The sequence below is a fragment of the Urocitellus parryii genome, chromosome 7 (genome assembly GCF_045843805.1).
Source record: "Urocitellus parryii isolate mUroPar1 chromosome 7, mUroPar1.hap1, whole genome shotgun sequence".
NCBI lineage: Eukaryota > Metazoa > Chordata > Mammalia > Rodentia > Sciuridae > Urocitellus > Urocitellus parryii.
In genome coordinates this window covers 128,486,256-128,613,705 of record NC_135537.1, presented here as the reverse complement: position 1 = coordinate 128,613,705, position 127,450 = coordinate 128,486,256, and the positions used below count along the sequence as shown (strand labels likewise).

The following is a 127,450-nucleotide window of genomic DNA, read 5'->3' as shown; positions in this document are numbered from 1 at the left end:
CTTACATTAGTAACCAGTAAGAACTAGCTCTAAAAAAGGGGTACTGACCTAGATGTTTCCTCTGAGAAGTTCTTTCAAACCTACAGAAAAAGAGAAAATTTCTGTTATTTAAACTGCTTGAAAACATAAAGAAGGAAAGATTCTTTGTTGATTGGAAAAATCCAGCTTTACTTTGATTCCAATAGAATAAAGTTCATTTTAAAAAATCGATCAAACTCTTCACACACATTGAGGTGGCTATTATAAAAAAAATCCAAAAATCAAACAATAAACTACAAAATTGTTTATAATGGAGACAACCCCAGAAGAAATATAAAAGCCCACTTATAGGATATCAATTAAATAAATTAATCTGTGCCATGGAACACTATGCAGTCATAAAATTGTGATGTATATTGATATTTACTGCATTAAAAAGACCTTCAAAAATATTCATTTTTAAACAGCAGATAACAAAACAGTTAACACATTTCTAACATTAATTTTTAAATTTTTGGTCCTGGGGATTGAATCCAGGGGTGATAAACCACAGAGCCATATCCCCAGCCCTTTCTAATTTTTTTTTTTTTTTTTAATTTTGAGATAGGTCTCGCTAAGTTGCTTAAGACCTTACTAAGTTGCCAAGGCTGGCTTTGAACTCATGATCCTCCTGCCTCAGCCTCCCAAGCCCCTGAAATTACTGGTGTGCAACACCATGCCTGGCCTCTATCATTAATTTTTAAAAGTATCTTAAGTTTGCGTACATGCATAGAAAAAAAATCAAGAAAACATCAAAACATGACATTTAAGTTTCTGGTTCCAGTAAAGACAGAATAAGTACATTTCACCGTAACTCCCCACTAGACACTACTAAAAAATCCAGATGTTATACATGCAGCATCTGGATAAGGATTCTGAGAAGTAATTGGTAGCAGACAGAAGGTGGAAAGAAACCAGAACTTGAAGTAAGAACAATCGGGCAATGTGTTTTCCATTCTTCACTCTCTGTTCTACACTGGCTTGGACACAAATCCAGACCAGAACCTAGAAGTACATACTGAGGATAGAAAAAAGTCAATGGAAAAGCCCTCTCTTGGCCTGGGGTATAGTTCAGCATCAGCATGTGTAAGGCCCCGTTTTTAATCCCCAGCACTGTTTAAAAACAAACAAAAAATGCCATGTTTTTCATATCTCAGGAGCAGAAAGGGGCTCTGAAGACTAGAGGGATGGAATAATCTCTTCCTTTTGGTTTTTCTCCTGCTACTGTGATAGTAGTAATAGCAATAGTGAGAGGCCAGGGCCCTGCAGGTGACCAAAGTTCTGAAAAAGTGAAATTCTCTTAACTAGAGAAACTATAGTCCCAAAGACATGGAAAGACTCCTTGATGTTCTTTCCCCTCTATCAGGGGAACAAAAACAAGAGCAAACGAGATGGATAAGAACAGAATGGTCAACTTCCGAAGTCACAATTACACTAAGTGTAAATGAGTTAAACACACCAAGTAGAGATGGTTGGAATCAATATGAACAGAAAAAGAACTAACTATATGCCTCCATAGGCTCACTCCAAATATAATGAAATGGATAAATTGGAGGCAAAGGGAGAGGGAAAGATCTATCATGCAAGCACTGAACAAATGCAGATTTCAGAGAAAGGAAAATTTCTAGGAACAAAGTTGGCATTACATGAAGCACCTAACAACTGGACTTCCAAATCCATGAAATAAAAATCAATAGAACTAAAGAATGAGTGGAAAACTTCACAAATATAGTTGGAGATTTTAACAGACCTCTGGTAAAATGGAAAATTCACTGAATTGGCTTTTAGAGAATACTATACACAATAACAGCAGCATGTAAATTCTTTTCAATTGAACATGGAATGTTCACCATGATAGACCATAACCTGGATTATAAAACAAACTTTAACATATTTAAAATAATTAAAATCCTACTAGGCAGGTTTGCTGACCATAATGAAATGAAAAATTGAAACCAATAACATAAAGCTATCTAGAAAATCTGCAAATGCTTGGAAATTAAACATCACATACCTAAATAACATTAGGGCCCAAAAAATATATGAAGAGGGAACATTATACCAAAACCAAACAAAGAAGAAAAGAAAACAGGCCAATATCTTTTATAAACACATATGAAAAAATATTCAACAAGATATTAACAACAAATCAAGTCCAGCAATATATAGAAAGAATAAAATGTACAATGACTTGATGGGTTTATCCCAGGATATAATACTGGTCTAATATTTGAAAGTCAATAAACATAATCTACATTAAAGACTAAAAAAGAAAAAAAGCATATGATCATGTCAATTGATGCACTAAAAGTATTTGATAATTTTAATACTCATTAATGATAAAAATTTTTAGGCCAAGTGCAATAGCACAAGCCTGTAATCCCAGCAACTCCAGAGGCTGAGGCAGGAGAATCCCAACTTTGAGGTCAGCCTTAATAACTTAATGACATCTTATCTCAAAATAAAAAGATAAAAGGGGCTAGGAATGTAGCTCAGCTGTAGAGCACCCCAGGTTAAATCCCCAGTAGTGAAACAGAAAGAAAAAAATTCCAAAAAATTAGGAACATGAGGGAACTTTACTAATCTGATAATGGGCATCTACCAAAAGCAAACAAAAAATAAATCTGCTAATATATTTAATGGTAGGTAAAAGAATGAGTGTTTTCCTCAAAAAAACCTACACATATTGGAAAGGAAGAAATAAACCTATTTGCAGTTAAAAGGTCTACACAGAAATCCTAAAACAAGCATAATGAATAATAAATGCAAACAAATTAAATCTACAAAGTACATCTCCTAGAACTAGTGAGTGACTTTAGCAGGGTCGCAAGAAATAAGAACATACAAAACACCTGTCATATTTCTACATACTAACAATGGACACTTGGAAACCAAAATTTAAAACCCAATACCATTTACAACATCTCTAAAAGGATAAAAAAGAGACACTAAGGTATCTAACAAAATGTGTGGGATCTGTATAATGAAAATTATAAAATGCTGCTGAAATAAGTCAATGATCTACCTAAATGGAGAGACATACCATGTTTATGGTTTGGAAAACCTAAAATAGTTAAGAGTTCCTTTCAAAATGTTTTATAGATCAACGTGACTCCAATATTAGCAGGATATTTTTATAGCTACTTATAAGTAGATTCTCAAATTTATAGGGAAAGGCAAAGAAACTGGAGTAACCAAAGGATTTTGAAAAAAGAATAATATTAGAGGAAGTACATTCTTTATTTTAAGAATTATTATAAAGTTATGAGTGGAAAGCTAAACATGTAGATCATATTAGATCAGATTTCTCCAGTTGTGCTTATATCTGTGTGTTTGTGTTACCTTTTAATAATATGCACAAAAGTACAAAAAAGTGATATTTACTCATAAGCCAGATAATTTTAAGGGAAGGAGCAGAATCTAAGGGAAGGAGCAGAAGATGGCCACAGAATATTAGCCACTGCATGCTATGGACAGGCAGCTGGGCACAAGGTAGATTCAGGTCCTAATCCCAAATCCAGAGGTGGGCAGGAGGCCAAGAGAGATTTTCCAACTGGGACCCAGGAATCTGGATTTCCCAGGTCTCCTAATTTCCTGTGTAGATGAAGGGAATGAACATGACCTTATACCAACCCACTGCCCCTAGTAGGTCCACGCCACCATCATCTCTGGCTTGGATTTGTGGTAGTGCCCCCAATGCTCCCAGCCTCCATTCTTCCCCCTGCAACCTATTCTCTGCTTAAAGTACCCCCATGGCTTCCCTTCTTCAAGTAAACTCCACCCCCACCCCTCTTCTTACCTGCAAGCTGGCCTAATATGGCCCCAGGGCACCTCTCCAGCCTGGCCTCATTCTGCTCTCACTCCTTGGGTTGCACCAGTTTGCCAAGCTCAGTCCTACCTTAGGACTTTTGCATGCCTTTGCCTGGCCCTACCCCCCAGCTCTTCCCACCCCCCAGCTGGCTTTTTATGAAAGTTCAGGTTTCAATTTAAATGTCACCTCCTCTGAGAGATCTTTCCTGACCACCCCAGTCATGTTCTTGTAAATGCTTTAATTTTATTCACAGAATTTGTCAGTATTGGTAATTTCCCTGTGTCCTGATTAGTTTTATTAGCAACCGATTAGAATTTGAGCCCAAGCAACACTGGGTCCTGGTATATATCTTCCTTGCTGGAGCATGTCTGGTACCAAGATGCCACTGGCACCTATTAGACAATGAACACATATTTTAGACGTTTGATGAATGAATGAAGGTGAAGAAGAATTTGGCCAAAAGTCACATGGCCAATGAATGACGGAACCAGTGCTAGAACTCAGATCTCAACCTGAGGTCATGGTCATCGCCTCTGCCTTCTGTATTCCTTCCTCTCTCCCCACCAAATCTCCAAGAGCCTCCTTGGCCCTAGTAAAATAAAATGAGCATGCGGACCAACTCCTGCCCAGGTGGGATCAACTAATAATGATCATGGAGTAGCTTTGAAGGAAAAGAAATCACACAAACAGACTAAAAGAGAAGTGTAAATCCAAGAAGCTTCTGTGGAAAGGTGTAGATGTACCTGGGGGTGATTTTCAACTGAAGATAAAATTCTAAGACTCTTTAACAATCACTGTCCGAAAGATTCCTTATTGTTCATTCATTCACTCCATTCCTCATCCAGCGTTTGTTCATTCAGCATTTAAGGTATATTTGTGCAGGTGCTGGGAATGCTTTTGCTCTGCCCTCTGGCTCCTCCCACAGTGGACCTCTGCAATCTACTTCCTCTCCTTTGGGGTTGCTGACCACACCATTGTGGGGGACAGCCCTCAGGGGACCAATTTCCTGCACTAAGGCAGGAAATGGAAACAAACAGAACCACACTCATTCTCAAAATGCATCAACATCTCATTTGTTTTTAATGGCAGGAATGAGAGAAATTGCTTAGGAAAGAAGTTTGCCCTCTCAAACCCCAAAGCATGTCTTCAAACGTTTTCTCAAAGCATCTTGATGGAGCCGAATTGACACTGCACGCTATCGAATGGTGAAGACTGCAAAGAACTGTTAAGAGGTGAGGGCAGCCTCCACCCTCCACACAATGACTCCGGCTTTTTTGACTTCCCCAGAGTGCATACTCCGTTCAACCCTGCTGACCCTGCCTTGAATGTATGCGTGCCTGAATATATGGCTTTGGTCCAGTCCAATGAATACTCCACTGGCTTTTTTGTGCATTTCTCATCAAGAAAAGGTGAGGTTTTGTAATTCATCCATCCAAGAAGCACTTACTATAATTTGCATGCTCGGAGGGGTGCCTCCTTATTTGAACAAAGTGCCATCTGTAGTAGCTACAACCCTGATCAGCCATCTCTGCCCTTCCACTCAACTGTCAATTTGCCAGAGGAACCCAGGTGATCATGGTGAATGTAAAAAACAGAAACAAAGCCTGAACATAAAACTCCCATCCTTGGGCTTTGGTATATCTCTTCAGGTGGTTTAGAGGCCCCTCTGGCTCTTTCCTATTCCTGGTAATATTACTGGTGACTGAGGTTTTGGAATGAATCAAAAGGCATCCATGGAAAGTGATTCATGTGGCAGACATTATACCAGACCTGAGAGTTTAGAAATTAATGAATGAGACACAGTCTTTGCCCAGAGGGGCTTCTGGTCATACCATAACTTCTTCATGACCACAGTGTGATTCGACTTGCCCAATAATCTTTTTTTAGGGGTTGGGGGGAGTTCCCGGGGATGGAGCTCAGAGGCACTCAACCATTGAGCCACATCCCCAGCCCAATTTTGTATTTTATTAGAGACAGGGTCTCCCAGAGTTTCTGAGTGCCTCGATAAATTGCTGAGGCTGGCTTTGAACTGGCGATCCTCCTGCCTCTGCCTCCCAAGCCGCTAGAATTACAGGCATGTGCCATTTGCCCAATAGTCTTGAATATTAATTAATATTAATTTAATTAAGGCAAGGAAAATATCTCCGAGGTCTAACATACACAACATACTCGTGATGGTTAATTTTATGTGTCGAGTTTGATTTATAAAACATCATTTCTGCTTATGTATCTGAGGTTGTGGGTTAGTCAGCTTTCCATTACTATAATGAAAAACGTGAGATAATTAACTTAGAAAAGGTTTATTGTATCTCCCAGTTTGGGGAGATTTCAGGTCATGGTGAATTGACCCTATTGCTTTGGGCCTGTGGTAAGTCAGCACATCATGGTAGGAACACATGGTAGCGCAAACTCAATGACTTCACAATCCAGGAAGCCAAAGAGAAAGGTGATGGACCTGGGTTTCCATAATCCCCTTCATGAGCACACCCCCCAATGACCTAAAGACCTCCCTCTAGGCCCCACCTCTGAGAGGTTCCACCACCTCCCCATAGCACTAGTCTGGGAACCAAGTCTTTTCTACATGGGCCTTTGGGAGATACTCAAGGTCCAAACTACAGCAGAGTGTTTCTGAAAGAGATTAGCTTTTGAATCGTAGACTGAGTAAAGAAGATGCGCCCTCACTGAGTGGGTGGGCATTACCCAATTCTTTGAGAGCCCAATTAAAACAAAAAAGTAAAGTAAATTTGCTCTGTCTGCTTGAGCTGGAAATCCATCTTCACCTGCCCCTTGGATATCCGTGATCCTGCATCCCGAGCTTTCAGACTTCATTGGAAACCATCACCATTGGCTTCCCTGATTTTCAGGCCTTTGGATTTAGGTTAGAATGATACCATGAGATTTTCCTGGGCCTTCTGCTTGCTGATGGCAGACTATGGGAGTCTCAGCCTCATTAACCACATGGGTCAGTTCCTCATAATACATTCTCTGAAACATATAAACAGGTAACACTGGGCCCACGTTTCTTTATGGCAACCATCTGCTGGCACTGAAGTACGGTTGCCCCCATTGAAGGGCCATGTGCTTCCCAGGACCTCAGTCCCCTCCCCCCACCCACTGCATCCACAATACAGAGGCCTTGGGCAGTGGTAGTGCCAACCACACCAGCACTACCAGCTTGGCTGTGGCATCACTTATGCCAGCTGCTGCCTTCTCAAAAGCAGACACTTTAGCAATCCACAGGTTATGTTGTGGTTCAAGTTCGAGTTCTCAAAGCAAAGAGTTAATTACAGGACATTCCGTGTGAACTGGGCATGGAGGTGAGCCACGGTGCCCATGTGAGTCATTCAGCAAACATTTCTGGTGCATCTTGCACTTCTCCAGGGCACCTGGCTCTTTATATTGTGTTAACTGTCTGGTTGCCTGTACCTGTATATAACTTCACGAGGGCAGGAATGTTGTTTTGTGTCCCTTTTACCTGATACTGTTTGTGTCACACAGAAGGCCCTCTCAAGCCCCATCTTGGACCACTCAGGGTGCAACTCAGTCTGTCTGCTGCTTTTGTGCCACAAAAAGACGTGCAAGGTGCTGAACGATCCACAGCGTGCCAGGCCTCATCTCACACTCCCCAGCCCTCTCCCAGTTTGCCCAGTGAGCGTAAGAATGCACATCACAGGAAACCAAGACACCGGCCTCTGACAACATCCTGGAAGGTCCCCAGCGGCTGGCATGGGATGGACCCCGACCACCTGGGTCTGTGGCACTCGTAGGTGTGCAGGGTGGGAAGAGGGACAGGAAATCAATTAAGTAATTAAATTGGATATGAGATGATGTTAAGTGCTAGAAAAATAGTTGGGAGGGGGAATGAGAGGTTTCTGAGTTGGGGAGAGATTTTGAGGGTTTATTTTATATTTAAAAAATTTTTTAGAATTGTATTGTAAGCCAGGTGTGGAGGTGCATTCCTGTAATCCCAGTGGCTAGGAGGCTGAGGCAGGAGGATTGAGGGTTCAAAGTCAGCCTCAGCTACTTAGTGAGGCCCTAGGCAGCTCAGCGAGACCCTGTCTCTAAATAAAATATAAAAAGGAGCTGGGATAATGAACACGACTGAAATACCAGAAGATAATTAGAAACTAATTTGAAAATTTATATTTCAATAAAAGAAAATTTTGAAGACATCGACAAATTTCTGAAGACATATGATCTACCCAAACCGAATCAGGGATACATACACAATTTAAACAAATCAATTTCAAGCAATGGAATAGAAGACACCATCAAATGCCTACCATAACCAAGAAAAGCCCAGGACCAGATGGATTCTCAGCTGAGTTCTAAAAGACCTTCAAAGAAGAATTAACACCAACACTCCTCAAGTTATTCCATGAAATAGAAAACAAAGGAATCCTCCCAAATCCATTCTATGAGGCTAATATCTCCCTGATAATAAAACCAGATAAAGACACATCAAGGAAAGAAAACTTCAGACCATATCTCTGATGAGCATAGACGCAAACATTCTCAATAAAATTCTGGCAAATTGCATACAAAAACTTATTAAAAAGATAGAGCAGCATAATCAAGTGGGATTCATCCCAGGGATGCAGGGTTGGTTTAACATACGGAAATCAATAAACGTAATACATCACATCGATAGACTTAATAAGAATCATATGATTATATCAATAGATGCAGAAAAAAGCATTTGACAAAATATAGCACCTCTTCACGTTCAAAACACTAGAAAAATTAGGGATAGTAGGAACATACTTCAACATTGTAAAAGCTATCTCTGCTTAGCCCAAAGCCAACATCATTCTAAATGGAGAAAAATTGGAAGCATTCCCTCTAAAAACTGAAACAAGACAGGGATACCCCCATTCCCCACTTCTATTCAATATAGTCCTTGAAACTCTAGCCAGAGCAATCAGACAGACAAAAGAAAGTAAAGGAACACAAATAGGAAAAGAACTCAAACTATCACTATTTGCTGATACATGATTCTATATTTAGAGGATCCAAAAAATTCCACCAGAAAACTTCTAGAACTAATATATGAATTCAGCAAAGTAGCAGGATATAAAACCAATACCCATCAATCAAATGCATTTCTATACATCAGTGATAAGTCTGCAAGAGAAATTAAGAAAACTACCCCATTCACAATAGTTGCAAGAATAAAATAAAATACTTGGGAATCAATCTAACAAAAAAGGTGAAAGACCTCTATCATGAAAACTACAGAACACTAAAGAAATTGAAGAAGACCTTAGAAGATGGAAAGATCTCTCATGCTCTTGGATAGGCAGACTTAATATTGTCAAAATGGCCATACTACCAAAAGTGTTACACTGATTTAAAGCAATTCCTATTAAAATCCCAATGACATTCTTCATAGAACTAGAAAAAGCAATCATGAAATTTATTTGAAAAAGTAAGAGACCCAGAATAGCCAAAGCAATCCTTAGCAAGAAAAGGAAAGCAGGAGGCATCACAATACCAGACCTTAAACTGTACTACAGAGCTACAGTAATAAAACAGAATGGTATTGGCACCAAAATAGACATGTAGACAAATGGTACAAAATAGAAGACACAGAGACAAACTCACATAAATACAGTTATCTCATACTAGACAAAGGCACCAAAAACATACCTTGGATGAAAGATAGCCTATTCAAAACATGTGCTAGGAAAACTGGAAGTCCATATATAACAAAATGAAATTAAACCTCTATCTCTTACCTTGCACAAAAATCAACACAAAGTGGATCAAAGACTTAGGCACTAGAACAGAGACCCTGTGTCTAATAGAAGAAAAAGTAGGCCTAAATCTTCATTATGTTGGCTTAGGACCTGACTTCTTTAACAAGACTCCTAAAGCATAAGAAGTTAAATTAAGAATCAATAAATGGTGGGCTGGAGGTATAGCTCAGTTGGTAGAATGCTTGCTCACATGCACAAGGCCCTGGGTTCAATCCCCAGCACCCCACAAAAAAAGAATCAATAAATGGGATAGATTCAAACTAAAAAGCTTTTTTCTCACAAAGGAAACAGTCAATAATATGAAGAGAGAGCCTGCAGAATGTGAGAAAATCTTTACCACATGCACCTCAGATAGAGCACTCATATCCAGGATATATAAAGAACTAAAAAAAAAAAAACTTAATACCAAAAATAAATAAATAACCCAATCAATTAATTGGCTAAGGAACGGACAGACACTTCACAGAAGAAGAAATACAGTCAACAAATACATGAAAAACTGTTCATCAATTCTAGCAATTAGAGAAATGCAAATCAAACTACTTTAAGATTTCATCTCATTCCAGTCAGAATGGCAATTATCAAGAATACATGCAGGGCTGGGATTGTGGCTCAGCAGTAGAGCTCTCACCTAGCATGGGTGGGACTCAGGTTCGATTCTCAGCACCACATAAAAAAAAAATAAAGGCATTGTGTTGTGTCCATCTACAAAAAAGATTCATTCTCTCTCTCTCTTCTCTCTCTCTCTCTCTCTCTCTCTCTCTCTCTCTCTCTCTCTCCTTTAAAAAAAAAGAATATATGCAATAGTAAGTGTTGGTGAGGATGTGGAAAAAGAGATTCACTCACACATTTCTGGTGGGATTGCAAATTGGTGTAACCACTATGGAAAGCAGTATGGATATTTCTCAGAAAACTTGGAATGGAACTACCATTTAACCCAGCTATCCCATTCCTCAGTTTATACTCAAAGGACTTAAAATCAGCATACTACAGTGATGCAGCCACATCAATGTTAATAGCAGCTCAATTCATGCTAGCTAAACTATGGAACCAACTTAGAGGTCCTGCAACAGTTTGAATGGATAAAGAAAATGTAGTATATGCACACAATGGAATATCACTCAGCCTTAAAGAAGAATGGAATTTGCAGGTAAATGGATGGAACTAGAGAATATCATGCTAAGTGAAATAAGCCAATCCCCCCAAAACAAAGGTCAAATGTTTTCTCTGATAAGCAGATGGTGATCTATAGTGTGTGTGTGTGGGGGGAATGGTAGGGATTGTGAGAGGAGAGTGAAGGGAGGGGTGGGGCGGTGGGGATGGGACAGACATTGTTACACTATATACAGATATGATTACACAACCAGTGTGACTCAGCACCGTGTACAACCAGAGGAATGAGAAGTTATGCTCCATTTGTGTACCATGTGTCAAAATGCATTCTACTGACATGTATTAGAACAAATTCTTAAAAATTAAAAAAAAAGGCTGAGTGTGTAGTGAAGCCCCTGGGTTCAATCATTAGTACCAGAAAAAGAATTGTATTGTAAGTTGACAGTTTGTAATTGTACGTATTAAAGAGATACATAGTGCTGGGCCGGGTGGCCCATGCCTGTAATCCCAGCAGCTTCGGAGTCTGAGACAGGAGAATCGCAAGTTCAAAGCCAGCCTCAGCAACAGCAAGGCACCGAGCAACTCAGTGAGACCCTATCTCTAAATAAAATGCAAAATAGGGCTGGGGATGTGGCTCAGTGATCGAGTGCCCCTGAGTTCAATGCCCTGTACCAAAAAAAAAAAAAAAAAAATCAGCAGGGTACAGTGGCGCACTCCTATAATCCCAGCAACTCAGGAGACTGAAACAGGAGGATCAGGAACTTAGTGGGGCACTAAGTAACTCAGTGAGACCCTGTCTCTAAATAAAATATAAAAAAGGGCTGGGGACGTGGCTCAGTAGTTAAGTGTTCCTGAGTCCCTGAGACCCGTCCCCCAAAAAAGAATGGTTGTAATGGCTATGCTTCAGCACCATCGTAAAGTTGAAAAATCATAATCGTAAGTCAAAGATCACCACATCCAACACATTATTATTATTATTATTATTATTATTATTATTATTACTATTACTATTATTATTTGTGGTGCTAGGTCCCAGGGCACCCTACCACTGAACTACGTCCCCAACCCTTTTTATTTTGAGACAGGATCTTACTAAGTTTTCCAAGTTGAATTCAGATTTGCAATCCTCCTGCTTCAGCCTCCCAAGTTGCTGGGACTTCAGGTGTGTGTCACCACACGCAGGCGCAATCATTAACTACACTGTTATGACTACAGTCACCGTGCTATGCAAGACATCTCAACTCATTCCTTATTCTAACTGAAAATTTTTACCCTTTGACCAACATCCCTTCATTTTTCCTGCCCCTCAAGTGTGTGTGCCGTTTTTAAAAGGGTGATTAGATATGTCTCCCAAGGGGATGACATTTGAACAAAATCCTGAAGGAGACAAGAGCGAGCCCTGCCAGATCTGCAGAGAAATGTTCCCGTCAAAGGGAACAACAGAAGTAGAGTCCTGGGGTGGGAAGATTCTTGGTGTCTCCAAAGGATGGTGTGGCCGGGGTGCAAAAAGTAAAGGGACAATAGGTTTGTGTTTGTGCACACCCTGTGAACTTTTTAAAGACCATCTTTTCAGGAATATTTGTATAGCAAACAGCCTTGGAAGAGAGAGTACCTCTCTCCTGGCACAGGGCAGATTTACTTGCTGTCCAGAGATAATGTCTCCATTCAGGGCAAAGGTTGGGCAGATTTGCCTGCAGCCCTCTGGGGGAGCCCCAGCTTTCCTGAATTCAGGTTTCCTTGGCTACAATACACAACATCCCTGGGGATTGGCCTCCACATGCCCCCAGGGGACCTTCGCCACAACAGACACCCATGGACATAACACTCGGCTTGCTTATTGTGCTGCGATGAAGTCCTTTGTCTCTGACCCTAGAATTTCATGTCTTCCATGAGCATCCTTGAACTGTGGCCGGCTAACCTGCTCATCATACGTAAGGCCACAGAGATCCTTCACAGTTCTTGATAGAGAGACGAGATCATTGACAAGGACCGAATGAACAATGGAACAAATGAATTGGGATTCAGAGAGCATTCTTCCTCAAGTGCAGAAGATGAGCAATGACATTGCATACAGAATCGGTCACTACCATGGAGGTCCAATGGGCCCAAGGATGACCACAGAAGGGATAGAAGGAAGCAAGTAGAGCCTGCTCACACTGTAGTTAGTGTGTGAAAATATGGGGATCACACACTTCCTGGCTGAAGAACTAAAGAGAGACGATTTGGAGGAGGAGGATGGTGCAGAAGCCAGCATCCCAATCCTGGCTCCCAGAGCCCGCAGCAGACTGCTCAGACAGAAGAACTTACCACCCGGGCCAGGCCTTCAGGACCAAAAGAGAGAAAGAAAGACAGGGGGCATCCCGCCATCACCCTCTGACTCCACAGGTCCTGTGTCACCTGCTTCTCTCACCTCCCCAGTGGGGGCTCGCCTCCCGCTGGGCTGCCTCACACTCCCCATCATCAGACTTGACAGACAACAGAGCCCAGGTGTGGGTTTAGAGGTGTGATCAGTGGATTCCTTGTGAGGGGAGGAGAGTGAGCCCCAGGGGACCAGGAGGCCAAGGCCCAGTTTCCTTGGCTGTCCCCTGTGGAGGGCGGCAGTCCTGTTTCCTCAAATGCGTCTGTCCCTGGCTGGGAAGGAAACACCTGGGTGTGGAAGAGCCCCTTGGGGATGAGAAGCATTGTTCCCAGGGGCCAGGGGCCTTTTGTGGAACCTGAGGGGCCTGGATACTGAGGCACCAGATGGTGGGCACAGGAGCTGGGCATTCACCTCCTGCCACTCAGCCGAGGAGGTCTCTTGGAGACAGCGTGGGGACAGGCCACCGGCCTTAGCGGTGTGGCTTAACATCCCACACCAGAATGCCTGGGTTCCAATCTGCTCTGTCACTAGGGCCACCCTTGAAGCTGGTTGCTTCAAGCCTCCGTGTCCTCGTTTCCCTATGGGTAAAGGAGAGAGAGCAGCACCTCCCTCACAGGATTGTCATGGGGACTCACCAAGGGGATGTTTGCAAACCACTTAGCGCTAAATAAACGAACACAACAGGCCCACACCTGGGAGTCCTCCGCCTGCTCTACTCCACTGGAGCCAAATGGGGTGGCCGTTCTCTGATCCAACCTCTGCGCCCACTTTCCTGCCTCTGTGGGTTTGTGCACTCTGTCCCCCTCATCTGGAAAGTCTCTTGCCCCATTTCTACACCCCAGGCCTTTCCTCTCCCTGAAGGCTCAGCTCAGGTGTCCCAGAGCCCTCCTTGGTCCCACACCCGGGGGGCTCTCTCTCCCCCACTCCTACACACCAGGGACCCTCATGGCCGTGTCTCAACTCCCAGGCCAGGTGGCCATCTCCTCCAGGACAGAGACCAGGCCTCGGTCAGGCTCTGGCACCAGCTGCACAGAGAAAGATGCTTGCTCCACGTGTACAGAGAAATCAAGCCAGATCAGCCAGACTGCCACTGAATTCCCCTGGAGAGGGACGCACAGGTGATGTCCCAGAAGGGACACAAACAGGGACCGGGATGACTGACTTGGAGTCCTCACTCATTCTGCAATCTTTAGCAAGTCACCTCTCTCAGCCTCCGTCTCCTGATCCAGGACCTGGGTGTTAAAACACGTATCCATCTGACCTCCAACTGCTGCTGAGAATCAAATGGGCCGAGGGGACCCCACAGCACGGGGCATGTAGAATGAGCCCTGTCATCCCTGGCATATACAAAAGTCAAGGTCAAGGGAGCAGAGCTGCCCTTACAGGGTCCTGTGTGTTTCTTCATTGGAAAATCAGAACCAGGCAGAGGGGTCCTAAGGACCATCTTAGCTGGGTAACTCTTTTCAGAAAGGTTGGCCTCAGCAGCCCAAGAGTTGGGCTACTAAGACCCGGGGACTCTCAGCCCCTCTGCGTCCCTCTTTCCCAACCCTTCCACCAGCTCTGCCCCATTGAGTCTCTCCATACTCCCTCCCTGGAGACCTCTCCCTCCCTGGAGACCCCTCCCTCCCCAGCCAGCACCTACCTTGGCTTGGCCACAGCTGCTCCACTCCCCCAACCCTCCAGCTGGTTAGCTCCCCGCCTCGCACCCAGCGACACTAACCACCCCAGGGACCAGGACGTCTCGGAGGATCCTCTATCTGACTTTAGTCCTGACTGCTGCCTACAGATCTGCAGAGAACAGCGGCCACAGGCCTGCCCTGTCCCTCCTCTTCCTTCCCCTTCCCCAAAGCCTTCGAAGCTCCTCCCAGGCACATCCTGCTAGAGGCTGTTTTCTGAAGCTGCGTCTGTGGTCACCCCCCCCCCCGCCCCCCACACTGGAGCTTCTTTATTGTGATCTGGTGCAAGGGGGCAGGACAGGGCACCTCCACAGGGATCCACTCCTCGGGTGCTGATGGGGTGGGGATGCAGGAGCCCTGACCTCTCTTCTGAGCTCCAGACTTGCTTTCTCCTCCCGGGTCATCACCGGCCACGTGTCCACCTCTGACTCGACAGATATAAACCAACTCATCATTTTCCCTCTAAAGCTGCTTTTTGGTTTCTTCCTTCGGAACCCCAAACCTGGGGGTCATCCTAGCACCTTCCCCCCTTATCTGTTGCATCTAAGCTGCATCAAGTCCTGTCCATATCTCATGAATCCTCCACTGAGTCCCATCCCCATGGTTGTCACTGCCTCATCAGGCCACCATGTCCTTCTGACACACTGCAACAGCCGGAGGTCTCCTTTTAACCCTGCCCCCATACCACAACCAAGGGCCTTTTTCACATAGTAAAATGCAAATCTGATCAGGTTGCACCCCTGCTACAACCTTCAATGGCTCCCTATTACTTTCATGATTATGGCCAAACTCTCCTTAGTGTGACTTTCAAGACTCTTCTTGATGTAGTTTCTCCTTAATCTCCAATCTTGTGTTTTAGCCCCTCGATTCAGCCCTTCCTAGAAGTACTGTAGTTTTCGACAATCCAGGCTCTGGGATTTTCTTCCCAACCCGACTCTTCTCCTGGCTCACCCTTGCCATCCTTCCCCATAGGGGAAGAGGAAAAAGAAGTCAAAGGAGAAAATGTTCAAAGGAGAGAATGGATCAAAGATGAGTGCTAGGCAAGGACAGTTGTGGGTAGCAGATCAACTCTAAGATGACATGTGAGTTTATCACATCGTTTCTCTGTTTTCTTTTTGTCATATTTTGAATTCAAGCATTATTTGGGGGGGAGTCTCCAACACATTTATAGAACTTTGAAAAAGCCACAAACTCTATGTCCTCATCCTATTTGGCCTAATGGCTCTGGAGAGAGACAGATTGCTGGAAGCAAGATTTGAGTGCCTGGATTCAGCTATACCTGAAACCCTGACACCTTATCTATCCTTGAACTGTTCAACTATGGACCCAATAAATTCATATATATTTTTTTAATTTTGGGAGGATAACTGTAAATTGAACTGTAAATTAAGCCCAGGGGTACTTAACCACTGAGTCACATTCCCAGCCCTTTTTATTTTAAAACAGGTTCTCACTAAGTTGCTTAGGGCCCCATTCAGTTGCTGAGACTGGCCTCTAACTCATCCTCCTGCCTCAGTCTCCCAAGCCACTGGGATTATAGGCATGTGCCACCACATCCAGCATTTTTTATTTTTCTTTTTATTGTTCCTGATCTTTTTTTTTTTTTTTTTGGATTAGGCCTCTTTGAGTGGCGTTTGTCTCTTGTAATCAAAGGTGCTCTGGGGCTATGAAATCCCTGATTTTTTTTTTTTTTCCTGCAAGGTCCTTACTAGGTTCTGTTGTGACCTCTCATTTTGCAGAGGAAATGATTTGAAAAATCATTTACTCATGGCTCTGCCTCCCGCTGACAACACTGTCTTTTCTGTTCATGTGGCTGGAATCACATTCCACCTGGCATCTCTGTATTAGAGTTCTTGGGTCACATGCCTGCCTGTCCCTTGTCCCTCCCCATCCTGTCCCCTCCCCACATTAACTGTTTGGGAGAGCCGTGACCAGGTCGTACTCATCATTCTGTCCATCACAGGAGAAGAGAAAGAGAATGCATGGCTCATTAAATAAAGCAAACAGATGAATGAATGAATGAATGAATGAGTGTGGGAACGAACCAACCCAGGACGTGATCGAGGATCAAGAACTCAGTCCCCCGCAGGCTGGAGACTTGGCAGCAGCCAGGAGGTGTGGCCTGCCACGGGCAGTCCCCTGCGCTTATCAGCTTTGGCCTAACTGAATCGGAAATCACACGCCGAGGCTGGCTTCTTGTGGCTGCGCTGCGCTTCTTATCAAACGGTGGCTGACTCTGCAACTGCTTTGGGTGTGGCCACCATGGGGGTGACAGCCGGTGACTGTAGACAGTCCCAGAGTTGTCCTTTGCAAAGAGGATCTGAGGCACCTTCATGGCTGAGGTCACACACTCGTGGTGGCCGGCCAGGAACAAGAGTCAGAGCGACATGCCCACTCTTAACCAACCCCGTGACTTTCCTTCTCTCCACTCACTGTCCTTAGAGTTGGTTTAGCTGGGTTTTCCAGTCTGTGCTGTTACCAGGTTCCCTGTGTTTGTGCCTGTCTCCCGACAACCTCACCCCCAGGCCGACAAGGCCAAGAGCAGGACTCAGCCATGACGGTGACAATGAAGCCTCCCTGCGTTTATTGCTCTAGATCCCAGATTACCTGGTCCATTCATGGAAACGAAGCCATCCTGGGTTGATCCATGCCCAAGATATGGAAGCAGGTGGGCTCATCATTATCACCACGCCTCTGCCCCCATCTGCACCCTCCTCACCAGCTAAGGGTCTCCCCCTCCCAATGGCCCCACTGCACACAGCTGCTACACTTCTCAGGGTCCCCTGTCCTATGAGAAGCAAATACTTCTGTTCCGTCCTTATTCCTCTTTCCAGGAGAACTGTTCTTTCTAGGCGAAAACCAACAACGAAACACCCTCTAAGCCCTTTTCCTATCCGTTTCAAAGCAGTCAGGAGCTTTAAACAAAAATGAAGTCCTCTTGCAATTGTGAGCAACGTCCCCGTGAAGAACAGATACTGGCACCTGGCATTGGTGATCAGGGTGGAGTCTGGTGAGAATTATTTGCTTTGGACCAGGGAAACCCAGGATCACTGTACCCTTGCTTTCAGCTCTGCCTCCTGTGGGATGTGTCTCTGGGACCATTTAGCCTCTCACACCTGATTCTTCATCTCAGTTTTCAAAGAAATGAACTTACACGAAACACTAAGAAGCAATGTAAAATTCCCTGAGGGTTGCATCTGGAGATGCAGGGAGAGTATATTGCATAACCATCCACTCACTAGTTCCTGGTTTTTCTCTCCTAGATCCGCCTCCCCAGACATATCCAGGTCCTCTTTGAAATATACTTAGGGGCTGGGGTTGTGGCTCAGTGGTAGAGTACTTGCCTAGCATGTGTGAAGCACCAAGTTCGGTCCTCAGCCCCGTATACAAAAATAAATAAATGAAATAAAGTTCTTGTGTCCATCTACAACTAATTTTTTTTAAAGGCATTCAGAGCACTCCCGTTCCATTCTGTTCTCACCTTTTAGTTTTGCTACCCCAAACTCATGAACCACCATTCAAAGCCCAGATGGCTCTCTGGTTGGTAGGACCCATTCTTAGAAAATGGTGAGAAGTCAATGAACCCGAAAACCATTCTAGAAACACATTTTACTTCTGTTAAACAATAGGTACAGTTATGGAGGTGGAGAAACTAGAGTTGAAAGACTCACATCCCTGGTGGAGGTGGGATTAGAACCCGGCACCATCCAGGCCACCTGCCCCCCAGCAGGCTGAGCCAGTCAGCATTCCAAATCTTTCCACCTCACTCCAGGAAGCCAAGGCAGTGGCACAGCGCAGACCCACCTGCTTCTCAGGCAATCCCCTCCAGTCCTCACACCCACCCCCCGAGGAAGCAGGTGGAGACAGTGTCCTAATTTAAACCAGTGGTTTCCAAAGTGAGGTCCCTGGAGCCACAGCATCAGCGTCACCTGGGAATCTGTTAGTGACTAGTACTGTCTGCTGGGGCCATGGAAACGGAGAAACAGGACAGTTTGGGAATTTTCTATCCTTTACTTCTGGTAGTATAATTCTGCAGGAGGTGTGTGTGTGTGCAGAATTGGGACAAATTAAGGTCATAAGTTTATAGGAAGTAGGTTTATGCTTCATATCCAGCCACTCAGCTTTTCCATCATTTTTTTTTTTTTGAGGGAGGTTTGGTGGGGGGAAGCTGAGAGGAGAGGCAATTTGATTTTAAGCACCATTAATGTTTTTTTTTTAAGTTTTGATATCTAAAACAATTACTTAAGTAATTCATAAAAAATACTCAAACATTATAGGAGTATTCAGAGTGGAAAGAGAAATCCCTTTCACACACACACACACACACACACACACACAGACATACACACACACACACACACACACACAGACACACACTTCTGACTAACAAATCTTAAAGGAGACGAAGGGGACCTATGTGAATGACAAGTTTGCCTTCTTTGTGCTTAGAAAGAAGGGACCGGGACAGCTGGAGACACACTTTCTCACTGACTTGGGTATTCTCTGTGCCTCAGTTTCTCCATCATGTACACACGCATATGCCGTACCCAAAGATGGTGGTGGCACCCTCCCATTGCCCTTACTGGCTGAAGAGCAGGGGGGTCCTGTGAAATTTATTCTGGTCTCTAGGATGTGTCTACAAGAATTCCAAGCCAGGTGAAAATCACCCTGCTTTCTACTATTCCTGTCTACTCACATTAGGGAAATCAATAGGTTCTAGAAATTAAACATGTCCCTTTGTAATCTAGAGCACGTTACATTTTTGGAAACTATATTTGGGTGCTTTCCCTAGTGCCTGTCCTAGGTAGGACTTCTTCCCGCAAATCTCACAGTCTCTTTCAGTAAAGAGAGGAGGAGGACACAGTGGACCCTATTCTGTCCCTGTGATCTGTCCCTGGGATATCTTCACTTCTCCACCATACAGGGGGTTCCAGGGCGCATATTTTTTACATGGAGCAACAGAAGTATAAAACTCTTTTATGAATTACATAAAAATATTATAAAAAATAGAAAAAAAGAGAGTCCCCCTTCCCCCCCCCCCAATTTCTTTTCTGTCCCCCTCAACACAAACGACTCTTCATAGCTCAGGGTCATTGACACCAAGAGCTTGTACCATACGGATTGTTCTCTGACTGGCTTTGTTTTTCTGGGGGATTATTTTATATCAGTACATAAGGACCAAGCACATTCTTTTATTAAATTTACATGTACATATTTTTGGGGACAAGTAAGCTATGCACGTGGTTCGGATTGACACAGAAAATCAGGCCACTCCCTCTTTGAAAGCAGCCCATCATATTGGTGAGGGAAACCTGTAACCCTCTCCCTCCCAAGATTTTAGCAGGTACAACTGTCTCCCGGCTCTTTGGCACCCTTCTTCCCTTGGGTGCAGAGAACTTGGGGTTGCTGGGAAAGGTGTCCGGTCTCCTTTTACTTCCTTGTTCTCACGACATCCTTGAGTGGGAGACCCAGTGGACCCTCCTCCCCTGCCCCTCCCCCTGACCTTCATCTTTAATTGAAGTTTCCCGCCACCTCACCCCACAGGTTTCTCTGGAGATGCTGAGCTGGGAAGCGGGCCTGAGAGCTTTCCAGGATGTGGAGGAGGTGCCGGGGCTTCTGGATGTGTATAAAGTACATTATTCCTGTTTCCTTCTGGCAAAGGGATTCATACCAGGAAGAGAGAGGGACCAAGAAAGTTGGGGCTGGCCAGTGAGAAAACTCAGAGTCTAACCTCTTTTACCTGTGCAAATGGCCTAGTCTCTGTGCATATCTATGCTGTGGTACATGCCACATGAAAACACGCACATGCACACACGCACACCCTAGAAAGACAGGTGATCTGGCTGGGCTCTCCTCCTAGCCTCTAGCTGTGTGACTCCCTGCTCCTGGATTTCAGTTTCTTCATCTGTAACCCAAGGGGTTGGAAAGCACATTTCCAAAGCTTCCAAAGCTTCTCAGTCCCCAGAGGATCCTGAGTTCTGGCTTTAGAGGCTCCAGGCTCCAGTTTTATCCGGAGAACGCCTCCCTGGTGATAAGAGGTCCCTTCCCTTGGAGGTGCCAGATGGGTTGGGGAGGGGGCTGTTCTGCTCCTGAGGTCCTGGGGGACCACATTAGATAGGCTCTCCCTCCTTGAGCTATATTCGGGCTTCCTTCAGACAGCCCAGGCTTGCCTGGATCCTGGCCAAGCCACAGCTGCCCTCTCCTCCCTCCGCCCCCACCCTGCCCACTCCTGCTGAGGAAGTGAGGAGTGTCGCTTCCTTTATGAAATGTCAAAACTCCTTCTGAGGTCCTCTATAAGGAAGCCATCCTTCTCAGACATCGTGTGAACTTGGCTTTTCTGGACCTCAGTTTACCCACCCCTCACCACTCCTGAGAGTGGTTTGTGGGGGGGCATATAGCTTAGTGGTTAAGGGCAGGCGTTCTGGAATGCACTGTGTGGGCTTGAGTTCTGTCTTCTCCTTTTTACTGTCTGTGATCTTGGGTAAGTTACTCAACTTCTTTGCTGCTCAGTTTTGTGAGAAAGAGAATGTCTGGGTGGTTCATCTTCAGAATATAGCACTCAGCCTTCATTGGATCAAATTGTAGCCATTTTACTTATTTTTTTTGGGGGGGGGATGGGGAATTGAACTCAGGGGCACTCAACCACAGAGCCACATCCCCAGCCCTATTTTGTATTTTATTTAGAGACAGGGTCTCACTGAGTTGCTTAGCGCCTCAAGTTTTCTGAAGTTGGCTTTGAACTTTCGATCCTCCTGTTTTGGCCTCCCAAACTGCTGGAATTGCAGGCATGCGCTGCCGCGCCTGGCTTTCCCGCCCTAATTTAAAAATGAGCCAATCGCAAAGATTGTACCCCTGAGTTCTCCAATCAAAGCAATGGGTAGCGCTACCTTTGGGATTAAAGCAGGTGGATTGCCGTCCCAGGCGCGCTGGCTAGGTTCCGTAGCATGCTCTTCTGGCAGAAGTGAAAGTTTGCCTTGACCACCTACTTTGGAGAACGAGTTTGATTTCTTGGCATTTTGATTTTTCTAACAGCTCCCCTATTTAATAGTGCTGATCTCTGTAGGAGGGAGTCTGGGAGGCACAAGCCCATTAACATAAGCATGGCAATAATAAGCCTGGAAAACCCTTGCTCTGGCTCTGGGTGGACATTCTCGGCAAGTCCCTGTCCAGGGTCCAGTAATGGAAAGGTTGGGACTTCCAGCTCTAAATTTCTGGAGATCCCGTAGGAGGTGCACACACATGGCGGCTCTGTCCACAGCTACTTTACACAGGACACACACTCAGAGGTGCAGAGGCTTAGAGGCGCTGATCTGAGTCAAGACGCAAGTGTACCTGTGCAGGGGACAGAGAGAAATAATGGACATTCGGGGACACAGTCAGCCACCTGCTTGCTTTCCCCCAGAATGAAGCAGAAGGCACCTTATTCCAGGGACAGCAGCAGCGTCCTTTACCCCAACCTTTCAGGTAGGATTGGGGGAAAAAAGGGATTCAGAAAGATGGGGCACCTCCCAGTGCTGGAGTGGGTGGTGACTGTGATAATAGGGGAGGGGAATCTGAAGCCCCCCTCCCCAGCTGCTCCAGGCAGGCTGGGTCCAGATGCATCTCCTGTGTGTGGCTGCAGGGACTGGAACCTTCTTTCCAGCCTGACTTTAAGCAGATGGAGGGGGCTGTCGGCTATCCTGCCCCCAGGGGCTGCGGAGGGCACTTTACCTTGGAGGCAGCAAGGACCCTAACTTGGATCTCTGGGGGAGATCTGAGGATGGTGATGGACCCCTCCCTTCAGGCCCCTGCAGGAAGCACCAAGCTGCCAGAGGACAAACAAGTGGAGGAGCCATTGTTTTTAGAGAAGCCTCCTTTTCAGGAAGGCCTCAAGGTCCCTGCTCAGCTGGCCAAGGTCCTTTGACTTTCTGCTTCCAGGGATCTCCTGGGGCCAAGCCGTTTCCTGGATAACAGTCTAGAAAGCACCATCCCCATTTACATAACTTCCTCTCCTAAAACCTACCATCCCCTAAAAATAGACACTGCATCCCCTTCGCAGGTGAGGAAATGAAGCTTGTGTGAGGTGGCCTGGGTTGCACAAAGCGATGGCAGTTTCTGCTCCTGCCAGGCCTCCCTACCATCAGAGGGCTGGTGTGAGAGAGCACCTCTACCGGCCAAGGGAGCAGAGGGAGTGGAAGGCCACAGGGATCCCTCCAGGTGCAGTAGGGAATCACAGAGGTGGAGTGGGGGAGGGGGAGGGACAACACCCCTTTGACAGCCCCCCCCCCCCCGACCCTCAGCACACAGCTGGATTTCACTCCCATCACTAAGGCCCACCCAACCTTGTAGAAAGCAGAAACCTGGCAATGGGAGACTTCTCCATGTCCCAAAGTCAGAGGGTAAATGCCCCTGCTAGGGATGGCAAGGATAGAAGGCTGTGGCCCTGGGACAGGAATAACTGCATGGAGTGGTGCAAAGTGAGAGTCTTCAAGGTCATTGTCAGTTCTCCCGGAGTCCGTGGTGAAGCAGCCATGTGGAGGAGGTCTAGCTTGGAAAACAAGGTGGGGAGGTCGGAGCACAACCCTCCTTCACCTGCCTACAGCAGGACACAACTAGGACTCTCGTCACAGACACCCAGGTCCCTGACCCTTTTCTTCAATACTCAATGACTCAGGTTGACAAGAGTCATGGACTGGATGAGACATCTGGCTCTGACTCCCTTTAATCTGTGACACTTTGGTTCATGGATTGGTCACAGATCATGGTGACTATTCAGAGTGGGCGTCAGACCTACAAGTACCCATCTACAGGATAGCCAATGATTTATGTCAAAGTCTGGCCTAAGGAATCTGTCTTCCTAGTGGGGGTGATAATAACCAAAGTTTTGCTTCTCTGCCTTCGGCATCCTTCAGAATTATCTGGGGGACTTTTAAACTATATGGGCACTCAGCCTCATATCTCAGAAATTTTGATTAATTTGGATTGGGGTGCAGACATTGGTATTTTACAAATGATTCTTTTTTTTATTGGTTGTTCAAAACATTACAAAGCTCTTGACATATCATATTTCATACATTTGATTCAAGTGGGTTATGAACTCCCATTTTTACCCCGTATACAGATTGCAGATTCACATCGGTTACACATCCACGTTTTTACATATTGCCATACTAGTGACTGTTGTATTCTGCTATCTTTCCTATCCTCTGCTATCCCCCGCTCCCCTCCCCTCCCATCTTCTATCTCTACCCCTTCTACTGTAATTCATTTCTCTTCCTTTACAAATGATTCTTAAATAATCTTAATGTGCAGGGGCTGGGGTTGTGGCTCAGCGGTAGAACACTCACCTAGCACGTGCGAGGCCCTGGGTTCGATCCTCAGGACCACATGAAAATAAATAAATAAAATAAAGATATTGTGTCCAGTTACAACTAAATAAATATTTAAAAAAATCTTAATGTGCAGTCATGTTTGGGAGCCACTAATGAAGCCAATCATTCTATTTTTTTTAACTTCATTATGTGTAACATAGCAAAGTCTTTGATAATTCCAATATCTGGATCATTCCAATATCTTGTTTTGGGCCTTATGTTGATAATCTTTTTCTTTGAAAATATGCTACATTTCATTTGCATATTGAACAATTTTGAATTGCATTCTGGATGTTATGGTTTGGATGTGAGGTGTCCTCCAGTCCTGCTTGTGTGTGAGATAATTCAAAGTTTAGAGGAGAAATAATTGGGTTATGAGAGCCTTAACCCAATCAATGAATTAATCTCCCAGATGGGATTAACTAAGTGGTAACTGAAGGCTAATAGGATGTGGCTGGAGGAGATGTGTCTTTGGGGTATATATTTTGTATCTGGGAGTGGAGTCTATCTCTGCTCTCTGATCGTCATGTGAGCTGCTTCCCTCCACCATATCCTTCTGCCATGATATTCAGCCCCATCTCAAGCTGAACTATTCTATTTGTCTCTGTCTCATACCTTTTTTGTGTGATTCTGTTCTTCTTTTACCATCTTCTTTTTGATAATAATATTTTAGCATATTACTTTATTCCTTTATTGATTTTAACTTTTCACACACAAAATTTTGTCCTGATTTTTTTTTCTGAGAGAGAGAGAGAGAGAGAGAGAGAGAGAGAGTTTTTTAATATTTATTTTTAGTTTTCAGCGGACACAACATCTTTATTTGTATGTGGTGCTGAGGATCGAACCCGGGCCGCACGCATGCCAGGCAAGCGCGTTACCGCTTGAGCCACATCCCCAGCCCCTTGTCTTGATTTTTATAAAGAGGCTTTTTCTACATCCTCACTCCATCATACTCAAAGGATAATTAATTTTGTATTCTTAAACTATCTTTATTTACCTGGGATAAATCTTATTTGGTTTTGATATATCTATCCTGTTTACATATAGTTGCTGGATATGCCAAGTTTTTTCCACATTTTTTATTGGTGTATTATAGTTGTACACAATGGTGGGATTTGTTATTACATATTCGTAACATGCACACAATATAACAATGTAATTTGGCCAATTTCACTCTCCACTGGTATGTTAAAGATGTTGTTTGTTTTGTTTGCTTTTAGTTTTTTATTTGTTTTTTTTAAGTTATTAAAGACTTTTGGATCTAAGTTTATGAGGGAACTTGATTAATAACCCAGAAACAAGCTTATTGTGTTTTAATATGAAGGTTATGTTGGACTCAAAAAGAAGCTGGAAAGTACTTCACCATTTGCTATTCTCTGAAAGATGTTATATGAGATTAGAGTCATTTTTTTTCTCTAAGTGTTTGAAAGAATTTACTGGAGAATCCACTTGGCCTGTGGTTATCTTTGTGAGTTTTTTTTTTTTAATTAATAATGGCTTGACTTTGGGTTTCCAGTCCTGCTTGTGACAGGTGAATAGTCAGCCATGAGCAGGTGTGTAGGGGAGGACAAGGAAGGGCAGTAACTTGCAGGAAGGACATCAGACATACACATCAAAGAGAGCCCATAAGTCACAGGACTGACTGGAGATGAAAAAAAAATTATCAAAGCAGATCAGCATCCAGGAAATGGGAACGGGTATGTCAGACCTCCCCCAACCATAGCTGCAACCACTTAAGGAAACTATCAGCACAAGACCATGTTGCAACCATCTCTTGTGACCAGGTCATCCCGACATCCCGACCCGCCCCCCCCATGACCAGGTCATCACTGAAACCATGTCATAGCCATCCTTTGTGACCAGGTCATCATGACCTTTGAAAAGAAAACTTGCTGAGGGCTAGCTATACCAAGGGTAATAGGCCACTTAAGCGGGTATGAGAAACCAAGGCAAGAACATAGGAACTCAAAACCAGGCTTCAAAAGGGACTTAGAAACCCAGACTCTGTAAGATTGACGCCATTCTCTCCAGAGATGGTCCACTCAGTGCCTAAGCTGTATGTCCTTGTCCTCATTATTGCTTAAAAAAAAAAAAAAACAAAACAAAACCGGCCTGCTGTCTTTGTAGATGGCTGGAAATCCTTCCTGCCAGATCTCAAGAACTGGTTGCTACAGACCCCTGGGGTCACTTCAGCTCAGTGGGAACAGCTTTATAGCCCCCGTGAGGAGCTTGGTAGCTCTCATTTTCCTATCTTAACAAAAAAGCTGATCAACTGAAAGTTGACAACTCTTCATTTTTTTAGGGCGGGGGGCAGGGTACAGGGGATTGAACTCAGGGGCACTCAACCATCGAGTCACATCCCCAGCCCTATTTTGTATTTTATTTAGAGACAGGGTCTCACTGAGTTGCTCAGCACCTCACCGTTGGCTGAGGCTGGCTTTGAACTCCTGATCCTCCTGCCTCAGCCTCCCAAACCACTGGGATTACAGGCTGTCACAGGCATGGTGACAACTCTTCTTAAATTCAACAAAAAAACTGAGGTCGCAGGACAAACCTTTGCTTCAAAAATTAGATACAAGCTGAGCGTGGTGGTGTGTTGAGGATCCCACCCATTTGTGAGTTTTACCTCTAGGGGCCCTCCCAGGTTCTTCTAGTGAAGAAAAGAAAAATTCCCTTCTGCTTCTAGCATAAGGAAGGGGAAGCAGCCATTTTGGAATATGCTGAGAGCACTCTCTACCTCTTCACAAAGCCTGTCCCTGTGAGAAACTTCTACCAGAGCTTAACTGACCTGGGGGAAGGGAAATATTCATATCCACTCCACTCTAGCCTTTTTGTAGAGCAATATCAACACTACCTTCCCTAATTGTCCTGTTTTTCCCAAGGGGACAGAAGCAGCAGAGGCATGGGCCCATCAAAGATGGAAACCTAATCCCAGGACTATGGAACACTTCATCCACACTTACCACCACATGAGTGGGGCTCTTGTACAACAGGAGCCAAAACACACAGCCTACAGAAGAAATTTTAACCCCTGACACCTATAGACACAGAAAACAGCAAACACAGCCTAACCCCTAGACAGATTGACATAAAATCTGATGCTAAAGACCCATTTCCTTTTAATCAGTACATCACGTTGGCTTTCAACAACAACAAGAAAACCCACAAGGCATACTCAAAGACAGAAAAACAAAACAAAATAAAACAAAAAAGTTTGAAGGGACAAAACCAGTATCAGAACCAGACTCAGAAATGGCAGGGTTCTTGGAATTATCTGACTGGGAACCTAAAACAATGAAATTAATTTGCGAAGGGCTTTCATGGAAAAAGCGGGCAACATGCAAAAACCATATGCAATAATATAAGCAGAGGTGGAAACTCCAAGAAAGAATCCACAGGAAATGCCAGCAATCAAAAATGGGGTAACAGGGGGCTGGGGCTGAGGCTCAGTGGTAGAGCACTTGCCTAGCACGTGTAAGGCACTGGATTCGATCCTCAGCACCACATAAAAATAAATAAATAAATAAAATAAAGATATATGTCCATCTACAACTACAAACATATGTTTTAAGAAAAAACATGGTAACAGAAATGAAGAACACCTTTGAAGGGCTAATCGGTTTGTACAACACCATGTAAAGAATCAGTGACCTTGAAGAAATGTCAATAAAAACTTTCCAAACTGAAATGCAAAAGAATGAAGCAGAATGGAGATAGTGTGCTTCCCCCCAACCCACTCCCCACCAAAAAGGGCAAATGCAATCCCCAGATCTAACTCATAGCCTGTCGGCCATTAAAATTATATTAGGAGATTTTTTTCCCCCCTATTTTACAACCCTTAACTGTTACCCATTAAAAAGTATGATATAGTTTCTTGACTGTGCCCTCACTCTCACCAACAATCATATCAACCTCAAAAACCCCAGGTGCAGCTCTAAAATCAGGATGCCTTTGCCTTCACATCACCACTGAGGATAAACTAGAAAAGGCGATGGAATTATCAGGAGATTACCACAAAAAGCTAAAGAAAAATTTCCCAAGCCCTAAACCTGATCCTCGCGTGATTTGTGTTTTCTTCTGTCTGCTCCCACTATGTGATCTTCTAGCAGCTGCAGCAATTCATCCTTATCCCAGGACAAAGATGCTTACACAGATGTGGTGTCAGCAGGAGAGATGGACCCTTTGGCTCCAGACCCACTAGATGGCCCCTCCCTTGGAGTAGAAGTGCTCACACCTCAACAAAAACCAAAAACACCTTTGAGTTGTACCTAAAGCCAGTTAAAATTCCTAAACCCCAGCCTACTCCTAAACCCTTCCACCTGAATCAAAACTAGGTCTTTTCGTTGTGCACAGAGCCAGCCTGATCTCTCTCTCTCACTGTTAACCTCTCCTTGAGGTTAACTTGCCCAATGAAAACTCTGACTGTGTGTTCTATCCCCTGACCTGGTTTTCATTCCTGTTGTCACCGAGCGGAAGTTGCCAGCTCCTGCATCAGAATGTCCAAGAAACTGTGAGATAATTACAAAAAGTATTTAAAAGAGAAGAAATATTTGAAATGATAATAACTAAGAATACCCCCCAATTATTGACAGATCCCCAAACTATTGAACCAGAAATCTTGGAGAACACCAAGTGGGATAAATGACAAAACAAAACAGAGAAACAATAACTGGGTAATAGTGCTGTTTTCCTAGAGTCCCAAGAAGGCTGAGAGGGAGGAGGAGTCCTTGAGCCCAGGAGTTCAAAGCCAGCCTGGACAACAGTGAGAAACCATCTCATGGGAGAGAAAAAAAAAAAAATTCTATGTAGGCACATATCATATTGTCACTGTAGAAAATTAAAGACAAAGAGAAAAGCCTGAAATAAAGCAAAGGGGGAAAATATCTTACTTATAGAGGAAATAGGATAAGAATTACTCAGAATTTTCACTTCTTCTGTCAGATTGGAAAATTGTATTTTGATCCCTTTCTCCATTTTATACAATCGTCTAATTTAATTGTGTAATTGTTTGTTAAATTCTCTCTCTCTCTCTCTCTCTCTCTCTCTCTCTCTCTCTCTCTCTCTCCCCCTCCCTCCCTCCCTCCCTTTTCTAGTTCTGGAGACTGAACCTAGGGCCTTGATCACGCTCAGCAAGTTTACTGAGCTATAGGACACTCTAAATCTTTTTTCTCTTTAATATCTATAAGATTTGTAGAGACGTTGTCTTTTTTATTCATTATATTGGTAATCTTTTCTCTCTCTCTCTCTCTCTCTCTCTCTCTCTCTCTCTCTCTCTCTCTCTCTCATCAGTCTCTCCGGGGTTTTATCAATTAGTATGTTAATTTCCTAATTCAATTATTTCTGCTGTTATACTTCTTTTCAGTTTCTTTAACATTGATCCACTTTTTGGGTACAGTGGTGCACATCTCTAATTCCAGTGGCTCTGGAGGCTGAGGTAGGAGGGTCCCGAGTTCAAAGCCAACCTCAGCAACATCGAGGTGCTAAGCAACTCAGTGAGACCCTGTCTTTAAAAATAAATAAATAAATAAATAAATAAATAAATAAATATATATTGATTCGCTGTTCTTTTCCTAACTTTCTGAGATGTAAATAATTGATTTGTAGCCTTTACTATTCGATAAGACATACTATTATGGCAATAAATTTCCTCTAAGCATTGCATAAGCAATTCATTAATCTCAATATCATATCTTCATTAACAACCTGTTAAAATATTTTCTAGTTTCTCTTTTTCTTGTTTGACCCATAAATTTTTTAGAAATATAGCTCTAAGGTATTTGGGATTTTTTTGTAATATTTTTAGTATTGGTGGTTTAATTTCAGTTTAGTCATAATGTAATCTCTTTGATTTTAATCATTGGAAATTTGACATTCTACTTATACTTGAAAACAATGTGTCTTCTATTGTCGGGCACAGAGTTCTATCTATTTCAATGTGGTCAGATTTGTTGTGTTGTCAGATCTTCTGTATCTCTGTTAATATTTTTGTCTATTTGTTTTATCAGCTATTAAAAAGTAGGGTAAAGTTCTTCACAATAGTTGTGAAGACTTTTAATATAGTCAATTTTTGCCTTATATAGTTTAAAGTTATGCTATTGGGTGGGTGCATACAAATTTATAATTCTGAAATCTTTTTGCTAGACTGACTTCTTGATCATTTTTCCTTTTTTTTTTTTTAGGTGGGGGGGTGTATCATGGATTGAGCCACTGAACCATATCCCCAGCCCATTTTATTCATTTTTTATTTAGAGACAAGGTCTTGCTAAGTTGTTCAGGGCTTTGCTAAGTTGCTGAGGCTGGCTTTGAACTTGTGATCCTCCTGCCCCAGACTCCTGAGCTGCTTAGATTGCAGGTGTGCACCACCACGCCCAGCTGACTTCTTGATCTTTATGCAGTGCCCCTCTTTACCTTTTTTTTTTTTTAATGCTTCTTGCCTTAGGTATTTGTATGATATTAGTGTAACAATACTAACTTTATCGGTCAGATTTTCAAGGTGTTATCCTGTCGGTTCTTTTGCTTTCAACCTTCCTGTGATTTTATATTTAAAGGCTACCTCTTGAGGGCAGTGTATAATTTAAAAAGCAACTTTAAGACACTTCTGGGTTCAGAATTCTAGGTTGTCAGTTGTTTTCAGCACTTTAGATGTTATTTCATTGTCATCTGGATTCCATTGTTTCTGTTGAGAAAGGACCCCTTAGATTAGTGGTTGATACTTTATTCCTCTCTGGAAGTTTCTAAGATTTTCTCATTATTTTTTCCTTCCCCTTAGTTCAACAATGAGGAGCTTATGTGTGTCTGTGTTTCAAAAACGGAACTGTAGACTTTCTTGGGATTTTAGGATTTTCCCATTAATATCCTTTCCGTCTCAAGATCCAATCCAGGGTTTGATACTGCATTGGTTTTAAGGTTTACATAGTTTCCTTGGATTTACGATTTTCTCAGCCTTTCTTAATTTTTCATGACACTGACAGTCTAGAAAAATAGTGGCCACATCATCCTGTTGAATATCCCACCATCAATGTTTGTCTGATGTTTTTTCTCGACTCAACTGAGATTATGTGGCTTGAAAAAAGAATATCAGAGAAGTGCCCTTCTCATGTGATTTCATTTGGTCTTGTGTGAGATTTAACGAGCTTATCAAATCTGTGGGTTGATAAGCTTCATCAACTTTGGCCTCTTAAATACTGACAAAAGCCATGCGGCCCCAGACTTTGGAGCATCACGTCTCTGCCTGCCCCTCTTGATCTAGCATGCTGATCCAAGGTGCCTGAGAGAACCAGAGAGCAGATCTGTACCCCAACTGCAGCTTGGAACCAAGTCACCCTAAACCCAATGCTCATAGTTTTAATCCACTGAATTGGAGGTGTGCTTCCTTATGGTAATAGCCAACTGATGCAGACCAGAAGCATCTCACAGATCCTTCTCTCTCCATCCCAAGTAATTGATTTGGGAATCTGGTGCTTACCTATCTTTCCCAAGTCACAGGTGTCCTCCACTATTCCAACACCTCCTCTTCTTTCCCTCCCTGTGGTCCAAGAGTAAAAGCATAGCCAGATCTGGAGGGCCACTATGAACTCTCTTGTTTCTCTCAGTAAGTTGCACGGTGGGTCCATGGTCCATCCACCAGCAAGGATCACCTTAGGCCCAGTCACTCCCTGAGGCTTGAGAGACAGGGAGCATCTGGATAGATGGGCTTATATTTCCCAAGGGAAGTGGCATAGGAAATGTTGAGCCTTTAGATATAGCAATTTTGTTTGTTTTGTGCAGGTTTTTTTTTTTGTTGTTGTTGTTGTTGTTTTGTGTGTCAAGGTGTATGATGAGGTGTAAATAGGATGGTGCCGGGCAAATTGTAACACAGATGTATTTTTTTTTTTTTACACAGTGAAAAAGTTACAAAAAGATAATCAAAGCAATTCTCCAAGAGTCTTACTTCTACGTATGAAATGATTTAGGTAGACTGTCTTAACTAGCAGTGAACTGTCATGTAGCAAAATAACAGTAGGTCGTTAAGTATGAAACAAATTGAGTTTTATTTAACAATAATATTAAACACCGTACATTAGTTCTTGACCTTGTCATTTTGCTGATTGCCTATGTATGAGTCTCAGGTCCCCCCCCCCCCAGAGTCAGGCTGTAAGCATATGATGCCAGTCTTCCATCTTCTACCCCTCTGAGATCTTGCCCACATTTCTAGTGAACTTGTGAGGATGCCCAAAATGTGTATCAGTCCATGGAGCGTGATGGAGTGGGGGGAGCACTGGGATTACCTGATAGAGAAGAGGGTGAAGGGTACAGCACCTGAGAAGCCCTCCTCGGAAGCTGACAAAGGCAATTCCTTCTTTGGAAGGTACAACAGCTCACTCCTTACTCCCTCTCTGGGGCGGTAAGGAGTTCTGCCTCATCACGAACGGGGATGGATTGAACAAGGAGCATCCCAGAGGCAGCGTGAGCATGCCAATGACCAAGGACAGGGGAATCATCATTGAGAGGGGAAGTCTCCAATCTTTGCTGAGCAACTACCACAGCGAGGCACTGGGCTAGGTGGTTTGTGGACAACTCTTCTTTTTTTTTTTCCAAACCCTTTCCAGAAGTTTAATTTCCCCTCCCATTTAGTGCTAAGGAAATGAAACTCAAAAGAAGTTATTCACTTCCTTTGGTCCTTTAGCTAGAAGGTAATTGAACCACTACTCAATTTAAGCTTGTCTTGTCTCCCCAGGATCTCACATCCAGAAAGGGGTTCAAGAGAGCATCTGTCCTAAGTCCTGGAACCAAACAGGTCAAATAGTAGTGCTGTTTTTTTCAGAGAGTCTGAGGAACTTAACTAGAGAAAGGTATGTGTGAATGTGCACACGTTTCTGGGGTGAGGGGTGAGGGGGAGACAGGACTGAAGGTCAAGTCCAGAAAAGTCTCATCTACATTTCTCCCACCTGTGCTCCAGAGTAGAGAGGATGGGACTCCAGACACAGGACTCCCCGGGTCTTTGACAAAGCAAGGGTGGGCCCAGCCAAGGGTTAGGAGAGGAGCCCTAAATAGAGGCTCCTCTGGAGTGCTAGAGAATCAGATCACCCATTGGAGGGACTCTCACCCATCCCTCTCCCTCTGCTGTGAGGAATCTGAGAGGCTAGGTGTCCGGGCTCCTTCCTGAGACCCCAGAGACCTTCTACCACCACACCTTAGGCCCACTGCAGGTCCCTGGCACAGGGCCACTCCGTTCTCTACAGGAGTAACTTCTGGGAAGAGGAGTCCATAGTGGTTGCCTCGGCTTTCTGTTCAGCCTGGTGCCGCGGTCACACTAGGGCAGAGCTCCGCTGAAAGTCATGATGGGCAGGCAGAGGAGGGAGCAGAGGTCGGGTGTGGGCTGGTCCAGCAGGTCAGGGGATTTCTGGGGTGGTAGGCCTCTCTTCTCTGGCTTGTAGCATGGTGACACCTCACACCTGGGGGGCAGGGCAGGGGTAAGTGCAGGTTGAGATCTCTCCAGGTCTTCCCAGGCCTCCTGGGTAGAAGAGAAACCAATCCCCTTTCCGGGACCCCGTTTTACTACAGCTGAGCTTCTCCACCATTTCCTACCTGACCACACTCTGCAGGATCTTTCTCTCATCCTGGTCTAGACACACGGCAAAAGGGCAGCCACTGGAGCCAATGATCTGTACCTTGTCCACTTTAATCTGTGATGTGCTAATCTGGAAGGGAAGCAAGGGTCAGACCTGGGAGCCTTAGCCACACAACCTCAGTAGTTCCTTCCCCCAGAACTGCCCATCAGGCCTGGAGGAGTAACGGACAGGAGTTTGGATGGAAGTTCTCCAGAGCCAACAGTCAGGTCAGAGGAGGGTCCTGAGGCCTCCATCAGCCCCTGCCTCCTCTCTGGCCTCTTTCCTGAGTCTGGAAGAAGTGCTCTCTGGGGAGATGGCACTGCCCTCTATACTGTGAGAGCCCTAGTGTTCCCTGAACAGGGTACACTCTGCACTGGACTCAGGGATTCCAGGACCACACAACCTTTCCACATTCACATCCTCTCGAAGGGCACCCTTCTCTCCCAGACACCCATGACACTGCATACCTCTGCATACCCCAAGCCAAAGCTCTCACTTGCCTCTCCTTTCCCATCTACAGGCCCAGCCAAAGACACTCTTTCTCTCTCTCTCTGACATACAGGTGTACATGCGTACATTCTCATACATACACACACACACACACACACACACACACACACACACACCCCAATACGCAGGAACTCGGGCACACTGGAGGGAGAAGGAAGCTCTTACCTGGTTAAAACCCTTCTTGGATTTGGGGTTCTGCCTTTTCACTACTTCTGTTAGGGTTAGCGTCAGCGCCTCCATACTGGAGTCTGAAGGTCAAGGGTGGCTCAGGTCAGGCTCAAAATCCCTCCCTGCCACGCCACTCCACCCCACCCACCGCACTCACCTAGCTCCTCCTGCTTCTGGCAGGCCTTGTTGAGGTTGACAGAGGTGCAGACCTTCTCCAGGTTGCTCCAGCGGCTTCTTCCACTGATGGCTCCCTGGAAATGCAGCACAGCCAGACCCTCTCAGCCCACAGAACCCTGTGCCTGCTGCCTTGGGAGGCTCTAGAGGCCACAGGAGAGAGCTGTCCGCTCTCTCCTCTGGACATCTTTTCTCAGCACCTAAGGGAGCTTGCTGCAGGAGTCTGAAGGTCAAGGGTGGCTCAGGTCAGGCTCAAAATCCCTCCCTGCCATGCTACCCCACCCGACCCAACAACCAATAAGTCCTGCTCTGGGACCAAGCTCTGGTGGAGGATCAGCAGCAGATCCCCGGAGGGCATCGGTCTTACCTTGCTGTAAACAATCTGTAGTGTTAGAGGGACGGCCTCCCGGTCGCCATCGATGCCCAGCCGCTTGCTGCCAGGACCTGTGCCACACACAGCCTTCACTGTCTCTTCTCCCAAGGCCCCGCCCCCACAAGGCCCCGCCTCCCAGGAGGCGGCCTCATTTTAGCCCCGCCCCCAGGCCACGCCTCCCCACCTGCCTCCCCCCTGGGCTCCTGCAGTTCACACCTGAAGCCTTGATAGCTCGTGTGGCCGCAGAGTGACCAAGCTCCAGGGAGTGGATAAAGATCTCCGTCGTCTTCTCCCCAGTGTCGAAGGTCAGCTTGGAGAGGGCAGGAGCACGGGCATTAGTGTGGACCTCTGTGCGGGGAGGTCCCACCCGACTCCTCCAGTCTAGCTGATGGCAGCAGGTGGGAGTGGGTGGGGGCCCAGCACGACATAGCCTGGGACTTGGCGATGCGGACCCTGACTGCCAGGGAGTGAGGGTAAGGAGATGGAATGGGCAGGGCAGACCTTACCTCCGTCTGATAGACCTGCAGCAGTACCGGCCGGGCAGCGAAGCGGCAGTAGTAGAGCAGCATGTCAGCCAGGATGGGCAGCTGGGCAGGGGAGCCCTCCAGGGGCCGGGACTCAGCCTTCAGGGAGTGCTGTGGCCAGGGGGGGAAGCCAAGCCAGAGGCACAAAGAGACAGAGACCCAGAGAGAGAGGTAGTGGGAGGAAGAGAGGAAAAGACACACACAGGCAGAGAGAGGAGAGATTCAGAGGCGGAGGGAACCGGGGTGGGGGGTGGGGGTGGGAGAGAGAGGGTGAGAAAGAAGCTGGAGGGGCTGGCTGGGGAGCACCATGCAGCCTCACACCCTCCTCATCTGACACATAGGCCTCCATGAGGCCCCTGACCAACCTGGACAAGCCAGGAGTTGAGGAAGGAAACTTCCTACTCTTTTTAAGTAAGCCCTGGAAGCCGAAAGCAAACCCAGAGCCTTCTAAGTGAGGCTCGGTGACAATAGCCAGTAGGTTCCCACCCCAACCCCAAGGGCCACTTACCTGGCACAGGACTTCAGGTGGCAGGTGCATGAGGCCCAGCACATTGCGCTCATACCAGGGGTCAAGCATGCCAAGGTAGTGGGAGATGTCATTTGTGCTGTCCTCCCATGGGGGTGTGCCCAGCTCCTGAGGTAAGGGACAAGAGTCATTCCCAGCTACCCAAGAGGCCTGTGTCCATCTTTGCCCTGAACCACACCTGAAGCCCCCAGCTAAGATTTTCCTTGCTCTTGGAGAAGTATGACAACTTTTGTCTTTGTCATATGGCAAAATGATGTACCCAAGTGCAGGCAGGAACCTGGGAGTGCGGGTCAGGCAGAAGGTAGTGCCCTGGACACACAACTGATGGCTTAGGCTGACTCCCAACCAGCTCCCTTTAGGTACCTAGAACCTGCTCACATCCACTTTCCCACCCTACTTGGCTGGGGACTGGGGACATACTGGTGGGTTTGGCTGCCTCGGGGAGTCTGTGGGGAGTGGAGACATCTGGCTCGGACGGGCTGGGCAGGCACCCGAGCCAGTTGCATGGCTTCGCTTCACAGGCACATAGAAGAACTGCAGCTTGAACAGCCGTGTGAGGAGCGGGCGATTGTTCTCCAGCCTCCTGGTGAAAAGAAGATGGTGAGAAGTGAGTCCTTGGTGGCTCTTGGATACTCATCTTCTGGTTTCCACTAGAAGAACACAGAGCAGAGCCATGTGCCCTGGTATGGGTCTTACCGGAGGTTACTATATGCCCTAGCCACTTTCCCTGAAACCCTGTCGGAGCCAAAGACCACAACCCGAAGTGTGGATGCCTTGGGGTCCTCATCCCCACTCAGGAAGGGGCGGCGGCGCTGGTGGCATGGGGCAGGGGCCAGGAGCCAGCTGGGCAGCTGGGTGCTGAGCTTGGGCTGGGGCAGGGATCGTGAGCGCTGTGCCCGGGAGGGGGGAAGTGTCGGGCTGTCCAGTGGGCTGCAGAGGCTCCCCGCCCTTCGCAGGGGCAGGGCTGTGTCCGAGCCACTCTCTAGGCCCCGAGAGTTCCTCCGCAGTACCAGCTGGCTGGTGCTCTTGATGATTTTATAGATTTTGTTGAACTTTTGCCCAGGCCTGCGGTGGCCCTTGCATTCCTGGCTACCAAGCCTCTTGGGCCACTCGGAGGAGCTCTCCTCACTGTCCTCCACATAGCCACTGTCCATGCCATCAGAGAGGCCTGAGACAAAGGAGGTCAGCAGATGGCGGGAGAGCTCTGGCCCTGAGGCCTGAGAGGAGGCAAGAGACAGGGTGGAGTCATGGGACACCAAAGAGTTCGTGGAGAGCAGTGAGTCCCTCTCAGCACAGTGTCCATCAGTTTCCAAGTCCTCCTCCTCCTCCTCCTCCTCTTCTTCCTCTTCTTCGTCATCCCCCAGGATCCCTGGCTGCAGCAACTCCTGTTCCTTGAGTAGGATTTCCTGTAGGATATCTACAGGGAAGAAAGGGCAGTGTCTGGGTGGGTGGCCCTAGAATCATTTCTGAGGGAAAGGCTCTGGCAGGTTTGGGGAGGAGCAGGAAGCAGGGGCTGGGCCCTGTTAGGACTCAGTGCTGCCCCCTGCTCTGCTTAGGGTCTTTGAGGGTCCATGGGGAGAGGGAGAGGGCAGCAGTACAGATGCAGGACCACAAAGAGCTCACACAGAGTGGTGGGCAGGTGCCCCAGGGTCCAGCCAGCTCCTTACCAAAGCTGTCCTGGTTCCAGCTGTAGGTATAGCACCTGGCGACAGGGATGGGGATGGTGTGGAGCTTCCCGGGTTTTGCGGTGTCTGTAAGAGGAGTGAGGGCAGGAGAAGAGGACTGAGAAGGGGTCTTGGAGAATATCCAGCCCAGACCCTTTGACTTAGAGAAAAGACCAGAGTTGGGGTCAGACTGGCACAGAGCCATACACCTGGACAGAGTGAGGCCGAGTTAGAGCCAGCATGCCTGGCTCCCAGCCAGAGGGCTCTTCTTTGAAGTACAACTGTATAAAGCCATGCACTTGATTAGCTGGGTGGATATGGCCACCTCACAGCCCCTGAGCCTCCTTTTACCATGTCCCAATGGGAAAAGAATAGAACCATCTTCAAAGGTTTGTATGAGAAATATTGTCATGGAAACTGCTAAGTGTTTCCTCAAATCTGTGCTCCCTTATTGGAAGAATTGTAGAGAGGGCATTTCCCAGGCTCCTTGGGGGCACGTGTGGCCATGTTTCACAGGTGGGTGAAGGGGTACATGTGGAAGTGATGCATGCAGCTTCTACAATACCTTTAACAAAACAACCAAGCCCCAGGACCCCAGCAGGCATGATCTTTTCTTTTTCCTACAAGATGCCAACATGATAGCAAGCCAACCCTGCACCTGCAGGCAGATCCATACCCTAAGGGATGGTGGAGCAATAAAAAGCAGAGCCATCAGCCCACTGACCTACAGCCCCTGGGAGATAGAACAGGTGATAGGGAAAGAGAACAAAGCCCCCCTGAACCCAGAACCTCACCCAAGACCTCAGAGAAACCAGCTTTCTCTCCCACCGCCTGAAGCTTCGTCCTGAGCCACTTCCGAGCCTCGGTTGCATTCCCAGCTTCAGATGCCTGCTCCTGTGCCTCAGCAACCTCTGTGAAGATGTCCTCAAGCTCTGCCAGGGTCTTGGACTGAAAAGTCCAGGAGAGATGAGGTTTGCTCCTGCCCAGTTGCCGGGATACCTGCTTTTTTTTCCCCCCCCTTCCTAGGGTCTTGACCAAGGCAGCCGCCACCAGTCTGCACTCTGGTCTGACTTCCCACCTCTACCATGGCTGGCCAGGGAGCTGGGCCTCCCCCTGCCTCCTCTCTACTCTCAGGAAATGGTCAGGAGAGAGAGAGGCCCAGAGGCAGGATACTTCAGAGCAGGAAGGACTTTAGACTGTTCACTGCACCCAGAGAAGAGAAGGGGCTGTCCAGGGTGGCACAGCTGACTGATCACAGAGCCAGAACTAAGAACCAGGTCTCAGTCAAAAGCCCATTCCCATTCCTGGTGCCTTCTTCTGAGGCACCAGGCATCAGCACCCATTCCCATTACCCAGGGTGCCACCTAACTCTGGCCAGGATCTAGTCATTGTCTTGCCATGTCACTCAGAGTAAGGGAGGCCAGGGTATACCAGAAGTCTGCAGCTGAGATGGAACAGAGAGGGAGCTGTGCCTCTCAGGGGAAGTGCCAGAAGTCACCAGAGCCCCAGGGTCCCAGGCCCATACCTGCAGCCTGCAGTGCAGGCCAGGGAGGTCACAGTGGGCACCAAAGATAGCCTGGAAGGCATGCAGGAGCAGGGTGGTGTAGGTGCTGTGGGGTGAGTGCGCGGGTGCGCTCAACTTGTCAGCCACGGCAAGGAACTCAGCCTGCACCTCCACTGGGTTCAGCAACAGCACAGTGCTGGAGACACAGAGGACCAGCTGTGAGACCTGGGGTGTGCCACAGGCCAAGGCACAGCCACACACCTTGCCCTGCAGAGCTCAGAGCTCAGCTCTGCAGAGGCCTGGGCCTCCTCACAGCCCAGAATGGCTTGAGCAAGCAATAGCAGGAGACCAGGAGAGAGTCCTGGAGGGCTCAAGGGTCCCATTGCCAAGAGGAAGGCTTGTGGTCTACTTTAGAGTATCTTTCAACTGGAGCTTTCAAAGACTTTCCAAACTGAACTTAATTTTTAAAAATGAATCTTATCTTTTTTATATAAACATTTCCCCCCATGGGACATATAGGAGGATGCACATTATTCAAAAGAGGATGGTAGTTCTGTCCAGGTGACTTGAAGCCCATTGACCATTTTGAGGGGGAGAGGGGAGCAGGGCAGCCACATGTTTTCTGGCTAAGGCAGGTAGGGCCTGAAATTCCTCATGGAGTGGGGCAGCATCTGCCCATAGGAAGGGGTGCCAGTGAGGGCTTCATCTGATTCCTTCTCTCATGGGGACATGTTTTCAAATTAGCCCAAAGCCATCATGCAGGCTCACATTGGGCTAAGGGGTGGGTATTGGCTCAGCCACCTCCACCTCTGTTCCCACTGGATATCTGGGTTTCCTCTTGGTGCTAGAGTTTAAATTTCTTTATTATGGAGACTTTTAAACATACCCAAATGTTAGGGAGACTCACAGACCATCAGATACTGATGGTCAACACGTGGCCTTCTCATTTCCCCCGTGCCAAGCCCTCCATGACTGCATGATCTTAGAGCAAATTTGAACCATGGTAATAGTCATAATATAATCATAAGTTTCTTCTTATCCTACAATTCCAAGTTATTAAAACTCAGAGCAAAGAAAAACTATGTAAGCAGGGTTCCCTGCAGGCTTTGTGGATGTCTGTCCCAGAGCTGAGTCCCAGGGTCAGTGCAGAGAGACAGAACAGAGTCTCCATCAACTAGACAGAAAGTTTTTGATTTATCCCCATTTTTTCAGGAAAAGGAGGCAGGCTCTCATAAATGGCATCTCCCTTGCTGAGTGCTTGATTTTTTCCTATGCTCCCCGAACACCACCACCACCCCGCCATGGGCATGTGCTAAGCCTCACTATTTGAAGGGCAAGACTGAGATCCTGCATGATTTCATTGTTCAAGAACTTTTTCATCATTTTCAGTTTATAATTAATGAAGTGAGACCATCTCCCAACCCTAAGCTCTTCCCACTAACCTCTCTGTTCCCTTATCTGAAAAACACCTTTCTCACAGGATTAACATGAGGATTAAATGGATTAACACATGTGAAGGTAGTTCCCAAAGCCCAGTAAGTACCTTAAAGGTATAGGAGATTATTCACCAGCCCACCAGCCTACAGCCCACCTGCCGGTAGTCCACCCCCATCCCCACCATTATCTACAGTTTTGTTTACCTATAGTCAATCATGCTCTGAAAATATCAAATGAAAAATTCCAGGAGTAAGGGATTCATAAATTTTAAATTGCATACCATTCTGAGTAACATGTTGAAATCTCGGACAGTCCAGCTGCAGCCCATCTGGGACATAAATCATTCCTTTGTCCAGCACAGTATATACTACCTGCCCATTAGTCACTCAGTCGCTGTCTCAGTGATCACTTAGATTGTCATGGTATCATGTGTTTGTGCTTAAGGAACCCTTATTTTACTTAATATTGGCCCCAAAGCACAAGATTAGTGATGCTGAAAATTCTGATATGCGAAACCCACCACAAAATGTTTCCTTTAAGTGAAAAGGTGAAAGTTCTCAGCACATATAGAGTTCAGTACTATCTGCAGTTTCAAGCATTCATTGCATGCCTTAGAATGTATCCTTTGCAGATAAGAGGGGGCTACTATATGACATTTTTATGTCCTTTCTGTCTCAACATCTACCCTAGACTTTTTTATTTGCTCGTTTTTACCCATAAGTGTTTCAACCACCTCAAGAAGTATTTGCTCAATGTGAAGTGAACCCCTAGGTTGTGGAGTGGGAGGGATGGGGCAGCTAAAATGCCTGAGTTGGTGGAGGTCAGGGTCCCTGGGTTTGCAGCATGTCAAAGTGAGATGACGATGAGACAGAACCCACATAACTTTGAGATCTCCAGAGATCCTCAGAACGGATACCTCCATTCTGATGCTTTTCAAACTGCAGGCCAGAACCCAGGAGTGGGTTAATGCAATGGGTTTGGGGAGTCACAACAGAACTTGTTATTTAAATAAAATAGTGCCAAATAGGACAGAGCTCATCCTAGATAACAGGGGTAAGTTTCAGTTCATGAAAAATGTTTCAGCTCTCTCTGTGTGCCAGACTATCATAGAAGAATGTATTTTTTAAATTGTATATCCTGGTCAAAAGAGTTTGGAAAACACTGTTTTAGTGACAGTTGAAAGACACTGTGGAAAGACCTTGGAGTAAGACTGAGGCTCAAATCCTGGCCACACACTCACTAGTTATGTGACCTTGGGGAAGCTATTTGGCTTCTCTGACTTCCAGGTTCCTCTTCTGAAAAGTAGGGATGCATGAGGTAATGTGCAGCCAATACCTGGCATGACGGATGCAGACCCCTTTCAAGAGTCTGCAAGAAGACCCTCTTCCCAGAAAAATGAAGTTATACACAAAACATCACCAGCAACTTCAGAGGGTTCTTGGTCCCCTTGAAGTCTGTTATTTGGTGACTAGGGTGGGAAAAGGTGCAATGTTGGAGAGGATGCCAGATGCCAGGGAAGAGAGGATGGTGAAAGGGTGGGAGGTCCTCTTCTGGTTTTCCCCTGCCCCAAGAAAACTCACACAGTGGAACTTCGTTGACTCCTGATGGACAGACCCTGCTCGGACCGTACCAGTCTCTGGTAGGAGATTCCTGTGGGCCAAGAACAAAGAAAAAAGAGTTCATGGCTGATCTCTTCCTTTAGCAATGATGTCCTCATGACCAGTCACTGGTCAGTCAGGTCAGAAGTTCCTGTGGATGAGGCTCAGGAGAACCCTGGGTAAGAGAGCTGCTGTTTGGACCTTCCATGTGCCTGGTGTTTACCTCTGTGTCATCCTTCACAAGTGATCACTTACCCCGCCTTTGTGACTCAGCCTCCAGCCCCCAAATCCATCCTGAGCCTCACCAATTTTGGGGGGCTTTCTACCCTGGTTGCCCCTCCATCCAAAGGGCTGCCCAGTCCCCTCTCAGCCAGTCTGCCCAGGCCCTGTCCCCAGGCAGGGGGGCAGCCTGGCAGGGAAGAAAAGGATCCAGGGCTGGAACCCTGGTCAGAAGCCTGAGTTCTATCCTGACTCTTCCACATGACGTTGGACAGGTCATTTTACCTAGGGATCTTAGTTCCTCATGTGAGGGGTAGCTTAGATGGGTGGCCTCTGAGGCCCTAAACAGTCTATGTTTCCTAAGCCCCACCTGGGATCCACCAGCCTATAACATTAGAGATCATGAGACAGAGCATCCTGGGAGGGGGAGCCTGGGCACAGAAGGCTGTGGAATCACACACTACCCAGGTGTTCCTGGGTCCCCGGCACCAACCACCACAACCCATGGTCCTGGTGGGTATGCGTCTCAGGCATCTCTCGGTCCCCCAGCTCATGTCCAACATCCACACCTCTGCCTGGCTTCCTACACCCCTTGGGCAGCTACTGCCTTGCCTAATGCTACTTTCTCTGAAGTCTGAGCCCCGCTCTCCTCCCAGCTTACATCCCCTCCTCTCCAGCCTCTTGCACCTCTCCCTCTCCTGTGACTTCAAACCCCCCTGGGAAGAAACCAACCAAACATTTTCTGGTTTTTCCTGCCACGTGACTCAGTTGGACAGTATCTCTTTATTTAGTTCTGTGTCACCCGTAATGAGCTTCAACAATCCACTCTCCCACAGACCAAGGGAAACAGAGGCCAGGCTGGGGCTGTGGGGAGCAGGCCACCCTCTTATCAGAGGTTGGAGGTGGTCACAGGGAAGTCCCTGTGGGGAGCAGGCCACCTGGGTCTGGGGTTGAACTATGAAGCCAGAGGGACATGTCCTCTGATACACAAGCCAAGATCAGGGATACAGCTATAAACATCAAGTCCATGATTTTTGTTTAGTAAATGGCAGAAAATTGCCAAATCACGTTCTTCTACCTTGGGACTGAATGGCCTTGGGTGTCAGTCATTTAGATGATGTTGAATTGACGTAACTGGCACATGAGTCCGAGTTGATGTTCTATCTGTGTGGTGCTAAGTCCCTGAGATCATACTGTCACTCTCAGGATTTGGGACACCATCTGGTGGCTGCTCACATACATTACAGGAAAAAGCTCCACTTGAACCTCCCCCACCCAGTAGAATACAGTGGAGACAAATGGATAACACCCTGCCCCAGTCTCCCTGACTGCAAAACACATGCATAAGATAAATCTCCTAACTTTATTTCTCTTTTCTTTTACCATTTATTTTCTTTTCTCTTTCTTTCTTTTCTTTCTTTCTTTTCTTTCTTTCTTTCTTTCTTTCTTTCTTTCTTTCTTTCTTTCTTTCTTTCTTTCTTTCTTTCTTTCTTTCTTTCTTTCTTTCTCTCTTTCTCTCTTTCTTTTTCAGTGCTAAGGATAGAACCCAGGGCCCAGCCCATGCTAGGTAATTTCTCTACACTGATCTCCATCCTCAGCCCTGTTTATTTATTTATTTTTAACACATAGCCCACATCCCACTGACCTCTCATCTCCACCCCCAACTCTGCCTCTGTCGACCCAGGACATACAGCTGGTCACACTCTGGGGAGGAGCAGGCTGTGAAGTCACTCTCCTCCCACATCAGGTTTCCTTCAAAATGCTTCAGACCCCACTTGCTCTCCCAGAGCTTACCGGGATTACCCCTGTCCCCCAATACAACCGCTCAGTCTTAACCATCACTCTTCCTGGGATTCTGTCTATGGAGTGTCTACGGATTCTGCTCCTCTGTAGCTCCGTCATGAGAAACGTCCTTTAATCTCTTACATCCCTATCCCCACGTATCTTGGGATATTGTCCTAGCCTTATTTTAGGATGACAGTACAGTTAGAGCTGGGGGTTGCTCCCTATTCCCTGTGTGGACTCCCCGTAACGGCGTGTGTGGGGTTTTTTTGCTTCATTCTTGGGGGGCTATGTGAAAGGGAACCTGCAGCACACCCTGACCCAGAGGAAGCCGTTTTCAGAGCTGGTTGGCCTGGCGAATACCCAAGACCTCAGCCGTTGCCAAGTGGAGCATACAAAAATCATCAGACAAAACCCCCAACCCCACCCTGACGACCCCATCAAGTCCCCTCTCTTGGTAATGGCCTCAATGCTCATCATGGGGGGTGGAGTTTGGGGGGATGACTGGAGGAGCTGGGATCAGAACAGGGAACAAATTAGAACATCCTGTAATGAGAAAGAAGGCTTTGATCCCATCGACCTTCTTTTTTTTTTTTTTTCAAACTGACTCTCTGAACTGGGTTTAGAAATTGTAATCCAACTCCCTATTTGTTGGGGTACATTGTGACATTAGAAATGTCTCCCAGCATCCTGCAAGCCAGGATTATGTTTTCCATTATGTTCCCTGGTGGCACCAGAAAGATCATCACTGCTAAGGCAGGTGGCAGTACCAGTACCAGAATCACCTTTAACCCCACACCCCATTCCCTCAACAGAGAGCCTGGGTCCATGGACGCCTGTCCCTCACCTTTGACCCCATCCCCCATTCCCTCAACAGGGAGCTTGACCCATCCCTCAGGCTATCACTTGAATCATAAGAGTCCCCCAAAGCTTGCTCCAAGGTGGTGTTATTTATTGGGAGGTGATGGAAATTTTGAGAAGTAGGGCCTAGTGCACAGTAGTCCTTAGGTCATTGAGGGTGTGCCCTCCAAGGGGATTGTGGGAACCCAGCTCCTTCCTCTTCCCATGTGTTGTCTCCCGTCAGTGAGGGGAGTGGTCCTTCTGTACCACAGGCTGCCACCATGAGGTGCCACCTCACCACATGCCCAAAGCAATGGGGGCCATTTGACCATGGGCTGGCACCTTCCAGACTGTGAACCCAGATAAACCTTTTCTCTTTATAAATTAATTATCTTGGCTACTTTGTTATAGTGATGGACATGGACGATATCTTGTTATGGTGATGGAAAACTGAAAAACACATTTGGTCTCCTTAGCAGATGGGACCAGGTTTCTGAGGTTGCTCCTTAGACCCCAACTGCAGAGGTTGAACAGCCAAAACAAAAACACGGCCTGGGTGGTGCTTAATTTCAGGTTCTTGTCAGCAGGAAGTGGAATGGAGCCAGCCCCTATGGACAGAAAATGGGTACTCACAGGGTGCCAGGCGGTCATGCAAAGTTCCACCTCCTTGCCCAGGCATTCAGGACCCTTCACAGTTGAACCACATTTGCCCACTGAGGCTTCTGCCTCTTCTTAAGGTGGCAAATAGATGGCTCTATACACATACAGCAGATTGTGAAGACCAAGGATACAGAAAAGGCACCGCTTCTGCCCTCAAGCAAATACTAGCATAAGGTCAACCACCCATCAGCGCACCTCGCCGCGGCTACCGGGAGTACCTGGCACAGGTGAGGCAGGCAGCAACCACAGTTTGACTCAAGTCTCCTCTTACTAGGTCCAAAAGCAAGATTTCACAAAATCCACACACTAATGTCAAGCAGAGCCCAGCCTAACTGTGTTGCAATCCCCAAAGACTGTGTCATTGAGTCCTCCAGTTTCTGTAATTAATGTCAGCTCATGGCTGAAGGCTGGAAAGCCTGATCTATAGCAGACCCAGGCACGACACTCCCAGTAACTAGGTTTCTCTTATGCTTTCTCCCAATGGGGGTTCCATGAGTAACACCTTCTTGCTCCCCATCTTGGGATCCTGGATTCTAGAGGGGTTAGAGAAACCTGGGACTGGTGGTCACGTAGCCTCATCAGGCACTGGGCAGGAAGGAACAGCACAGACTTCAAACAAAGCCAGGAGGAGGACATGGCCAGGAAGACCTGGGATCCCTGCCAGTTGGGAGTCTGGGAGCAGAGAAGCGGAGGATGGGAAGAGATGCGGTTAGGAAAGGCAAGAGGAAAATACTAAGGGGAAGGAAACTGGTGGGCAGATCTCCGTGCTGCCAGAGTGGGTTTCAATTCTTGGAACCAACAGGACAATGATAACAAAAGACACATGCTGGTGTGAAGCCACAGAAATGCCTGTGGGGTGAGTTCCTCCAGCTTTGCGGAGCCTCAGGCCTGGGGGTAAGTGAGGCAAGACCTGCCATGACACCCCTCTCACAGCCCTACCAAGAGTCACACCAATGGGTCCAATTTGGGTTTTCCGTACCACTTTTTTTTTCCTTTTTTTTTCTTCCCCCCCCCTTTTTTTTCCCATACCACTTTTACAAGTAAATCTTATGCACCAGAAATTTCTAATCATCTATGAAATATCCATTTTTCTTTCTCACTAATGGGACACCGGCCTACGAAGTCGCACTTCTCAATCACTCTTGCAGAAGGTGTTGGCTAGTTTCATTTTGGCAACCTGTCTCCCTTCCTCCTTTCTGTGAACTGGCATGTGGATTCGATAGCCAGAGCACCAGCAGCCATCTTATACCATGAAATGTTCTTGAGGATAATGTCTCCAACTAAGGATGGTGGAACAGAAAGGTGAGAGAAGGCCAGTCCAGGGTGTTTGTAGGGTCACTTACCAATGCTGGACTACCTTCTTCCAGATTTTTTTTTTCCTTTTGTAGGCGGGAAAAATAAATCCTTATGAATTTAAGCCACTGTTCTTTGGGGCTTTCTGTTATATGCAGCCAGCTTAGTCTTAGCTGATCACAACCTGTGGTTTCTTGGGACACCTGCCCTCTACCCTTTTCCCTAAATCTCCCCCACCCACTAGTCAATGATGTTTGACATTCATTCCTGCAAACATAGTAAACCATTTATCCCACCGTCAGAGACAAAAAGAATAAAAATCAAATGTCTCAATGAGTAATATCTTAAGAGAATCTTATTACCACGGAAGACTATCTAGAATTCACCCGCTACCATTTGTTAGGCAAAACTGAATGAGCTGAGGTTGAGGTTTCTTCTACTTTGACAGGAAGTCAAAGGGCAGGAAAACATTGGTGGTATCCAAAAGGGGAAAAAATTAAAAATAAAAGATATTCCCCAGAAAGGAAAGTTACACAAAAAGACAGCTGGAACAGCCCAAGGTCTTTGGTTCACACAGTCAGTCACCTGTTCTCTGCCTGCAGGTAGAGAGCATTATGCAAACAGGAGAATAGATTATGGTTTCTGGAACCAAAGAGTCATATAGGAGCTACATAATCGGGTACCAGTTAACGCAATGGCCCAGGCTTCTGCTTCATCATCTGAAAAATGGGTATGATAGTCACTACCCAATAGGAGTTCTTTTTTTATAACTTTATATTTACTTATTTATTTGCTTATTTATTTCTTAATGCGGTGCTGAGGATGGAACCCAGTGCCTCACACGTGCTAAGCAAGCACTCTACCACTGAGCCACCACCCTAGCCTCCAACAGGCCTTTTAAGAGTACGTGCAACGGATGGTCAGCCGTGGTTAGCACACCATTAGCACACAGTCAGTGAAACGATCTCATCTTTCACTTAGTCATCATCATCATCAACTTAAGTCTTGCTTTTTGACAGGGAAGCTCAGCAAGCCTATATAACCTGCCCAAGACCATCAACTAGTAAGTGACAAAGCCCAGGTCTCTGTCATACCGAGATCCATATTCCTTCTCTTGCCCTGGATTTTTACGTTTTGGACAAAGGGATGCTGAATCCTCTGAGTTTTCTTGTGTGTGAAATGGGATATTATGACTTTCTCTGTGTCTCTGACATTGCAGGGCTGTGGTCTGGGACAGCGTTCCTTGAGGTTTTGTGTGCTTCGAAGACTGCTGAGTGACTTGCACAGAAGATGCCCACGGGTGCCACTCAGCGTTACAGATCAATTCTTTGCAGGAGAGTCTGTGGTCTGCGCTGCCGTGTGGGTGTTGGGTAAATATTTAACAAACATGTGGGCTGAGCTCCAGAGGGCTGTGGGGTGGCAGGACCCAGTGGTGCTGACTCGAGGTTTCCTGCCACCCCCAGCAGACAGGCTGAAGGTGACCCCATTGGGGGTGGAGTCAGGAAGAAGGGGGAGGCCCCCAGCCTTGATAACCAGCCCGCTTCCTCTGCCACCCAGCCACAATCTCCATGGCAACCGGGACACTAAGGCTCCATGGCGTGGAGGGCCCAGCTCCCCAGGCCCCTTGTCACCTTCTCCCTGCCAACCTTGCCGGGACCCATCTCTTGAACTAACACCACCACCTTCTGACCACAGCCATGTGACATCAGTGTAGGCAGCATTAATCCTCACAAACGGCTCATTTGACAGATGAGGAAACTGAGGGTTATAAAAGTTAAATGTCTCTCTGAAAGCCCTACAGATAGTGAGTAGCAGACCCAGGATCTGAAACCTTGGTTGGGTACCAAGCACAGCTAACAACTAAATTATCCGGCCTTTCTCCAAAGCCTCAGGTTCCCGGGCTCCATTCTTGCCCTCTGCCAATTCCTTCTATTACCTCCCTCAGCTGGGATTGCTGGGGGAAGAGGGAGGACTGAGGCACGAGTATCACTAAAAATCATACTGAAGGTAGAGGAAGGTCATTTTATTTAACCTACTGTTTGCTATTGATTAGGGCTCACGTTCTTTAAAACTGGAGATGAACTTGTAGAAGTGAGATCAGTTGCAAGTGATTATTGTTGGGTAGAAAACAGAACCCAAGAAGTGCTGATTTTTGTTTCCCTTTACCATAGCAGCTAATTTTGCACCCAAAGCTCCAATCTTACTCTAGTTTATATGGGACACTTGAATCAGTTTTTCATATCTTTCTTTCTTAAAAAATTTTTAATATTTATTTTTTAGTTTTCAGTGGACACAACATATTTATTTTATTTGTATGTGGTGCTGAGGATCGAACCCAGTGCCCCATGCATGCCAGGCGAGCGTACTACCACTTGAGCCACATCCCTAGCCCCTCATATCTTTCTTTAAACCACCTGGTTTCCTCAGCAATGAGCTGACTTCATCTCTAACACAGGCTCATAATATATTTGTATGTAGATTTTTTTTGGCTTTAAGTATATATGTATTGTTTATGGCAATGATGAAACCTGAAATGAGGGCATTTGAGTTATGAATCTGATATTAAGTGGTGACTGCTCAGCCCTTCAATGATATTTTCTATAGTTTTTTTTGTTATCCTTGAATAATCCATAAAAAGATTACCACACTTGTGTAGGTTTGGTTCATATTTACAAAATTCTCATGAAAAAGCCTTTTATCATGCAATGTTTCTATCAGTTTCAATGTTTTGTTGATTTGTATTATCTAGTTCATTTTATCATTTAAATTTTTTAAATTTTATTTTATCGGTTCTTTTTAGTTATACATGACAGTAGAATCCATTTTGACAAAATTATACAAGCATGGGATATATCTTATTCTAATTAGGATCCCATTTTTGTGGGTGGGCACAATGGTGGGGTTTACTTAGATAATTTCATATGTGTACATAGAAACATTATGTTAGATTTTTTCTACTATCTTTCCTATTCCTATCCCCATTTCCTTTCATTCCCCTTTGTCTAATCTACTAAACTTGGCTTCTTCCGCTCTCCCACATATCAGTTTAGTTTCCATATATCAGTGAAAACATTCAACATTTGGATTTTTGGAATTGGCTCTTTCACTTAGCATGATATTCTCCAGATCCATCCATTTACTGGCAAATGTCATAAAGTTACTCTTCTTTATAGCTGAGTAATATTCCATTGTGTGTGTATACCATAATTTATTTACACATTCATCTGCTGATGGGCATCTAGGTTGCGTCCATAACTTAGCTATTGTGAACTCTGCTGCTATGAACACTGACGTGGCTAATCAGTGTAGTATGCTGATTTTAAACTTTTTGGATATATGCTGAGGAGCAGGAAAACTGGAATAACTGGGTCAAATGGTGGTTCCATTTGTATGTGTTTTGTTGCTGTTGTTTTGGTTTATTTATTTATTGGTACCAGGGATTGAACTCAGGGGCACTTGACCAGTAAGCCACATTCCCCAGCCCTCTTCTATATTTTAGAGACAGAGTCTCACTGAGTTGCTTAGTTGCTTCGCTTTTGTTGAAGCTGGTTTTGAACTCTCGATCCTCCTGCCTCAGCCTCCTAGGCTGCTAGGATTACAGGCATGTGCCACTGCACCTGGCCATTTGTATGTGCTTTTTAACTGTTTGAAAATTATTCTCTGGTATGAAGCAGAGTAAATGGTTTCCTATTTCAGTTCTGCTTTCCCTGGATGAAGAGAGATTTCTAGTATGGGCAGCTTGGCCTGAGTTTCCCTTTCTAGGCATCTGCCTTCTCCCTGGTCACCAGAATATCTGAAGCCTCATGTGGTCCCGGGGCAATGTCCCTCAGTGCCTTGAGTGATGGTTCTCAGGGTTCTCCCTGCTCCAAGGCAAAAGACCCTCCTTCTCTTTCCATATCCATCTCCAGTGTCTGCTCTGCGTGGCTTTTGTGTCTCAGGCGTAGCATCCCCCCAGCACAGGGTCTGAGCCTTACCCCACCTGCCCCTCCTCCTCACATCTGCTTGCTGGGCTGCCCAGAACAGAGCTCCAGCCCAGCTGCCCACAAAAAATACCCCAAGGCATAGCAAACACTCCACAGAGGGGAGCCAGCTGGTATGATCTGAATTGGGAAGCAGTCTCCCCACAGGTGACACCTCTCCCCCAACCCCATCATCTCCATTGCCCATTTCAAAATAAGAAAGAGTCATAGATCTTTGGTATCAATCAAAGACCCTGCCAAGGCATATACATTTTGAATTCTTTCTCTCCAAATTACAGAAGGAAAGAAACACTTGGCTTCCTGGTAAGAGAACTCTAGTCACTAGCAAGAGGCCCGAAGAGGTCCAGATCTGTTTGTTTTGAGGAGAAGTGGGAGGAGAAAATGAAAGAGAGAGACTTTAAAGTGGTTTGTTGATTTAGGGTATCTCAGAAAGTTATGTTGGAAGACTATTTATAATTTGCCTGAGTGCCTCTCCACGTCCAAGGCCTCCTTTGAGGCCTTCCTGATTTCTTATTCCATATGCAAGTATCTACAATAAAGCGAGGCCCATCTTATGGGTAGATTTTGGGGTTGGCCAACCCTAGCTGGTACCTGCTCTGCTCAATTGTGACAGTCAGCTGACTGGTTGGAGGAAGATAGACCAGTGGGGTTTGGGGGGAACAGACAGACCAGCTGATTGGTTGGGAGACAGAGATCAGCTGATTGGCTGGAAGACATATAGATCAGCTGATTGGTTGGGAGACAGACAGATTAGCTGATTGGTTGGGAGGCAGACAGATTAGCTGATTGTTTGGGAGGCAGACAGATCAGCTGATTGGTTGGGAGGCAGACAGATCAGCTGATTGGCCAGGGTAAGACAGACCAGCCAATTGGTTGGAAAAAGAAGTCATAAACCCTTCCAAAAGAATTTACAATCAAAACTTCAGTTTTGAGATTTTTAGGGTCCATGAGTTGGGGGATAAGATTTGAAACTTCAATCCTGAGTGTGTTTAATGCCAATTAAATGCTGCCAGGGTTAAATAGGACTTGGAATGTATGTACATTTTAATGGAAAAATAGAAATGGGATTACAGCATACATAGTATTGGGGGGTCTGCTTTTATTCTCAACAAGTTAGTCAACATCTTTTGACCTAAAGAACTGTTTCTACAGTATTGTTTTTAATAATTGAATAGCATTCCACTGAATGACTTTGCCACAGTATACTGAACTATGTTGGATATTTTAAATGTTCTGGCATTGGTTGAGAATTAGGAGGAAAGAACACCCTTGTAGCTGAATCTTTGCACAGCCATAGTTACTTATCAGGATCGACTTAGAGGAATGGAACTGCAGAACAAAAGGGTCTTCTGATGTTTAGCCAACTCTGCCCCAATTTTCCTCAACATCCCTGATATTTTCATTCATTCTTCTTCTTTTGTTTTTGCCAATTGGGTGGCAAAAGAAAGCATTCATTCTTTAGTTTTGCATTTGCTTTATTACTAATGAAAATGAATATTGGGGGGCATTGCTCAGTCATTCATGGTTCTTTTTGGATGTACTTGAATCATGTGCTTATTTCTATTTCCCTTGGTGTGGCTATTTTTAAATATCATGGGTTTGATGTATTCATTTTGGTCACAATTGTTTTAGCTTGTTATTTATGTTTCATTATTATAGGGGTTTTAAAGCCACATAAAGGCTTTAAATTTCATGCTTTCAAATCTTTATGATTTGAAAAATCTTTTCTTTTTTAACATTGGTGATTGATCCCAGGGCCTTATGCATGCTAGGCAAGCACCCTACCACTGAACCACACCCATAGCCCCCAAACCTTTGTAAATCTTGATCACTTTTTAGAATCATTTATTTATTTATTTATTTTTATGTGGTTCTGAGGATCGAACCCAGTGCCTCACACGTGCTAGACAAGCACTCTGCCACTAAGCCACAACCCCAGTCCTCTTTATCACTTTTGCGTTTGGGATGTGTTTGATAACTCTTCTCCAGTCCAGGGTGATGTAATTTATTTTCTTCCACTGATTTCCTGACCTTGTTTTCCACACTTGAATCTTTCATCTATCTGCAAGTTGTTTTATTTGAGATGGGACTTCATTTGGGTGTTTGGTGTGCCTTTTTTTTTTTTTTTTGAGATGAAGTTCTAACTCTTATGAACTGTCAATTATCCTGATACCACTTATTAAATGTCTGAACTCTTTCATCACTGATTGGCAGATGCTGTTTTGTCATATAATAAATTTTTAATATTCTGTTTCTAGATATTATATTTTGTTCCATTAATCTATCTATTCTTATACCAATAGGTGCTAATTTAATTACCATAGCTCTATACTACCTTCAAAGACCTAGTAAGGGAAATATCTCATTTTTTAAAATATATATTTTTTAGTTGTAGATAGATACAATACCTTTATTTTATTTGTTTATTTTATGTGCTGCTGAGGATCAAACCCAGTGCCTCATATGTACTAGGCAAGCACACTACCACTGAGCCACATTTTTATTCTTTTTTTAAAAAAATATTTATTTTTTAGTTGTAGTTGGACACAATACCCTTATTTTATTTATTTATTTTTATGTGGTGCTGAGGATCAAACCCAGGGTCTTGCACATGCTAGGCAAGTGCTCCGCCACTGAGCTACAACCCCAGCCCTCATTTTTATTCTCTTTTAAAAGAATACGTTATATATATATATATATATATCATGGTAACTGCACAAATAAATGCTATTTCTTTCAAATAGACTCAATTTGTTAAATTTTAAAAAGATCTGGTTGGTATTTTGATTAGAATTGCATTTATTTTTCTAACACTTGTTATTAAAATATTGATTCAATCCAGCAATATGTCTCTTCAATTATTTATCTTCAGTATAGTTTGTTTTCTCTATGTAGCTTACTCATATTTTTATTTTTTTCATGATTTTAATTGCTGTTATGCTTTTCTCTCTATTGCATATCCTTATCTGTTGATACCAATATATGGGAAAGCACTTAAGCTACTTGTTTTCTAGTTCTGACAATATTCATCCTGGTGATTCTCTTAGACTTCTCTTGTTTGAACTCTAAATCATTAAAATGTTATCTTCTCTTGATGAGGAAATATCTTTATTTATGTCTTTTTTGCATATGCAAAATAACTATAAGTAAAAAGAGAGGCAACTGAGTTTAAAGGAAGTGCCTCTGGTACTTAACCTTGGGCTGTTGCCATATTTAAAATACTTCCATGGAAATAGTTTCAATATATTGAGAGGTTTTGAATATCCGGACTGCATGTTGAATTCTACCAAATGTTTCAGAGACATTTATTGAGATGTTATACGACTCTGTTCCTTGGAATATCACTGTGAGGAATGATAATATAGGGCTACCATATCGTATTTGATTATGTTTTCTCTTGCTCTATCATAGTTTTCTTAGACTTCATTTGTATGTCTATAATAGTATTTTCGATTTCTGAAGAATCCATCCTTTTCAGACTCCATATGTAAAAACCTGGACAGTACCAAGTCCTCATGCACACTTGCATAGTGACCATCAGCCTGTCCTTTCCCATCACCAACCGTTCTCCCATGTTAACTGTTAACCCACATATGCCAATTTGCTCCTGGGGCAAAGAGAACAAGTCAGGATCTCTAGTCAATATTCTGGGGACTTCTCTGGTTGACCTGAGCCAACCTGGAGATCCCTTTGCTACCTGGAGCAGAGGCCCAGGTGAAGTGCTGGGGTCTTCTTGTCCTGAACACTTGCTCCAGCTTCCCCTAAAGATTTCTCCTCGGGGTTCCTTCCACACTTACTGCTTTAGCTTGTGCAGACTCAGGCACCTGATGTTGTATTTTCCATGAAGGTTTTGACCAGGGCATGGGCAGAAGTGAACTAAAGGTTAAAAGAACATTTCAGAAGAGCTAGAAGCTTCCTGACCACACAAGCCCTGCTCCTTGTGCTCAACACTCACCTGGGGCCTTGAGTTCAGCATCGATGAAGGTAAGCAGTTCCTGGTAGATGCTGCAGTAAGGAACAGGCCAGGTCAGGAATCGGTGATAGGTTCTGGCTGCCTTCAGAAGGAGATCTGAGTCTGGTGGGAAGTGTGGGGTCTAGGACAGACAAGGGGTAGCAAGAGAGATGCAGGTGAGAAAAAAAAAAAAACTCACTGATATTCCAGGACAGCTTCTTCTCCCTTTCTGGAATGTTCTACAAAGGATGATCATTTCCAGGGAGCAGTGTGTTGCAGAACAAGATTAGGAAGAATGAGAAATGAGTTACAGGGAGTGAGTCACAGATGGGCAAGATGGCACCCAGGGCCTTGTTTTGACCAGACACAGTTTACCCAAACTTGAGAGAGCCTCTCTGCAAAGTTGCCACCTGAAGGTCATTGTACCCTGTGCATGGTTGCCACTTATTTTGGAGAAGGATCTTCCATCCTGTAGTTAAACATCCTCACTACAGGCAAGTGTTTATGCTTTGGGTAGAATGAATCCATGTACACGGTTATTTTGGTCACCAGTCTGGTGAATATGAGAGATGATCACACTGGGTGAAAGTGACCACTGGGGTCAAAATTGAGGTGGACACAAAATATCTCCATGGAATCTCTCTTGTGGTTGATGAATACACTGTCACAGCAGTTCCTCTATGGAAGCCCAGAGATGCCAGGCACAAGGATAGCTACAAGGAATTACTAGAGGCCCCTCAAGATGGCAGCTCTGAAGACATCAGAAGGTCAAACTCTATCTCAAGATAAAAACCTAGAGTTTCTCTCTCTGTTGATCCTCAGAGGAGTGAGCACTGTGACCCTGACAGAAGTTGCTCATCCTTATCCTTCCTTCTCCTCTCCTCCCTCTCCTGCGTGGGCCCATGTGAACTTACACAGAGGACAGTGGAATAGAAGAGTAGAGCCAGTGGGGTGAGGAGGTCATAGGTACCCTTCTCTTGGACCTGTGGAGAGGATGGAGAGGTCAAATGCAGCATTCTCATGGCCCATTCTGGAACTCAGAGGGGTTGGAGGCACAGAAAACTCTCCCACTCTTTCTTCTGTGCTGGATGAAATTTAGACTTTTCCTTCTCTTTACTTTGGATAGATGATGCACCTGCCACAACTCCTATTCAATCCCTTCTACCAAACTCTGCCCTGTTCCTACAGGAGTGTTGGTCCTCTTTATTTGGGTTTATAAGTCCAGCACCTCAGAGGCAATTTAGTGCTTAGGCTGGCTTGCTTGGGATCACAGTATGAAAAGCACCAGGTAATGGTAATGCCAGAACGGTAACCTTAGATGTCTTGATAAATGAAGACTTTCTTTTTTATAGAGGGAGCCAACTGAAGAAAAATCACATGTTTTCCAAATTCAATCATTCACTAAAAAATAAAAATAAAAACATAAAAAAAGAGAATTCTTTATAAAAGAGCCAGAATCCTCCTTTGGGATTCACAGATGTTCTGGAAGCCTCGTCCAGCTCAGCCCGGCATGCATTCCTTGGTCATAAAAGCCATGAACTGTCAAAGGAGGCCTCAGTTTCCCTTCCCAAATGGCCTTCTCTTTCTTCTCTTCTATGCCTTTGTTCTTATGGGGTCTTTTCAGAAAAGGGATTGGGTTAAGCTTCCTCCCTCCTTTCTAGTCTATTGCTGGACTTACAAGCAATGTCAGTGCCAAGAGGCTTCAGCTCAGGTCTCTGGATCCCCTGTTCACACTAGAGAGAACACACCCCTTTCCAGATACCCTCAATGCATCAGCATCCAGACATAAGATTTCTCAATTCTACCACGCCAAACCCAGAGCTCTGCCTTTGATGGTGCTAGGGGACACCCTCACCTCTCGGGTTTTCTGCAGGATCTGCTCCAGGAGGATGAGGAAGTGGCCCGGGTCCCTGCTGACCAGCTCCTGAAGGCTCCAGCAATTCAGACACAGCCCCGCTAGAAAGGGAGTAAAAAGAGGCAAGTGATCAGCTCAGGTCTCTTCTGGCCACCCTCAGTCAGGAGCTATAGAGAGGGGGGATCTATACTGGGACATTCTTCTCTTGGGGATGGCACTGGAACATTCCTTTCTAAAGTGAGACAGCCTTCGTGAGCACGCTGAACCAATGTGCTCCCCTACCCCATCGAGACATGATGACCCATTTCCTATTCCTGCACAAGAGGCTCAAGAGCACAGATTGGAGACATGGGCTGGGATCCCCTTAGAGGCCAATGGACTTGAGGTCACTCTGCCCCTGCACCTCTGGGGAGCATTGGTGCTCCATCTCCCCTGCTTTCCTGCAATGTGTGCTGGTGCCGATGAGGGTGGAATAAATAGAGTCAGTCACTGTGGAATAAATAGAGGAGCCACAACCAGCTCCACCCTAAGACCCAAGAAGGTATCTGTGACAATCATGGAGTTTCCCTGAACTGCCTGGTAATGGAACCCAGGAAGGGGAAGCTAAATTCATTCATAGCTCAAAAGCTATAATGAGCACTTTGTTGCTTTAACTTCCTCAGACTTTCTTAGTTGGTTTGTCTCTGTTTCCCTGAAGTCAACAAGGGTAAACCCCTAAAAATGAAATGGTGTGGTCACAGGAATTAAGGGCGGTTATATGTCAGGGGTTGGGGAAAAGGAGATTAGGAAGGGTGGATGTGTATTGACAGTACATTTCATGGAATTTAAACTCCATGTCTCCTTATGTGCATGGACTCCTTCTAAAGGCCAGGAGATCCCTAAACACAGGTTTTCGTAGAACTTGCCAAAGTCAGATCTTTTCACATTCTTTGACTTAACAATGCTCCTCAACTCTGCAAGCTTAGGCCCCATCAAAACTTGGGCAGTAGGCAAGAAGGGAAGTTTTTATTTTACTGACCACCTACTATGTGCCAATGTGATGCTACTTTGCCTTTGCATATATTATCTCCTTTGAATGTCCCAAGCACCCTTCAGAAATGTGAGTCCTGTTATCATCATTCCCATTTTACAGATAAGATAAGTGGAGTCCTGAAATGATAGGTAGCTTGCACAAGGATGTACAGCCAATTAAAGACAGTTTTAATGCAGATCGGTCTAATTCTGAAGGCCAGGGATAAGCTCCATGGAGGTGACATTGGAGTTGGGACGTGCATGAGAAGGAGCCAGCTATGCACATTCTTAGGGAAGAATTCCAGGCAGCAGGTGCAAAGGTCCTGAAATGGGAAGAAACCAGGTGTGTTTAAGAACCAGCAGGGATCGATCTCATAGAGTAGGTAGAGAGGCAAGCAGACACAGATGTGAAAAATCTTCACTAGAATAAGGAATTCTTACAACTAGGCACCAACCACAGAGATACATGTGCCCCAGCCTGCAGATTCCCCAGTTCTCAGGCCTGGGAAGCAGGGAGCATAGAGGCCTCTCATCCTTGAAGCTCTGCTGAGTTTCTCCCTCGTTCTACAGGTTGGAGGAGGGTAGGGCTGTGGAAGGAACTAGAAACAAGTGAGCAGGAGAATCTGGGGGAGAACTGCCTGTGAATTCCTGGCTGCTCTTTTGGAATCAGTAGCTGGGGTGTTTCTAAGCGATTCCAAACCTGTGCTTCTAGCACATGCTGAGGAAGCGAGATAGCACCTGAGTAGGATGAGGAAGCGTCAAGGGAGAAAGGAGACAGAGCTGCATGCTGCAGCTCCTGCCCAGGTGAAGTCTAGGGATTTGCTCAAGTCACACAGGATCTGAACAGAATCCGAGGCAGCTCAGTGGGAGAGCGCGCTTGCCCAGCCCAGATGAGGCTCTGAGCGTGAACCAGAATCTGCCAGCTTCCATGCTTGGCCCAGGGCTCAAAACCGCCTCTGAGGCCCCCCTGGGTCCTCAGAACACCTCCCCAGCTCCCTCAGCCCTACCTGACCAGGAAGTGGTGCTGCGGCCCAGGCTGAGTCCATGCAGGCAACGCTCCAGGGCATGCTGGATGCGGTCCTCCGTGCACGTCGTGGCCCCTGGCTGCATCCTGAGTCATTGCCTGTGTGGGGAAACAGATGCCAGGTCAGCCTGTTGAGCCCCCGTCTCAGAGAATACGAGGCTGGTCCCTGAGTCCAGCAGGGCAGCACCCGGCCCAGGAGGGCACTCCAAGTCCAGTGCGATCCGCCCACTGTAGCTCGGGGACTGTGTGGGCACAGCTCTAGAGGCCTTAGTGCGGCCTCCAGGGCAGAAACAGTGCCATCAAAACTTGGGTAGTAGGCAAGAAGGGAAATTTTTATTTTATTGACCACCTACTATGTGCCAATATGATGCTACTTTGCCTTTGCATATATTATCTCCTTTGTTCCAAGCTCCCTTCAGAAATGTGAGTCCTGTTATCATCATTCCCATTTTAACAGACAAGACAAGTGGAGTCCTGAAAGGATCGGCCACATCTGAGCAGCAGGAGCAGCCACCCTGTGACTGAAGAGCACAAAGGCATAGGAAGTGAAAGGCCAAGTGCCCAGGGAATGCCCACACCACGGCCAGACCCTAGAGGTAGGGGGTGCAGACTCTAGGGCAGGAGGATCTCAACAAGAAAATCCAAATCACTTGGGGGAGATTTTCTGAATTTCCAGGCCTGAATCCCCCCAATCCTACAGGGATGGGGGTGGTCATAGGATCTCCTTCCACATGTGGGGTGTCAGGGCAGGGAATGTCCTCATACAAATCCCCATTCCCATCCTGCCAACCTCGGCACGGGTCACGGGCACCTGGGTCCTCTCTGCTGTCACCCTGTGTTTAGACATTTTTTTTTCTTTCCTTTCTCTGAGGCTTCACGATGTCACCAACTATCCAAAGTCCTTGCCTAGTCCACCTTCCCTATTCTCCTGGGAGGAGGGGACTTCAGGGGCTTTAGTATCGCATGGGGAACGCAGGGCCCCCAGCAGGGTCAGCCCAGAGTCTTGGATTCGGGTGAGGGTTCCCCGAATCCCTCAGAGGACATGACATGCATTTTGACACCGTGATTCATTCGGGCTCTGGTATCCAACAGGCCAGGACTCCAATCTGGACTCTGATGTTGGCTGGTCGTGAGATTTGGGGCAAATTCTTTAACGCTTTCCAAACCTCGGTTTGCTTATCTATCAAATGGGGATGATGATGATGATGATGATGGTGCCAATCTCTCGGGGCTGTTGGGAAACTAAATGTCACAGTGGATGTCATGAGCTCCCACTGCATCAGGCTCTCATGCTATATATAGTTCTTTGCAGGGGTTGTCCCCGTGCCTGGGAATTTCATTGCATTCAGCTCTTTGGGGTAGATTTTGTCACTGGCCAGTCAGGCCATTTCATGGGGAAGCAGGGGAAGTGGCAGGGCCCGTTCTGTGGATCTGGGGACTGACCAGGAAACCAGAAGAGGAAGCTTAGAGCCCAGAGCTGAGCCATGCAAATGACATGCAAAGAGATGCAAGCTCCTAACTCAGGACCGCAGCGTTCCGATCATGGAGTCACCTCGTAGGCAAATCTTTCTACTTCTCTAGCCTGGTGGGAACCACATGCCCAGGAAACAAATAAGCCCTATTGTGAGGTGTCGAGCATCACTCCCTTGATGTCCCCAGGGGGCTACGCATTATGAAATGTGGATGGTACAGTGATGGACACATAGAACCAGTCTGTCATTGATTTCTTGACCAACTACTATGTGCCACGGATACAGCACTGAACAGAGAGGCCTAGACATTCTGTTTTGACTCAGACATTCACAGTTAAACAAAGAAAGAGGAGACCCCGTAGCACAGTGAAACAGGCTCTGAAGAAAAGATATTTCTGGAAGGAGGCCAGATGAGAAGGCCACTCCTGCTTCTTGTGGGTCTTGGAAGAGGGACACGTTTGCTTCTGGGGAAAATGAGGGGAAGAGTATTCCAGAAAGAGGAGATAGCATGTCAAGATCTGGGTGCAGGGATCAGCGTGCCAAGGACCTAGACCCAGGAGCAAAGAGGCTGGGGTGCTGGGCTGGCCTCCGACACAGCCTGAACTTCCAGGTCTCTGAAATTCCAAGTCCCTAAACTTCTAGGTCCTGTACCTCTGCTGACAGCCAGAGTGGGAAGGGGTTCCTTCAAGGCCAAGGTATCAGCTGGACTTCTGTCTTCCCAAATTGTGGCTGAGGTCCCACTCCAAGGACAAAGGTGCTACCTGCCCAACATTCCAAAGTCCTCAGAGGCATAGTGGACTGTGGGGATGGGGGATGTAATCACCCTAGTGGGCTTGAAGGGGGGTGTTAGTCCAGAATCAACAAAGAGACACCTGCATCCTGTCATTATGAGATTAGGAAGATTAAAAACAGGGTTGTCCGCCACCTTGGAAGACCCTCCTTTATCCCCCCCCCCAGAGCCAAGAGCCAGGGAGTGGGGGCTTTAAGAGAATCCCTTACACAGACTGGGCTGCCCACCATGTGAGGGCATGGCTCTTCAGATCAATATCTACTTAGCAAATTTGCTCACCAGCTCCTATGCTACCTGGAGAAGGGGCAACTTGTATATCCACTGTAGGGCAAGTCAAAGATGTGAGTTCCTCATCATGGTGCAGGAGTGAGTACCAAGAAAAAGAAAAAAAAAAAAAAGGTGCATTTGAACAGTTTTTGCTGCTACTTTACTCCAGAGGGCGGAGGGAAATCCAGCAGTCAGAGTCTGAAGCTGGATCCCCTTTGTGGGGTGCTGGTGGAGCGAAAGGAACAGGTGAGCAATTAGTAGCACAGAGAAGTTAAACAACTTGCTTAAGGTCACACAACCAGGAGGTGGACAAAGCCAAGACCCAAACCCAGGGAGTCTGGGTTCTTCCAGTTCATGGTAACGCTGCGTTGCAACCATCACCGTCCACGGTCCCTCAGATACAGTTACTAGAAAAACAAAAGCAATTCCCAAATTGTCCCAAGACAGCCTCAGGTCCTTTTGCACCCCAACTCAATGACCATGAGTTTGCTTTAAGAGGTTCAGAATCGCAGGATGCAGGGGCGCACACCTGTAATCCCAGCTACCCTGCAGGCTGGGGTAGGAGGATCACAAGTTCAAGGCCAGCCTCAGCCATTTTAGCAAGGCCCTAAGCAATTTAGTGAGGCCCTGTCTCAAAATAAAAACTAAAAATAAAAAGGACTGGGAATAGAGCTCAGGGGTCAAGTGCCACTGGGTTCTATCACCGGTATCCTCCCTCCCCCCTCAAAAAAAAAAAAAAAGAGGTTTAGAATCTGCCAGGCGTGCATGGTGGCACAAGCCTGTAATCCCAACTACACAGGAGGCTGAAGCAGGAGGATGGCAAGTTCAAGGCCAGCCGGTGCAAGTTAGCAATACCCATCTCAAAATAGAAAAGGGCTACAGAGTAGCTCGGTGGTAGGGCATTCCTGGGTTCAAGTCTCAGTAAAATAAAATTAAATAAATGAATAAATAAAATGCAGACTCTCCGTTGCTGGGATCAGGAACCCCACTGTGTCTGTCTACACCAGCTGCTGAGCTCAGCGCCTGAGAGAGACCCAGAGCTCCCAAGTGTGAGCCAGAGAGCAAACACCCAGCAGTCTATGGTGGCATGAAGGGGCAGTAATGACCGTGGTGGCATGAAGGGCCCTGGTGTCTCTATCCTGGAGCATGGGGCTGAACTATGTGAGCTGGGGGTCAAGTCATCCTCCACCCAGCCCCTCGCGTGATGGACATGCCACGAGGCAGGCAGGCATGAGTCACCTGTGTGTCCCACATGGTCATGATGCAAATTAATTCGAGACACAAATGACACTACTTCTGCCACACCCCTGTCCTTAAGGGCGCCAGAACGCACTGTCCTAGAGCCGCTGCTAGCACCAGTCCTAGAGGACAACAGCTATCCGCCCCCCCACCCCAGGGCCCTCTCTGACACCTGCTGGCCCAGCCTCCCTCCTGTCCCACGTAATGGGGAAAAAAATCAAGGCCTCCTCCGTAGAAGAGCTGGATACCCTCAGGACCCCGGGGCAAAAAGTTCCTGAAGTGCCAGCCTCCCTGGCATCTTGGGGCCATCAAGAGCTTGACCAAAGAGCTCAGGGTCAGGACTTGCTGGGGCTCTGAGCTTGGGGAGCCGGAGGGAGGGTGGGAAAGGGAGCCCAGTGGAGGGCCCTCTCGGCTGAGCTGTGGCCTGGCCCTTGGCACACTCATTTCCTCCTGGTGAGTCAGCCGGTCATCACTCATTCCTTGTGACCCGTCCCCTCTGGCTCTGGGGAGGAAGTGACAAGGGAGGACGGAGGATGGGATTCCCCTCTCTTCAGGATGAAGCCTCTTTTCAAAAGTCCTGACAAGCAAGGCCCGGCCTTGCCCTGGCACCCCACTCCCACCCCCACCCACCTCTTTGAAGAGGAGCCCCCCTCCCCCATTGTGAAATTCCAGCTGCTGCCGGGAATGGCCCCCAGCACCACCTCCAGGGGCAGTGTTGAAACATGGAACCACGGAGCCTGCCCCACCTTAAGTTCCTCTTCTGAGCCAGCACAGAGGACTCGGAGTCCTCCTGACTGGGCACCCTGAAGAGGGCAGATCGACTTGGCGTTGGGGGGTGGGTTTGCCGCTCTGCTTCTCCCGCCCCTTCACGGGTTGACACAACTCCATGAGGTAGGCCCAAGGCTGGTCAGAGGGGTGGGCTCTGGGCCGACTTCCTGTGGCAGCCCCCACGAGGCAAAGAAGAGGGCTTCTCTTTTTTTGGGGGGGTGTCTTCTCAAAGTGCTAAAGAGGGAGAAATTGGACCATCGACATCTCCTAGGGCAGGAGGAATTTCTGGCCAGCACCTCCCACTGCTTTCTTGGTGTTCTGGAACATTCCAGGTTCATGTTTTACAGCTCTGGTCCCCACAGGGAGCAGGGGACCAAAATGGATCGATCTATATATTAAAAAATGAATGGCATTATGAATGAGGTCTGTAATCAATCACACTGAAAGAGATAGGGAAGAAAATGACTGACCTAAGTAACCTCAGGGTGGTCAGGGTTTGGAGAGGCGGTGACCCCCAAAGCCCTGCTCATGCAGGAATAGGCAGAGGGAAAGAATGATTAGATTCTGAGAGCTAAGACCTAACAGGTCCTGGTTTGAAAGGACACCTACAGGAGGCAGGGGGGTCCTGGCTGGAGGAGGGGGGGGGGTCGCTGGGGACATGCCCTGAAGGGGTGCATCTTCCTGTGGCCCCTTTCTCTTCTCTTCCCTGTCTCTTCTCCCTTACTTCCATGAGGGGAGCAGCTTCCTTCCCTCAAATCCACCCCGCCCCCCACCGTTGTGTTCTACCTCACCCTGGGCCCAGAGCTATGGAGTCAGCCATCTGTGGACTGGACCTCTGAGCCCCATGAACCCAAATAAACCTCCTCCTCCTCTAAGTTGTTCTCGTCATTATTTTTGGTCCCAGCCGCACAAAAACTGACTAAATCAGGTTGACCTATGTTGACTGGGTGAAGACAAAAAGAACTACAGACAAGTCTGATTTCCTGACAGTCAAAGCTAGACACCTGGGTATCCTCAAAGAAGTGCTACTCCTGCCTGGGTCCCCTGCTTTCCCCTGCCACCTGCCTCCCAGCGTTACAAAATCTCTTTAGTCTCTGCTGTGTCCTTGCTGTGTTGGAAGTGAGAATCATTTCTACTTGGGTCGCAGAGGAGACTCCACCTGAAGCAGAGAAGTCGTGTGTTGGAGAGTGATCGGAAGGGGTGCACGAGGAGTGACCTACCCCGCACTGAAGCGGGTGGTATGGCTTGGGCTGCATGTCTTGGCGCCTTTGTGTCTGTCTCCATGTTGGTGTCACTTAAAAGGGCAGGGAAGGCAAAGAGTGTACCTGAGATTTGCAAGAGCTCGGGGTAAAGCACAAGTTAATATACGGCAAATTGTTAGAATAATGTGTGGCACATCGTCAGCATTCAATAAATTTGATAAATATTAACATGATCAGGGAATTTTCTTAACATACACATTTCTGCTGCCCAGCTCCAGGTGTCTTTTGGATTGTGTTAATAAATAAAATACTCCTTGGATGATTCTAGTATACAGGTTAGACCTGCAAGGTAATATTTTCTGCTTGCTATAGTTTGGATGCTCTTGTGGGTATGTACACCTGTGCATGTGTGTGGTGCTTGGGACTGAACACAGGGCCTGGCACATGCTGATCACGTACTTTATCACTGTGTTATATCCTCAGGCCCAATAGTTTGGAATCTTGACCATTCCCCAAAGGCCCATGTACCAAAGGCTTGTCCCCCCAGCTTGTGGTGCTATTGGGAGGCTGTAGAACACAGGTGTGTCTCTGTGCATGTAAAATAGTGTCAGTCAGTATGCAGTTACTGTGATAAAATACCTGAGATAAACTATTTATAAAGAAGAAAGGTTTGTTTTGGCTCACAGTTCTGGAGGTTTCAATCCATGGTTGAATGGGTTATTGCTTTTGGGTCTGTGGCAAGGCAGTTCATCATGGAGAGAATACGTGATACTGTCCACCTCATGGCAGTCAGAAAGCAAAGAGAGGGTCCCAATATCTCCTTCAAACACAGTCTCCCAATGACCTCACTTCCTCCCACTTGACTCTACCTCCTAAGGTTTCCACAAAAAATTATAAAAACTAAAGATGTGTTGGGAAAAATTTCTCCCCTTACAATAGTATCAAGAGGAATAACATTAAAAAATAAACTTTAAAAATATGCAAGATTTTTATGAAGAAAACTTTTGAGAGACACAAAAGAAAGCAAAAGCAATTGGAAATGCATATCCTGTCATCACATAGGAAGGTCTAATATCATAGAGAATTAGTTCAAAAAGAGTAAAGATCAAAACATAAAAACCTAAAACCATAAAGCTCTTGGATATGGGGGAGAACTCCGTCACATTGGATTTGTCAATGATGTTGTGGATACGATAGCAAAAGCACACACAGAAAAGAAAAAATGAACAAATTGGACCTCAGAATCTGAAACTCTGTACTTTAAAGGTTTTAATCAACAGAGTGAAAAGGCAAGCTACAGACTGGAACAAAACATTTGCAAATCATTTATCTGATAAACATCCATAATATATAAAGAACTTCTACAACTCAACAACAAAATCAAAAGACAAAACAAAAAACAACAACAAAAAAAATACTTGATTCCAAAGTGGACAAAGGACTTGGATATTTCTCCAGAGAAGATATACAAGTGGCCAATATGCCCATGAAAAGATGCTTTTCATCACTAGTCATCAAGGAAATACAAATCAAAACTATAATGAGATACTGTCTTACACCCACTAAAATGGCTATTATTAAAACACAGCAAGTAAAGTGTCAGGATGTGGAGATGTTGGAACTCTTGTGCCCTGCTATTGGCACTTTGAAATAGTGTATTAGGTATAGAAAACAGTAGTTCCTTCAAAAATAAAAAATAGAATCAGTATATGACCCAGCAATTCCATTTCTGGATATATACCCTCAAAGAACCGAACAGGTAGTTATACTTCTCTGTTCATAGAAACATTCTTTCAATAGTCAAAATATAAACAACCCAAGTTTGCATCCAAGCTGAATGATCAACAGAATGTGATATATCCCTATAATGCACAATTGTTCAGCCTTTAAAAGGAAAAAGGAATTCTGACACGTGCTACCACATGGATGAACCTTAAGCAATTTGTGCTAAATTAAATAAGCCAGTCAAAGAGACAAATGTCAGATCCCATTTATATGAGCTCCCTAGAGTTGTCAAATTCATAGAGATAGCAAGTAGACCGGTGGATGCCAGGGGCTGAGGGGAAGAGAAAATAGGGATTTTTTTTTTTTTTTTTTTTTTTAGTGAGTACAGGGTTTTAATTTTGCAAGATGAAGAGTTTTGGAGAGCGGGTTGCACTACAATGTGAATGTACTTAACTCTACTGAACAGTTCATTTAAAAGTCATTCAGGGGCTGGGGATATATAGCTCAGTTGGTAGAGTGCTTACCTCACATGCACTAAGGCCCTGGGTTCAATCCCCAGCATCATCAAAAACAAAAGGTGGTTCAGATAGTAAATTTTATAGTATGTTTATTATAATAAGGTTTTAAAAGAGTTAAAAAAAAGTAATGAATTTGTATATTTGTGATATTACATAAAAGTATCAATTCTCTATAGGAAGGAAAAAAGGTGGGAAGAAAAGAAGCCAGGCAGGCTATTTCTTTTTCTTCTTTTTTAAATTTATTTTTTAGTTGTACACAATACCTTTATTTTTAGGTGGTGCTGAGGATCGAACCCAGGGCCTCCTGAGTGCTAGGCAAGTGCTCTACCACTGAGCCACAGCCCCAGCCCACAGGCTGGCTCTTTCTGAGTGGCTCTTCTATGTCAGGTACTATGCTGGGCATTTTCACTTGATTACCCAGTTTAATCATCATAATCACCCTGAGGCATGATCATAGTTGTCCCCTAATCCTGCTGTTGAGGGAAGATACATTACTAACTTGCCCAAATTCCTGTGGTCCTAATTCCTATGGCCTAAGCTGGAAGAGCATCTAAAGATGGCCTGACTCCCAAAGTCCATCGCCTTTCCTACACGCTATTTATAGGAAATCATTTCTGTCCTTCTCTAGACACTCAAAGGGCTGACTCTGCTGTTTCGTCTGTGTGCTACAATTTGGGGCTTTCAGGAAGATGTCTTGCACAAAAATGGCCCAAATTTCCATTGCTAGTGATTCATTCTCCATGGGTTGGCGCTGCTCACTTCCCCTGTCCTGGTTTGCTTTTTTAAGATATAAGATTCTTGGAGAGACCTTCAGTCACCAAATGAATCTATGACAGCAGGAACAATGGGCCGTCACTGGTCAATGGGTGGGCTCCAAGACCAGGAGTGGGAGGAGATGTGAACAGGTGGGTGGTGATGGTGTGGGCTCCGTGAGTTCTAGGGTGGTTCCCAATGAGTGACATCGTGTGGTTCAAGCCCTGAGCACTGTACGTGGCCCTGGGTCGGTGCTGTGGGTGATAGTGTGTTTCTTCTTTCCCTCCTGTGGCCATAGCCCATTATTCTTGGCCTTGACCACAACTTTGGTCTCCCTGGGCCTTCCTGCTATTGGCACTTTGAAATAGTGTAGCAGGCATAGAAAACAGTAGTTCCTTCAAAAATAAAAAATAGAATCAGTATATGACCCAGCAATTCCATTTCTGGATATATATATATATATATATATATATATATATATATATATATATACCCTCAAAGAACTGAACAGGTAGTTATACTTCTCTGTTCATAGAAACATGAACCCTGGGTCCTTCGCTGGAAAAGAAGGAGAGTCGAGAAGTGGGCAAAGACTTGTCCCTGCTCCCTCGTCGGTCTCCCTTTCTGTACCCCTCCTCTTCATCCCCTCCCTCCCCACACCCCAGAGCCCTGTGACTTCCAGATACTTTACCATCAGAATAATTTTGGGTCTGATCCACTATCTCTTCCCTTAGACAGCTTTTCTCCAACCTAGAGTGATCCACCATTCCCCTCATTCATCTGACAGCCATGATTGCTCTCCAACTTTGGCAAATCCATCTTCTTTAGTCTCCATTTTTCACTCTCTTTAAACTCTTGCCCAATTATATTAGAAAAATCTCCCACCTTCTTCTCCATTCCATTCATGAATAGGGCTGATCTGTGTAAGCAAAACCACCCTAACAAGAAAAGAAACCATCCAGACTCGTGAACAAAACTGAAATCAGATACTCCTCCTGATACCAGGCCAGGTGTGGTTTTTACAACTTTTTAATGAAGCAGACACTGATTTCAAGAGTCCCTGTCAGCCCGGTCTAGAACTTTCCGAAACCCTTAAGGAAGTTCATTTACTATGACATGCGGGCATGAAGCATGGATGCCATCTCTCCCAGATTCTCTCTAAATATGTTCTATATGTGGGGAGAGAGGAGAAATAGACATTTGTGTTGACATGAAAAAGATACACAGGTGCACATAATCCAAATTGAAAACCAACACTGGGAGCCAAATGTGGTGGCACCTGCCTGCAATCCCAGCAACTCAGAAGGCTGAGGCAGGAGGATTGCAAGTCCCAGGCCAGCCTCAGAACCTGTCACAAATTAAATTAAAAATAATAATAATAATAATAAAGGCTGGGGATATAGCTCAGTGACCTTGGGTTCAATTCCCAGTACCCCCAAAATAATAAAATAAAGAAAAAAAATAGTAATAATAAAATAAAGGAAGAAAGAAAAAACTAACATTGACAGGCCAGAATCAAAGAGCAACATGATGTCTGAGTCAGGAGGAAATGGACTGAGGAAGACCCAGGCTTCCATTCAGGACAGACTCTATAGAAGTTGGGAGGAGACTGCATCCAGGCTGGCTAAAGTTTGGCCCCCACGTGGGTGTCCACACTTCTTTAATACTGGATCTGCTTTTGTTCTTCTTTAGTAAAGACTGATGGGTTCCACCTGCTGAGATGAAAAACTCTGGGGAAAGGACAATTGGGGAGGTGAAAACATGAGTTCTGCTTCATCTACGTTGCACCCCTCTGACCCCCAGTGGGGATGTCAGGGCGACAGCTCTCCATGTGGGGGTTCCTAGGATATGGTGGTCAGTGAGATGGTGAGTCAGCCCCAGGGCATGCCAGGTTCAGAGGTGGCCCATGGAGCATCCACAAAAGGGCACGGAGAAGATGAGGCTTGTGAAACAGAAGAGTGTGAGGTCACAGCACTCAAAGCAAGAATGATGCAAGGAGGCAGTGTGGGGTGCCCATGCAAGATCTCCAACACCAGGCAGAGAAGTGGCCCCTGGATCAGGTGACATGGGGACCAGAGGACCTGACGGCAGAGGCTGAGGGCGATTGCAAGGGGCAATTCCTTTGGGAGTTTTGCTTGAACAGGGGGTCGGGGGGTTGGGCTTTATGAGTTGCCCCAGTATCCTTCTGTTAAAGTCATTTTTTGTTTTTCTTTACCTCGTTCCAGTTCATTTCTGGCCATCAGGACCAAAAGAACTGTAAGATGTTTCCAGTTCTTTTTTACATCTTAAAAAAATAAAATTAAAAAAAACTATCCCGTGTAGTTACATGGCAAAGTATCAGCAGCCATGATCTCCAAGAGGCAACATTTTATATAATTTTTTTTCTATAAATATTTTTACAATAATACACATTTTATAGCTTATTTTTAAAAATTACACACGTATTATGTTAAGTATAGAAAAATTAGAAAATGATTCTGGGAAATTGGACTAGGTATACTTTTCCCTCTTCTTCCTTTATAGTACAACTACAAACCCTGGACATGGTATATAAAAACAGACCCAAGAGGCTCTGAGAGGTAGAGAAAGTGGACGAGCCAGGGACCTTGGGAATAAGGAAGGTTCTCTTTTTACCTCCTATATTCCAACTTGGAGGGGAAAAAGCTAGCAACCTGGACAAACCAATGGATGCAGAGAGAAAAATCTGACTCCCTGTAGCTAAAGAATGAGGAAGGGGGCAGCAGAACGAGAGAGAGAACTTTCAAACAGTCGCTGCTGTGTTCCAGCCAAATTCCACAGAGAAGACTGTGGTGTCAGTAAAGGTCCAGAGGAAAACTAGACTTCCACTCCGCCAGCCTGTGACGAGGCTCCCCAAGTTCCCGTTGTGGGTAACTGCCTAAGAGCCAAGTAGGGGTTAAGCCTTTTGTCCCCACTGGTAGTAATGGGCCCCCTCCCACCCTATGGTGTCAATAGACACCAGACCTGGACTTCCAGTGGGGAGCCTGGAATTCCACCTGCTACCCCAGACAGTAGTTGCCCTTCCCCAGTTGAGCTGATATCATCAGATGAAACCTGATGGACAGTCAGGACTTTCACTACTGCCCAGACATAATGAGATCACCCCCCTCTCACCACCACCATGGTAGTATTGGAACAGTAATGGCGCACTCCTAACCCTTCTAGCTGGAGAGGTATCAGTGGGGACCTCACAGGAAGTTGAAACTCCCACTCCACCCAGTCGTAATGAGGATCCCGCCCCCATGTCAGTGGAAGTTGAACATGGAACTGGAACTTGTACCCCCACCTGGCAGTAATGAGGCAATACCCTCCACTTCCCCTGTCTCAGAAGCATCAGAGGAAACCAGGTAAAGCAAGTGTAAGGTTTAAGTAAGGTTCAGATCCTCATAATTCTCACAATACCCCAAATGCCCATGTTCCCATTAAAAATAACAAGTCCCATCAAGAACAAGGATGCTCTCAGTCTGAATGAAGACAGTCTATAGAGGCCAACACCCAGATGACAGATGTTAAAATTTTTAAAGCAGTTGTCCATCAGAAAAAAAAAAAAAAAACAACAACAACAAAAAACTGACAAGGAGCAATTATAAAACTCTCTGAGCACAAAGGAAAAAAAACAGGAAAATCTCATCCAAGAAGGAAATTATATAACTGAGACATAAAATAGCTGAAGTGAAAAATGTAATGGAGGTCAAGAGCAGAAGGTAGAGGGCAATGAACTTGAATGTTCTCTAATCTGAACAATAGAGAAAATCGACCAAAGAAAAACAGAGCTCCAGGTACCTGTAGGACTATGACAGAAAAGGTCTAATAGTCACGTCATTGGAGTTCTAGTAGGAAAAGAGAAAGAGGGCAAGACTGGAAATGTACTCCAAGAAATATTTGGTGAAAACCTGGTAAATCTGGCAAAATACATACACCAAGAGATGCAAGAAGCTGTGTGAACTACAAATAAAAATACAGGTGGAAACACTCACCAAGACATCTTGTAGATATACTTAGGAAAGTTAAAGGCAAAGAAAAAAATTGAGAAAGCAGCAAGAGAGAGACAACACCATACCATAGAAGAGAAACGCTCTGAACACAAGTGGAGTTTGCATCAGAAATCACAAAGGCTAAAAGGAAGTAGAATAACATTATAACATTTTTCAAGTGTTGAAAGAAAAACAAAACAAAAAACTTGTCAACCCTGAAGCCCAGAACCAGCAAAAATATCCTTCGGGAATGAAAGAGAAATCAAGACATTTCCAGATAAAGGAGATCTAAGATAATGTGTTATCTGTACACCTACCCTAAAAGAACAGCTAAAGGAGATTATCTATTATCTAAGCAGAATTGGGATGATCTTAGAAAAATCAATCTTGGCACATGAGGAAGAATAAAGGTAGGCCAAAAATCTAGATAAAATTTGAGTCTTCTAAATGATGTTGGATGGTTAAATAAAACAATTTGATGCTATCTGATGTGGTTCTAAATGATTGCATAGTTCAGACAATTATATTATAAATGAGGGAGAGTACAGGGAAATACAGGAGAGTAAGGTTTTTATATTTCACTAGAACTAATGTCAATAGACTGTTTTAAGTCATGTGTGTACATGATAATACCTAGAGGAACTGCTCCAAAACTATATAGAGAAGAAATATAGCAAAATATTATAGATAAAATCAAAGTGAATTTTTTAAAAGTCCAGAAAAAGAAAACAGAAAAAAACAGGGACTAAAAACCTAGAAAGCCAATAATCAAATAGCGGACTTGAGCCCCGGCCTATCGATCATGATGCATGTCAAAGGGTTGGAGATATTAATTAAATGACAGAGATTGGTAGTGAATGACGAAACATGAGCCAACCTTGTGCTGACAAGAAAATCACTTGAAATGCCATGATACAGGTGAGTTGGAAGCAAAAGAAAGGGAAAATGAATCTTGCAAACACTCATCAAAATAAAGCAGGCATGACTATGTTGCAAATGCAGTAGACTTCAGAGTAAAGAAAACTACCAGAAACAGAGACAGACACTATAGAGTAAAACAAAAGGGTCAATTCCCAAAGACAGAGTCATCTCAAGTGCATTCACATCACCCACAGCAGCAAAATATGTAAAGGAAAAACTGACCATACGGCCAGCCACAGGGGTGCAGGCTTGTAACTCCAGCTACTCAGGAGGCTAAGGGAGGAGGATCAGGAGTTCAAAACAGTCTGGGCAACTTAGCAGGACCCTGTCTCAAAGAGAAATTTTTAAAAAGGAGGAAAGGGACGAGGAATGTAGCTCAGTGATAAAGTATTTGTCTAACATGTGTGAGGTCCTGGATTCTATCCCTAGTACCACAACAAAAGGAAAGGGGGGGTGGGGAGTGGACCTGAGAGTATGAAAAGAGAAATAAACAAATCCTTGATTATACTTGGAGACGTCAACAATCCTCTGTCAACAATTGATTAAAGAAAATGAATGTTGATGCAACTCACCACCCAACAACAGCGGAGTACACATTCTTTCCAAGTGCACCAAGATAGACCATCTCCTGGGCCTTAAAATGGTAAGATAATTGAAATCATGCAGAGTGAATTCTATGACCACCATGCAATCCAATTAGAAATCAATAACAGAAAGATAGAAAAGTTTCCAAGTATTTGGAAACTAAACACGCATGTAAATAATCCATGGGTCACAGAGGAAATCTCAAGGGAAACCCAAAAATTCATTGAAGGAATGATAATACAATGTATTAAAATTTGTGGGATACAGCAGTTACACTCCTGGGAATTATCACAGAAAAATCAAAACTTATGTCCACACAAAAACCACACAAATTGGAAACCATCCAGATGTCTTTCAATGGGTGACAGATTCAACAAACAATGACAAAATTATAGAAACGGAGAGGATATTGGTTGCCATGGATTAAGGAGATGGTAAGGGCAAAAGGGAAGTGGGTGTGGCTATAAAAGGGCAATATGAGGGATCCTTAGTGTGACAGAAATTCTGTAACTGCCTATATCAAGGTCAAGGTTAATATCTTGTGATGTACTACAGCTTGTCAATATGCTACCGTTGAAGTAAAGGGGTAATGAGTTCATGAGACCTCTACTCTTTCTTACAGCTACATATGAATCTGTGACTCTCTCAAAATTTTTAAAATATAATTAAAAAACAAAAATTAGGACTGGGGGTGTCGCTCAGTGGTAGAGAACCTGCCTACTTGCCTGTAAATTACAGGTGCACACCTGTCATCCCAGGGGCTCAGGAGGCTGAGGCAGGAGGATCGCAAGTTCAAAGCCAAGCTCAGCAACTTAGGCATTTAGCAACTCAGGGAGACCCTGTCTCTAAGTAAAAATACTTTTTTAAAAGAGCTGGGGATATGTCTCAGTGGTTACACACCCTTGAGTTCAAACCCCAGTACCAGAAAAAAAAATCATACAAATCACATTTAAATATATTTATCTTATTAAAAAGGCCACATTCAAGAATCCGTCTGGAAGGAGTATTTTCTCCACTAGAGGGGAAGGAGTAATTGGCATTGGACAAGGTTTCTGTCCATAAATAACTATAAGACTAGTCAAAACTTGTGAAGCGACTGTTTATGGACATCGGAAAGCAGGCAACACAGGAATCCTACCTCTGAGGGAAGGGAAATATACAAATAGAGTGTGCCTCTTGACTTCCCTGGTTTTCTGCTTCAAGTTATTTCCCAGAGCATGGAACACAGGGACAGAACCCAAGTTCAGTACAAAGGTCTTTCTGAGCTGAGGAGATAGAAACCAGAGTTCCAAGCTCCTGAAATGGCTAGAATCTGTGGGTCCAGGAACTAGAAAATATGAAAAAAAAGAAGAGTTCCAGAAATCTGCAGAGGGGTTCTCTGGAGACTTCAGCTGAATCCTAAACTGCATGTACAAGACAAGATCTTATGAAGACTGGGAAAACCTGCTCCTGGGAAACCTTGAGTTAAAATAGAGATTCTAGAAATTGCATGGCGTCGGGAGCCATTGGATTTCCAGTCCATCAGAGTTCAGAAACATCGCTGGATACCTCAGGCATTGAATTGAGACTCTAGAGCAACTCCAGCTCTTGAGTAAGGGCAGCTCTGCACACATCCTAAGTAAGCTTTAAGAAATACTTCAAGGGATCATAGATTCCACCTATAAATCAACTACCCGCCAAGAGTAAAAATTAACATTCTTTAATGGAGAACAGTAAAATCCAGACTCTCACCAACATGGCGACCATGATGCCCAGAATGTGACTTAAGAATGAATAGACAGATGAAGATGAGAAAGGTAACTCATTTCTCAGAAAACAATTCAATAGAAATAAACCCAAGAATGGAAGATGTATTGGAATTAGGAGACAAAGACTTAAAACAGCTATTACAGATAAAAAGATTTCGAGGAAAATATACATCATGAGTTAATGAGAAATCTCAGAGGAGAATCAGGAAGATGAGAATCTTTTAAAAGGAAGTCTAGATTGGAGATATATGGGAAAAGAAAAATTCATTGGATGGATGGAACAAAGATTGTGTATTGCAAAACTAAGATTAGTGAATTTAATATACAGCAATAGAAACCACTCAAAGATTAAAAACTAAAAAGAGATATTAAAATATATGAATGGAGCCTAAATGACTTCAGGGCACAATCAAAAAGCCTAATGGGTATGTGATTGGTTATCTCAAAGAGGGGACAAAGGGAATTCAACACCCGTTTATAAAAACTCCAGTAAGATAGAAATAGAAGAGAACTTCCTAAAAGTTCAATAAAGGTCATCTATGAAAAAATCTATAGTTAACATCATAATGAAAGGTGAAAAGTGAGTACTTTTCCTCTAGTATCGGGAACAAAATCTTCTCTCATCATTTCTATTTGACATTGTACTAGAGATCATAGCCTTCGTGATGAGGCAATGAAAAAAAATAAAAACCCCACAAATTAGAAAGTTGATTCTCAGATTAAATGACTATATACACAGAATATCCTGAAAAGTCTATTAAATCTATTAAAAATGATCATAAGTAAGTTTATCAAGTTACAGGAAGCAAATTCAATATAAAAAGTTCCATTGTATTTCCAAATATTAGTGATTACCAATTAGAAAATGAAATTTTAAAAATATATCATTCAAATAGCATCCCCCAAAATAAATTCTTATGAATGAATTTAAGAAAAAAAACCACGCATAACTTCTACATTTAAATCTACAAGCCAGGCTGGTGGTTCATACTTGTAATCTCAGCAACTTGGGAAGCTGAGGCAGGAGGATCACAAGTTTCAGGCCAGCCTTGGCCACTTAGCAAGACCCTCAGCAACTTAGTGAGATCCTGCCTCAAAATAAAAAACAAAAGAGGCTGGGGATATAGCTGAGTGGTAGAACACCCCTGGCTTCAATCACTAGTTCTGAAAACAAACAATAAAATCTACAAAACATTGGAAAGGTAAATCAAAGAAAAAAATGGCAAGAGATACCATGTTCATGGGTCAGAAGACTCAATATTATGTCTGTTTCCCCCAATTGATCTACAGATTTAATGTGATCCCAGTCAATATCTCAAGAGATAAGGAAGGAAGGAAGGAAGGAAGGAAGGGAGGGAGGGAGGGAGGGAGGAGCTGATTCTAAAATGTACATGGAAATGCCAAATATTTATAACAGTTAACCAATTTAGAAAAGAAGGACAAAATTGGATGATTTTGTGCCACTTCACTCCAAGATTTGCTCTAAATCCACATTAATGAAGACAATATGGTATTAGCAATAGAAAGACAAATAGATCCACATATCAGCCCAAAAGTTCAGAAAGGATGAAAACCAAAAACAGACCACTATTGACTTGGCTCACTGATTTTCAACAAAGACACCAAGGCAATTTAAACAGGAAAGGAAAATCTTTTATCAAATGGTATTGGAACAACTGGACATCCATCTGGAAGATATTGAACTTAACCCATGTACCACACCACACAAATTGTCAATTTGACATGGATTAGAGTTCTGGATGTTAAAAAGCTAAAACTAAGGCTGGGGATATATCTCAGTAGGTAGAGTACTTGCCTCGCAGACACAAGGCCTGGGTTCAGTCCCCAGCAACACACACACACACACACACACACACACACACGATAAAACTATGAAGTTCCTAGAAGAAACACAAGAAAATATCCTCATGCTCTTGCACGAGGCAAACATTTCTTAGGACACAAAAAGGATGAAACATAAAAGGAAAAAGAACTCATAAATTGGAATTCATCAAAATTTAAACTTCTGCTCCTAAAGACACCATAAAGAAAATAAAAAAGCAAACCACAAGGTAGGATTCAATGATACAATATTCACAATGCATACATGGGACAAGCGATTTCTATCCCAGCACTAACAGATATTTCACCAAAGAGATGAAATGGCCAATTAACACATGAAAGTAGGCTAATTCTCATTTGTCATTAGAAAAATGCAGATTTAAAACCAGGAGATGACCCAACACTAAAGTGTATCAAATTTAAAAGATGAACAATACCAAGTTTATAAGGATACGGAGCCACTGTATATTACTGGTGGAATCATGAAATGGGACAGCATTAAAAATTGGTTTCACAAAATTGAACAACCACCTACTGCTTCAACCCAATAATTCCACTCCCTTACCAACCAACCCCCTAAAAAGAAACCATATGCTGAGGAAATAATGTTCACAGCAGCTTCATAAAAGCCTCACACTAGAACCAACCTGATTCATGAGTAGAACAATTAAAAGTACTTGATATATTTATATAATGGATTACTACTTAAGATGAAAACCAAAAACATGGTGTATGAATAAAGAGGAATATAAAAAGATTGCTGGATGCAGTGGTGAGGCCTGTAATCCCAGCAGTTTGGGAGGCTAAGGCAGGAGGATTGAAAATTCAAGGCCAATCTCAGCAATTTAGTGAGGTCCCAAGCAATTTAGTGAGACCCTGTCTCAAAATAGAAAATAAAAAGAAAGGGCTGGGGATGTGGCTCAGTGGTTAAGGCCCCTGGATTCAATCCCTGGTACAAAAACAAAAACAATAAAAAAAAATGTCATTCTCTGGTTCCATTTACAATAAGCTCCAGAATACGTAGCCTGCTAAACTAATCCACAGTGGAATAAACCAATGTGGTGGTCACTTCTGGACAGTACAGAGAGAAATACCAAGAAATGGGCATGAGGGAACTAGGGATGATAGGAATATTCTGTATGTTTGTAGGAGTATTGAGTTACAAAGGTGTGTGTTTTTTCATATCTCATCAAACTGTATAATAAAATTATGTACTTCATCAGATCGAAATCATTCCTCAATAAAAAAAAAATGTTTTCCAAAGAGTCTTTTTACAATCCTCAATAAAAAAATATTTTCTGAAAAGTCTTTTTACAGTATACGTAAGGGCATAGAAAAAAAATCTTGGAAGTTTTCCTTAGCCTGCAGGGTTGGGGATCAAACCCAGAACCTCATGCATGCTAAACAAGTGCTCTGCCACTGAGCTATATTCTCCAGCCCACTTCTGATCCTTTTTTAAAGTCTGTGTATAAGCATACATATTTGTATGGGTGTTTTTTTTTTATGTCTTTAGAATCACAACAAACACACTCTTCAATGGTTTCTGAAAAAGCATGTACGATTACACTCAGCCCTCTGCGGGTTCCACATCCACAGGATTCCACCAACCAGGGATCAAAACTATTCAGAAAAAAAAAAAAAGAAAAGAGTCTCTGGGGGCTGGGGATGTAGCACAGTGGCAGTAGCCTTTGCTTAGTATGCTCAAGGTCCTGGGTTCAAATCCTCAGCTTTGCTAAAGAAAACAGAAAACAAAAAGAAAAAAAAAATCGCATCTGTACTGAACACTACCGACCTTTTTTTCCAATAAAGTATCACCTCTGTTTACATAGAATTTACATGGTAGGAGATATTATTAGTAATCTGGAGATGACTTAAATATATGGGGAGAGGGTGGGAGTTGTGGCTCAGGGGTAGAGCACTTGCCTAGCGTGTGTGAGGCGCTGGGTTCAATCCCCGGCACCACATAAAAATAAAACAAATAAAAATAAAGGTATTGTGTCCATCTACAACTAAAGAAATTTTTTTTAAAAAAATAAAGGATACAGGAGGATGTATTTTGGTTATATGCAAATATTGTGCCATTTTATATAAGGAATTTGAGCTTCTGGGATTTGGGCCATAGGAGAATCCTGGAAACATCCCCCAGAGACACCCAGGGAGGACTGAAATCACTGCCCCTGGCCCCCTAAACCTTCAGGTGTTTTTTTCATTGCCTTAGGACAAAGTCCAACCTCCTAACTCAGTTTGCAGGACCTGGCGAGGTCCAGGCCTTCCTCCCCTGACCAACATCACACCTTCCCTTTCCATAATGGACTTCTTCCTGTGCCAGAAACAATGCCCACCACCTTCCCCTGCTTCTGATTTGGATCCCAGGATGCATTCTTCCACCTTCTGATTACAGGTTGCTTCTTCAGGGAAGGCCTCTGACCCCCCGGCTGGGCGGGGTGTCCACTCTGGCTCTCCCAGGACCCATAGCCCCTCGGCTTCCCCAGTGCCTGCACTGTGACTGCCCACTTCCTCTGCTGGGCTTCCAGCTCTGGTGACAGGGGCCCACTATCATGCTTAGAATCTCACCCTGGAGCCTGGCATGGGGCATGGGCAGAGTGTCCCTGGAGAGCCTCCTGAGTATGCCAACCAGAGCCCCACCCAAATATGTGCCCATGATGCTTTGACCACAGGAGCAACAGGGGGCATTCCTTGGGCCCCCGAGGGGAAATCACAATCTATTGTAATGTCCCAGTGAGTCAGTCTTCAGAGGTGTTGATCAAGTCGGGTTTTGGCCACCCACAGTGTGGGCAGGTTGCCTGGGAGACCAGCTTCTTCCTGTATTTCTTCTGCCAGAGGCCAACCAAAGGTCTCAGGTCAGAACCCAGGCTTCCTGGGAGCTGTTCCTAAGACCATGGAGATGAATCCAGAACAGTTCACGGTGCTATGAATTCCTTTCTTCCTTCCATTATTCCCTTCCCATGCTAAGAAGACAACCCTCCTTGGGAAGGTTTATGGGGAGTAACACTGAGTTCCTAGAAGCTCCTGGCAGGATGGGGCTCAGAGATGGATTTCAGGTGACATAAGAAGATAAATGCTTATTTCTTTTTCTTTTTTATAGGTCTTAATTCTTTTTTTAAACTTTATTTCATTATGTTTTATGTGGTACTGAGGATCGAACCCTGTGCTTCACATGTGCTAGGCAAGTGCTCTACCACCGAGCCACAACCTCAGCTTGAGGCCTTAATTCTTCAGTTTTAGTTTTACAGAAATATTGAACAGAAAGTGCACTTCTTATAGACCCATTCTCCCACAGCTGCCCACAATTTCCCCTATTATTAAGAGTTCCCATTAGCATTTGTTACACTTGGTACACAGATGTTGATAATATTTGTATTAACTCAAGTCCACAGTTTGCATTGTCAGGGTTTACTCTTGATGCTGTAGGAAAGCATAACGTTATGTGCCCACACAGAACATTCTCACCGTCCCAAAAGTCCTCTCAACTGCATCTCTCTCTCTCTCTCCAACCTCTGACAGCCACTGTACATTTTAGTCTCCATAGTTTCATGTCTTCTAGAATGTCATACAGCTGGACTGACACGGTACAGGGTCTCTGCAGACTGGCTTCTTTCACTTCTCAATATGCATTTACAGTTTTTCCATGTCTTTTCATGACTTCATAGTTAACATCACTGAATGAGATTCCATTGTCTAAATATATCCGTTTGGGGCTGGGGATGTGGCTCAAGCGGTAGCTCGCTCGCCTGGCATGCGTGCGGCCCGGGTTCGATCCTCAGCACCACATACCAACAAAGATGTTGTGTCTGCCAAGAACTAAAAAATAAATATTGAAAATTCTCTCTCTCTCTCTCTCTCTCTCTCTCTCTCTCTCTCTCTCTCTCTCTCTCTCTCCTCTCTCTTAAAATAAATAAATAAATAAATAAATAAATAAATAAATAAATAAATATATCCGTTTGTCTACACATTTGCCTATTCAAATGACATCTGGGTTGCTTCCAGTTTGGGACAATTATGAATAAAATGCTATAAAAGTTTTGTGGGTAGGTTTCTGCATGGATGTAAGTTTTCAATTCATTTGGGTAAATACCCAGAAATAGGACTATTGGATTGTATGGTAAGAGGATGTTAATTTTGTAAGAAATGGCCAAACCGTCTTCCAGAGTGGTGGTGCCATTTTACATTCCCACCAGTAATGAAGGAGAGTTGCAGTTGTTCCACATCCTTGCCAACATTTGATATTGTCAGTGTTTGGGATTTGGGCCATTCTAATAGGTGCAGAGTGGTTTCTTATTGCTGTTTTAATTTGTAATTCCTGTGCTTGTTTTCCATTTTTATTTGCTCTTTGGTGAGGTGGCTCTTCAACTCTTTCACCTTTCAACTGGGTGGTTTATTTTACTATTATTAATTTTTAGAGTTCTTTGTGTATTTTGGTTGCTTGGTTACCCAGAGTCACATGACTTGGACGGGTTTTTGTTGTTGTTGTTGTTGCTGTTGTTTTGTTTTACTTTGTGGTGCTGGAAATGGAATCTAGGGCCTTACGCATGACAGGCAAGTGCTCTAACACTGAACCACACACCCAGCCCTCTCGGTGTATTTTGGACCAAGTCCTTCATCAGGTATGTGGTGTGTAGATACCCAGTCTGTGACTTCACATATCAATCTCCTGTCGGTGTCTTTCCCAAGAGTAGAAGTTTTAAATTTTAATCAAGTCCAACTTACCAGGTTTTTATTTTGTGGATTATGCTTTTAATGTTGCATCTAAAAAATTCTCTTTCAAAAACCTAGATGAGCCAAGGTCATCTGGATTTTCTCCCATATTATCTTCCAGAAATTTTGTTCTGCATTCTACTACTTATAGGTCCTACAATCCATTGTGAGTGATCGTTTTTGTGAACAGTATGAGGCTTGTGTCTAGATTCACTTTTTGTCACGTGGCTGTCCACTTATTCTGGCACCATTTGTTGAAAAGGATCTCCTTTCTTCATTGAACTATTTTAGTTCCTTTGTCAAAGACCAGTTGGTTTTATATCTTTATGAATCTATTTCAGTGCTCTCTATTCTATCCCACTGATCAATTTGTCTATTTTCACCAGTATCACGTGTCTTGATCACTGTGACTCTATAGTCATTATAGCTTTTAGTTTTGAGGTCAATAGTATCAATCCTCTGATTTTATTCTTCAATATTTTAGATCATCTTTTCCTTTCCATTTCCACTCTAGAATAAATTTGTTAATATCTACAAAGTAACTTGATGGTATTTTGGTTGGGATTACACTGAATCTGTAAATCAAGTCTGGGAAGAACTAGCATCTTACCAATAGTGAATCTTCCTACTCATGAACGGAGAATACCTCTCCATTTATTTAGATTTTCTTAGATGTTCTTCATCAATTTTGGGTTTCACATATAAGTCTTGAAATATTTTGTTAGATTATATCTAAGTTTCTTTTTATTTTTAGTGGTAATGTAAATGGTATTGCATTTTTTAATTTCAAATTCCAACTGTTCATTGCCAGTACACAGGAAAGCAATTTACTTTTGTATATTAGTCTTGTATCCTGCAACCTTGCAATAATTGCTTATTAGTTCCAGGAATTGTTATTTTTTGTTGTTGTCTATTCTTTGGGATTTCATACATAGACAATCATGTCCCTTATGAACAAAAACAGCCTTATGTCTTCCTTCCTACTCTATAGATCTTGGATTTACTTTTCTTCTCTTTTTGCATTAGTAAGGACCTCCAGTGTGATGGGAAAAGCATCTAGTTGCCCACCATTAAGTATGATGTTAGCTACTGGGTTTTTGTAGACATTCTTTATCAAGTTGTGGAAGGTCCTTTCTATTCCTATTTTACAAAAGAGGTAGTGTATTTTGTCAATTTTTTTTGTTTCTATTGATATGAGCACATGAGTTTTCTTCTTTAACCTGTTAATGTAGCAAACTATCTTAGTTGACTCTCAAATGTTGAACCATTCTTGAATAAATAGCATAAATCCCTCTGGTTATACTGTAGAGTTAATTTTAATGCATTGTTGGATTTAACTTGACATTATTTTGTTGAGGATTTTTACATCTATGTGTATGAGAAATATTGATCTGTACTTTTTCTTCCTTGTAATAGCTTTGTCTGGTTTTGATACCAGGGTGATGCTAATCTATAAAATGAGTGAAGAAGCAGTTCTTTGTCTTCTACTTTCTGGAATAAATTGTAGTGAGCTAGTATCATTTCTCTGTTTGATATTCAGTAGAATTCATCAGTGAAATCATCTGTGTCTGAAGCTTTCTGCTTTAGAAGATTATCAATTACTAATTTGCTTTCTTTAACAATTATAGGCCAATTCAGATGATTTATTTCTCTTTGAATATTAGTAAAAATAAGAACTTGGTCCATTTCATCAAAATTATCCAATGTGTGGACATAGAACTCTATTCTTTTATTATCTTTTTTTTTTTTTTTTGGTACCTGGGATTAAACTCAGGGGCACTCGACAACTGAGCCACATCCCCAGCCCTATTTTGTGTTTTATTTAAAGACAGGGTCTCACTGAGTTGTTTAGTGCCTCACTTTTGCTGAGGCTGGCTTTGAACTTATGAGCCTCCCAAGCCACTGAGATTACAGGTGTGCACTACCACACCAGCTTCTTTTATTATCTTTTTAGTGTTCATAGGATGGGTACCCATTTCTGCTTTTTATTGAGATAATAACTCATTTAACATAAAATTCAACAATTTAACATATACACTTCAGTGATTTTTAGTATATTCAACATGTTGTATACCTGTCACCACCTTCTAATTCCAGAACATCGCCAACACTCCAAAAAAGAAACTCTGTACCTATTAGCAGTCATTCCTCACTCTCCCTATTCCCTATCGCCTGGCAACCATCAATTTACTTTCTGTCTCTAAGGAATGGCTGATTCTGGACATTCCATATACATAGAATCATACAATATGTAGTCTTTCACATCTGGATTTTTTTCACTTGTCATAAGTTCCATGTTGTCACATGGAATGATACTTATTCCTTTTTATAATTGAGTAGGACTCCACCCTGAGGACATACCAAGTCTTTCCTAAATGAGTGAATTCAAGGACCAGGATTTATACAGGACACCTGGGTGAAAACTTCTTCTAACCCAGGCAAAAGAAAAAGATAGAAATCATAATGACTCAAGTGTACCCTTCTACATGAGAGACAATAAGAAATGAACCTAGTCTAGAGTTCCCTTTTTAATAGAAAAAGATCCTGCTTGAGTTTTTTTAAAATACTTATTTTTTAGTTGTAGTTGGACACAATACCTTTATTTTATTTATTTTTATGTGGTGCTGAGGATCGAACCCAGGGCCTCACATGTGCTAAGTGAGCGCTCTACCACGGAGCCATGACCCAAGCCCTCCTGCTTGAATTTCTTAGGCTCAGATAGACTACAGTTACTGTCACTAGCTACATTCATGACAGGCTGCCAGGTGCTGTACAGCAGGCACCTGCACATGGGACGATCCTTCAAGGTGAACAGTCTTCATCTCCATTTTACACATCATGAAGCCATGACTCTGAGAGATAAAGTCACTCTCTGAAGATCTGCAGCCAGTGGGAGCAAAGATGCTGACTCAGGCCTGCCTAACACCAAAGTCCTTTTCAGTGGTCAGATCACACCAAGAAGTCTTCATTGCTCTAGTAGCAGGCCTTACTGAACTTTGCTGTGACATGGGCCCATTTGGAAATGCAGACGTCTATAGATCTATCTTCCAGAATAATATTTTAAGTGCATGAAATAAAATCCACAAGATTGCGAAGGAGAGGAATCACACTGAGAAACAATCATCAAACTTTTAAAATAATCAAATGTATGAAGTAGTGAGACACGTGCCTCGGATGAACACGTAAAATAAAGCAGAGACCACTTTGCTTCTAGTTGAACTCTGATCAAGGGGTGAGGGGTGAAGATGGGGCTGGGGGGGAGCGGCGAGAGGGAGGTGTGGGGAAGTCGGACTCTATGGAAACATCCACCCAAGGTAACACACATCACCTTGTTTCCACGGTTCCCTGACTATGATTGGGTTGGGGGCAGCAGAAGCCAAGAGGGAGAGAATAAAAACCAGCAGTGAGCCTAATGAGTCTCATCACTCTTAAGTATTAAAAAGCACAAATGAGGGGCTGGGGTTGTGGCTCAGTGGTAGAGCACTTGCCTGGCATGTGTGAGGTACTGGGTTCAATTCTCAGCACCGCATATAAATAAATAAAATAATAATAAAGGTCCGTGTCAGTCAACAACTAATAAAAGTATTTTTTTTTTTTTAAAAAAAAAAAGCACAAATGACCCTTGAGGTACCTACAACCACTGTAAAGTGATCTGAGCACATCTGGATTTCGGTTGGTGACGGAGACAACAGAGACAGAGGTGCTACAGATATGACTGTGGTTAGTTGCCTAGGTTCACCATGGAAGGAAATTCTAAACTTCAGTTAGAAGTGACAATCATGATGTCACATGTGCCCCAGCCGGGTTCATAGGCCTCTGGGTGAGAACCTCTGCTCCCCCAAAGTGGTGCCACCCAGAGGAATGGACATGAGGGCAGGAGAAGAGGGAGGCACCTCCTCTCTCCAGTGCCTGTTGTTACCTGTCAATGCTCAGGGGCACCCAGGAGTCCTGGTGTGAGAGGAGAGTCACCGAGTCACCGTCCTGGTCCCTGTCCTTCCCTCATCCAGAGTTCCAAGCTCCTTGAATATATGTTTCCACTTTCACACTGGTCCCTCACCTCAACTTAGCCTTACACATCATTCTTGGTCTCTTCTCTCTCTCTCTCTCTCTCTCTCTCTCTCTCTCTCTCTCTCTCTCTCTCTCTCTCGACAGTTTAATTCCTTTTCAAAACCACACCCCCAGACAGAGGTGGGGAGTTCCTACTCTCTCATATCAGACTTCTTGAATGACTTCAGAAGGGCATCCCCTAAGCCTGGTTCCCCTGGGAGAAGGGGCTAGTGGAAGGGGTGGAGCCAAGCCCCCAGCCATCAATGAAAACCCAGGAGTGGCACAGGGCAGGAAGCGGGAGCAGCTTCAGGGCAAGCACTTTGGGCAGAAGGACCTGGAAACCACGACCCTTCTCACCTCCCTGGCCCCTGCTTCAGGAGCAAAGGCCGGGTTAACCTCTCTGCACCTCAGTTCTTCACCCATAAGACGGGAAGATGGGCTTCTCCACAAAGCCACGTTATGAGGTAGGGTGCTGCAGCCATCCCCGGAGCTCAGCCCTGGCCACATCACACCCAGAAAATGCCACCAGCGCCTCCATGAAGCAGCAGCTCTTTCTAGAACTTTCTTAAAGATCCAGTGTAGGATGGCCTCGGGTCCCGTCTCCTGCTGGCTGCATTTTGGAGACATGCCCAGGGAGAAGGCAGAACCAGTGTTTGGACCTCCTCTGCTTTCTATTCCTCCCCTTTATTCAGAGATTCTTGGAGAGTCTTCCTCCTCTCTCAGCCTCCGTGTCCCCATGGCCAGAGGACATCCAAGGGCCCCTCCAGCTCCTGCCTAACGGAGCAGGGATGAAGGACTTGCATCACCCCACTTGGGTCAGAGGCAGGATAGTGGGAGCCACTCCAGCTGTCCCATCAGGTCCCCGTGACCACTTTGCTTCTAGTCTAACTCTGATCAAGGGGGGGGGGGTGAAGATGGGGCTGGGGGAGGGGCGGGAGGGAGGGGCTGGGAGTCGACTCCATGGAAACACCCACCCAAGGTAACGCACATCACCTCCTTGTTTCCACGGCTCCCTGACTATGGTCGGGGGAGGAGGCAACAGAAGCCAAGAGGGAGAGAAGAGAGAAGATGTACAGAGAAGGAGGGACAGACAGCAGGAGGCTTGAAGATCAAGGTGGAGCAGAAATACCCTTCAGACATCCTGAGACCGATAGAGATGAAAGGAGCTCAAAAACAAAAACAAAAAAGCAAAAAATGTACACCAGCAGCCCCAATGTTTCCTGTTTTTCTAACAAATCACCGATGATTTCCAAGAAAAGCAAGCTGTTCTGCGCTTGGCCCCGGGCACAGCCGCAGAATTTGCACATCTGTCCTGTGCTTCGAGAGCAGCCCGCACGGCACCAGGGCACAGGATGTGGCAGAGCAACCCAAGGGTCGGTAGCTCGAGGATCTCAAAAGAAGCATGGCCAGGAACTCTCCAGGGAACCAGCAGCTGTAGCCATTCTTGCTGCCTACCGCCTTGTACTATCTGCCAGCCAGTTCATCCTACAACCTCCCTAAATCCATCCTCCTGCATTGATTGATGCAAGTGTCAATAGGCAAGCAGTAAGACAGAGAAAACACAAAGATCCCCCTATCTTTAGAGAACCCCTTGGGAAGGTTTAGGTTTATGGGCTTCCCCCAGGTTTTTCTGAGTTCTTTGAGAATTTCCAGTCAGAAGGGCACTGGCAGCAGGACTCCCGGGAGATACAGTGGGACCAGGTTTCCTTGGAAACAGGGAGCTGACAGCTCGAGTGGAGGTCACCCTGCAGGCAGGCTCTCCATAAGGGACCCCTTCCCACTCTGTCTGTGGCTTCTCTCCTTATTGTGGCAGAGAGTCTCACAGAGACCTGGGCTCTTTCAAAAGCCCCTGGAGGGCTGGGCAGGGGCTGAAGATTTAGTCCTAATGAGCTCAGGTCCTCCAGCCTCCCCAGGAAACCTTACCCCACCTGGGCCTGCCTAACCCCATCCAGAAATAACACAGTTGACCCTTAGACAGCCCTCCCTGTCCCCATCCTCTCTTCTCTCTCTTCTGCCCACATAGAGTCTCCAGTGCCACAGATCCTAGGAAAACATGTCACCTTTCAGACCTGGGAGCTTCACTTCTTCACCTGGCAAATAGTCACGCATTGCTTCACAACGGGACACAGTCTGGGAAAGGTGTCCTTAGGCGGTTTGGTCCTGGCACAAATACCACGGAGTGCACGTGGCTGGCACCACATGCGACTGTCTCACGGGAAACTTTCTTTCTTATCAGAAGAAGGTATACGCTCTCAAATAATGACAAAGAGTTTAGTAAATTAGTCACTTATTGTCATCATCGAGTATGATGCTATGTCACTACAATGTCACCAGACCATACGGATATTTCAGCTCTTGTATAATCTTAAGGGACCACGGTCATATTTGTGTTCTGTCACTGACTGAAGTGTTATTACGCCGTTCATGTCTGATTGGATCATTTTAACCATGACAAGATACTGGAGAAGTCACCTGGTTCAATAGAATACTTTATCACACATCTCTTAAATCCAAGGACATTCCCCAACCTGACCATATTTATATTTAGGGTTATGACATGGAGCAAATTAATAATAACTCCACAACATTTTCTGTTATGTCCCAGGGAACACACTCCTGCTCACACTTGGTCTGTGCCTGACTACACACCAGCCCCAGTCCTCAGGGACCTCACCTTAAAGGGGGGCACACTGGATTCATTTATGAATAAAATTCCTTCCGACACGAACATTGCATGACTTTATTCTGGAATGATGAAGTGGCACTTTTCCTTCCCCTGGGGAATCGGGGGTAGAAGCATGGTCTCTATTTGACGTGGGAACATGAGAGCACTCTTGAGCCCAACCCTACTCCCCATACCTGTCTCCAGGTGTCAAAGGCACCAGGCCAGGGCAGGAACATGGGTGATCCTAAGAGAAGTACCAGGGCGGTTACTCAGTGTTATGCTTTACATATGGAGTGTCTCCCCAAAGCTCCTATGTTAATGCAGGAATTTCTAGAGGTGAAATGATTGAACTGTGAGAGCTGCAACATAATTAGCTCATCCTAGTTCAAATGGACTAACTGGATGGTAACTGTAGGCAGGTGGGGCATGGCTGGAGGAGGTGGGTACCTGAGAACATGCTCTGGAAGGGTTCCTCTTCCCTCCGACCCCTTCCCTTTTCTCCCTCTGCTTCTTGGCCACCATGAGCTGAGTAGTTTTCCTGCACTGTGCCCTTTGGCCATGATGCTTGTGGCCCCACCTCGGGCCCTGAGCAATGGAGTCTGCCACCGTAGACTAAACCTCTGAAACCGTGAGCCCCAAATAAACTTTTCTTCCTCTCCGTTGCTTTTGTCATGTGTTTTGGTCACAGCAACAAAAAGTTTGACGAACGTACTCAGGCTCCTCAAACACAACATTGGAGCATCTTATTGGACACCAGTTCCACAGGATTCTACCCCAACACACCAACACATCTCTCCTGCCCCACACTGACACCCCTCAACAAATGAGAAACTGACACTAGAGCTACACTCCCCCCACCTGACTCCTTAACTGCTGCTCCCTCATACAGGTGGCTCCATGGCTGACCTGGAAAACCTGAGATCACCCTTGGGAACAGTGGGAAGAAGGCCAGTCATCCCCACCCCCCACCATGTCACCCTGGCAGTTTGCACTGGACAGAATGCAAATCAAACGTGGAAATCCCACCAGGGCCCAGTGACGGCATGAAATGAGAATTCCTCCCCAGGAAGACAGAAGGTACATTATAAGATTGTGATTCCCAAAGATGGTCCTGCCAATACCTCCCACTCCACAACTCCTCCTATAATAGAGCATTGCCACTCCTGAAGGAGTGAAATCAAATTCCTCTCCCCTTAACCCTGGGTAGGCCCAGATCTGCTTCAACCAACAGATTACAGTGGAAGTGACACCATGTGGCTTCCAAGGATGGGTTAGGAAAGGTGACATAGTACATGACTCTCAGGGCTTTGAGTCATGGAGACTGACATGATGTGAGGAAGCCCAAACCATGGTCATGGAGGCTGCCATGATGTGAGGAATCCCAAACCATGTGAAGAGGCCACATGTCTGGTTTACAGCTATAGTCCCCAATTGTGTGCATCTTGTCAACAGAGGCCCCAGGCATCAATGAACACACACATGTCATCCCCATTGTGCTCAGCCCCCAAATCCCTTATTCATAGAATCCATGAGCATAATAAATGCTTCATTCCACTACTTCATATGAAAGTTTGTTTCACAGTAATAGTATCTGGGTCAAATTCAGCTAGGGTAGGTCCCACCCTGACAGAGACTAAACCACATGTCCAAAAGTCTTTGGACCTATGTGTTCAGAAAAAAATCCAGAAAGAAAAGCTAGAAAGACAGTGCCAGGCATGCACCAGGCATCTAAGATAATCACTGCAATTCAGAGGTGGAAGGCTCCCTGAGAGGCTGTCCAACCTGTTTATTTACTCAAATAAAAACCTTTCTTATCGAGTGAATATGACCACAAGAAACTTTGCTGGATGCTGTGGTAGAAACACAGATGACTAATGCACGGTCCTTCATTTCAAGTACTGAGCTTCCTGAGGCCGGCATGGAAATCGCCACATTCTGAGGACTGGAATGAGCACACGGGCCACCCTCCTCTCCCCGGACCTCTGCGTTGCTACTCCTCTGCAGGGAGAGCTCTTTTCCCAGATGTCTGCTTGGTTCACTCCCAATCCTCCTTCCAGTCTCTACATTATGTTCTTAACAAGGACTGGCAAATCCTATCTCCGACACAGTCTTCTTTTTTTCTACATCTTCGTTCCCAACTGACATGCTAGACATTTCACTTTTTTACTATATTTCCTGTCTGTCTCTCACCAGCAGCCCCCTTAGAGCGTAAGCTCTATGAGGGCTTAGAAGAGTGCCTGGCATATATTTGCTGAATAAATTAAGGAATGAGTATATGCTAAGAGGCTTCAAAGGAAGCTAAAAGAAGAGAGAAGCACATGGGAACTGAGGTTTGGATGCTGCTTTTCTCACATGGGTCTTAAAGTTGACCTTGAGCCACACTCTAGGGTAGGCAGAGGCTTTGCCTTGAGGGCAGCTGAGAGGTTCATGAAGGTAAGCCCAGGTCCTTAGACGAATCCTTGTCCCCTCATCCTCACATATTTCAGAGAGTCACAGAGAATTATGCAAACGACTCACTTCTGTCTTTAATTCTGACCAATTAGAATAGAAGGTGGGTAAAACAGAATCACGGAGAAAAGGACCACATTCACCTCAAAGTGTAGGCATCATGGAGGAAAGTGCTAGACGTGGTTTGACACAAGTCATCAGTTTCAAGGAAGCAGGTTTCTAAGAAGCCAGGGATCAGAGAGGTTGGCTTACCAGGAAAAGAAAACTGAAAATTAAAATCTCAAGGTGCAGTCATAGAGTGTCTCAGGAAAGAAAGAGGGGAAGCTTAGAGGGGCCAGTGTGACTTCCTAGCATGTATGTAAAAATGGAAGTGAGGCCCCCAAATAAGAATGGATATTAATGGATATGAGGGCTGGGTGGGCACATGTGTGTAATCCCAGCATTTTGGAAGGTTGATGCAGGAGGATCCCAAGTTTATAGGTAGCCACTCAGCAAGGCCCTAAGCGACTTAGTGAAACCCTGTTTCTAAAGAAAATATTTAAAAGGGCTAGGGATGTGGCTCAGTGGTTGAGCACTCCTGGGTTCAATCCCCAGTACAAAAAAAAAACAAAAAAACAGACATAAAAGCTGGATATGGTGGTGCACACCCGTAATCCCACTGTTTGGGAGATTGAGGTAGGAGGATTGTAGATTTGATACCAGTCCCAGCAACTTAGCAAGATCTTGTCTCAAAATTTTTAAAAAAATAAGTAAATAAAGGGATGAATCTCAGTGGTAAGTGCCCCTGGGTTCAATCCCCAGTAACCAAACCAAACCAAACAATAAAAGGAAGCTAAAGAGTGAAAATGAACACATCACAAATGTCATAAAAGCAAGTCTTGAGAAACACAGGAAGACATCCAAAAGGTCTTGAAGTTATTTTCAGAGCCCAAATCAGGAGTATGTATTCCCCTTATATCTATTTCCTGGCTCTAATTTGTTTCTTGTTTCATCTGAAAACTTTTCAGAGTGTTTAATGATCTTCTTCCTCCAGGTCCTTTTTTTCTTCAGCCATTAAAATGAAACCACACTTTGGGATATGATGGTCACGTAAGAGAATAGGACTTTATTTCTTTCTACTAGTGGGTAGAGATGGTAGTTTACAAGATTTGGAGAGTGCTTTTACAATTATCTTTTATCATAAAACCCAGGTTTGATAAACCAAATGTTTTCCTTGGTGCACATTTCATCAGATAAGAGGCTTCCTTCTGTTTCTGCTGTGATGATTTCTGTTTATTCAGATCAGTAGGGAGATAGAGTATTTGCTCTGTAGAAACAGGGAAGCCCACCTTAGCACGAAATTCACTCACATAGGTATGGTCATGAATCAGAGTATGTGGTTCCAGGCGCCTGAGAGAAAGCAGGGCTCTCTTCTCATTGTCCTTGATCATTTTTCTCTAGAAGAATCATCACCCCAGTGGAAAGTAGGGATCCAAGATGGCTTATTCAGTCAACAGAAAATACGTTTTGAAGGTCTATGATTCAAGGGACTTTACCAGGCCATGAGATTCCTGGACCCCATTGTCAGGGGAAGATGGCACCCAGAACAGACACCATACAATGCCTTAGTAGCAAGAGCAACTGATTTTCTTTTTTAAAGATAGACAACCCTAATAGCCAAATGGGCAAAAGATTTGAACAGACACCTTGAGAAAGAGATTTTGATAAATGGCCACTAAAAATCTGAAGAGGAGCTCAATTTCATGAGTCATAAGGGAAATGCAAATTTAAACCACGATGTGATACCATTACACACCTACTAGAACGGCCACGGTAAAGAAGATGGAAAACACAGAGTGTTTGTGAGGATCTGAGGCAATGAGAACACGCACTCTGGCTGATGGGAGCACAAGTGGGTACGACCACTCTTGGAATGGAAAACCATTCAACAGTCCCTACTAAAGCTTACCTGTGCTAGCCCCATGATGCAGCAATTCTACGCACAGGTATATGCCCAGAAAGCTCACGTGCCAGAAGGAGCCAAGGAGCAGCATTCAAAATAACATTTGGGCTGGGCGCTGTGGTGCACACCTGTAATCCCAGTGGCTTGGGAGGCTGAGGCAGGAGGATCGCAAGTTCAAAGCCAGCCTCAGCGATGTTGAGGCACTTAAGCAACTCAGTGAGACTCTGACTCTAAATAAAATATAAAATAGGGGGCCAGCATTGTGGCTCAGTGATAGAGCATTTGCCGAGTATGCGTGAGGCACTGGATTCGATCCTGGCACCGCATAAAAATAAACAAAATAAAGGTATTGTGTCCATCCACAACTAAATATATATATATATATATATATATATATATATATATATATATATATATATATATAAAATAGGGCTGAAGGTGTGGCTCAGTGGTTGAGTGTCCCTGAGTTCAGTCACTGATACCAAAAATAAACAATAAAAATAACACTCGGGCTAGAAATGACACAACCGGTGAGGTGTCCCATGGAGGCTGGTACAGGTCAGTGCAAAAGGAATGCAAAGGAGGGAGAATGTGAATTGGAAAAGATTCTTCCTCAGGATAACTCCTGAGAAAATCTTCAGGAACGAGGAGATTCCCGGGTGAGATTCAAGCATGGTGGTAGAAACTATGGAGGCAGGCAGGAGGTAGGGCAGGTCCTTTAGTGGAAGGGCCGGCAGTTCAACCCCCTGGAGCATAAAGTATGCTGTGGGGCATGCTGGGAAAGGAAGCTGCATGGCCGGGGTGGCAGACTGTGAATGGCCTTCTAGGACAAGCTAAGTGCTTGTGGGTATGCTCAAAGGCCATGTGCAATGAGCTGGTGCATGACATTGGCCTTGAGATTTAGAGAATCAGAGCAGGCATGGGGTCAGAGGTAGACTGGGAGAGAAGGGTCTGATACAACAGGATCTGAAGTCCAATAGAGCCTCGTACGTGCTAGGCAAATGCTCTACCCTTGAGCTATATCCCCAGCCGTGGTTGCTTCATTTGAGTTTTGGATTACGGATGAGGATAAATGCATCTCACAGTCATAAAGAAACTTGGGGTTATGAAAGGGAACTGCCACTGTTAACCTTTATAGAATTGGAGAAAACAAAATATGTATAGCAGAAACAGTCAGAGACACATTACAAAAGGTTGTCCTCAAAGGGTGGGGGAACAGAAAAAGAGTAGAATCCTGGAAATTCTCTCACTGCGTGCACTAGTCCCCATTATGAGGACTGCGTGCATCATTATGAGGCAGTTTGTGAGCACTAAGGAAGGGAGCCAGGGACTGCCAGTGGCTGGAAGGGATTATGGAGTCAAAAATCCCTTGCCCCTTTCCTCTTCTTGCTAGCTGGAAGGCAAATGTGATGGTAACTACTAGAGCAGCTCTCATGGACCATGAGATCCACTTATTGAGGAAGGCAGAGCAATATGACAGAAGGAACCTTGATTCCTAACCTGTGAGGTTAGGAAAAAGTCTAGATCACTGAGACTGTTAAAGGACAGAGAAATAAAATTCAATCTTGTTTAAGACACTAGTATTTTGAGTCGCTCCAATACAACAGACAAATCAATATGCTAATTAATATTTCAGTCAGTGCTGATTAACCAAGAAAGTGAGATTCTGCTGTTGCTGTCACTTAGATACAGCCGATGGATTTCCCCCCAAATGTGTACAGTGTGTTTTATGGTCTGACTTTAAATAGGGACTACTGGTCTACCCAGAATTCCCTCATAAAAGCTGCAGTCAACCTCCAGAGAGGCAGCATACATTTTCTACATGGTTTGTTCCTCTCTCCATATCCTATCCTAGAGGGAGCAGCAGCCGAGGTTGGGTTATTCAAAGATCAGACATTGTTTGGAGCTTGCTGGGTTAGCTTACATTGAAGCAATTCAAGGCAAGGGAGTGAGGTTCTACCTAAAGAATTAGAGATGGTCTCTTACTGGTCACGCAGAAGGTACCAGGAGAATAAACGATGGGCATTGAAAAACTCTCCCACCTGAAACAAGATCCAATGGTTTTTGTGGAAATAAGGTTCCCACCTTCATCGACAGAGTAGGCCTTAGGAGTAGGACAGCCAATGAGAAGCAATGTCCCCATCTTTGAAAATGAAAGATGGGTGTGGGGAGGAGAGAAGATGGGATCCTGAGGGGACTGAGCTCTGGACCTAAAGTGGAATGGTAGCCATTATCACAGGATGCTCACGCTCCCAACTCAAGCCCTTCAACATCCCCTAGAGAGGAGCCCTGATGGGAAGCTCATAAAGCTGAGCCTTGGCCTACACAGAGTGTTCTCCACCACCCTGGCGGAAAACGCTGGACGGTGATAACACGGTGCTCTGTGCCAACAGGGAAGGATAACGGAATGGGAAGTTCTGGGTAACTCTTTCCTTATCCAGTGTCTCGGCACATGGTCCAGTATTGAGGGCTTGCTTCCATCCGTTTCCACAAGTCTCCACCACCTCCTTCTTCTGACTCAAGTACATTCTAGAACATTCTCTAACCCAACCCCCAACCACCTCACATGCCTTGGGCCTGAGCTTAGCCTCACAAGTTCAGAAATGTGTATTCTTGACACCTACAGAAGGCGAGGCCTTGTTGAATTCCACCTCTCTTCTCCCAGGGATTTTTATTATCAATTTCTTTAAACTGCCACGTCCTTACCAGTAATTTTTTTTCTTTCTTTCTTGACACTTTGTGGCAAACCTCCTTACGCAAACCACTATTTTCACAGAATGGCCAATGTGTCACTGTCACAGAGGCCTCTGCACCCCGGCTGTGTGGCTGGGCAGCTCCCCATTCTTTCTCTAAGGGGCTCAAGAAAGACTGTACCACAGAAATCAACCTCAGAGCTTCTAAAGTTCACAGTGTGGGGTGTGCCCTATGTTTCAATTACTCATTTACTAAATAAAGAGGGAACATGGAGAATATTTCTCTCCTAAGTCCAAGAGACCCCAAGGCACCTGCCAAGAAGAACCTACCAAGACCTCTTCAGACATTTGCACCAGAGCAAATGTCTGGACACAAGATGGTGTTCTTGTGAGTGACATGGTGATGGTTCCAGGCTGACAGGTGGGTGCCTCAGAGCTGCCACAGCCCTTTGAGGAGGCAGAGAGGCCAGTATCCGTCTCCTCCGCCCATTTATCAGGTGTGCATGGAGAGGGGTGTCTCTCCACCTGGGGGGACTCTAAATCAGCATGGAAGGTTCTCAGTTTCTAAGAGTCCTCTCCTTGCTCACTCCTGCCCCCAGAAATCTCTCTTCCCTCTCCAAAGCATAACTCCTCTTCAAATCCAGGAAAAAAGAAAGAGAAAGAAAAGGAGGAAAACAAAGAATCTTCTATTGCTGGCTCTAACACATGGCCCCCGCTTGGAGTGAGAGAATTTCGTCTTTTCTTTCTTTCTTTGTTCTAAAGAGTTCCACATTAAACTGAAGGGCCGCAGCTGTGAAAAATGTTTCGCACTTTTTACAAGAGGTAAAGGAAAATATGCAAATTAATAATAATTATTAGTAATACTTGACCTGCTTTTCATTTAAAAATCTGTATTCTACCTCGCACTTGTCCTCCTCCAGAGTCAGGCAGGCCAGCCACGACACCCGCCTCCCCCCTCTAAGTGATGTTCAAAAAAATCCCAAGAAATCCCCTCCTCAACTATTTCTTTGCCCCACTCCTCATGAAAACACAGCTCCTGATTGCTCCACAGCCTGCCGGGGAGGCGGGACAGGAAGCCCCTTGGCCTTGTAAACACTGTGTTGCAATGACACTTCCCCAGGCTCCTGGCTAGAAGATGTCACCAGACAGGGGAGTGGCTTGTCAGGGGGAGGTTCCCCAGGGCTTCCCCTGCTCTCAGACTTAGAGAACTGCTTGTCTTAACACTGAGTAAATTGAAGAGTGGTTTAAAAAAAAAAATGGGTCCCCACAGAGAGGCGGGGTCTCAACATCTGGGGTTTGGCAGGGGCTCGTGGGTTCCAAAGCAGCCAGAGGAGGCCATCCAACATGTTCTTACTAGAAAGCAAAGAGAAAGGTGTCTGAGTTCCTTCAGATGCCCACTGAAGGCCAGCAACCTCCCTGGAGGATGCACTGGACCTCACAAAGATCTCAGAGGGTGGCAAAGATCTCAGATGGAGAGATCACTCATCACCCAAGGCTAAGGCTCAGGTGTCCTCCATATTGGCTGTTTCATCAAGTGGACATTCATTCAGCAAACACTGACTGCACATCTCCAGGGGGGCTGTCCTTCACCAAGCACTGGGAAGTCCACTCCCAACAAAATGTTTGGGAAGGTTTCCTCAACAGAAGGCATATCTCATTGGTCTTGGGGAAACTGGGTCAGGCCGTTTGCTGGAGGAGAGGATGAAGATTCTCAAAATGGAGTGGGATTCGAACCCTGAACACAAGACCAAGGACTCTGGACTTCCCCTGTGTGCTGAGATGCGCTGGAAGTCTTCTGAACATGGTAACAAAGTTTCCTTAAAGAATCTCCTAGTGGAGCAAGGAAGAACCTCGTGCCCCCAAGGCCCACCTGCAGGTGTAAAGAGAGCTGCATTGGATGGCAGAGAGAAGGATGAGGAAGTGAGAGAGGCCAGAACCGTGGGGCCCGTAGGAAGCCCCATCGCAACTGGCCAGAGAGTGGAGAACAAGGAAGATGCAGGGCACACGCAGAGATGAGGCTGAGCCTTCAGGACTGGAGCCCTAAAAACAGCAGGGACCAGAAATGGGGAAGTCTGCAGAGGAAGCCCGCCTTGTAGACAGACTCAGGCCTCAGTCCTAGGCATGCACTGAAATGGGGCATCCAGGTGAAAATAACCAGCCTGTCCTGGGAGACAAGGGTCTGGGGGAGGGGGAGAAGCAAAGCCAGGGATGGTGAGGAGAGCAAGCAGCAGAGGAATGGCTGGGGGTGTGCGACAGTCAGAGGGAAAGCTCCCTCCCCAGGGGAGAGCGGTGAGCATCAAATGCAGGCTGGGAAGGGCCATTGGAATATGCCAGCAAAGAGCCACAGTGACTTAGGGAAGCCATCCAATAGAGGACCGTGGGCTGAAGACAGGGACTGCTGCCTCTTGGGTCTGAACAGGGTCTCATAGTCATAGGGAGTCCCATCATGGAGGAGGGGGGCACCAGGAGGGAAAGAGCAGGATCCTTCTCTGCTCAGTCATCAGAGCAGCTCCTACAAGGCTGCTTCCAGACAGCAGGCTTTGGAAACTTCCCGGAGGCCAGAGTCATAGAATTTGTTTGGTCCTGGGGGTAACCGGGCTCCGAGACATGAGGAGGCAATCAGGGGCAAGGATTGGAGAGATCCCATCTCCTATTCCCCTCCGGAGCCTGCACATCCCACCACGACCCTCTTTGTTCTCTCAAGCACAGTAACAGGCCAACAAGAGCTTCTGAGCTTCTAGTTTTCTCAAAATGAAACTCCCAAGATGTCAATACAGAAGTGAATGCAAAATACAAAGGCTTATGAAACATGGGCTTAAAAGCCCCGTGAACAAGAGGCCATTCATTCCCAGATCAACCTGGAGGTTGGGTAGTTTGATCCGGAGAGGTTTACCTGGGACACCTGCAAAAGGAAATTCTGAAGTAGGGTTCAACTAGTTTATTTCACCAGGTTTTCAGAAAGAACCAAGAACAAGAGACCAAGGCTCCTAGCCTAGGAGGTGGGTGAGAATCTGGGGACCAGTGGGGGGTCTCCTGGATCCCTCACCATGTATGGTTATGATTTTTTTTTTTTAACAGCCAAAGGGCTTCTGCTCTGGGGCAACGCATTATGAAGCAGGACTGTGGGATTTTTTGAGGGAACTCCCCAGCTTTGGGATTTTGTTGTTCAGGGCCAGTGAATAATAATTTAAATTCTTAAATTTAAATTATGTTTTCAGAGCAATCAGCTATTACACAATTGGTCAGTCTCAGATCGATGAGCTAGAGAACTAGAGTTATTTCAGTCTCCGTTCTCACAGCTATCATTTCCACACCATCTGACATGTGCATTTTTCCTGAATCTTTTCCCCCATGGGGAACTCACTACCATGATGAGATCTGCCCTGAATTGTTCTAGAATCTTCCTCCCACTGAGCCTAAGTCTATTTCCTTTCCATTTCCCTTCACGGATCTCTTTTCCATCCTGGAGAATAACCTTTATCTTTCCCAAAGAATGCTGCCCTTCAAACATTGAAGACAGATGTTACTTTTCCCCTTAGAGAAAAAAACATTTCCACTCCTTTAATTATTTCATATCATGTCATCAGCATCTTGGTTACCTTTCTTCTGGGGAAAAAGTGATGTGTTGATCGGCATCCCCGCTGAGGCAGCACCTGGGACTGAGCCAGACTCCAAAGGGGTCCACCCAACTCAGCATGGAGATGGGCCTTCCCATAAGCTCAATGGTATATAAAGTAAGGGACTCGCAGGAGTCAGTAGCTGACTGTTGAAAAGCCAAGAATCAAAGATGATTCAGGCCGAGCATGGTGGTGCACACCTGTAATCCCAGCAGCTCTGGAGACTGAGGCAGGAGGATTGCGAGTTCAAAGCCAGCCTCAGCAAAAGCGAGGCACTAAGCAACTCAGTGAGACTCTGTCTTTAAATAAAATACAAAATAGGACTGGGGATGTAGCTCAGTGGCTGAGTGTGCGCGAGTTCAATCCCTGGTACCCCACACACAGGCACACACACACACACACACACACACACAAAGATGATTCAAATGTCAGCTTGGAAGCACTGAGAATTGAGAAAGAGAGAAGAGAAGACAGTGTTGGGGGTTTGAAGACAAGAATCTGGCAGCAGAGGACCAAAACATCAGGGCCATTCTCCTACCATCCAAGGAACAGATCATCCTCTGCTCTATTAAAGGGTACAGGTAAAGAAGAGTTGTGTTGGGCTGAGGATGTAGCTCAGTGGTAGAGCACTTGTGTAGCATGTGCAAGGCCCTGGGTTCAATCCCCAGTACCACCAAAAAAAAAAAAAAAAAAAAAAAGAGTTGTGTCCAAAATCATTTTGCAAAGCTGCATGCACTGGTGATAGCAGCACAGAGAAAAGACGATAGCAACTCACTTAATAGCAACTCACTTATGAGTTGCTATAGTTTAAAAGTCCCCCAAAGGCTCTTGTATTAAAGGATTAATCCCATGGAACTTGAAAAGGTGGAGTCTAAAGGGAGATTTTTAGGTCACAGGAAATATGCCCTCAAAGGGGAGAGTGGAACCCCAGATCCTTCTGTCTCTCTTTTGCTTCCCCAAAGAGGTGAGCAGTTTTGTTTTGCCATGTTTCCACTGTGATGGACCAAAAGCGATGGGGGCAATCAGTCATAGATTGAAACAGCCAAAACTGTGAGCCAAAATAAACCTTTTTTATTTATAAATGGATTATTTCAGGTATTTGTTATAGGGATGGGAAGCTGACTAACACATGCGTACAGATGCAAAAAAATCCTAAAGAAGATCACAGCAAATCACACCTAGCACGTGTGAATAAAATACCTGGACCAAACTGAATTCATTCTAGAAACGCAAGGAGGGTTCAGTTGATGGAGATCATGATATGATGTGTCACATGCATCTATTGTAAGGTGAAAGCATCAAAGCATTTCCTAATAGATTCTTTAAAAGTATTTGAAAAGTTTATCATCATCCATGCCTTTTTTTTTGGGGGGGGGGCGCTGGTAGAGGGTTTCAAAAGCCCAGGGGCTTTTAACCGCAGAGCCATATCCCCAGCCCTTTTTATTTTTTATTGGGATGCAGGGTCTCACTAAGGTGCTTAGGGCCTCACTAAATTGTTGAGGCTGTCCTTGAACTTGTGATCCTCCTGCCTCAGCCTCCTGAGTTGCTGGGATTCCAGGCATGGGTCACCATGCCCGGCCCATTCATGCTTTTCAAGTTCCTTAGAAATGAGAAATTGAAGAAAACTTCCTTCGGACATGACTTCACTTCCAACGAATTGTGACAACATCAGAGAAACAAAAGCCCCAAGCTTTCAGTCTCTGGGAACATGGGAAGTTGTATAGATGTGTGGTAAAGAAAGAGCAAGGGCCACCTCACTGATTCCTAAACTGTTTCTATTCATGCAAATGCCTACAAACACATTTTCTCAGTCTTAGCCATAAATCTAGTTCCCTAATTAGGGGATAGAACAGAGGGGTTCCTGGTTAGGACCCCACTAGCAAAAGTCGTGATCATTAATCACCTTGCAAATGGGTGAATTCAAAGTTTGATGAGAAATCCAGAAAATGTGCACGTGGTGGTAGCTGGATGTTCAATCATAGAGCTCAGTCCCCTTACTACACCACCTCAAATTCTCACCAGTGAGTCACTGGGGATGTCCCCAACACAGTTTTCATTATCCATCATCACCCTAGCTGCCTCTCACAACAGCTTCCTCTCCTGTGAAGCTGTGCTGGGGGTTATCCAAAGAAATCAGCATACAGAACATCATATTCTCTAGAACATAGCTTATTAAGCCAGGTTCCTCGGTGGTGTGCTGAGATCTGCAAGACTCTGGAATCTTATGCAAAACTTTGAAAGAGAAAGGGAGAGAGAGAGAGAGAGAGAGAGAGAGAGAGAGAGAGAGAGAGAGAGAGAGAACGCACGCATGTACCCGTGTGCTTAGTGATATATCAATTCCATCAGTTTTTCAAAGGGGCCCACTATCTAGAGGGAGCTTGAGACTCCTCTGGAAGAGCTGTAGGTGCAAATGTGATCTAACTAATGCAAAAAAAAAAAAAAAAAAAACACAAAAATAAACACCTTGGTCAGGTTGGGTGGAAGTGGTTGTATGAAGATTTGCCTGACAAGAGCCCAGACCACTGAATCACGTGAGAACAAATGCTCAGACCAAACACCTAATGATGTTTCTGCCCAGATGCATTGATTCTGGAAAGCAGGTTTGGATAAAGAAGAAGGATGTGGGAGACAAAAAGATGACTTCTCAGATAATACAAGGACTCAAGAGCTGGGGGTTTTTGTTTGTTTGTTTATTTTGTACCAGGGATTGAACCCAGGGGCACTTAATCACTGAGCCACATCCCCAGCCCTTTTTTGGTATTGTATTTAGAGACAGGGTCTTGCTGAGTTGCTCAGGGCCTCACTAAGTTGCTGAGGTTGGTTTTGAACTCGGGATCCTCCTGTCTCAGCCTCCCAAGGTGCTGGGATTACAGGGGTGCACCACAGTGCCCTGCAAGAGCTGAGTTTCTGAGCCCTAAGAAACAGTATCTCTTAAGAGGGACAGATTGGAAACATGGCCCATCCTCGGGTGGAATTTTCCATGAATGGGAACTCCCTTAGCTGTTGATGGAGATACAAAAGTGCACAGAATCCTAAGTGGGATGGGGAGATGAACACCACAAAGGAAAGAGGAGCCCCCCCCCATAATGGTATTTAACTTTAATGTTCATAAGCTGGACCTTGGAGTGTGCAGAGACAGGGGGGCAGGGAATGAGTCCCTGGTCCATGCTGGACAGAGACCTAGGTGATAGCCAGCACAAACATCATCTGATTCTCATTGGAGAGGAAGCCCACATACCAGGAGCTGTTGCACAAAAAGCACGAGAGCGTGCACCCAAAGAGCCTTAAATAAGAGTCTGCTACACAGTAATCCCAGCAGCTTAGGAGGCTGAGGCAGGAGGATTGCAAATTGAAGGCCAGCCTTGGGAACTTAGCGAGACCCTAAACAACTTCATGAGATCCTGTCTCAAAATAAAATATAAAAAAAATTAAAAAGGGCTGCTGATTACTGTCATTATTATTTTATTCTATACAAGACTGCCAAGCAAAGGATTTGAACCCGAGATGTTAGGCAGCGGCCGCAGAAAGCACCAAGGGCCACAATTCCATTGTACAGATGAGGAAACGGGTACCCGAAGGGGCACAGACTAGGCTGTGGTCCCCTGGCTAGGAGTGGAGGAGTCAGGCAGAAGCAGGGCCCCCTGACTTCATGTGAGGCAGAAGCCTAGAAGCCACCTTCAGCCCTCACACCCAGCCCTGCCCCCTACGAGGAAACCACACAAGTTCATTTGCCTAGGTCAACAACAGCAACAAGAAGACTCTGGAGGACATGAAAATGAAAAGCACACCACTCCCTGGTGACCCCACCCCGCTGTCCCCCACACCGTTCTGCATCCAGGCATCTTCCACTATGAGTGTGCACGGATGGAGATCCTGGGGAGACTGGCCGTGAGACCTGCCTGATGACAACGTGAGCATCAGGTACCTCGGGTGGGCAGGCCAAACCGTGCCAAGTCACTGGTCAGTCCTTGTCGGACAGGACAATCAGTGCTACTCTGGGGGGAGCCATAGAAGCTTTAGTGCCAGGAGGTGAGATGAGGAAGGGGTTGAAGGTGCAACTTGAGCTGAGCATCAGAGGAGGAAAAGTAGCAGCTCCTTGGGCAAATGGGAGAAGGGAAAAGGAAACTGGGGAGGTGGAATAGCACATGCAAAGACAGACAGGACCGGGCTGGGACTGTGGCTCCGCGGTAGAGCGTTCCCCTAGCACGGGCGGGACCTGAGTTCGATCCTCAGCACCACATAAAAATAAAGGCATTGTGTTGTGTCCATCTACACCTAAAAAATAAATACTAAAAAAAAAAAAAAAAAAAGATCAAAAGACAGACAGGACCATAAAGGACCCATCTGAGACAGGACCATAAAGGACCCATCTGTTCTGTGCCACCAAAGTCAACTTTTTCCCACTCATACCTTGCTATAGCTAGGCCTTGCTTATTCAAAAGTCACTTGACAGATAACCTTAGTTACTCAGAACCTAGAAGCCAAGAGACAAACAAAAACCACCTGTGGATGGCCACACAGTTTGTGCCCCATGAAGTGCAAGGCGTGTACTTGATAACCACAGGCAGACACAGGGCTGCCACACTACAGCTTGCTCATCTCTGGAAAAGGACAGAAGCCAGAGACAGCCCAGCTCTGGCACTTTCTGGCTGAGTGACTCGGCCCTCAGTGTTCTCATCTATAAACTGGGAACTATAGCTAGAGCTATCTTTGAGTGAGACTGTGAAGACTGAAGGACATGAAGTACTTAGCATGGTGCCCCACACCATAAAAATCGTAGGCCCAAATGTGGGGGAAGGACACAAAGAAGGATAAAAGAGAAAGGGCAGAAGATGTGTCCCCAGCAGACGTAGGGTACAAAAGAGAATGGCAGGAGAGAACCATTTGATCAAATTGTGACCAAGAAATAATGAAATCAGTCCCAATGTGATATCTTTATAAAGGCAGGTAGCACTTTTGTACAGAGATTTCCTTTCAAACTGGATACAGTGAAATTTAAAAAAAAAAATTGGGTATAATGAAAATGTGGGTGCCTAGGAGATAGAGCTACTAGAAAAAAATAATACGTTCAAAATATGAGATTGGCATAATTCTGCATGCATCTGTGTACATCTAAAACATACTCCTGAATCTGCAAAATTGCATATTGTACTTAACAGAATCTAAGACATGATCAGTTGTTTTTTTTGTTTGTTTGTTTGTTTGTTTTTTAGTTTTCGGCGGACACAACATCTTTGTTGGTATGTGGTGCTGAGGATCGAACCCGGGTCGCACGCATGCCAGGCAAGTGCGCTACCGCTTGAGCCACATCCCCAGCCCCAGACATGATCAGTTTTAAGATGCATCATTATTTTGTGTGCCATTAAGGAAGAAATAGTGCTATTATAATTGTAAGATGCCATCTCTGGTAAGATGCACCTGGATTTCAGCATGGCTAAAATGTGAAAACATGTACATCTTCAAATTCGTGAAATATCCTAATATTTAGTGTGTTTCCTATGGGACTGTATCATCTTCTCCTTTGGGAAGAAGCCAGATGGAGTCTTTCCTTTGTCTCTCCATCTAGGCCAGAAGCTCAAAAATCAAACTAACCACTTCTCCCTTGACCTGCTGGTGATCACTCTATTATGTCCCATTAGAAGTTTCCTCTCTTAAAAAAAATGATTCAGGCCTGGGGTTGTGGCTCAGTGGTAGAGCACTCGCCTAGCATGCACAAGGCACTGGGTTCAATCCTCAGCACCACATAAATGTAAAATAAAGATATTGTGTCCAGGGCTGGGGCTGTAGCTCAGTGGTAGAGCACTTGCCTTGCACATGTGAGGCACTGGGTTTGAACCTCAGCACCACATAAAAATAAATAAAGATTTTTTAAAAAGTGTGTCCACCTCTCTTAAACTTGTGTTTAAAAAAAAAAACAAACAAAAACTGATTCATAGGACCTAGCAGGGCCCAGTGGCGCACGCCTGTAATCCCAGTGGCTCGGAAGGCTGAGGCAGGAGGATTCTGAGTTTAAAGCCAGCCTCAGCAAAAGTGAGGCACTAAGCAACTCAGTGAGACCCTGTCTCTAAATAAAATACAAAATAGGGATGGAGATGTGGCTCAGTGATCAAGTGCCCCTGAGTTCAATCCCTGGTACCAAAAACAAACGAACAAACAAAAACTGATTCATAGGGCTGTCTGGGGCTATCACTCAGTGGTAGAGCTCTTGCCTATCATGTATGAAGTCCTGGAAATAGATGCTCAGCACAAAAAAAAATAAAGGAAGAGAGAAAATGATTTAGGCTTTCAGTCCACCTGCTGAAATCCAAAAGTTCTTCTGGATCACTGTGGTCCCATAGGTCTGACCAGCTCAGCCCCTGGCAGTGAGTGTCTCTGAACCCAGGCCAAGTCAGCACAGCTTGAGTGCTCACCTAAATCCAGGCTGGAGCTCCCAAACTCTAAGCTACACAGGTGAAAAGGCCCTTTGCCCCCCCTCACTTCCCTACTTGGCCACAGCAGGCTCCCTCATCAATGACTAGCCCAGGATGCTGCAGCAGCCTCTGACAGCCAGCCTCCTCCACAGTCTCAAGCTCTACCTTCTCATCTCACACCACCATCAGCCCCCAATATGCTCGATGCCCAGTACCCCAGTTAGCATCCACCCTGTCATTCCTGATAGAAACAAGAAGCAGTGCTTTGCGGGAGGAAGGAAAGGGAAGCAGGCAGTAAAGGTGGTCTGCTTCCATGACAGCTCCGAGGGAGGAGATGACAAATCATCCCCTACTAAGCTGCACAAGATGAGGGGAAAGGGGTCTTTAAAACCCCAACAAGGACAAGCATGTAAAGACCCAGAGCCTTCTTGCCCTGCTGTCCTGACTAGCTATGCTTCAAAACGCAGGGGGCGAAGGGGCATCCTGAAACAGAAAGAGAGCCTGAGCACCCTGTCTTCTTTGTCCTGTGGACTCCTAAGTGAAGACGCATACCAAGCGCATGCGGCCCACTCTTGTTCTATGAGCACCCATGGAGCGTTTCCCAGGTGCATCTATTATCAACACACCTGTCTCCTTCAACTTTCCACACAGTTCTCTACATCAGTATTAGAGCCTGTCTGACAGACAAGGAGACTGAGGCCAGCAGAGGGGTAAGTAGTCCCTATCCCTCTGTGGATGCTGCAGTCCACACAGATGGGCCTGATTAGGACTCAGATCTTTTCTTCCATATCACACATGGTTCCCAATCAGTGGGTCCAACTTCGTCACCTAAGGGGCTTATTATTACAATTTTTCAGATGCTCCACCTCTGAAAAGCCCCGCTAGACCTGAAGCCTGGAGAATCTGTCTTAACAAACACTCCAGGAGGCACCTCAGCTCTGGGAACCTGAGCCTTACCAGGTTGGTTGGTCCAGAACACAGGAGAAAAGAAAGCCTGGATGAGATGACCCAGAAGTCCATGGAAGAGAGGAAGAGGATGGATCCAGAAAAGACCTCCGAGGCTGACTTGGCCTACTTTTGGGCCCTCATTTTGCCCAAACCCACCCCGCCTCTCTGCAGGAGGCTTAACTCACTCTATACCACATCCTGCTGCTTTCATCTCGCCTTCCTTTTCCCTCTGAACAATCTCCCTCCTCCTCCTGTCCTGAACATCTTGCTCTTTTACCCCTGCCTGGGATGGGTCAGGGCGCGCGCGCGCGCACACACACACACACACACACACACACACAGTGTGTAAACATGGACCCTCTGACAGCGCAAAGCATGCAATTCTCTAGAACAGCAGCCGCTGTTTGGAGGCTGGTGCTCACTAGCCGGGGAAGCCTGAGGCTCAACGCAGACGCCATAGGCAGGCACTTCCAAGACTCCCGGGTCGTGGTGAAAAAGGACTTCTGATGCCCACGTTACGCAGAGAGTTCCCGGACGGAGCAGGGTAGGCTCCTTGAACCCCTGGACACAGGATTTCTGTGACCCAGGCAGGAGCTGCGGACACACTTAGTCGCACAGAGGCGTCCAACATTAGCTACTTAGATTATGGTGAAAGGTCCCGGGATGCCACTTGTGTCTCCGGGGTTATCTGCAACTTGGGTTTGCGACCCAGTGACCCCGCCATGCGTGGACTTATCCGCGGAAGTTCTCAACAGCAATCTCTGTACAGGTTCCCCGCGACAGCACCGGCTCTCAGAGCCCACTGCTCCCTAGTGGTCCCCAATCTACTCCGGCTCTGCCTCGAACTGCCACCCGTGCCCTCGACGCCCGCCCCCGGCTGCCCAGCCACACACCTGCAGTCCCCGCCGGGCGCCGAGCCCCTCTCCAGCGGCGACTCCCTGCGATTTGGGGAACGATCCGGACCTCCACGCCGCGCGGCTGGAGCCGGGAGGCAAGTCCCAGCATCTGCCAAGTCTCTGCAACTCGGGTGGGTGGGTGGGGGGCGGGGCCAGGAGGGCGGGACTTGTTCGAGGGCGGGGCCGGGACCTCACTAGCTGCCTCGCCAGCCTCTCCCGCCACCTGGTGGCGGGGCAGTGTCAGCCCATTGCGGGTTTGGCTTGGGCATCTGAGGACCAGGAGCCCGCAGAGCATCTGCAGCAACTGCGACACCAGCCCTCCTGCTCCACCAATGGAGAAACCCCGGCCCGTGTGCGGCTGCACGAACCCCCGGGAGTAAGGCGAGGTTCGGCCTGGAGGGTGGAAGCACGTTTCGTGCCTGGCAGGACGGATGGGCGGAGCAGGGGAAGGCTTGGGGTCGGGGCTTCGGGGAAAGAGGAGAAAGAGGAAGCTCCGACGAGCTGCTTCCTTCTCTCACGGCGCCCCACTTCCTCCTCCTACTTCTATTTTCTTTGGGTGCTCTTAACCCTTACAGTGCCTGCACCCCTGCTCTGTGGTGGGGCACTTTAATCCCCGCCCTTCCGCAGGAACCGCCCTAGAAAATGCCAACCAATCCAGACTTGAGGCCCTACTGCTTCAGCTACTAGGTAGGCTTCGCTTTCCCTCCCCAGCGTCGGGGGTCGGCTGTCACTTCAGCTGGATCCTGCTTTCCGGGGCTAGGGGTTGGGGGAGTTCCTACATGCAAGGTCAAGACCCTCTTCTTGTCTTCCTCATTCCCCGCAGGTAACATGGCAGAGTGTTGTACCAGAAGTTGGAAGGACTCACAGAGAACCCCAGAAGTCACTGCACTTCCCAGTACCTCAGTTGCCTCATGTACAAAATGGGGATAAGAAATTTGACTGCTGCAGAGCATAGTGACGCACAACCTGGAATCTCAGCTACTCTGGAGGCTGAATCTGGAGGATCTGACGTTTGAAGCCAGCCCGGGCAACTTAGCTAGACTCTGTCTCAAAATAGAAAATAAAAAGGTTTAGGGATAGAGGTTGTTGGGTTCACTCCCTAATACTGTCCAGGCAGCGCTTGCAATGGAAAACAAAAACAAAAAAACAAAACAAAACAAAACAAAAAAACCCAGGTGTGGGTTCTCCAACCTGTAATCCCAGTGACTCCAGAGGCTGAGGCAGGAGGATTGCAAATTCAAGGTCAGCCTCAGCAATTTAGCCAGGCCCTATCTTAACATAAAAAATAAAAGGGCTGGGGGATGTGGCTCAGTGGTTAACCCCCCTGGGTTCAATCTCATACCAAAAAAAAAAAAAAAAAAAAGAAAGAAAGAAAGAAAATAACCATTTTATTTTAGTATAGAGAAAGGACCAGTCTGAAATCTCCACCTCCACTATTGAACAGGACTCTGTGTCACAATAACTGTTAGAGGCATCCAAAAACAGCCACAAGGTCATCCGTTATTGTTGGTCAAAAGCCACAGCCCTACCTGAGGCTTTGAGAGATGTGAACACCAATAACTTTTCTTTTCCTGACTCCCCAAATACCAAGAAAAGCAACTTCCTCAAATGGGCAGAAATAGAAAATCACCATGGGTAGTCACAGAAGACAGGTTCCAGCCTGGAGTGAGAGATGGGGAAGGGCTCAATGCCCATCAAGTGCCTCTCCCCCACGGTCCCTATCCACATCTTTTCTTACAGATACTGAACTAAGTTGGGTAGGGACTATGGGAGTGCACCCTAAGGCCACATAGCTCCATAAGGATGGGCAAGGTCTCTGGTCTTCTGTCTCCTCAATCCCTACTTTGTCCACCACAAAAAAAAAAAAAAAAAAAAGTATTTGGAGGAAAAGGAGAAGAAAGGTAGAAACAGCCAGGAGGTGGCTAGGGTCGGGAGAAGGGATAGAACTGCTCTGGAATAAGGAATCAAGTAGCAAGAATGACACAGTGTGTGCCAGATGGGAAAGTTGGATTAGGAGAGCACTTTGAAAGGTAAAGAAAACTGCTGGAGAATTTATGGGGCGTTTGACTTTTTCCATATGCAGGGTGTTCTTAAAACTAAAACTGGAAGAAGGCTGAAACAGAATCTCTCACCGGAGCCGGAGCCTGGGAAATTGGAGCATCCCACAAAGGCTACTTGGTCCCATCCTGCATCCCCTCAGAGATGGGCACTCTTTTCCACCAGCAGCTGTGACCCAGATGCTGACCTGGCATGCTTTCACCCCTCCAACACCGAGTTCTGCCTGTGTCCCTGTTCCCACAGAGCTGACGCAGCTCTTAAGAGCATCTGGCATCTATTGGACAGAACTCAGAATGAGAGCTATCCAGAAACTTTCCCAAGTTGCTGGAAGACCCCCAAAGGGTGCCTCTTCACTCAGACAGCTCCTGATTGCATACCCCTTTATACAGTTCTTCTGTGGCTTCATTTAAAAATATGCCTATTTGTAATGGCTCTCTTTCCTTTCACTGCTCAGTGTTTTCAGAGCGTAGTCTACGTGGTCTCTACTTCCTCATCTTACATTTATTCCTCAGTGCCCTCAAAGAAGGTCACCAGGAAAACCCCAAGTGCCAAATTCAATGTTCTCGTTTTCTTACCTCACTGCCGTGTTTGATGTTACCTTTCCTTGAAAATCCCCCCTCCCCACCCTGAGTCTCCTCCATCTCTAACCACTGTTGAGCAACTCTGAAACTCTCTCATGTGTTTACTAAGATTGGGCAAATAAATAAATACCTTGTAAATAGTGAGAGCCAGGTTTCTCAGTGTTGGTGAAAGAATAGTTAGAAATAAGGGAAGGTGGTGAGAATGGATCTTGTGATGTGACACTGCAAACAGAGGTATGAAGTATGTACTCCAGGCCTTCAAGAGATAAAAAGATACATAGATATTTAGATACTTAGGTATAGACACGTGTATCTCCTAGCTCTGCCGAAGAAATACCACCCACAGTGAGCACCTTTAGCTCCCCAATCTTGGTTTCTAAACATCATTTTCCAATAAAAGGAACCAGGGGTCCTTGGAGAAATGGCCAATATAGGAGCCAGGATGAGGGAAGAACAAGATGAATCTAGAACATCTTGTAGTACTAGAAAGTAATGAAAACTCAAAACAAAACACCAAGAAAAATGACTAAGGCTTGTCAAAAGAACTCAGGAACCAAATTGAAGGGACTCCCAATGACCAAATCCAGAACAACTTGACTAACACACTAGATAGTGATCATTATAGATTAGAGCTTGTTAAATGAAATAAATATTCATGAGTTCACACTGACATGAAAAAATGAAAAAGTAAATTAATGAGGGAGAAGAGACAACCTTTCCATATAGTACTGTTCCACTGACTAAGTGGAGAAAAAATAATAGACGTAGAAAATTGCCATTTGGTAAAGATCTCAATAATAATGTTTGCAGGCAAGATCAGCAGTGGATACTAAGTATAGTAGGCCACAGTAGGATAAACAGTGTTAGAGTTTGAATGTTTGTGTCCCCTCTCCCCAAATTAATACAGTGAAACCTAACCCCCACCGTGATGGTATTAGGAGATGAGGCCTGGGGATATGATTTGGTCATGAGTCTTCCTCCATCATGATTGAAATGAATGCCCTTATAAAAGAGGCTCAAGGGAACTCAGTCACTCTTCACCATGTGAGAACACATCTATGAGGGACATGCCCTCACCAGACACCAAATCTGCCAGCACTTGTACTTTCCTGCTCTGGAACTGTGAGAAATAAATATCTGTTGTTGATAAGCCACTCTGTTTATGGTATTTTTGTTATAGCAGCCTTAATGGACTGATACAAATGAGATATTTGTTTAGTCAAGTAGCTCCCCATATGATACTTAGTAGTTTAAAAGGGAAAACAGAAACTTTATGGTGGAAAAACCAAGCAGACACACCCTAAACCAAATGAACAGAGTTAAGATGGTCATGAGAAGACTAAGCAACATTATTCGTGGGCACTGAGAAAGGCACTCATTTCTGTGGTATATTTGCTGAAAATGTCTTAACGTAATCTAATCCTAAGAAAAATCAGACTAACCCAAACTGAAGGTCATTCTACAAAATCTTCAATAGTGTCAAGGTCAGGCTGTCACCCGCAAAACTGAAAAATGAGAGATTCCTAGATTGGATCCTAGACCAGAAGAAGGATATTTAGTGGTATAGTTGGCAAAATTTTAATAAAGTCTATAGATTAATTAAAGGTGGTATATCCATATTAACTTCCTAATTTCAATAGTCATACTATATTATGTATGATACTAATATTTGGGGAAGCTGGGTAGCAGCTTTATGGAAACTGTTTACATTTTTTTTTGTAAATCAAAGATAATTTCAAAATATATATTTGATATGAATACAAGAAAAAATAAGTGTTGGTGAGGATGTGGGGGAAAAGGTACACTCATACACTGCTGGTGGGGCTGCAAAATTGGTGCAGCCAATGTGGAAAGCAGTATGGAGATTTCATAAATTGGGAATGGAACCACCATTTGACCCGGTATCCCTCTCCTCGGTCTATACCCAAAAGACTTATAAAACAGCATACTACAGGGACACAGCCACATCAATGTTTATAGCAGCACAATTCACAATAGCTAAACTGTGGAACCAACCTAGATGCACTTCAATAGATGAATGGATTTTTTAAAAATATGGCATATAACAATGGAATATTATTCAGCAATAAAAGAGAGTAAAATCATGGCATTTGCAGGTAAATGGATGCAGTTAGAGAAGATAATGCTAAGTGAAGTTGGTCAATCTCAAAAAACCAAATCCTGAATGTTTTCTCTATTTTGAGGAGGCTGATTCATAGTGGGGTAGGGAAGGGGAGTTTAGGAAGTATAGATGAACTCTAGTTAGGGCAAAGGGGTGGGATGGGAAGGGAAGGGGCACAGGGTTAGAAATGATGGTGGAATGTGATGGGCATTATTATCCAAAGTACATGTATGAAGACACAAGTTGGGGTGAATATACTTTGTATACAACCAGTGATATGAAAAGTTGTGCTCTATATGTGTAATAAGAATTGTAATGCATTCTGCTGTCATATATATATAATTAATTTAAAATTTTCAAATATATATATATATATATATAATCCCAGTGGCTTGGGAGGCTGAGGTAGAAGAATAGAGAGTTCAAAGCCAGCCTCAGCAAAAGTGAGGCACTAAGCAACTCAGTGAGACCCTGTGTCTAAATAAAATACAAAATAGGGCAGAAGATGTGGCTCAGTGGTTGGGTGCCCCTGAGTTCAATCACCGATACCAAAAAAAAAAAAAAAAAATTACTAGGCTGGCATTGTGGATTGGTGATAGAGTGCTTGCCTAGCACTTGTGAGGCACTGGGTTCAATTCTCAGCACCACATTAAAAAAATAAATAAATAAAGACATGTCCACCAACAACTAAAAATATATTTTTTTAAAGTTTCAAATCTTACAAACTTTTGAAACTCTTCCCATTTGTTTTAACCCAATACTAAGACTTCACAAGAAAACTATGGATGAATGCTTTATGCTACAGATGTAAAATCTGAAATCGAATAAGTGCAAGTTGTCTCCACCCTTTAATTAAAATAGTAATGTGTTGTGACAAAGCAGAGGTTTGTTTAAGGAATGCTGACCTTCTGGATGGGCCTGAAGAGGTCTGGACGTGCCTGATGTCTCAACTGGACTGATCACCCACAGGCAACTGCTGGGTGCATTTATCTGGTTAAAAGTCAGGGAGGGGCCTGTGGGTAGAGATTTATGGATGGGCCCCAGAGTGAAAGATAAAGAATCATGGAAGCTTCAGAATGTCAACAGAGGAGAAGTTTAGGGTCCAACTGATGCGTTGCCATTTTAAAATTTTAGATTGGACATCAGCTGCTGGAGGTGGGGCCAACATGACCCCATCCCTCTCTGGCCACTCTCTTGGTGTTCTTCCAATGATGGTTTGACCTTCGTCTCAGGTCAGCCTCCCACGTTGGCATCTGAACCTTATGTGGCAAGAGCTTCAGGGAGAAGCAAAAAGACCTGTTCCCATTAGGGTTGTTGAAAGGGGGGCACAGCAGCAGAGCAGTCTCATGAGAGGGTAGGAAGGAACACCCCCAGCTCTGGCCCCTAGTGAACCAGAAAATCATTGCTTTGAAAGCACAAAGCCCTGCACCCTGAGGTGTGCAGGGGGACAGACCCTAGCACTGGTACTGCCTTGAGACTGCCCTGGGGACTCCCAGAAATAACAGAGGCAGCTTTCGAAGACCTGGTGCAGACATCAGAAACGCAAACATCCCCAAATGCCAGGCAGGTCAAACACAGGCACAGAACCGATGAGGTGAAATTCCTTTACTATATGATGACATTTCATAAAAGCATTGTTTATACCCTGTGCCTCCCGAAACAAACCCTGTTGAGATTTCAGTCCTGTTTTGTTTTTTTTCCTCCAGATCAAAAAGGTTTTCTTTCTTCCTTCCCCCACTCTTCCTTATTCTTCTATTTCTTTTCTGGGAGCCTCTTCTGTCTGGTTCTTCCAACAGACACACTTTGTCTATTAAACCTATAGGAATATTCTTCACTTCCACCAAGAACCATGCCTGCCCCATTTCTCTTGAAACTCATAGCCCTCTTGGCCTCTTTTATTTTATTTAGTTGTTTTCCTACACTTTCTAGAGATTTAATTACAAGAAATATTTCACTTTCACTTAATTCTGTTATAAGAAAAGCAATTACACAAATACAAAAACTGGCAATAACCCTTAATCCTGATGTCTGTCTGGGAGAAAATAGGATATGGAGACAATAAGGTATGGAGAAGATGCTAATGAGGAGATCCCTAAGGGGGCCCCTGGGGCTCAGCCCTAGCCCTCCTCGGGAAATGTGGAAATGAAGGTTTGGTGTGGCTAGATCTTAGAATTTTTCTAGAGAAACTAGAAATTAGAATATGGATCCGAACTAATTTTTAAACACTGGCAACTAATTCCATATAGTATTTTAAAACCGCTTGCAAGCCAAACTAGACATGATCTCTGGCTTTCATTTTGTGACATCTCTGTATTATGCAGGTGGGAGTCTATGCCCGTGAAACCCGACTGATTTCTGTCCTCGTGGGCTAATTTGTTCCCACCGGATGGAGACAATTAGCTTATAAAAAGAGGAATCAATGTAAATGTTTATTAATGTTGTTCATCACATGAATAGGACACAGGAGGAAAATGGGACAATTACCCCCAATGAGATATCCCCTGATGAGGACTCTTGGTGACTAGGAATACAAGGTGACTCTATCTCAATCAAATGATTTGATACCTAATGATGACCGGGAATGAAGAACAGACACAGTCTTTCATAACAAAGGCATTCCATTGAAAAAGGAAAGTAAAACACGGGTGCTTATGACGACTGCGAATGATTTGTACAGTATTCTGAATTCTAGGGGAAATAATAAGGAGCATAAATTTGGGATGCAAAAAATCAAGCTCATCATTACTTGCCAATGATATATATGATTATGTTTCTGAGGAACCAGAGCCAAGGGACTGAAAAATGTTTAGAATTAATAAGAGAGCTTGGTAAGTAGCTAGACACAAAATAAATATGTAGAATTCAATGAAGTTCCAAATACCAGCAATGACTAAATAGAAAATATAATGGCAAATAGAGTTTATTCACCTCAGCAACAAAAGTACCTAGGAATTAAAAAAAAAAAAATCAAAGGAGCCAGAATAGGAAGGACTCACATTTCTTTTTCTTTTCTTTTTTTTTAAATTTAATTTATTTTTTTTATTAGCTACACATGACATTACAATGATCTTGGCAATTCATACATTTGAATCATTGGGGTATAATTTCTCATTTTTCTAATTGTACAGATTGCAAAATCACACTGGTCACATTTCTTGATTTTAATACTTACCAGAAAGCTACAGTAAATCAAGATGATGAGGTCCTGACACAGGGTGAATATGTAGGTAAGTAGAATACAATCGAGAATCTAATATAAATCCCTATGTTTCTAATCAATTAATTTTTGACAATGGTGCCAAGACAATTCAAGGGGGGTTGGGGAATTGTCTTTTCCACAAATGGTGCTGAGACAGCTGGGAATCCAAAAACAAAATGGTGAAACTGGGTCCCTGTCACATTTCCAATGTAAAAATTAACTCAAAAGTGAGTCAGAGACCTAACTTTGAAAGCGAAATTTACACAAACCATAGAAGAATACATAACTGTAAGTCTTTGTGACCTTTTAATTAGCAATGACTTCTTAGAAATGATTGAAAGCACAAGCAACAGAGAAAAATAGATAGCATGAAAAGCAAAACCTTTTTATCTCAAAGAAACTGAAAATAAAGCTAGGTGTCATGGCATCTGCAATCCCAGTGACTCAGGAGGCTGAGGCAGGAGGATTGTGAGTTCAAGGCCAGCCTCAGCAACTTAGCAAGACCTCAGTAATTTAACAAGAATCTGCCTCAAGATAAAATATGTTTTTTAAAAAAGACCAAGGAGGAAATTCAGTGGTAAGATACCCCTGGGTTCAATCCCCAGTACCAAAACAAAACAAAACAAAAACAAACAAACAAAAAAAAACAGAAAAGAATCCCACAGAATGAGAGAAATTTTTTACAAATCATATTATAATAAAGAAGTTGAATCTTGGATATATCAAGAACTCCTTCAACTAACAAATAAACAACCAATTTTAAAAATGGGCAAAGGATAGGAATAGACATTTCTCCAAAGAAAATATACAAGTGGTCAACAAGCATGTGAAAAAAAAGTGTTCAACATCATCAGAGAAATGCAAGTCAAAACCACAGTGAGCCACGTTGGCTCACACCTGTAATCCATGGACTTGGGAGGCTGAGGCAGGCGGATCAAAAATTCAAGACCAACTTGGGTGACTTAATGAGATCCTATCTCAAAGTAAAAAATAAAAATAAAAAGTGCTGGGGATGTGGCTCAGTGGTAGAGTGCCCCTGGGTTCAATTTCCAGAATGGAAAAAAAATGTAGAAACAAGGCAAAATTTATCAAAAATCATAATGTATGTAAGTTAAATAAGTGACCCATTAAGAACCAAAGATTGTTTGAATGATCAACACATACAAAATCCAATTAGGCTGGATGCAGTGGCACACACCTGTAATCCCAGTGGCTCAGGAGGCTGAGACAGGAGGATAGAAAGTTCAAAGCCAGCCTCAGCAAAAGTGAGGCGCTAAGCAACTCAGTGAGGCCCTGTCTCTAAATAAAATACAAAATAGGGCTGGGGATGTGGCTCAGTGGCCGAGTGCCCCTGAGTTCAATCTCCAGTACCCCCCCCCCCAAGAAAAACCAATTAGTTGCTGTTTATAAGAGGTATGTCTCAGATATATACTAAAGGGCTGAAAGTAAAAGAATGGCAAAAGAAATATCAAAATAAAATAAAGGCGATTATTTGAGTCAATTTTAGATTAAAATAGACAAGTATTATTAGACATAGAGATACTGACTGAGATACCATGTGCCTATAGTCATAGCTACTCAAGAGGCTGAGACAGGAAGATTGTTTGAACCCAGGAGTTCAAGACCAGCCTAGCAACAGGTCAAGATCCCATCTTAAAAAAAAAAAAAGAAGGACGAGGAGGAGGAGGAGAAAAAGAAAACAAAGTAGACATACTGTATAGCAGTACCAGCATAATTCACCAACAGGCAAAACAAATCTAAATTCATACAAAACTAATTTCAAAAATATAAAACATTGAAAGCAATAATTGATAGTATTACAAAATTAAGAAATTAACCATCATTGTGGGAAATTTAAAAAACATATCTTGAATGATGTATACTTTAAAAATTAAAAGATTGCCAAGTGCAGTGGAGTATGCCTGTAATCCCTAAGACTCGGGAGGCTGAGGCAGGAGGATCTCAAGTTCAAGACCAGCCTCAGAAAATTAGCAAGGCCCTAAGCAACTTAGTGAAAGCCTGTCTCAAAATATAAAATAAAAAGGGCTGGGGAAGTGGCTCAGTGGTTAAGAGCCCCATTGTTTAATTCCCAGTACCAATAAATAAAATAAATGTAGTAAAGCTATAGATTTGATCAACAACAAACCCTGCACCCAATTATAGAAAAAAAAATAAAACCTTTCTTACCAAGCACACATGGAACAATGACTGAAATGAATCATGTGCAAGTCCACAAAACAGGTCTTAAGTTTCAAAGAATTGTTGTCACACATACAACATTTTCTGACCACAGATCCATTAAATTAGATATCAGAAACAGAAAGTTTCAAATAATCAGAAAACTGGACACTTCTAAATAGCACTTGGGGCAAAGGGAAAAAAAACCCACAATGGGAAAAATTTTTTTAAATACTTAGAACTGAGGGATTATGAAAATATGACATAGTCAAAACTCGTGGGCTGCAGTAAAAGTAGCCAAGTCCTCACTCCCCCACAGAAGAGATAATGGGGCTTGTGGTATAGCTCAAGGGTTAAACATGAGCTCAGCGTGTGCAAAACCCTGGTTCAATCCCCAGTAAGCCACACTAAAGAAAGGGAGGAGCAGATAATAAAAACAGGAGTCAAAATCATAGCTGATATTTAATAGAAAGAACCAAATAGTACTAAAAGGCAGCTACTTGAAAACACAACATCTGGCCAGACAGAAAAACAGAAAGCACAAGTAAATAATATTAGGGATGAAAAGGAAACATGCTACAGATATTATAAAAATAATAATATGTAACTGTGAGCAACTTTATGGTGTTGGATTTTTAAGCTTCAATGAAGTGAGGATTCCCTTCCCATAGGAATAAAAATAACTTAATAAAACCAGCTCAAGAAGAAATAGAATGCCTACAGAAGTTATTTTTTTAATTGAAAGAATATTTTTAAATCCTTTTTACAGGCTGGGCTATAGCTGTAATCCCAGCTACTCAGGAGGCTAAAGCAGGAGGATTGCAAGTTCAAGGCCAGCCTCAAGAGTTTAACTAGACTCTGTTTCAAAATTTTAAAATTTTAAAAATAAAAAAAGCCAGGTACGGTGACACTAGCTTGTAATCCCAGCAACTCTGGAGGCTGAGGCAAGAAGATCTCATGTTTCAAGTCAGCCTGAGCAATTTAGTGAGTCCCTGTCTCAAAATAAAAAATAAAAAGGACTGGGGATGCAGCTCAGTGGTAAAGTGGTACACTCCCTAGTTCCAAAAAAAAAAAAAAAAATAACAAAGAAAATGCCAGACCTTACAGACAAATTTTACCAAATTTCCAAAAAAAAAAAAAAAAGAGAGAGAGATCCTTTCAGTCATATACAAACCCTTCAAACCTTTTCAGATGATTGAAGAAGAAGGAATAGTCCCCAACTCATTTTATGAGAGAATTATACTCTTTATATGCAAACTAGGTAAAGATAATAGAAGAAAGAAAAAAATCCAGGCTGATCTTATTTGTGATCCTAATTGCAAAGATATTAGGAAACCAAAAATGACCACTCAGGTTTATCCCAGAAATGCAAGGGTAATTTGACAGTAGAAAATTCCATGATGTCATCATCATATCAACAGTGTAAAGGGGAAATACCCATGTAATTATCTGATTAGATGCTGAGAAGACATTGGATAAAATTATCTATTTGGCAGTGGGGGAAGGACATCTTAGACAACTAAGAATAATATACACTTAACCTGAAATAGGAAATCTAAAAAAAATATCCATGATAAATCATTTTAACAACAAGAATATTTGAAGCATCTTCTTTAAAATCAGGCCTAAGCTACAAAATAGATGCACATTGAAAATGTTATTCTAAGTGAAAGTGAGAAGCCACGTACAAAGGGCCACATGTTGTATAATCCCATATACATTAACTTTTCAGAATATAAAAATTCATAATGACAGAAAGTCAATGGGTTGTTCAGGGGTGGGAGGGAAATGAGAAGGTATTGTTAATGGGTGTGGGTTTTCTTTTGGAGATGATAAAAATGTTGATTGTAGTGATGGTTGAACAACTCTGAATATACTAAAAAACTGTTGACTTGTCTGGGATGGGAATTTTATCTCAAAACTATTTTTGAAAAAACAGGTAAAGAAATGTAGCATGTCACCAAGAGCAGTAAATATAGAAAATGGATTTTTAAAAAAAAATCAGGCACAAGACAAGAATGCACACTAGTACCACTTCTATTCACCATTTTATTGGAGATCCCGGCCAGAGCAATAAGACAGCAACAATGGTATACAATCTATGGTAAAGGAAGAAAAAAAATGGTCATTTTTATTATTATATGAATCTGCAGAGGAAACTCAAAGAAAAAGGCAAATAAAATATTAGAAATCAGAATAGAAGTTAATAAGATGGCTGGATTTAGGATGGATCATTATACAAAAAATTTGCTGTGTACCAGCAACTAATAAAAGACATTTTTTTAAAAAAACTACAATAGGGGATGGGATTGTGGCTCAGCAGTAGAGCACTCACTCGCCTAGCACATGCCAGGCCCTGGGTTTGATCCTCAGCACCACATAAAAATAAATAAAATATTGTGTCCGCCTAAAAAATAAACACTAAAAAAAAAAACTACAACAGCAACATAAGCTACAAGGGAAAAAATAGAAAACATGTGGAAGACAAAACACAGGATATTGTAAAACTTGACATCTAAAAATGATAAATGATTGGTATGATATCTAATTTTTCATGAATAAAAAGCATAAAAAGCCAACTCTTTCCAACTGATATGTAAGATTCAATGCAATCCTGGAGAAATACTTTAAAATTGCAATGACCTAAAAAATATTGTCCATAAAAGCAATGAGCACATGAGGTAGGGGTCAAAATCAAGTTTTTCCTAACTCTAAAATCCAAAACCAAACACTTGTAATAATCAGAGAAGCATTTATTTGTACTCTCAGGATAACAAATTTTGTGGCATTTTAAATGTCCCACGTTCCCATTTCTCCCTCCCCAAATCCATCATCAAATAGACTTGAAAAGCATCAGCTAGGGAAAAGCATCCACCCTGCAGATACTAGAGGAAGCAGATGGATTTGGCAAACCCCAAAAGCTCCATCCCTGTAGAATTGTTACTATTTGACCTATCCAGCAGCTCTCTGGAAAAGCCCCATTTATAGGTCTTGTTTTTATTTGACCTGACTCAAAGTTTGCTCTGAGGAAAGTCCTACTTTCACAGATTTTTTTTTTTTGAAAGTCATTAATGGCAATTGTCTAACAGTGCAGCTGCCGGCAGCAGTAATACCAACTAGGGCAGATAAGAGGCTAGCAAAAACCTTCAAAGGAAAATCTGGGTAATGATCTATTCAGAGGGCTTTGAAAAGCTCTGACATAGTCTTAGAGACCTAGAAGGTGATGCACATGTGCAGGACTGTGTTCATGCCTAAGAAAGACTTGATGAGGTCCTAATTTTTCACCTGCTACTGACTTTAAGGTTCTATGCAAGCAGGAAACAAAAATTAATTAAAGCAGAGTTGTAAGCTACTAGAGCACTGAGAGAGTTGCTCAATAAGCATGCATAGGTTCCTGGCAGAGGCTGGGAGTCTGTTAGCTTAAGGCATTTAAGAGAAGCTCTATTTAATCATTAGCTGACCACTAAGCTATCTAAGCAGACTTTCCTGGCCACCCACAACAATTAATACAGACCTTATAAAATTAGTTCAGTCAAGTCACCAAACAAGCAACATCAACGACAAAGAGCAACCAAAACTGGGAGGAAAGTGTGAGTCTAATTTCCAGATTTAAAATGTTCTGGTTTCAACTAAAAATTATGAGATGCTTAGAGAAACAGGATACGTTCCATACACCGGATATAAAACCATCAGTAGATATTGTTCTTGAGGAAGCCCAGATGTTGGACTTACTAGACAAAGACTTTAAAGCAGCTGGGGCTTTGGTTTAGTGGTAGAATACTTGCAGAGCACACAAGAAACCCTGTTTTGATCCCCAGCAAAATAAGAACAAAAATTAAATACGTTCAAAGAACTAGAGAAAAACCTACTTCATAGGAAAGTATGAAAATGAGGTCTCATTTAATTTGATAAAGACTTAATGCAATCCCAAGAAAAATCCCAACACAATTATGAACGTTAAGGTGTTTCTAAATTGTATGTGAAAAGTGAGGGACTGAAAATATCCATGACTACTCCTTGGGAAGAAAAATATGTGGGTAGGTAGAGGTGGTGTAGGTTTCTTTACCAGAGATTGAAATCTATTTTAAAGCTAGGAATGTTTGATCTTGGTGCAGGTATAGACAGGTGAGAGAAAATAGAATCTACACCTACCTATGTGGAAATGTGATTTAGGACAGAGATGACTTTACAGCGTGGGAAACAGAAGCTCATTCATTGAGTGGTGCTGGCCCAATTGATTACATACATAAAAATTTAAAAAAAAAGAATCCTTTCTACCTAATACATCCAAAAAATTAAAAATTCATTCTATAATGATTATAGTTTATTAGATTAAGAAAATTTTAAATTTTCTCAGAATTTTTATTCTGACTAAGTGTTGAATTTCATCAAAAAAATTTTTCTGTAGCTACTGAAATGATCATATACCTTTTTAAAATCTTATTTCCTTTGTTTTGTTAGTATGAATTACACTGATTTTTTTAAAAAAATATTAAGCCAAGTTTCATCCTGGAAAACACTTAGTCATGATACATTGTCACATTTGTATATTGCTAAGTTAAATGTGGTATTATTCTGTTTAGGACTTTTGCATCTGTATTCATGGCAGAAATTTTTCTGTAATTCTCTTTTCTTATACTGCCTTTGTTAGATTTTAGTATCAGTGTACAACTGGCCTCATGAAAAGTTAGTGTTTCTTATTCCTCTATACTTAAAGGAATTCACATAAAATTAGTATGAGTTTTTCCTTAATATTTTTATGAGTGTGTGTGTGTGTGTGTGCATGCGCGTGTGCGTGTACACACGCAGGTGTGAGATGTGGGTTTGACCCTGAACCTCACATAGGCAAGGCAAATACTCTACCACTAAGCCTACATTTTCAGCCCTTTTAATTTTTTATTTTGAGACAAGAGTCTCACTAAGTTATTCAGGCTAACTTCAAACTCACCATCCTCCTGCCTCAGCTTCTGGAGTGGCTGGAGTTACAGCTGTGCCCCACAACATCCAGCTTCTTCCTTAAATTTTTAAAAGAATCTATCAGTAATTTGGGGACTAGAGTTCTCAATTTTTTAATCCATTCTAATGTATGTATAGATGTATCTAATTGTGGATTCAGTTTTCTACGGTTTTATTGAGGCCTAACTTGACTTACAATAAAGGGCACATTTGTGAACAGTGCAATGTGAGAAGGTTTTCCATATGTACAGACCCATGGAAACACATTATCACAACCAGGATAATGAACATATCTATCATTCCCACAGTTTCTTTGCGCCCCTATTCGTCCTTTCCTCCCATCTATCCCCTGCCTGCAGGCAACCACTGATCTGTGTTCTGTCTCTATGGATTAGTTCTCATTTTCAAGAATGTGAAATAAATGGAATCATATAGTGTGTACTAATTTTTCTCTGGATTATTTCTTTCCACCATGATTCCTTTGAGCCTCATCCACATATCAGGTGCATGAGTCCAAAGTCTACTGCTTTTTATTGCTAAATAATATTCTATACATAGATTTATCATTGTCTATGCATTCATCCTTAGTGGATGCTTTTTTTTAAAGAGAGAGAGAGAGAGAGAATTTTTAATATTTATTTTTTAGTTTTTTTCGGCGGACACAACATCTTTGTATGTGGTGCTGAGGATGCCAGGCGAGCGCACTACCGCTTGAGCCACAACCCCAGCCCCTTAGTGGATGTTTTGAAGGTTTTCCCGCAGTGTTTGGTTATTACAAATAAGTCTGCTGTGAACATTCATGTACAAGTCTTTGCCAAGACATACACCATGTACTTTCCACCTCTTTGAGGACAACCTCTAGAAGTGGAATGGCTGGATCACATGGTAGATGTATGTTTAGTGTCTTAAGAAACTGCCCAACTGTTTTCCAAAGTGGTTGTGTTATTTTACATTCCCAATAATAGGTCTGAGTTCCAACTGCTCTACACCCTCATTAACACTTGGGATTTTCTTTAAAATGCTTTTTTTCCCCTCTCTATCCATTCTAATGTGGGTATAGTGGTATCTAATTGTGGACTTACTTTGCATTTCCCCTCTGACTGGTATTGATCGATGGTATTGATCTCTTTTCACATACTTATTTTCCATTTGTATATCTTATTTGGTGAAAGGCCTGTTCGAGAGTGTGTGTGTGAGTGTGTGTAATCATAGTATTCAGGTGTTTAATTTTGTTTTGTTTGCAATACTGAGATGGAATCCACAGGTGTTCTACCACTGAGCTATACCCCCAGCCCTTTTATTTTTTACTTAGTGATAGGGTCTCACTAAATTGCCGAGGCTGGCTTTGAACTTGCAATCTTCCTGCCTCAGCCTCCTAAATAAGTGGGATCACTGGTGTGCATTACCACACCTGGCTCATATTATTGAGTTTTGAGGGTTCTTACAGCTCGTCTAGATAAAATTCCTTTACCAACAATAGGATACACTTTCTAATTTGATACAATTTTTAGTTTCCCATTATCGGTAGTTTTTGAAATGCAGAAGTTCTTAATTTTGATAAGTCAAATTTATTTTTTATTTTATAGGATTGTACATCTGGGTCATATTTAAGAAATCTTTGCTTAAGCTAAGATCATAAGATTTTTCTCCTTTCTTTTCTTCTAGAGGTTTTATTGTTTTGATTTTAAATTTAAGCTTAGTTTACAGTTAAATTTAGTAATACAATTGATTTTTGCACATTGACCTTGTATCATGAAACATTGCTCAGCTCACTTATTAGTTCTAGTAGATTTTTATAGATTCTTCTATGTAGACAACTGTGTTGTCCGTGACAAAAAAAAAAGACCTTATTAACTTCTTTTCTCATATTTAAGCCTTCTGTGTTATGGCTTATATATTTTCTGTTAATCTGTGTTTGAGTTTAGCAGTCTTGTCTTCTGCTGTGAACCCCATGAGTTCTTAACTTCAGGTATAATTTGGAGTTCTAGAACATTCCTTTGACTCTTATTCAGATCCAGTTATCCACCGAAATTCTCCATCTTTTCATCCACTTTGTTTCATTTAACATACTTACAATAGTTATTTTAAACTCCTTGTCTACATACTCCATATCTGAATCACCTGCAAGTCAGTCACTGTTGTCTGTTTTTTCTTCTTGATCTTGATTATTGTCTCCATTTTTCTGTCTCTATGCATGTCATATTATTTTTTTCATACTGCTTTTTAGTTGTTGATGGACCTTTATTTAAGTTATGTATTTGTACATGGTACTGAGAATCAAACTCGGTACCTCACACATGCCAGGCAAGTGTTCTACCACTGAGCCACAACCCCTGCCCATCATGTTATTTTTTTAATGATAGGCCAGATCATGTTTATGAAAGAACCATGGAGACTGAAGTCAATGCTATTTTTCCCCGGCAAGGGTCTGCGTTTCCCCTGTTACGCTTTTAGAATGAGAGGTTGATCACCTCAATCTGCTTGAGAATAAGGTAGCTCTTGGGATGGACTGAAGTTTTAGTTACACTGAGTCCATCTCTGCTTTCAAATGTGGCCATGGTGATCGGCTGAGGAGGTAGCTCAGTGGTAGAGTGCTGTTTTAGCATGTGCAAGGCCCTGAGTTAGAGTCTCACACTGCAAAAATTAATTTAAAAAAAAAATGGTTGGGGAATTGTAGCTCAGCAGTAGAGCACTTGCCTAGCATTTGTGAAACTCTGGATTCAATCCCCAGCAACACACACACACACACACACACACACACACAGTATGTATGTATGTGTGTGTATGTATATATATATATATATATATATAATTTCTACAGTATAATTTATTATACTTATATATTATAATTCATCATATAATTTATCCAGTTGTTTCTAGTTGTTGCTGCAGAAATTTGCCACTACTTTACTACAAATATAAGAGAATATCTTGGAAATCATGAGTTAAGGAGGGATTTTTTTTTTAAACAAAATACAAAAATGTTCATCACAAACTAGGAATCATTTATTTAAATCATCTGAAAACTAATAATTTCTATCTGGGCACAGTGGTGCATGCCTGTTATCTCAGTGACTAAGGCAAGAAGTTCACAAGTTCAAGGACAACCTCAGCAACTTACTGAAACCCTGTCTCAAAACTTAAAAGTTAAAAGGGACCGGGGATGTGGCCCAGTGGTAAAGCACCGTGGGTTCAGTTCCCGGATGAATAAATACATGCATACATACACACAGGCATCTGTCTTCTTCATGTCAACTAGGGCAATGTTATGTGCCTCTTTGACCTGGAGACCACTTTCTCTCCTTGTGATCCTGTCTGGTTCTGTTTCACACGGTCCTATCTCAATCTATTGTCTTACCCTTTTTCTCAAAAGGCCACCTCATTGTCAGCATGTGTTGGCACCTGGGAGAAGTCCCACTGCCACCCTTGTGCACTATCACCAGCAGAATTTGGGGATTCCAAATATTGACGTCTTCATTCAAACCCACTGTATCATGGATACATGAGTCTAAAGCAAAACATTATGCCCCTTCCCACTCTCCTTGATCCTGTCTGTCCTGAACCCACATCCACAGTTCGGAGCAAAAGAAGATCTGATTAAACCAGCTCTTTCTTAAGCAGGGTCCTTAACCATTTTTATGTAATGACTGCTTCAGCAACCAAATGAAACCTATGACCCTCCTTTCATAATAATATTTTAAATGAGTAAAATAAAAACCATAGGGCCAAAAGGAAATGAACTATACTGAATTGCAAAACTTTCCACCTCACAATATTATAGCTTTAGCCTGAATAAAAAACAAACTGGAAATTCAGTAACATACACATGCTTCTTTATTGATGCTTCTGATAACAGGATCTAGTGACAGATCAAATAGGCACCACGTTTCCCAAGGAGTGGTCAATGTCAATGACATTTTACATGATCTCCAACTGTAATTCGAAGTAAAAATATTTGTTCATTTATTGATGGCACAGCCACAGGTACTGTTTGTTGACCGTACTGTGATTTGCCACCTGCATTCATCATTCAAGGAAATGCTTAATTTCCTTTGGAGGTGAGAGAAAATTCCAGTTCAGGGACTCTAGGTGAAGAACCCTAAAAAAAAAAAAAAAAAAAAAAAAAAAAAAAAAAAAAAAAAAAAGAACCCTGCAGTGAGTGGAGTCTGATCTCCACTAGGGGGTGCTGTCATTTTAGAAAGAGGAGCTCCCTCCTCCAGCTGAGGGAGAGACTCCAGCCCTCCTCTGGGGCAGCCTTAGCCCTCCCAGCCCCAAAGCATCTCCTCCTCCCATCCACCCTTCTCCAAGCCATCCCAGGGATCAGCTTTGAGAGGGGCAGTCCTTCCAGGATCAAAATGTCCCCAAATGTCCCACATCCCAGAGCATTAAGAATACAGGAAATAAACCATGCCTGCTGTAACCGCAGCTACTCTGCAGAGATGGAGGAGTCGCTTTCTTAACAATACCCAGAGTACCAGAGAATTGAGGCCAAAGAATTGCAAGTTCAAGGCCAGCCTCAGCAGCTTAAAAAGAGCCTGTCTCAAAAAATAAAATACAATATAACCAGAGATATGAAAAACTGTGCTCTATATGTGTGATATGAATTGTAATGCATTCTGCTATCATATATAACAAATGAGAATAAAAATTTTTTAAAAAATACAAAAAGGACTGAGGACATAGCTCAGTGGTAGAGCACTGGCCTGGCATGCCAGTGCCCTGGGTTAAAAAAAAAAAATGTCGGTGGGGAGGGCTACAGTCTCTTTACACATCTGACACATGCATTAACTACCATGACTGCATGACTTTTTATCTTCATGGGAGGGTCTCTGAAATCAGAGTCACAGATTCAATCTTGGAGTCAGACTACTTGGGTCCAAATATTGGCTCGGTCACTTTGTAGCTGTGGGACTTCAGGACAATTACTTAACTTCTCTGGGCCTCTGTTTCCTCATTAGGAAAATGAGGTTGATTACAGATGATTTCATAGCATAGTGGGCATTAGAAGAACTATACCTGTAAAGCTATTAGAACAGGCTGGGCACATATCATATCAAGTGATCAATAATTATCAATTGTTATTATGATTTCTTGACCAAACCACAATGCCTTCTGACTCAGGGCCTTTACCTGTGCTGTTCCTGCCATTGGGAAAGCTCTTTCTACTTCAGCATGCTAACATCTTCTCATGCCTCAGGTTTCAATTTAAATGGTACTTTCTAGCCGGGCACGTGGTGCATTCCTATCATCCTAGCAATGTGGGAGGCTGAGGCAGGAGGATCCCGAGTTCAAAGCCAGCCTCAGAAACTTAGCAAGGCCCTAAGCAACTTAGTGAGTCCCTGTCCCTAAATAAAATTTAAAAAAGGCTTGGGGTGTGGCTCA

General features: G+C 44.3%; 1 protein-coding gene across 1 annotated transcript; it reads right to left on the bottom strand.

Annotated features, from left to right (window-relative positions):
- Positions 1–33,145: 33,145 nt before the first annotated feature.
- Pik3r5 (phosphoinositide-3-kinase regulatory subunit 5) lies at positions 33,146–107,053 on the bottom strand. Its single transcript, XM_026390622.1, has 19 exons — positions 106,972–107,053; positions 58,754–58,869; positions 56,736–56,836; positions 55,795–55,863; positions 54,884–55,022; positions 42,137–42,206; positions 39,141–39,315; positions 38,410–38,563; positions 37,619–37,702; positions 36,648–37,368; positions 36,372–36,534; positions 35,934–36,059; positions 35,408–35,536; positions 35,118–35,211; positions 34,896–34,972; positions 34,512–34,605; positions 34,352–34,434; positions 33,654–33,766; positions 33,146–33,520 (listed from the first exon to the last, which is right to left on the bottom strand). The coding sequence occupies exons 2-19, from the start codon at positions 58,854–58,856 to the stop codon at positions 33,379–33,381; spliced, it is 2,637 nt and encodes an 878-aa protein (XP_026246407.1). The 5' UTR covers positions 58,857–58,869; positions 106,972–107,053; the 3' UTR covers positions 33,146–33,378.
- Positions 107,054–127,450: the final 20,397 nt, after the last annotated feature.

Bases quoted from the DNA above. Each gene is read 5' to 3' on its own strand.
- Pik3r5 (XM_026390622.1), bottom strand. From the start codon at position 58,856: ATGCAGCCAGGGGCCACGACGTGCACGGAGGACCGCATCCAGCATGCC. The intron at 38,564-39,140 runs GTATGGGCCTGG...TGGACTTTTCAG, and splicing joins GCCTGCACTGCAGGCTGCAG to TCCAAGACCCTGGCAGAGCT. The intron at 37,369-37,618 runs GTAAGGAGCTGG...TCTTCCCTGTAG, and splicing joins CTGGAACCAGGACAGCTTTG to ATATCCTACAGGAAATCCTA.